The sequence below is a fragment of the Ursus maritimus genome, unplaced genomic scaffold (assembly GCF_017311325.1).
Source record: "Ursus maritimus isolate PB19 unplaced genomic scaffold, ASM1731132v1 scaffold_25, whole genome shotgun sequence".
NCBI lineage: Eukaryota > Metazoa > Chordata > Mammalia > Carnivora > Ursidae > Ursus > Ursus maritimus.
The window spans coordinates 12542925-12685759 of NW_024425008.1; the positions used below are offsets into that span (position 1 = coordinate 12542925).

A 142835-nucleotide genomic window follows, 5' to 3' on the forward strand; every position below is an offset into this window, starting at 1 on the left:
CACGTCTAAGAAATCCACAAGACTTTATTCAGCTAGATTCTTAAGAGTACTGAAAATAACCAAGCAACACTTCTCTGCTACTTTCTCTGTAGGACACTGAAAATTATGTTCAGAAAAACGCTTTCCCTTAGTTCCCACACCTTCTTCCAGTTGCACAGTCAAGTTCCCCAAATACTTCAACCATCTCACACCTATAACGTCAGCTCTAGAAAGTGGAGTTATTTACTGGAGCAAAAAAACCCAGGCTTGGGAGACAAGACAACCTAGACTGTGTTCTGTGCTCTGCTACTAAATTGCTATGTGACTGTAGGTGTGTCGATCGACCTTCCTAGGTCTCAGATTTTTCACTTGCACAGCGAGGGCTTAGAGGTACCATCCAGCACTAGACTGTGGTACCAGATCTGGCCCAGCTGTCCCACTGAACCCCGTCCTCTGCCTAGGAGGGCCTTTCCACAAAGAAGTCACAAGGGGCTTTCCGTGGGGGAGGCTGCCAGAAGCTTCCTCTCGGTCTCCCGAGGAGCTCAGCAGCGGCCAGCCCGCGGCTCCGCGGTCACCGCCTGTTACTCTGCCCCGGTCGTCGGCCCGCGGTCCCCAGCCGGCTCCTGGCAATGTCCCCGGCGGCCCCCTTTGGCTCAGCCTGGGCTCAAAACCCGGCCCGCGGGAGATAAGGAAACCACAGGAGGGAAATGGAAATGGGCCCTTCTGAAACAAAGGTGCCCACGAGGGTGCTCCTCGGCGCCCGGGCCTCGCTGTAAACAGGAAGGGTCGGCTCCGTGGCAGTTTGAGTCGGGGTTTCGAGATAAGGGGAGCTTTTCTTATTTCTCCGGCTGCAACTGTGTCCACAAAACGTGCCGGATAAACAGCAACGCGCGCGGCCTCACTGAGCAAGGGGGGCAGGGCGGTAATGGTTGAAGTTCGCCCCTCGCTGGGTCACCGGCCACGGCCAAGGCATTTAGCATTGTTTTTAAAGCAGCTATTTGCGCCGAGCCTCTCCGAGTGGGAGCGAGGTATGAGCGTCGCGCCTAAGCCTTTCAAGAGCGCGCGGGCAGGCGGGGCGGGGCGCGGGCGAGGGCACTATATCTCCCGGCGGAGGAGCACACGGCAGGCTGACAACACAAGCCCCAAAATGCGCTCAGTTGCCGGTTGCTTAGTTGGCGCTGCTGAGTCTTCTTTCCTCGTTCAGTTTGACAAGGACGCTCTGATAGGCCAGCGCGACCCTGCAGTGGTTGGCCGGAAAGAGTCGAGCCGCCTGATTGGCCGCGCCGCACCTGCAATGCGTCAAGCCGCGGCGGGCGTGGAGGGCTCCGCGTGAATGGTCGTGGCTGGTGGGGCAGCCGACAGCGTTCGGGAGGGAGCGGCTCCGCCTATGGCGGCCATCTTTACTAGTGGCACCTTGGACGGCCCTGGACGCAGAGGGCTTTTCGCGGCTCTCTTTGGCCGGTAGAGAAAGGCTCTGTGACAGAAGTTGCCTTTGGGGTTTCTTTTTCCCTTTTTACTTTGCGGAGGGTGGTTTTATGTTGGCTCCGGTCCCGGGGATGGGGTGGGGGTAGAGTTCGAGTGCTCCCGGCTCGGAGCTCAGAGCAGAGTGGCCACCCAGGAAGGAGGGGGTCTGGCGAGAGAGTTTTCGCCGCCGCCTCAATAAAACCGCTTGCTTTGCGTTCTCTTGGCGTGCGCGGTTCCTCTCGATTTCTAGAGGCAAAAATGAGTTTTGCTTTCTGGGCATCTTGCTCGAGCTGGAAAGCAGTTCTGGAAAGCTCTCCCGAATACGTCATGGTTCTTGTTCACGCTGTGCGCGGTCCCGCCCGCACGGAATGCGTTTTTGTTTTTTAGAACTGTAAATCAAACAGCCGTCTTGGAAACAGTTTATCGGCTACAGAGACCGTGGCCTGCAGGGGCAAAACTGAGCTTGCCTGACAGACATGCTACGAGACGTTGGCTGAAAATGATTTTGATCCTATCAGTTTATTTGCCTTTTTAGGCAACTGCGGTGTTTGTGTGTGCATCCGGTTTTCATCCGTCTCTGATGTCCACCCCCGCAAAAAAGGGAAAAGAAAAAAAGCCCTCTTATCTTTGCATCAAAAGGGTTCGTTGTTCAGGACTCATCCCCCATTCGGTGAATGTGGGTGAAAAGAAGGAATATGTTTTCTGGATGAGTTAGAGATGGGGAAACGGAAAAAGCCACGGTTGTCTCGTTTAGTGGGAGGTGATGTCTTCGTTGGTTTTATTTGAACTGTGCAGGTGCAAATTCGGTGGAGTGTGGCTATCCAAAGGTGAACCCTGGAGCTGCCTTGGTATGGGCGTTGCCATGGCTACAGGGAGAGGTGGCTGGCGAATTGCGGGGCCAATGAACCCAGCAAGGCCAGGCCTCTCCCACGTATGAAATCTTCCATTCCCATCTCTAAGATTCCCAGATTGATCTATACAGGCACACATGGGCGTGTCAGTTTTTGTATCGGCTAGTACAGGTGTGTTCACTGCCTTGTGTGGATTTTCTGATTAAATGCTGCATCTAGCAGAGTGGTTTTGGTACCGTTTGGCCATACGTTTTGATTTGCAAGCTGTTGCCACTCTTACCTCATCTTAACCAATTTGGAACATTTAATTATCGGCTTTTATGCCTTTTTCCATAGGTAAACCATCACTTTACCAGAGGGTGCCTTCTGCCTGAAACTAACCTCCACTTTACTGTGTATCAGTATAATGCCAGAGCACCGAGTTCATGGACATTGCAAAAGGAAGAAAATTGCAGCTTTGCATAATCTCCATATAGCAACAGCCACTTGTGCTTCCGTGGAAGACTCAGTAATTCAGTGTTCTTTGGCAGCTGCAGTGCTAGGAGCAGCCACTTTGCTTGCTGTGTGAAGTATGGCAAAGGACTAAATCTTCCAGAACTGTGGTTTCTTCTGTAGTATGAAGAGAATCAAGTCTATCTCACAGAGTCCTTGTGCGTTTTGCATGAGATAGGAATGTGCCAGCACTGTGTAAATTATAGAACTGCTGATAATGATATTCAGTAACTAAAGCATTTATTGAATGCCCATAACTGTCTGACCTCATGAGAGGAAGATTTTCCTTCAAGATTTTCTACTTTGTGGGAAGAACAGATGGAGAAACTCAGATCCAAAATCTTAAATGGCATAATTTTTTCCCTTAATTGAAGGCATAGTATTAATATAGCCTTATTAGCATACAGTGCCAGATTTGAGGACTCTTGGGGTGACTGGCTCATCAGTTTGCCTAGGACTTTCCTGGCTTTAGCCTCAAAGGCCCATGTCCTAGAGAGCCCCCTCTTGTCCCAGGCAAACCAGGATATTTGGTCACCCCTGGACTGTTTTCAGTGCTACAAGATGGGAGGAGGAACAGAACGAGAAATGAAGATTCCTGCCGTATAGAGGCGACTAGGTTTCCGTGCAGCTGAAGGCCACTGGTTACAAGAAATGAGATAAGTGTGTGCTGACACCTGAAACTCATCCAAAGTCAAATTGATACTTTCATCCATCTTTATTCTTCCTTCTCTCAGTTCCCACATGTGTTTTTGTTGTTGTTGTTTTTATTTGATTCAAATCTCCATCTCTGGTAAAGACTTTATTGAACTTTTTGTCACTTTAGAGTGCTTAAGTTCTTTTTTATACCCTGGACCCCTTTGCCAGCGCAGTGAAGCCTACAGGCTGCTATGGTTTGTTGCCTATATTCATAATTGAAGGCATGCTACGTTTCACTTTGAGGGTAGTGAAAATAAAGATGTTCTGCTTTTCCATCCAAGTTCACATACCCTATGAATTGGCTCCATGGAGAAACCCTGTTCCTGCATTACCCCATTGCAGGTCTCTTTCTACGCTGTCACCTTTTACGTTCCTTCACCTTGACATTCCCACTGCCACCACCATAGTTCAAGGCACCGTTGCTGTTTCCCTAACTCTCACAAACGACTTCATTGATCTCCTACCCTTAGTTCCATCTTCTGCCCAGCCGATGGAGTAGTTTTCCTAAAGCACACATTTGACTATGTAATTTCCTCCTCAAACTTGCTTTGGTTTCCTGTGGCCCCAAGGATTAAGTCCAGATTCCTTAGGAGTTCCTTCAGGGCCCTTCGTAATCTGGCCTTTTCAGTCCTTATAACCTACTACTGTTGGCATCTCCTAGATTTGAGCCATATGAATTGTATTCAGTATTTGTGCTTTCCCCCTCCATCCTTTATTCACATGTTTCTCTTGGCCTAGAATTCTGATTTCCATCATCTCTACCTCACAAAGAAGGCTTACTTCAAATGCAGAGTCAGTGAAAATAACCACTTCCTCCCCTGAGCTCTCTTAGCACTTTATTTCACCCTCTTCTGTTACCACATGCTACTTTTATTGAGAATTTGATTATTCATTCCGTAAATACTTACCAAGTACCTGTTGTCAATGTGGCCCTGTACTAGGGACAAGGGGGATATGAAGCGGAACCGATTTGTACCTTGGTTTTGTTTTGTTTTTTTTCATTTGCAGAACAGATTTATTTATTTATTTATTTTTTTATTTTTTATTTTTTATTTTTTTAAAGATTTTATTTATTTACTTGACAGAGATAGAGACAGCCAGCGAGAGAGGGAACACAAGCAGGGGGAGTGGGAGAGGAAGAAGCAGGCTCATAGCGGAGGAGCCTGACGTGGGGCTCGATCCCACAACGCCGGGATCACACCCTGAGCCGAAGGCAGACGCTTAACCGCTGTGCCACCCAGGCGCCCCAGAACAGATTTATTTAAATGTTAATTTTGGTTAGATTTAGGGGACTTGGTGGAGATTATGGTGGGCTTCCTAAAACCATCCCCAAATCACAGATTTCACTGCTGCTTTTTCATTTTATTTCTTCTCCCACCTTCTAAAACTGACCTTCAAGGACTACCTAGCATCCTCTTAGACTGTCCTCCAGTAGTCCATTCTGTGTGGCATTAAATATTTCTTTCTGAAACTTGCCTCTATAAACCGTTCTTCCTTAGACAATTGTATTTCTTCTTCTTTTTAAAATTCCAATGCAGTTAACGTACAGTGTGATATTAGCTTCAGGTGTACAATATAGTGATTCAGTAATTCTATATATTACTCAGTGCTCCTCAAGTAAGTGTATTCTTAATCCCCTTCATCTATTTCACCGATCCCCCTGCCCACCTCCCCTTTGGTAACCATCTGTTTGTTCTCCCTAGTTGAGAGTCAGTTTTTTGGTTTGTCTCTTTTTCTTTTCCCTTTGTTCATTTGTTTTGTTTCTTAAATTTCACATGTGAGCGAGATCATATGGTGTTTGTCTTTCTCTGACTGGCTTATTTTTCATAGCATTACACTCTCTAGATCCATCCATGTCATTGCAAAAGGCAAGATTTTACTCTATTTTATGGCTAACATTCCATTGCATATATGTGTACCACATCTTCTTCATCCATTCATCAATCGATGGACACTTGGGCTGCTTACATAGTTTGGCTATTGTAAATAACGCTGCAATAAACATAGGGGTGCATGTATCCTTTTGAATTAGTGTTTTCATATTCTTTGGGTAAATATCCAGTCGTGCGATCACTGGATCATAGGGTAGTTCTAGTTTTAATTCTTTAAGGAGACTCCATACTGTCTTCCACAGTGGCTGCACCAGTTTGCTTCCCAGCAACAGTGCACCAGGGTTCCTTTTTCTCCACATCCGTGCCAACACTTGTTACTTGTGTTTTTTTATTTTAGCCATTCTGACAGATATGAGGTGCTGTCTCATTGTGGTTTTGATTTGCATTTCCCTGATGATGAATGATGTTGAGTGTCTGTTGGCCGTCTGTGTGTCTTCTTTGGAGAAATGTCCATGTCTCCTGCCCATTTTTTAAATTGGATTTTTTAGGTTTTTTGGTGTTAAGTTGTATAAATTATTTATATATTTTGGATACTAACCCTTTATCAGATATGTCATTTGCATAAGTCTTCTCCCATTCAGTAGGCTGTCTTTTAGTTTTGTTGGTTGTTCCTTTTGCTGTGCAGGAGCTTTTTGTTTTGATGTAGTCCCAACAGTTTATTTGTCCATTGGTTTTTAAAGGACTTAACATTTCAGGTTGGGAGATAATATAAACCTAAGAAATGCTTTTTCAAGGTAGAAGAAAACAACCTAGGATTTCAGAAGTGCAGAGGGAAAACTCATTTTACTAGATGAATCAGAAAAAACTTTGTGAAGGATGTGGCCTCCAAGCTAGCTTGGAAGTTCGTGACCTATATGGATGTACGTAGGGAAGGCATTCCATGTGGAGGGAATACGAGGAACAAAGCAAGGATGCTGGAAAGAACAGCATGTGTTGGGGAAGGAGAAGTTTAATCTGTTATTAAGGGGCCTCTTGAGAGATCAGGCTGGTGTCACATTGGTTAAGAGTAGACAGAGAATAGCAATACGCTCAGGTAAGAAGATAAGACTATCCTGTATGCATGGAATCCATTGAAGGGTTTTGACAAGAGACTGACAAAATCAAAGGTGATTCAAAAATAATTATGTGGCACCATAGTGGGAGGTGAATTTTATAGAGAGAGACTGTAAACAGGGAGACTGATGAAGGCAATAACAATGAGAATAATGGCAGATATTTATTGAGCACTTACAAAAATGCTATGCAATATCTTTATTTGTAGTATCTTGTTTATTGCTCACAAAAGTTGTATTTTTCACAAATAAGGAAATCTAAGCTTAGAAAGAATAACTTGTCCAGGTTCACCCATTGTGACAGAGCTGGAAGTTGAACCGTTCCTGTCTGCAGCAGCTGGTCCACGAGTTAGCTGTAATCTGAAAATGTTAGCAGTGGAATTAGAGAAGATCCAAGAAATGATGCTCTTTATAAGTAGTAGTATTTTTGTACTTTATGTTTCAGGTGAAAAATGAAAAGGCAACAAATATCACCATAGTTGGGCTAAATTCCTGGATTATCTTCTTAAATATTGATCTTACTGTGTATCTCCTACATACTCTCTTATAGTGAAGAAATAAGACATCCGTAAGCAAAATACAGTTGCTACAGCTTTGCCTCAGTTTATAAAAACTCATATACCAAAATGGGGAAAGGGTTTAGATGCTAGTTGGCCTTGGCCTTCTACTTGGACTCCTCAGAAAGCTCACAGAAGAAAGGAGCAACAGTGCTGGCTTAGCGGTATACCAAATTATGCTACCAAATAGACCTATTGGGGATGTCTCCTGAATGTGAACTAGAACTTTTTGAAGTATTTCCTTGGGTGAAAGATTTCTTGGGCTAGCCTCTGTTTAAAGATGTGTAATGGGTTTAGGGCACTGGAGGAATGGTTTCCCTGTGCTCTTGGTCAAGTCTGCGACCCCCACCCACTTTGCCTCCCTAAGTAAAAAAGTGGTAAGGAGAAAGAGCTAGTGACTGCCCTTGAGGAGCCGCTGGAGTGCTTGATGCCCCAATCACTGAAGATTATGAAAAGAGGAGCAGGGAGGGGGAAGTCTCATTTGTTCTGATCCCTTCATTCCCCCTCTCCCTACCCTTTATGCTTTCCATCTTTTTCTGATTGTAGATGGAAAAATTAAAGCCTGTATGTGTCGGAAATCTTGAGACCTAGGAAAGGCTCACCTTCAAAAGTTCTAGTGTATGTTTATAATACCTTGACTACCTTTCCCCCTTTGCCAATAGTCTCACAGCATTTTGTCTATGTTTTGTCATTCTGATTAGATCATAGTTTCCTTAAAAACAAATTACCTTTTTTGAAAAAGACCTCCCATCACCTATACCATTGTCCTGCGTTTAGTAGTCACTCAGTCTTGATTTGTCATTTTTCTCTTTTTTTCCCCCTGATTTATCTTTTCTACCCAACACTTGATGATTGCATTAAAAAGTTCAAGGATACTCTGGAAAAAGGTTATTCATTTAAGATTCATTCAGCCATGTGTATTGATTTCATTCTGCATGTCAGGTACCTTTGAATGTGAGTGCTGATTACTCTCTTCTGAGGTCATGGTTCATAGTCTTATTTGGGTCACCAGCACCTTCGAGAGTCTAATAAAAGCCATAGAAACCTCTCAGAAAAGCGTAATACATAAAATAATTCTGAAACCTCTGCCATAGAGTGTAGACTTTCCGACTCAATCAGACCAAAACAAAAAACATTTAAAAAAAATCCAGAAACCCTCTTCAGTGTGATGTGTTTAGGGTTTACCATTGTATGATCACATGATCAGTGTGTGTAGGTAACTACATATGTAAACATTCATATGCAGTTGCTCAATGATGTAGCTCCAAGGGAGCTATTCTAATACTTGAACTGTTTGGTTTTTTTAAAGATTTCATTTATTTGACAGACGGATAGCAAGAGAGAGAGCACAGCAGGGGGAACGGCAGGCAGAGGGAGACAGAGAAGCAGGCTCCCCGCTGGGCAAGGAGCCTGATGTGGGACTGGATCCCAGGACCCAGTGAAGTCTATTTTAAGTGGCAAGATGATAATACAGCACAAAGAATCTTCTACCTCAGTACCTGGCTGGCTCAGTCGGAAGAGCACGTGACTCTTGATCTTAGGGTTGTGAGTTCAAGCCCCATGTTGGGTATAGAGATTCCTCAAAAGTAAAATCTTTAAGGGGTGCCTGAGTGGCTCTGTCGGTTGAGCGTCCGGTTCTTGATTTCAGCTCAGGTCGTGATCTCAGGGCCCTCAGGTCATCACCTCAGGATCCTGGGATCAAGCCATGCTTCAGGCTCCATGCTCAGCCCAGAGACTGCTTCTTTTCTTCTCCTGTCTCTGCCCCTCCCCCTGCTCTCTCTACTGAATAAATAAATCTTTATAAATAATAAAATAAAATCTTAAAAATCTGTCTCTGAAAAGATCTGTAAATGGTACCAACAGCATCAGTATCATCAATGAACATTATTGAGGTTCTTACATGGGTAAGGGGCAGTGGGAGGTACCAAGCTTGCGAAGAATTACACATAGCTCTGCCCTTCAGGTGCTCACAACTAGACTATCACCTGTCTGCAGGCAAGGACCATGTTTTTATTTATGTTGGTTTTTGTGATGTTTATATTGGCTTGCACCCTCAATACACAACCATGTCTGGCATGTGATAGTTGCTAAATAAATATATGTTGAACATCTGAATCAACAGCTATTAAAATGGAGAGAGAGAGTCAAATAAAAGGAAAGCTTCTATTTTGTGATGTAGCTTTTTTTAATTTTTAAAAAATTTTAAAAGATTTTATTTATTTATTTGACAGAGAGACAGCCAGCGAGAGAGTGAACACAAGCAGGGGGAGTGGGAGAGGAAGAAGCAGGCTCTTAGCAGAGGAGCCTGATGTGGGGCTCACTTCCAGAATGCTGGGATCACGCCCTGAGCCGAAGGCAGACGCTTAACGACTGTGCCACCCAGGCGCACCGTGATGTAGCTTTTAAAAAGGAAAATATTACCTTATGTTCTTTTAAAACACCGTTAGAAATATTTCACACAATCATAATAATATATATAGTAAATGTAAATTAATAAGCCTAATAAGCCCTGGTGAATCCACCACCTATTCAAATAACTAGAAAATTACCAATACTGTGGGAAATACTTGTGTACTTCCAAATGTCACCCTCCCGCCTCCCCACTAGCCCAAACCGCGCTCTCAACTCAGGAGTATTTTAACTTTGAGATGTATAAATCGGAAACAAGGATTTACAGAAGGCAAATCTATGTAATTCTTTATTAAGAATTTATGGGATACCTGGGTGGCTCAGTCGGTTAAGTGTCAGATTCTTGATTTCGGCTCAGGTCATGATCTCAGGGTTGTGAGATTGAGCCCCCATGTTGGGCTCCGCGCTAAGTGGGGAGTCTGCTTCTCTCCCTTTCTCTCCCTCTCCCTCTGCTCCTCACCCCTTTCACGTGTGCTCTCTCTCTAAAATGAATAAATCTATTTTTTAAATTGTAATGTGTTAAAAATTCCTTTAAGAAAAAGAATTGCACATTTAGGAAGCAATTAAAAAACAAATACATTTAATAATAGTCATGTGGAAGATCATTTATTACAGGCCCTTTGAATATCATCAGAAAATAGTAAGCAAGGTTACTTCTATGTGCGAAATCCTGGGGACATCAGCACAGTCTACTACACACACGGGAAAGGCAGATACTAGAGTTCATTTTCTAGTGTCTTGGGTTGCCTTGCCTTCCCTCTTGTAAAATGATTTTTGAAACATCTTTTTTTTTTTTTTTTGAAATTTGCTTTAAATAGCTTTTCTATTTGTCTTATGTGTTTTCTATTTCACAGTCTCAACACTGTCTTTCATCAACTGGGGTATGTTTTTCATAGATGCTGAGTGCAACTCTTCCTGTGAGTTGTCAGCGAAGAGATTTTAAGTTGTAACACTGGTTATAGGTAAAGATTTACCAAAGCAGAACATAAAAATAAAGAAACGAACACAATGGCATTATAGCAACATTTATCTTCTCAAATAAGAATTCTTACACCAATGTTGACTAGGAGCATGCTTTCATATGATACACAGTATAGCATTTCATGTCTAGTAGCATAAACTTGAATTCCAAAGAAATATAAATGAAGAGGGTTCCTTTCCAGGACAGTTTTCCCTTCCCCTTAATCTTTGTACCATTGCAGTTCCATTGCAGTTCTATATGCAGCCATTCAAACAAACTGTCTTCCTTGTTTCTTTCTTTTAATTTTTTATTTTTTGACATAATTTCAGAGTTACAGAAAAGTTACAAGAATGGTGGCTCAGTCTGTTAAGCATCTGCCTTCAGCTCAGGTCATGATCCCAGGGTCCTGGGATTGAGCCCTGCATCGGGCTCCCTGCTCAGCCAGGAGTCTGCATCTCCCTTTTCCCTCTCCCTCCCCAGCTCATGCTCACTTTCTCTTTCAAAAAAAAAAAAAAAAGTTACAAGAGTAGTATAAAGGATTCTCCTGTACCCTTCCTCTGTATTTCCCAACTGTTAACATTTACCACATGGGCACATTTGCACGTGTTCTCTTGTGCTTGCTCTCTCTTATGGCGGATGTCATGCCCCTTTGTCCCTAAGTAGTTCAGTGCATAACTCAGAAATAAGGTCATTCTCTCACATAACTATTAGTACAATTATCAAAATCAGGAAAAGGAGGTAATACCGTTGTTTATTATTGTCTAATCTGTAGTCAAAATGTGTTGTCCTAATACTGTTCTTTATAGCAAAAGAAAATTCCAGATCATGCGTTGCATTCAGGTGTCACATCTCTGATCTCATTTAATGTGGAATCCTTCTTCATTTTGGCTTTGTTTTTCACAGTATTGACTGACTTACTGATTTCTAACCAATTGATATGCTGAGAATTTTTAAGTTAAGTATATTTCAAGTAACTGAATTAATCACTGTCAAGACCTCCGGGAAAAGGTTTAGGTGCTGATTATCTTATCTTACATTCATTAAAAAATAATACCCAAAGAAATGGTAGAGCAAAGGATGAGAAAAAGGAATTTAGAATTCTAGACATTTCCACCCCCAAAGTAACACAATCCACTGTTAACGAGAAAATAGAAAACAGGCGAAGACAGGTTAGATAATTCATCAGAAGCCCTCCAGCTCTCTTGCTTCCTGGATCTCTGTACTTTTGTCTATATCATATACGCTTAATGGAAAAAGTCATTATAAAACCCTGAAAGTAGTGCATTGATTTATTTTTATTAATTCCGTCTACTGTGTTTGGTTTGCCCATAGAATTCTGCCTGCTGGTGATCTCTGTTATTCTATACAATAGCTGTGTAATAGTTGATATTTGATTTATATTATAATGTTTATAATGTCATGCTTGCCATATATAGAATCTAAATTTATCTCAGGACCATGTACACAGGGTTTAGACAGCAGTGTGACAATTTGTGTAGGACACACGTGTAACGTGACCTTATTTATGTGCTTCACAGTAGACAAGGTGGGCTCCGATGGAGAGGAGCCTTTTAACCAGGTACCATTCTGAGCTTTCCACCAAAGTGTCCCAGCAGGATAGGGGACCAAGGGTGTCTCCTGCGGTGGGCTTGAGGGTAGATAGCCTAAGCGAGTCTACCCAAAGTGACACACCTCTTTGAAACTTCGTGTATTTCGTGTTTAAAGTTCATACACATTTTATGTTTCTTTTAATTAAAAACTTGTTGTCATCCCCTCCCACCTCCAGTCATCTAGGAGGACTTATTCTTCCTGTAGCTTCAAATACCGCTGTAGCTCACCACACCCCAGTTTGAGAAACACGTGGACAGAACTGTGAAGAGAGTTGCGGAATTCCAGGCTCGGGGTAACTCATGAGCGAAGCCCTGACAGGTGAAAGGCAGTCTGTGGAGAAGTGCAAAGTGGGGCTCTGTGCAGAGTAGTCATGTGGACTTGGATGCCACCATGAGGAGCTGGAGAGATACAGTGGGCAAGAGCACTGGTGCAGATTTAGAAGGAAGGAAACCAGGATGCTGGTTCTCTCTCTGCTACTCCCTTCGCCTTGTGGCCTTGGGTGAAGCGCTGAAATCTGGACTCTGGTTTCCTTTCCGGAGAAAGGCAATACCAGAATAAGCGGCCATAAGTTTCCTTTTGGCTGTAATACTTTGTGATTCATTGTGAGCTAGGAAAATACATTAGCTTGTTAAAGAGTCCCCATGTTTCATAATTTACAAATTTAAGCTGGTCGGTGCTCTTAATATTATTACTGGCCACCTGCTGCTGATAATACACAATATCTATTCAAGACAATGAGTATATTTATGCTTTTAAGAATTTCATGGGGGGAGGTGGGGGAGGAAAAGAATATCACTGTGAAATCTAGGCCTGCCATCTTATGGATCCTAAATGGTACTACCGAAATACAGGGAAGTATGTCAGGAGATGATTTCTGCACACATCAAGAGAATCCCTGCTCACATGTATGTAGCTTATTGCCAAAGGAGTCCATACAGTATTTTAAAATGTATTTTCTTTGATAATTCTTGGTTTTAACTGTCTCGTAATGAATTGAAGTAAATCTAAGAAAGCCCCTACCTCCAATTTTATTTTATTTTATTTTATTTTTATTTTTTTATTTTTTTAAAGATTTTATTTATTTATTCGACAGAGATAGACACAGCCAGCGAGAGAGGGAACACAGCAGGGGAGAGGGAGAGGAAGAAGCAGGCTCCCAGCGGAGGAGCCCGATGTGGGACTCGATCCCGAAACGCCAGGATCACGCCCTGAGCCGAAGGCAGACGCTTAACGACTGCGCTACCCAGGCGCCCCCCCTACCTCCAATTTTAATTGTTTATTGATCCCAATAATTATTTTCCGGGCCACATTTCATTTTCTAAATGGTTATTGCTAGTTATTTTGCTTTTGAAATTGTTTGGAACAAAAGAATGTTCTTTGAAATGGTGGTGCAGAAGTGCTGGCGTGCATATTTTATGAAAGCTGTGATTATCCAAAATGGTGAAATGTAACAGTCGTCCTTTTCTCTTTCGTATGGCTGAGAAATGATGAGAATAGATAGTTTTCCATTGCAACTAGGATGAGCATTTGTGGAATTTACTCCTTCCATCCCCTGCTGCTGCACCTCAGCATTTATCTTCTGTCATGTACAAAATTCACAGCACAGAACTTTTGTTCATAGTGAACATGGGGGAGTTAGACAGTAGCAAACATTTTCAACTCCTTAGAAACTGTAACTTTAAAATATCGCAAATAAAAGAGCAAGGATAAAAGACTGCATCCCTAGTAAATGATGGGATTTGTCTCTAGTTACACTTTGTTTTGTCCAAAACAGATCCAAATAAAATTATTCAGCCTCCCTTCCCAATAATATAATTTGAGACACTGAACTATCCTAAAGGTTGCTTTTAACGGGCATTCTGAAATTTTCTCTGGGGCAAAACCAGTAAATCTTCTGTTTAAGGTTGCTGATTTCATGAAGCTTTTTAAACTGCGTTCTACTTCCCACTGGTTTTCAATTTATTTTCAGTATGCTTCAGTATTTGTGGAGGTTTTAATCCCTTTCAAGTTGAAATGCGATTATTATAGTGCAGGAGAAGGCAGTGCTTGGACATGGCTGACAGTACAAGTGCTTACTTGCTGCAACTAATTTTCATCAGTATGGATCCTTGTATCTGAATCCAACATCAACAGCCAGTATCAGTCATGGGGAACTATAGCAGAGTTCTCTCCAAACCATTTTAGCAACTAGAGATGTTGGCTGAGATTACGTTCTTCCTGCTGCCTCCTGAAAGGTGAATGCTTTTTCTAATCATCTTGTGATTTAATTATCAGATCCTCTCTTTGTATTTTCTCTCTTCTTGTTTTGACTAAGCCCTACTGACTTTGAAGAAACAATGCAAAACGTTATGTCCACATTCAGTCCAATCAAAGTCTGTGACATGCATATTTTCTTGTTTATTTTGGTTATATATTTTAAGATTTTTACAAATATTTAGAATATTTTAAAACCCTGCTTAAAGTTAAAAGTAATTCTTTTGTAGTCTGACTCTAATGGTTTACTTAAAACGTATTTGAGAAAGAGTTTGGTTTTACTTCCAATTGCTCAATTGATGTTTCAGAATTTCTAAATCATCTATATTTGCTTTTACTCTTAAATGTGCTGTCAAATTATAAAATCAAACGACCATACCAAGTGCCAACAATATGTTTTCTAGAAATAAAATAATTCACAAAAATAAACCACTGTAGGAAAGATACTTCACAAATAAGTGTTTTGTGAGGTTTAAGTTTCACTAAAAAAGGTAAAAATTGAGATAATTCTAATGCTAAAACCTAGTTTTGGGAAGGAGTGTTTAATTCACGTGTTGAAACATAGGTGTATGGGTTACCTGTTAAATTTCAAAGTTTAGTTTACTTTCAGTCCTGCCACAGGTATATTCCGGTGGCCATAAATCTAAAAATAAAATTATTGCCAAGCCTTTCACTTAAATATGCAATTAAAATGTTTTTCTTTGGGCAATTATTTTTTGGAAGAATAAAATACCAGTGTAAAATTTAAATTGAGCCAACTGGTTTTATAGAGTTCCATGTCATAAGATATATTTGAAAAGCTTAAGTAGTATTGCTTAATAATGGAGTAAGTTGGCTAGAAAGGAAGTAAGCTAGATCATTGTTTCTATGAAAACTCAAGCATAAATTGGGGGTCATTGTTGGAGATATTGTAGAATGTATTTTTTCCCTGGAGGGGGGTTGGGCCAGATTTTCTCAGAGATTCCTTCTAACTCTGAAAGTCTAAGAGTTTAGTAAACTTCAGACTAATACTTTATGGAATTTACCTTAACAGTTTCAGAATGGGAGGCATTTTGGGGATGTTTAATCATTATTCTGGAAATATATCCTGAGTTGGGGCAATAGAGGAAAAATTCCTTTTCATTGTCATTAAAGGCATGTTGACGGTAGAGGGGAAAAAATGAGCTCCTGTAGCTCTGTAAATGCTTTATAAAAGCAGTTATCCATTTCAGGTTTCTCTTCTGTTTCTGCTGATCTTCAAGGCCTTTTAAATAGAATGCGAGGATCATTTCCTGTCATTATTGGGTTTTGGAGTTTGACCTTCCCCCAAAAATGACTGTCCTGTGATAACTGGCCATGTGTGGTGACCAGTACCCTGTAGGATCTAGATGATGATCAGTGGTGAAGATTTTCCCATTTTCATTCCAGAAGAAAAACCTTGTGATCAGAACGCTTTTTTGGGGGGGGGGAGTGCCACCTGCACAGCCTCCCACTGTCCCCCAGCATCCATCCAGTTGAAAAGGAAATCACTGTTTCCATGGCTGCCGTTGTTTCCCTGGCTGCCAGTGCCTGCCAAGGGTCCATGAAGCATGTTAGACCGTCAGGAAGGGGTCGTGTTGACCCTAGGTAAGTTGTGATCTGGTGGATTGTTTCCGACCAGTGGAAGGTGACCCTCAGCCAAACTATGATGTAAGAAAGGTTATTTTTTATACCATTCACCCTGGTTCCCATATTTTTTCCTCCCCGGTCACCCAGTGACAGCTTTCATCTTTAGACGTTCAGAGTCTTGATTTAGTATTCTTAACACACCCTCTCCTCCAGCTTGCTTTCTGGAAAGGATGTGTTATTAATATGCTAATGCAAATTTAAGTTAATGTCTGATCTCTCAGGGATATATGTATTTCAAACCTTTCTTCTTGTGCAATGATAGCATCAGCAGACAGCAGACATATTTGGGGGCCCCTGTGGAAACTGTGTCACAGTAAGCTGTCTCCCAGCCTGCCTTCTCTTAAGGTCTTAACAACCTCTAGTCTCATCTCCAGCATGCCCCCATACCTCTTTCTGTCATTCATTTATTCAATATATTTGCTCTGTTTACTCAATATAGGAAATACCTGTGGAGCACCACTGTGTGTCATGTACTAGGCTAGGCCCAGGGCATACCACAGTGAGCTAAAGAAGGCACAGTCCCTACCGTAAGGGACTTTAGAGTCTACTGAGAGGGTGGGACAATCATGTAATTGCATAGATAAATGTCAAGTTATAACTATGGTAAATGCTACAAAGGTGGCGGGGAACAGAGTGCTGTGTGTATACAGTAGGGGATTCGACTGAGCCAGAAGGTCCAGGACACCCTCCCTGAGAGAGTTTGGCTGAGTGGGGGTTAATGAGACAAAAGGAATGACAGGATATATTGGTTGCCCAGGATAGCCATAATATACCAAACCTTGGATTGCTGAAAACATCACACATTTATTGTTTCACAGTTCTGGAGACTAGAAGTCTAAAATCAAGATGTCAGAAGGCCCATGCCCCCAGTGGTTCTAGGGGAGAATCCTTCCTTGCCTCTTCTCGCTTCTGGTATTTGCTGGCCATCCTCAGTGTCCCTTGGCTTGTAGACGTGCCACTCAAGGTTGTCTTCTCCCTTTGTGCCTTCACATCATCTTCGCTCTGTATATGTCTGTCTCTGTGTCCAAACTGCTCCTTTGGAATAAGAATGTTAGTCATTTTGGGTTGGGACCCACTCTAATGACCTCTTTGTAACGTGATTACTTCTGCAGAGACCCTGTCTTCAATGAGGTCACATTCTGGGGTACTGGGGGTTGAGACTTTAGCATATCTTTCTGGGGGCCACAATTCAACCCATAACAGAATAAAGAATAGAAGAGTAGGGGCGCCTGGGTGGCGCAGTCGTTAAGCGTCTGCCTTCAGCTCAGGGCGTGATCCTAGCGTTCCGGGATCGAGTCCCACATCGGGCTTCTCTGCTGGGAGCCTGCTTCTTCCTCTCCCACTCCCCCTGCTTGTGTTCCCTCTCTCGCTGGCTGTCTCTCTGTCAAATAAATAAAATCTTAAAAAAAAAAAAAAAGAATAGAAGAGTAGAGTCTTCTAGGCAAGGGAGACAGAACACACCAAGGTCCTTGGGCAGGAGGAAGCATGGCCTGTGTGGTGTGGAGAGTGAGTGGGGAAGTGTGGTGTGAGAAGAAGCTGGAAAGGAAGTGAGATGAGTTGTAGGCCTACAAAATCCCTGTAGGGATTTTGGTCATAATGTAAAAGCATCGGTCAATAATGTTACTGGGGGATTTCAGNAGGAATAAGGCATGATCAGATTGGCACTTTGAAAAAAATCACCCTGGCTACCATGTGCAGAATGGGGTGAAGCAAGAACGGATGTAGATGTATGAGTGAAGAAGGTATATAATAGAGGAGGTGAGAGAGGAAGAGGCACAGAGGGCCTTGGGCATAGAAAGTCAAATCAGTGAGCCTCGATGATAGATCAGACGTGGCATGGAGAAGGAAATGGTCAGGGGTGATTCGTTCCTGGATTTCCAACTCCTTTGCTGAATGCGTGTAGGGGGCACTGAGGAAGAGCCTGGTTGGGGGGCAAAATTGCAGGGTGTTTGTGGACATGCGGGGCTTAGAGTGCACTGTGTAGAACTGTCAGGCATCTGTAGGTCTGGAACTGAGAGGAAAGGTCCCAGCTGAAATGAAAGTCCAAGTCATTGGCATGTGGGTGATATTGAAAGTTTTTTTTTTCTTTCTTAATGGGAGTGGCAGCTGAGGGAGAAAGAACATTTGAGTGAGAGAAGGGTCATTGAATGCACACAGCAGGAGAAGACAGAATAAAAAAGGTGGCCCTAGGTAGAAGAGGAGACATTTTCTCACTTAGCAGGACTCTTGGGGATTTTCCCTCTCTGGCTTTCCTGCGTGACAAGGCAAAGTGGACTCCCCCCTCCTGTCACAGATAGTCCTCAGCCCTGGGCTGATGCTACAGGCCGGGGCAGGTGTTTTCTACTCCCATGTTTGATAGAGTCTAATCTGACAGCTGCTATAAATACAGGAGGAACTGAAGGCCATGTCTTGAGTAATTCAGTTTTGGTAATCTATCAGTAAATCACAAGATACGTCACAGGATCAAAATAGATGATCATTTCCACTTTTAAAAATAAAACTTTGGATTTTCAGTCACTTCAAGGCACACCTTTTCCATTTTTCTTCTGAGGCAGTAAAGAAAAAAGTTAAATAATTTTTTTTTAATACCATGGTGTAGGCAAGTCCAACCCAGAACAAAGTCCATCTAGTCCTCTCTCTCCATCTGGGCGATGATTCATTTTGTTCTATTCATCCTTTCTGGCTCCTTTTGGTTTTTAAATTCTGAATTCCATTGGTCCTTAATATCAGACTTTCTGGGATGCCTGTATGTTTTCTTGTTCTTATGTGTCCCATTCTGCATTTCCTATATTCGACTTTGTGACCCAGGTATGCATTCATGGGCTGGCCTTCAGCTGTGCCTGCCTGGGCGTGTTGAAATTGCTGATAAGAAAGAGGGAGCCCCAGTCAGTTGGCAGCGCGGGAACACTCTGGTTCATACTGGTATAAGTGGGCTTAGGATTTCCATGAAAGTCTTCCTTTTTTGTAATTTTATTTTTGTCTTTTAAAAAAATTGCATAAACATTTCCCGAAGATATTCTTATTATAAAGGATTTTTTAAAATACAGAAGTATTTAAAGCAAGATGTAAAAAAAAAATTATTTTCCCAACATTCTCCCTATCAATTCCATTTGCTGTTTCCTAAGTAGGATTTGCACCTTTAATACGCTTTTGCCGTCTTTCTCTTGCCCCTCCTCCTTCCCTCTTATTTAATCACTGCAAAGGATTCCATACTATAAATGTGTCGTTATGTAATCAATTTTGTACTGGTGTTTTTCTTGGCTGTAATTGATAATGCTGCAGCAGTGTTATCCGTGCATTTTTCTCCTATGTGAATGCATTTCTTTAGGTTAGACTCAAAGAAGGGGTATCCTGGGCATTTAAATTTTTGGAAAATGTCTCACCCCACCCATCTCTAACCATGCTACTCGGGATCTCCCTGTTCTGGTTTGACTAGTCTTCCTAGCTTCAGGAATTAGGTGCCCAGGGTGCGGGGCGGGGTGGGGGGTTGGGGGGGTGGGGGGGGTGTTGGGTGGGCGACGTGGCAACCACTGCTGGCATATTCCCATTTCCTCAGAGAACCAAGAAAGTTGGCGAATGTGGCAAAAGCAAAGGATCTCAAGAGAAGCGCCAACACCTATGTTCTGGAGAGCAGAAATCTAAAATTCCGGGCTTTGAAGGAGAACACAGCACCTGCTCTGCCCTCTCAGTTTGTTTCAATGGAAATTAACTTCTTCTAAGGCTTTACCCAAGTAATAGAAATTTTGTATATTCTAGAGTTGGCCTTGATTTTTCTAAACCTGACACCAGAACTAGAAACAGCAAAACAAGATGAATTGATTTGACTAAAAAGAAATTTATAAAAACTTTCTGAAGGCAAGACAAACCAACATAAGCAAAATTTTAAGGTAAGAAAAACCTGAGACAATATATTTAATATATTTATGTAATATATAATAGGCCTACGTAAGAGCCCATATACATACATATAAAGAATTCTTACAATCAGAAAAAGACAAACTCTCCAATAGGAACATGGGCAAGAGGTCATGAGTAAGCAATTTATCAAAGAGAAAATACGAGGAACTATAAATCTTTAAATATAAATTGGCATAATACTTCTGGAGCTCATCAGCTTTAGATATTAAACCATGTATATTAAAAGTGTTTTTACTCCATTTTGATGTAGGAAAGACTTTAGGATTCGAAGCTGACAGCCAAGAAAGAATTCTTGAGACATCTTTGGTGCAAACAGATGATTTCATTAAAGCCCCGGGACAGGACCCGGGGGCAGAAAGAGCTGCAATGGGGTCATGAGGAGTGGTGGATTATATACTTTCAAGTTGGGAGTGGGTTAGGGATAGCATAAGTCTCTAAGGAATTTTGGAAGCAAGGTTTCCAGGACCTTGAGGGGCCTAGCTATTGTTGGGAAAAGGTCACTTATTACTGCCTAGTAAAACCTGAGTCATGAGACCCTTCAGATGTGTATCAGTGGGCCATACACTTGGGGGATGATTGCCAACACGTATCTCGCGGGGTTTAGAGATAAAGGAAGTTTCCAAAAGAATTTTTATATGTTAAAGTAGACTTACAGGGTCCTGGGGGGCAGGGAGGGGGTTTTCGGGCTAGGATTGCCTTTTGCCCTTAGCAAAGTGTCAACATCGAGGCAGTTGAGTCCCGAGAGGAATGTCCCTCTGCCTGTTTCAAGGACTTGTCGGTGGGCTGTGGGTAGTAGGGAAATTTAATAATTTTTCTTCTGCCTTTGCTTCCCACATCACCTTTGACCCAGAAATTCCACTTAGAATTTATCCTAAGGAGATAATGATGGATGTGCACAGTAGTTTAATTTATAGATATTAATTTCAGGCTTATTTATAATATTTTAAAAGTGGGATATAATCTACCAGAGAGAAGTGATGCATGAGTCATGGTACAATAAAATAATTGTAGTGGGGTCATAGAATGTCATTGATGTTGTAGAAATGATTAGCAGGCAAAGATCCTCATGGTATACTGTTAAATGAAAAAAATCAAACTCTGAAGCATCATGCACGTTGTGGTGCCCCTACTTTGTGTTCCCTAAAATATACTTATTCGTGGCGGAAAAGGCCAAAACTTTAATAGTAGTTATCGGGTTGGGGGGATTATGACTGATTTTCATTTTATTATTTTTGCTTGTCTATAGTTCTTATGTATTTCATGTATTAGGAAAAATTATTTTTGAGGAATTTTGTATTTTTTCATGTACCATTTCTTTAAAAAAAAAGATTTTATTTGTTTATTTGAGAGAGAGAGAGAGAGCATGAGTAGGGGGAGGGGCAGAGGAGAGACAGACTCCCTGCTGAGTAGGGAGCCCAATGCGGAACTGGATCCCACAACCCTGAGATCATGACCTGAGCTGAAGGCAGATGCTTAACTGACTGAGCCACTCAGGTGCCCCTCAAGTACTATTTCTAATTCATTGATCTGTCTTCATCTCTTTATACCTACATATTAAAACATTACCCTCTTTTGTAGAGTCTCCCATTTTGGTGTTACTTTCTGGGAACGTTTAGTGATAGAGGTGCTAAGTCTTGCCTTAAAAATAAGAAAGAACAGGGACACCTGGGTGACTCGGTTAAATGTCTGGCTTAGGTCATGATCTCAGGGTCATAGATCGAGCCCTGTTTTGGGCTCTGTGCTGGGTGTGAATTCTCTCTCTCCCTCTCCTGCACGTGTGCTCTCCCTTTCTCTCTCTCTCAAAAACAAAAATGAAAGAACAGACTTAGAGGTAAGAAAATAAAATACCTCAAACTTTTGTAATAAAATTTTATTATGATTTAGGACATGAGACACACTGTCTAATAAGTGGCTCACAAACACACCCCTAGAAATACTTTTTGAGAATATTTCTGGCTCAGTTTTAGTGACGCGTGGGTAAGTAGTAGGGTAGATACTCAGGAATAAAACAAATACTAAAGCTACTGTTTTAACTCCTCCAAATATTTATGGATTATATAGTGAATTAAGAATAATCAGAAGGGGGAATGAAACATGAGAGACTATGGACTATGAGAAACAAACTGAGGGCTTCAGAGGGGAGGGGGGTGGGGGAATGGGATAGGCCGGTGATGGGTAGTAAGGAGGGCACATATTGCATGGTGCACTGGGTGTTATACGCAACTAATGAATCATCGAGCCTTACATCGGAAACCGGGGATGTACTGTATGGTGACTAACATAATATAATAAAAAATCATTATTAAATTAAAAAAAAAAAGAAAAATGTTACCACTTTCAGTTGTGAACACTTCTTAAACTGGGAATTAGTTCACTCATGCAGTTTATTTATTTTTAACAATTTTATTTATTTATTTGACAGGGAGCGCACAAGCAGGGGGAGCAGCAGACAGAGGGAGAGGAAGAAGGAGGCTTCCTGCTGAGCAAGGAGCCCAATGTGGGGCTTGAACCCAGGACCCTGGGATCATGACCAGAGCCAAAGGCAGATCCTTAACCAACTGAGCCACCCAGGTGCCCTTCATGCAGTTTATTGTTAATTCACTTGATTTTATTTTTAATTCACCTTATTTTACTCAAAATGTTTTTTCTGCAAATTAAAATAGAATGCTCCTTTCGTAATGATATTTCTCAGATACCCTGAACGTGACGATTTGCTTCACGCCTGATTCTCATCTTTGATCGTAGCTGCCGAACATGTTTCCAGTGAAGACGGATTTGCCTAGTCAGGTCTTCCGAAGAAAAAGTGCCATACCCGTATAGATGAACGGTCCGTTTCGATTAGTTTATCACCTTGCGCTTGGTGAAGTTAATGGATATTTCAGATAACTAAGCACAGGAGAATGTTGGATACTCACTTATTCCTTCATTCAACAAGCTTTTATTTATTATCATTTTTTAGATTTTTATTTTTATTTTAGAAAGAGAGAGCATGCATGAGCGTGTGGGGGGGAGGGTGGGTGGTGGAGGGACAGAGGGAGAGGGAGAGTCTTAAGCAGACTCCGTGCTGAGCATGGAGCCTGTCGTGGGGCTCAGTCCCATGACTCTGATATCATGATCTGAGCCTCAACCAGGAGCGAGAGTCTTAACTGACTGGGCCACCCGGGTGCCCCCAACAAGCTTCTGTATGGCACCTGCTGTGTGCCAGGCACCATGAAGCTGCCCACCCCCTTTCCTTTCTTCCTTCATGCCTACCGCGTGCTGAGCACAGTGTAGACGATGACAAGACGACTTGGAGAGAGGCAAACTTGCAGTCAGGCAGAGACAAAGACGTGTGTGTAGCTGCATGGGAGAAGTTATGCTGGAGAACAGTGGAGGGGAAAAGAATACAATCAGAAATGGATTATAGAGGGGAGGAGTCTTGCTGACTCATGAAAGATGAGGAAATGCTCATCATGAAGGGACTTCATCATTCTGCCAGCAACATGAGAGACAGAGGACAGAAGCACTGGACTGGGGCCGGGGGACCATGTGAGTGACGGATGATAGGACCCTAGACAAAGGGAATAGCAGTGAAGGAAGAGAGACAAGAACAGACATAATATGTAAGAGAGAGACAGGAACACTGTCTTGATGCCTGGCTTTGAGATCTGAAAGAAATAAAAGGGGCAGCGGAGACTCCTGAGTCAGGAAGCCTTGGAAGTCACCTGGGAGGGTGGATATTGGCACTGTCCCAGGACAGGCTTGGTAGGGAAGAACAAACAGCTGGAGACACCTGCAAGCCTCTGGCTGAGTGTATATAGGTCTGAGGGCTGGGAAGAGGGGCCAGGGGAGTCTGGACCAGAAATCGATTTGAGAGGCATCTGTACCTAAGAGGCACACTTAAATGACAGCTGGAAAAAAGCCTGTTTTAGACCCTTAGATGCTCATTTTAATAAGTTAGTATGTTGACAGAGCCACTCTCTTTTCCATTATTTCGAATTATTTATCCCATAAAGGAATATCGCCCACAGCAGATAATCACAGTGCTGCAACTTTGAATTATATCACCGGGGGAGTTTGAAAATGTAGAGTCCTGGATCCCACCCCCAGGGGCTGATTCAGTAGGTAGGTGAGGCAGAGACATGTAATGTTCACCAGACGTCCACCTCTCAGCCCCGGCAGTGGCGGGGGTGGGGGGCGGGGGGGGTGTCATGTGACAGGTTCTGGCCAATGCATTGTGAGTAGATGTGCCAGATGTCACCTTGACTGTCTTCCCCACCTGCCACATCGCCAGCAAGAGGCCTGGTCTCCCTAGTGGAGCTACAGGAGAGAAGCAGCCTGCCTTCCTGAACCCCTGCTTCACATGTGTTTCCCTGGGGGACACTCAGAACCCCAGTGGACTTTGCGTGAGTGAGAAGTAAACCTTTCAAGGTTAAGTCACTGAGCTTTTCGGGTGTGTCCATTGCAGCAGCCTAGCCTCGCCAATCCTGACCAATACAGCCTGCCTTTCTGGGCGACCCAGAAGCCAGTTTATAAACATACTCTCTCGGTGATCCTGCTGCCGTGGGCCACTGACCACACTTCGTGATCAGTGACCAGAATCGCCTTTTGTGATAGCCTGGGTCTCGTGGGTACCTTAGAATTTTCTTTAACGTTAGACCTTCCACGAAGGAGGCTTGGCTAGCAAATGGTGTGCCCTCCGTTCAGAAATGTGAACGGCATATGTCATTGAGGGAAGCATGGTTCATTGGTATAATTAACGTGTCGATCAGGTTGTTGAGCATTCGCTACGTCCCAGGCACAGTATTCAGTGCTTTACCCTTGCGAGGTATGATTGCACACAGGTAGGAAGTGGTAGGGCGGGATTGAACCCGGTTTTAATTCCAAACTTGTGCTTTTTTTTTTTTTTTTAGTAATCGCTACACCCAACATGGGGCTCGAATTCATGACCCCAAGATCAAGAGTCGCATGCTCTACAGACTGAGCCGCCAGCTGCCCCTAATTTCAAACTTGTGCTTTGATTCCTATGCTCTTGTTTGCAAATTTTACTCCCCTAATGTTTTAGAGCTGGGGTCCTACCGTTGAGGGTGACCTTAGTGTCCCCACCAAAACAACTTGCGAAGGTTGTGGTAATACTAAAGGTCGTGTAATATTAAACAGTAAAAATCTTCTTGAACTTATTTTACAATTTTCAGCTAAGCATTTTCAGGCTTTGAGGACAGCTATCTAGCATACTTCCAACTTTCTTAGCAATAAGTGAAGATGTTCTATTTCTAAGGGCTGTGAAGGAAATTTGCTGTAGAGTTACAATTCTGTCTCTGGAGATCCCAGACTAATGCATTTGCATATCAATAAACCAAACTGATAGCACAAATTACTTGTAATAAAACCCTTCGCAGGTTTCTATGCATTGACCATATGTCAAAAACTCTACAAAATAATCTCTACAGAGAAAAACAAATATTGTATGATCTCACTTCTATGTGGAATCTAAAAGTGCCACACTCCTAGAAATGGAAAGTAGATAGTACATGCTTCCAGGGCGTGGGAGGGTGGGGGTGGGGGAAATGACATGTGGGTCAGAGGGTATAAACTTTCAGTTGTAAGATGAATAGATCCTAGGGATCTAATATACAGCATGGTGACTGTAGTTTACAATACTGTATTGTGTACTTGAAAGTTGGAGAGAGAGTGGATAAGATCCACTTGTTCTCACCACACACCTCTCAAAAAGCTAATTATGTGGGGTGATGAACTGTATTGTGGTCAACATTTCACAATATATACATACATGTATCAAGTCGTCACGCTGTACACCTTGAATGTGATACCCTGCTATGTGTCCCTTATCTTTCAGTAAAGCTAGAAACAGTCTGTGTAGTGCATCCTCTCTTGATTCTCAACGGCTCAGTGTTCTTGTCTACTTGAAAACAGGACTGTCTCTTCTTGAGATGCTGGGCTTAAATTAGGCCCAGGCTTCTCCCCATCATATAACCGTGCCCTTGCTGCCTCTCCTGGACAGGCCAACTCACAGACACAGAACAGGTGTGACCCGCTCAGGACCAGAGTTCAGTGGGTGGCAATGCAGGACTTGCGAGTGTTCAACAACAGTAGCACGTGACAACCACGGTAGCAAAAATACTTCAAACTTCTCAGTGAAAGGACCTGTTGTCCCAACAGACCATGGATGTGCCTTTTTTTTTTTTTAAGATTTTATTTATTTTTGAGAGAGAGAAAAAGAGAGTGTGAGCACGAGCTAAGGGGGAGGGGCGATGAACTGTATTCACCGGGAGGGAGAAGCCGACTCCCCACTGAGCAGGGAGCCCAATACAGGACTCGATCCCACGATCCTGGAATCATGACCTGAGCGGAAGGCGATCCTGGAATCATGACCTGAGCAGAAGGCAGATGCTTAACTGACTGAGCCACCCAGGCACCCCAGGGCTATGCTTCTTAAACTCTGTTAAATGTCAAACCATTTGATAGAGTCAAATGTTGATGAGCATTCAAAAGGGCTTTTTCTTACCAAATAGAAAACCTTGTTGCAAAATCTTATCTACAGTCTACAACGGTTCATAATTTTGTCAGAAACCTTAACGAAAATGTTGTCTGGGTTTATTTTTCTCTTTCACTTCCCCTCAGAAACGGGTAGCATGGAGGGAGACGTTACCCCGGGATACCATGCCTGGGAAAGTGATTTACCCTGTTGTGGCCAAAAAGGTTGGTTGGTTGGTTGATATAATTTAATGCCAAGTCTCAGAGCAGTTGAAAATTAGAATGATTACAGGCAAGCTCATGAAATGTCTCCAAGCATGATTTGCTCAGGTCCCATTTTCAAACAAAGGAGCCTGGAAGAAAAATGTCCCTGCAGTTCCAGAGCCCCCCCATCCAAGAACCCATGCCTCGCCTGCCGTAGGGAGCCACGGAGGAAGGAACTTACCCTGGGTGGGAAGTTCACTGAACATGCTGCGCTGACTATCTGAAAATTACTTGTTCCAAAGCCCTTCAGAAACCAGTTACCCTATTAGCTTGGCTTCCGAACAGTTACCTACCTGCAGCAAAAAGTAATTACAACTGTCAGCCAGCAAATAATTGCTCCAGTGTCTAAATGAATGGGGAAACTTCTCTGGAAGAAATTACTGTTCCTCAATGAGTCAGCCCAGCCATCGTCTCTGGTTTGGTTGCTGACAAATTGGGCCATCTGCCCACACCAGCGAGGGAAGGTGAAAGGGATGAGGGAGCTTTAATTGGTGGAAACAGGCAGCTCAGGGTCTATGCAAAGCTTATCACCGGAAGGGCTCTTCTGAGCTGTGCGAAACCTTTCCTGAAGACACAGACACGCTAGGCGAGTTTCAGGTCCGGAGATTTGGCCACTGGCTGCATCATAAAACCTTTGAAGCTCTGACTTTTCCTTTCATTCTTTGCCAGTGCTCACTAAATATACAAGGGTGTCCAGTAGACAGGAATCCCTGTGCCCACAGCTGGGTAATTATGTCAAGTGTTGTCACAGTAGACCTTTTGCAAAGGAATGAACGGGACGGGTTTGGCAAGGGCAGGGAGTCAGTTTGTAAAAAGAAAAAATTCCAGTAAATTGCAACAAGGCCTTTCCAATAAGACACAAAGGCCCCAGGTGCTCAGGACTCCTAAAGCACCCCACTTTCACCTCCTGAAAAGCCAGCCCTACTTTCTTCGGACCCCCCCCCCCCAACTAACAGCTGGAAGAAGTGGGAGACAGCAGAGCCTCCTGTGGACTGGGAGAAGAGGGGGGTTCTGGCCAAGCCATGCCCTGAGCCCGCAGCACCATCTTGGGTCAGCTCCTGGATTTTTCAGGCCCCCGTTTTGTCACGTGTGAAATGCAAGGAGTGATTACTGTCCAGGGCTCTCTTGCTTGGAAATCCTTCTCTAGATTTGGGGCACAGTTGGGCCGTGTGCTCTGGACACGGGCAGAATGCTGCAGGCAGCCTGCTTTAGGGACGAGGGTTTTGAGGAACTCTCGGGAGCTTAACTGAAAGGTTTTTAAAAGGCTCCTGTGTGCAGAGGACCAAAGGGCATGGTTAAGCCCTGTGGGAACTTACAGATAAATTGCTGCCAGTTCAGGAGTGGGGAGATTGTCAGGTAGGGGCCTGGCTCCGTGGTGACTCTGTGCCTACAGGCTGGGACCTTGTGCTAGTGACCAGACTTGCCTGACCTTGACAGTATCCATTATCCTCTGCAAAAGAAGATGAAGCGGAGACAGTAGACTGGTGAGCAGGGGGAGCCCCACCTGCTGACCCCCACCCCCCACTTCCTGCCTGGTCTTCCATCTCAGTCACACCTCATCTGACAGCTCATGCTTGCCTGCATACATACAGACCATCGTGTGGTTACCTCGCTGTGCACCCACCTGTCTTTTGTTCTCTCTTCAGCTCCAAGTTTAATATTAATATTGACTCATAATATTAAACACCTAACTTACCTGCGGACGCATTTACACATTAGAGACCAATGCTATCGGTTTAAAATGTGTTGCTAAGAGGACATGAATTCTTCCCTAAATAATTATGCCTGGGGTTAGTTGCATAAGACACAGTAACTAAGCAAATACCAGAGATAATTATTTGCTGATTATTAATTCAGTGTATTTTCTCTCTCCACCTTAGATTTACTTTACCGTCATATCTTTGAGAAATGTTAATGAAAGATGTAGATTTAACGTGCATTAAAGATGTCATTTGACTTTTACTGCATGGCTTAAAACTGCTTATCAGCTATCATGCTTTTATAAATAATTTTTGATGCAAAGATTAGAGAAAGAATTCACCTGTTTTTTACATAGCATTTTGTTCGAAATATTTTGCCCGCAAATTCTTACCTCTGACCCTATAATCCCCCACCCCCTTAGATATGTTTTGTTTTGAACATCACATTCCACATTCATTCTGTAAGCATTCAAGTGCTGCTCTTTGCTGAGCCCTGGGCCCAGCACCTAAGTGCTATAGAAATTGAGGGTAAGCACTTGAATGTTTTCTGTTTTTATTTCCCTTGGACAGCTCGTCCTTTTTCAAGATTTTAAACTCTAGGCAGGCAACTCTCCAACTGACATTTCCAGCCCCGTAGACCTCCAGGCCCACATCCCCACGCAGGTATTCTCTGCCATCTAAGACCAAACCCTTCCTCTGGGCTGCTCTGAGTCTGGGAGGCGTCTTTGGCTGGGCCTGGAAGTGTGTGGGGGGAGAGGGCGGGGGAGGTGTTCTAGGTTGAAGAGCGGCAGACAGAGAATTGGGAATAAAAGCGGTGTGGTGGCGCCACCGTCAGGCTCCTGTAAGCACTACAGGCAGGGGGAGAAAGAACCAAAGCAGTCAAACCTTGCGTTGGGTGGATGAAACAGTGGGATGACGTCAGTGTCAGAATGGACTGGAAGGAGACTGGAGGTAGGGGGACCAGCCGGGAGGATGCTTTAATGTTGCAAGTATAGTGTAACGATAGTATTGATTCAAATGACAGACCATTTCGATCCTTTTGGAGGAAGAGAAGGTCATGGGCCCTTTCAGAATAAAACAAAAGCTCTGGGTCTTCTCCCCAGAAAAATAAGCATACGTGTACAAAGGATTACGTGTAATTTGGGGGGGGGTGTCATGGGTCCCAGTGGGTGATGAAACAGGTGGATTTGGGATCCGCAAAGGAGACAGGGATAGCTCAGGGTAGAGGGTGGAAGTCAGTAGGGAGACTTGGAAAAGGAAGGAGTTCAAGGAAGAAGGGAACAGGCTATGTAGAAATGTGGAGGTGTGCTTTGGGCAGCGCACATGTGTCTGGAGCTGTGTGAGGAGAGGCCCGGCAGTGCGGCTGGAGGGGGAGACCTGAGTCATTTAATCTGACTGCATGAGGTTTCCTTTTGAGGGGCGCCTGGCTGATTCAGTCAGTGGAGAGGGGATTCGTGATCTCAGGGTTGTAAGTTTGAGCCCCACGTTGGGTGAGGAGGTTACTTAAAAAAATCTTGAAAAAAAAAAGAATTTTCCTTTTGAGAATAAATGAGCTCTTTGAGTTAACAAAAAAGCGGAAAGCATTCAAGTATTTCCCAATATAAATAATGGGAGCCATAAATATGCCAGTAATATTCCTAGAGGAGTTTGGGATTGCTGTCATAAAAACCCATACATAAAGAAACAGACACTAGATAAATTCCAAGTAAATCGTTTCATTAATAGTCATTATAAAACTTAAAAATTAAGCATAAGTTATAAGAATGAAGATCAGGAGAGAAGCTGACCATTTAAAATTATAGTTATTAAAGTAAGCTGCAGGTGAGCAGATACATCAAGATGTCTAGACTTGGAGAGCCTGGTGGCTCAGTCGGTTAAGCGACTGCCTTCGGCTCAGGTCATGATCCCAGGGTCCTGGGATCGAGTCTGGCATTGGGCTCCCTGCTCAGAGGGGACCCTGCTTCTCCCTCTCCTGCTCCCTCTGCTTGTGCTCTCTCTCTCTGTCAGATAAATAAAATCCTTAAAAAAATGTCTAGACTTATCAAAATCATTTTATGGTGTCTCTATGCTGCAAGGGGAGCAGTGGAAGTCAAAACACTATGTCCCTCCTGTTCCAGATTCCCTGCCTACACCACCCGGAGCTGGCAGCTGACAGAGTGGCGCCTTTTGACCCCATAAGCTGCAGTCGAATGGGAGCTCTTTGTGGTCTGATCTCCTGGGAGCCGATGTGTAGAAGTAGACTGCTCTCCCCGAAGAGATAAGGGGAAACAACATGGTTAGTTTCCAAAATACCCAGGGCCTTGGTCCTGCTCACAGGAACTCATAACTCTGACATTTGGGTTTGGGGGTTCCCAGTTCTCCCGACGGGGGCCAAAGTAACACACCTCTTCCAGAGACTAAGGTGGGGCACAGCCCTGAATCTTCCCTCAGTCACCCTTCCCAAAGGGTCCGGGGCCATTGGACAGGCCATACAGAGCCTCGCGCGGGTCCGGGCTGGGACTGGCCACCCTGTACCCATGAGGCACCATGGAAGTGAGCACTGGTCGTGACTTTCTCAGAACCTACACCCTCTATTCACTCTAACTGATGCTAGGTCTCTGCATCCAGCTTCTTCGGATAACCTGAAAGCCGACGCTGTGCGATGAATGATCTAGGCATTTCTGGAGACAGTGATTGATTTATCAAGGTAACTGTCTGTGGTAGTTTTGGAGGCCCCAGATAACCTTGACTCCGCAGGGGCTACGTAGCGTGGGGCCCACTTGGAAGGTATGGCATAACAAGCCCGAAAGCCCTCCACTCCCCGGAACTGGCGTCTGTGGCTTATGTATTTTCGCAGCGCTCGTCTCTTACCAGAAAACACCAAATGGCAGGAGAGGTGACTCCAGCCAAGGATCCAGTGTCTGGTCCTATTAGTGGATGAACCATATTTCTGGGTGAACCATGACCCTGTGTAGCCTTCCCTGATGTGGGTAATGAAGATGCTGAGATCCACACCATCCCTTGTCGTTGAAGAAGGGTCAGACAGTAAATCCATGAGGTCTTTAGAAGTGTTATTTACAATAAGAGTTGAAACAAAAGAAGTTTTTCCCCCCCTTGGTCCCCCAAAAGCAAATTCTCCAGAACTGCCTTGGTCTGTTCAGCCAGAGGAACCAGGGCTGGCTTGGTGGGGACCTGTCCTGGGTGAGGGGCTTATTCAGGCCTCAGCGAAGGGATGGGTTTAAATCAAGGAAGAATCATGTAGACAGGGTTAAGAGCCAGAGAAGCCATCCTGAGGATCAGGTCAGAGGGTCAGGAAGGCTGTAGGCAGGGACCAGTTTGGGGGACAAGAAGTGAAAGGTCAGACCAGACAGATGCTTTGTATGACAGATGACCTGGGAGGCAGTGGTGTTGGAGGGGGGGACCTGTCTTAACAAGGGGGTGACCATAGGGGTGAGGGCAGATTGGCCAACTAAGATATGCCAGAACAGACTGACCAGGAAAATTCTAGAAAAACAAGGTTCTGTGATATTTTCCATACAGAAATGAAATCCCTAAAATTAGAGTTTGGTGTCTCCTCTTGCTGTGAGTATTTTGTATAACTTTGCAAAAGCCTGGTAAGTGCTGATGAGTTACATGGCTGCCCCCTCGTCCCCACCACAGGCTTCCTTCTGGTGGTGCTCTGTGTGGTCTGATCTCAAGTGGCCCGAGTAGCCGAGGGGCTACCCAGCCCCTGGGGCGTTAGCAGTGCAGTGTCCTGTCCTCAGACCGATTTTTTTCTGTGAAGATAACAAGCGTTTCCTTCTTGCCTTCCTCCTTACCTTTGAATGGTAAATCCCTTGTGCCAGACAAAACCTTCCCTCTCTGTTGGCACAGCTGAAATAACTGTCGATTTTGGGTCACAGGGCAGAGGGGGTTGAGCGAGCGGCAGGAAGCTGTGAGTTACCGGGCCAGCCCCCTTGCTGGTGCAGAATCTGGATTCCCACCGAGCCCATCAGCTGCTTCTGTCGCCTTCCCCTCACTCCCTGCTGCTCTTCTAGCCCTTCTGTGATTGTGGGAGCCCTTCAGCGAGGCCCCCTGGACCCTTTCTTTCCCTCAGCCTCACCTCCCTGTGAGTCTTCCAGCAGGGACCGTGTTCTACATGGAATGCCCCTCCTGGAAATGACATGGGGTTTCTAGGAGATTAGGAAAGTCCTGAGCAACTGTGCCAGGCATCTCGTCGCAGCTTAGCGAAAGAAACATGGAAAGAAATCAGACACATGGACGCCTTTAAGCCTCGGTGCAGAGCGCCACCATCACTTCTGGCGGTTCTAAAAGTTTGTAGGATGACGTGACACGGCAGGTTTTCAAATCTCGGCTGCCTCTTGCTAATACGCTGGATCCTAGAGATTCTTGCTTTGAACTCTGTGGACAAAGATGGTTCACCGTGACTTTTACAGTTACTCAAGGGCAGGGGACCGGATTTTCCTGAGCATTCTGACTCCGAAAGATTCACTTCTGGAAGGTTTCTCACAAGTCTACCAGCCTGGCACGGTGTCTCTGGCTGGCATATTAGAGATGCTAATTCAGCCTTCTCTCTTTATTACATGATTCTGTTTCAAAGCAAAACTCCCCAGTACTGTTCCAGTGATTGCTTAGAGCCTCATGTCATGTTATATAAAGTTTTACAGTAATTGAAAAACTAATGAATAGCACCCCAGGCAGTAAATAAATCACAAAGTTCATTAATTCAAAGCACCGAGCATCAATTTGTAGGGCACTACAGCGCAATGTAAAATCACATTACCTACAGTGTAAGAGTGGGAAAGCGGGAATTAATTTTATTTTAATTTTTAATGCACTTTTGACGGCTTGAAAAAGATGCTGAGCATTAACATAATTTAATATATACCCTGGCATTTATTAGACCACTGATTCATGAACAAATTAAGCACCGTGTGTTTTTTAAGTATTAAAGATTCAGGAGTGATAATTAACTTGAATGTCACAGAGGAACCCACTCTCAGCATATTCTGCAAAATCCTCCCATAGATCGTGCAGCCCATATGCTGTAGGGGGTGGAAGATGGCAGTCAGCCGCTTGATCGTCTGAACAGAGGTCGCAAGGTTTTATGGTTTCATTTGTTCTCATCAGTCCGTTTGCAATACGTGTGGGAATGGTGAAAAATCAGGCGACGCATTTGCCCCCTCGACTCTACCATCCAGTCTCACGGGAAGAAGATTTGTTTCTCAGGTTAAGGCCAATCACGCTCGGAGGTTCTGTCGGGGACACGAGCATCACTGATGATGCAGAATCAGGAACTACACCGGGCGTGTTGCTCAGTCTGAACAAGGGTCACCAACATGTGACCTCTCACCGCTGAGGTCTTTGAATTTGAGGGACCTGACTCAAATTGTGATTCTTTTAATGCAAAACCGAATTCAAAATAAGCAGCAAGTTGGGGGGGATTTTTCAGTAAAAGGAAGGAGACGTCACTCTAGGGGCCGAGTTCATTCATAAACCAATCAAGAATTAAAGCCACATACTGGATACTGTTGTGTTCGTTTTTTCCTAGTGGTAAAATGGGCGTTAGCTGAGGAATTCCATTCGGTTGGTACTGAAATGGCACATACGATTTCAAGTCGCTAGAAAAAGAATTTGTTATCTTTGAAATTGGTCAGTGTGTTTGTTTAAGGGCCTTTTGGCTCAAATTATCTATTTTATCTGGCTACACTGATCAAATTAACAGAGGATTGCCAAGTATCCACGAAGCACATCCATAAATTCTACTGGGTAATTACTATTTACTTAGGTTCATAATTTCCCTGCAAATGAATAACTTCCACTCAAGACTGTAATCCGCCTCACGTCGTGGTCTCTCTGCTGGCGTACCCTGCAGAGCCACTTCGGCTCACAGGCTGCAACTATTTATGCAAGGAATTAGTAATCAGAAGTTGAACTGTGTTTAAATGATCTTCAAGAAATAAGTTTGGGGCTGAACTGTCCTTTGGAAAATAACATTTTCCACACTTATCCGGATGAGTACTGAAAAAGGTATGGAATTGTCGAATCACTGTTTTGTGCACCTGAATATAACATTGTATGTCCACTATACTGCAATAATAACACTTTTTCAAAAAAGAAAATAACTAGGGGCATCTGGGTGGCTCAGTCGGTTAAGTGTCTGCTTTCGGCTCAGGTCATGATCTCAGAGTCCTGGGAATCGAGCCCCAAGTCGGGCTCCCTGCTCAGTGGGGAGCCTGCTTGTCCCTCTCCCTCTGCCCTATGCCCCCCATCATGCTCTCTTTCTCTCTCTCAAATAAATAAATAAATAATTTTTAAAAATGAAAAAGAAAATAACTTTTTTCTTCCTTCTATGAAGGTGAAAATATTCATTATGTATTATTCATAAAAATATAAAGCTGAATGTATATATTTCCCCCAACTCCACTACTCAGATGTTACCTTGTTTACTTTGGCATGCATAAACTTTGTTTTTCAAATATGCATATATATGTGGTCACACTAAGCCTATTGTTTTACAGCCATTTAAGAAACATGTCATGTATGGGGCACCTGGGTGGCTCAGTCAGTTGGGCATCTGACCTCTGGTTTTGGTGCAGGTCAGGATCTTAGGGTTGTGAGATCGAGCCCTGCATAGGGCTCTGTGCTCAGCAGGGAGTATGCTTGGGATTCTCTCTCTCCGTCTCCCTCTCCCTCTGCTCCTCCCCTTCCTTGCATACGTGTGGGAGCACTCGGACACTCTCTCTCAAATAAATAAGTCTTGAAAAAAAAAAGAAACATGTCGTGTATCATGACAGCTTTCCATGTTAACACCTATAAATCAATTTTATCACTTTTAAGTCTGCGTGATATTTTACTATATGGACCTTCAGGTTGTTTCTGACTTTTCATTATTTGTTATGGACCAAATTCTGTTTCCCCAAAATTCGTACGTTGAAGCTCTAATTCTCAAGGTGACTGTATTTGGAGACGGAGCTTTAAAGAGGTAAGGAAGGGTAAATGAGGTAACAAGTGTGGGGCCTTCATTCAAAATGACTGGTGTCCTTATAGGAGAGGAAGAAACGCCAGAGCAAAGGTCATGTGAGGATGCAGGAGAAGACGGCTGCTGTCTGCAAGTCGAAGAGGGAGGCCTGGGAGAAACTGACCCTGCCAGCACCTTGACCTTGGAGTTCTCGCTTCCAGAACTGTGAGAAAATAAACTGCTACTGTTTCGGCCACCAGCCTGCTGCATTCTGGCAGAGCAGCCTGAGCTGACTACTACGCTATTACAAACGTAATAGATGCACACTTAAGATAAATTCCTAGAAAAGGACTTGCTCGTCCAAAAGCACTCCCTTCACCTTCCCCTCTTCCCCTCGACTTGCCTGTAATTTTTTTTTCTCCTTTGACTTTTTTATACATATTACCAAATTCCCATGCAGAAGATTTCTACCTAGGTATCTTCCCACCACCACTGTATCATGTCTGCTTTCTGCACACATTGGTAGTTTCCATCTTTTTAAATCTTCACTATTGTTTATGGTCGTGAAACTTGCATTTCTTTGACAATTAATAAGAAGGACATGTTTCCACAGGATTATTTGCATACCTTTTTTTGTGAAATGCATTTTCATTTCATTTGCCTGTTTTAGGGGGAGAGTCATTTGTCTTATTTGTATATAACAGCTTTTTAATCTGTCTTAAGGATATGAATTCAGATGATCTAGTTCGTTTTTTTTTAAAGATTTTATTTATTTAGTTCTTTATTTTAAAGATTTTATTTATTTATTTGAGAGAGAGAGAGCACAAGCAGGGGGAAAAGCTAGAGAGAGAGGGAGAAGCAGGCTTCCTGCTGAGCAGGGAGCCAGACGTGGGGCTCAATCCCTGGGATCATGGGATCAAGGACCCTGGGATCATGACCTGAGCTGAAGGCAGACGCTTCACCAACTGAGTCACCCAGGCGCCTGAGCTTTTATTTTTTTAAGTAACCTCAGTATCCAACGTGGGGCTCGAATTTATAATGCCGAGATCAAGAGTCCCACTCTCTACCGACTGAGCCAGCCAGATGTCCCTGGGTGATCTAGTTTTTTTTTTTTTTAATGTGTTGCTTCATGTTTTATATTTGTTTTCAAGAGTTGTCTGCAGTTCAGAAGTTTTAAACTTCAGTCTAGAAAATCTTTCAACATGTTTTTAGAATTTCTAGCTTTGATGTCCTGTTTAGAAGGATATTATTTGCCCAAAGATTTTAAAAATTCTTCTATTTTCTTCTCAATGTTGCATGTTTTTTTTAACTATTTAATTTTTGATCCAACTATCGCTTATTTGCTATTAAGGAGAACTAGTGATATAATTTTTCTTCCAAACTAAAATTTATTTCAAGATCATTTATTGAATAATCCACACTCCATTCACTGATTAGAAATACCCTGCTTACGAGAGACCAGATTCTGTTTCTATAATCTCTATGGTGTTTTATTATGGCCACTGAGTTCTAAACCAGTGCCATGCCATTCAAATTACTATGGATTATTATATCAATATGTTTCACATCGGGTAGGGCAAATTTACTTGACTATTTTATTTTATTTTTTTTTAAAGATTTTTTATTTATTTATTTGACAGAGAGAGACAGCCAGCGAGAGAGGGAACACAAGCAGGGGAGTGGGAGAGGAAGAAGCAGGCTCCCAGCGGAGGAGCCTGACGTGGGGCTCGATCCCGTAACGCCGGGATCACGCCCTGAGCCGAAGGCAGACGCTTAACCGCTGTGCCACCCAGGAGCCCCTACTTGACTATTTTAATTTAAACGGTGTTCTCAACTCTTACTACAAGGTTATAAACCACAGTTTGTGATGAAGAAGGGTGCTGGTATCACCAATTGAGCCTTTCATTTTGTCTCTGCGGCACCCATACTGAAAAGATCTCTCTTCCATTGGCCCATCACACCGTCTTATGAACATTACCTGCTAATGTGTGTTTCCCCTTCTGGATCATGAGATCCTTGCAGGCATCTTAGGTGAGGTTCTCATCACTTAGAGATGATATTTTATCACCAGTGTAAAGCACAGCACTTAGCAAGCATTTGGAAGGTGTTCATGCTTTTTATTTTTTTTAATAAAAAATAAGGAGCTATTTTTTGCTCTCCATCTATTTATTTATTTAGAAGATTTTATTTATTTAATTGTCAGAGAGAGACAGAGCATAAGTAGGGGGAGCGGCAGGCAGAGCAGGCAGAGGGAGAAGCAGGCTCCCCACTGAGCAGGGAGACTGACATGCAGGACTCAATCCCATGACCCTGAGATCATGACCTGAGCCAAAGTCAGACGCTTAACTGACTGAGCCACCCAGGTGCCCCTGTTCTCCATCTTTTTTTTTTTGGTATCTTTTTCATTTATTTTAGTTGATTTTTTTTTTTGCATTGATGTATCATTTCATCATTAACCCCAAATTCTTGGATCAATTAATCCAAAATTCTTATGACTTGTTTTCAACACAAACATCTGTTTGTAAGTTGTTTGTAAAATTCTGATTTAAATTAGACCATCTTGGGGCACCTGGCTGGCTCAGTCGATGCAGCATGTGACTCTTGATCTCAGGATCATGAGTTCAAGCCCCACATTGGGCATGGGGCCTACTTTAAAAAACAATAATAAAAATAAGTAAATAAATAAATCGCCTTTGTTTAGTAAGCCTATCTTTGGTGATCCCATTCCAATAGATGTTATTAAACTCATACTATATTCTGTAGAAGAATCAATCACATGCTCTTGTAGATGGGCTCCTGCCGCCAGTGTCCAAGGAGATCGAATGAGGAAGGAAATGTTTATTATATTACATTTTGGTCAGGGCTGAAACATGGCTAGCCCTGTGTCTTATCTTACTTCTGGCAATGGCTTTTCATGGTCTTGTTTTCTACCACAGTAAATAAAGGAGAATCCAATCTCCTCTCACGTTCCTAGGTGAGCAATCCGGCTTGCTTTGAGAAAGGGAGCAGTGCAGACTAAAGAGGCAGGGGGATGGATCCAGGCGTGAGTGGGCACGTGCGTGTGTGTGTAAAGAAGTTAAAAGGAAGAATGTACACAATTGTACTTTTTTTTTTTTTTAAAGATCTTAAGTAATCTCCATGCCCAATGTGGGGCTTGAACTCACAACCCCGAAACCAAGAGTCGCATGCTCCACGGACTTAGCCAGCCAGGTGCCCCTACAATTGTACTTCTTGGATGGCAACAGTGGTGTCTATGTTGGGTACTTTCACTCCTGTACCAAACATTGAAAATTAACTAAAAATTTCAAAGGCTAGAACCCTAAGAACTAAGTGATAAAAGAAATTGGAAAAATAGGGGCACCTCGGTGGCTCGGTGGATTAAGTGTCTGTCTGTGGTGGCTTGGGTCTTGATCACAGAGTCCTGGGTCCCTCGGCGGGAAGCCTGCTTCTCCCTCTCCATATGCCACTCCCCCTCCTTGTGCCCTCTCGCTATCTCTTTCTCAAATAAACAAATTTTTAGAAAAACTTTTAAAAAAGAAACTGGAAAAATAAATATAACGAACAAACCTCAGCCCTTCTACCTAATTCAGGAGAGTGGTTACCTTTGGAGAGAGGGTGGATGGTCAGTGGGTTTGGATTTGGGGAGAGATCCATGGGGACCTCAATTTTATCCAAAGTATTTCATTTCTCCTATTTGAATAAGGGTTTTCAGCCTGGGCACTATTGACAGTTGGGGCCAGATAATTCTTTGTCGTGGGGGCTGCTCTGTGCATGGTAGGATGCTAACAGCATCCTAGGCTTTTATCCACTAGATGCCAGGAGCCCTCCCCAGCTGCAGCAACAGAAAATATCTCCAGACATTGCCAGATGTCCCCTGGGGAGAAGAGTTGCCCCTCCTTCCCATCTCGAGAGCCATTGATTTATAATTAAAAACAAGTGAGCATAAATAGAACAACTTAAGAAAAAGGAAGAAAATGTGACCATGTGCTAAATTAGAGGCGGGGGGTGGGGTGGCGGGGGAGAGTTTAGCACCTGATTATTTGCTGTATTATTCTATATCTTTAAACTCTTCTGGTAGACTCAAAAGAAAACGTATCTTTTCATTCTTTTTTTTTTTTTTTCCCAAGATCCAGATCTTTTGGCTTGCTGATAATTGACAGTGATGTTTCCTATCAACTGCTCTCCCCGTCCCACCATAGGCTGGACACACCCTTGCAAAACCAAGCCCCGGGGATGCGGCTCTTTGATCTGAGGCTTCGCACACTTAACCGTACAGAGATCTTTGGTGATTCATCCTCGGTATTGATTGCTCTGTGCTGGCTTAGTTTATTGATCCTTTCTGATTTCCAACAATCCATAACACTCTCGTTCATACTCTTCCCCCATCTAATCCATTCTTCACACTGCCACAGTGTTTTTTTCCTAAGACACAGATATTTGACTTTCCCTTGCTTAAAATCTTTCAAAATAAAATTCAAATTCCTTAGCCTCGTGCAATCCCGGGATGTGCTTCCTATGCAAATCACCTGCAATTAGCACCTCGGAACAGGGTAAGCGCTACGTGCCTAGTAAGATGGCTCTCACTTTCGATGCCAGCCACAAGTTTAGGGGTGCCCAGGGGAAGCTGCACTCCTGACCAACTGGTGTCAAATTCAGGGGATCTCTCAACCACCTAAGGTATGATACTTTGCTACAACAGAACTCTCAGGAAAGTGCTATAGTTGTGATTATAGTTTTACTCTAAAGGATAGAAATCAGGACCAGCCAAATGAAGAGACACATAGGTGAAGTCTGGGGCATCCTGCCCGTAGAGCTTCTGTGCACTTGTCTTCACGGTGTCAGGACGCACCACCCTCCCAGCACGCCGACGTGTTCATCAACCAGGAAGTCCATAGAAGAACTGGTATCTGGCGTTTTATTGGGGTTTCATTAGGTAGCCATGATTGATGGCATCATTGGCCATGCGATTGAACTCAACCACCACTCCCCTCCTTCCCCTGGAGGTCAGCTGGCTCAAAGCCCCAGCCCTCTAATCACATGGCTGGTCTTTCTAGCCTATCCACACCGGAGTCATCTTGTTAGCATAAACTCAGGTGTGGTCAAGGGCCCAAAGTGAATAACAAAGAATCATTTGGGAAATTCCAAGGATTTAGTGTTCGCCTCTGAGGAAGTACCTGGGACAAGGACCAAATTTTTTATTGTACATCACATGGCATCCTTTGTGAGGACCTGGCCAAAGCCTCTCTCCCTTCAGAGCAGCCACGTAGCCCTGGTTGAGGGTCCTCAGACACCCCTGGCTGTTTTCTCATTGGGGCTTCTGCACGTGTTATTTCTCGTGCCTACCCTGGTTTTCTTCTTGGTCTATCAAGTGAGCGTCATCATTTGTCAAGACCCGGGGGAGCAGCGTTACTTCTGCAGAGCCAGGCAACGTTAACCCCCACCTCCCCAATGTTGCTAGTGCCAGAATTATTTGTTGCTATGTCTGTATGTACTGTTGGCATGCAGTATAGTGACTTTGCTGAATACGGGTTTTATGGAGCTTTGTCTTTATTATTTGAAGTTACATTTGTCTTTCTAGAAAGTGTCCTCGTGTTCACCGCCATTTTGCCACCCAACTCCTCATGCTCCAGCTCCGGGCATCATATAAACACCCCTCTTGAGGGGCGCCTGGGTGGCTCATTCGGTTCAGTATCTGGCTCTTGATTTCGGTCAGGCCATGGTCTCACGGTCATGAAACTGAGTCCAGAGTTGAGCTCTGCTTCAGGATCTGTGCTCAGCGGGGAGTCTGCTTGAGATTCTCCCTCTCTCTGCTCCTGCCCCCACTCGTGCACGCGTGCACGAGTGCGCTCTCTCTCTCTCAAATAAATAAATCTTAAAAAAAAAACCCAAAACCCACCTCTCTTAGTCAGTGGTGGATGATCAATGAGACGACACAGCAAGGTTTACTAAATATCTAGAAATAGAAATGATTAAGTATATTGTGATTCCATTCACTGGACGAAATATTCTACATCTAATACATGTTTATGGCATTTGTGTAAAACTGAGAGATGCTTATATAGAAATATTAGGAGGAAAAGTAATCACAACTATGATGGAAAAAATATACCCACATATGAAGACACCAGAAAAGCAGAAAAGAAAGAAAGAAAAGGCCCATGTAGAAATACTCTGAAATAGTATTTGTCTTTGGGCAATGGAAATATGGGTGATTATTCTGCATTTTCTTCATACTTCCCTGCATTTAAAACTTTTTCTGTATCAAGCATGTACTGCATGCTTAAAATGGAAAGCATAGTTCTTTCTGCATTCCTGCACAGATGGGCAAAAGGTGAAACCAATATAATTTAGATACTTTCACCTGGAACTGGAAATTTACAGGGGGAAAAATCCATACTTCTGCTCCTTTAGGCAGTGACAGGAAGCAGTGAAAAGAGAGGTGTAGATTGGGAAGAAAAGGGAGAGGTGATACACTGGCCAGTCCTGCCTCACCCTTAAAACATGTGTGACCACGGGCCAGAGAGACAAACATCAACAAGATAAAGGAGTTTATAAATGGAGATTGAGGCCAAACCGTTCTTAAAATGTTACTTTTTTAGCCAAAGAAAGACAGCCTAAGTAGTGGGGATTTAACTATTTGCTTATTTAAAAATTATTTAAAAATAGACAGTTTATTGTTGATTTCTTTCATTATCAATATAACTATAAAACATATGCCATTTTCTGGAAGAACTCTTATGACAACAAAAGCTGAAAATCCTTTCAAGCCATTTTGGGAAGATGTGCTAGTTTGAGTAAGCGATCTGGGATGCCTGGGGGGCTCAATTCGTTAAGCGTCTGACTCTCGATTTCAGCTCGAGTCATGATCTCAGAGTCTTAAGGTCGAGCCCTGCATCAGGCTCCTCACGGAGCAAGGAGCCTGCTTCAGATTCTCTGTCCCTCTCCCTCTGCCCTTTCCCCCCTGCTCAAGCTCTCTCTTTCTCTCAAAACAAAAACAAAAAACAGCGGGGTGTGGGGAGCGCCTGGGGGGCTCAGTTGGTTAAATGTCTGCCTTTGGCAGCTCAGGTCATGATCCTAGGGTCCTGGAATCGAGTCCTGCATCAGGCTGGGCTCCCTGCTCAGTGGGGAGTCTGCTTTGCCCCTCCCGCTGCTAACGCTCTCTCTCTCTTTCTCTTTCTCTCTTTCTCAAATAAATAAATAAAATCTTAAAAAAAATAAAAAAGAGCAAGCTACCTAAGAAAATTCATTTAACCTTTTGAAACTGATGAAAATCACTACCCCCCCCTCAGGGTGCCTGACTGGCTCTTCAGTAGAGCATGTGACTCTTGATCTTGGGGTTGTGAGTTCAAGTCCCACATTGGGCGTAGAGCTTACTTTTAAAAAAAATCACTTTTTCCCCAAGGCTCTTAGGCAAGGCCCTTAGTCGGACCACAAAGCCCTCCTTATGGGAGAGTAAACATGAGTGAGGTTCCTTCTAAGGAGTATTCTAAACAGTGGCATCATTATCAAACCCTGTTGCTGACATCCTTCTCTAATTTCTGCATGACTTCTCGAAAACTTACACATTTTGGACAGTTTCTTGAGTACGTGGATTGTGATTAGGGACAAATAGGCTAGTTTAGCTGTGATCGAGGAACTACTGCCCAAGATTGTGTCCACATATTAAGGCATTTCCAACCCAAGACATTCCCACCCTCTCCAGCAACAACAATAACAGCAAAATGGAAAGCACATCACACCAATAAAGGGGCTCAGGCTCTTTTATTTCTTTGCTGATATCTCTGGTTTCCAAAGTCACATTTCCTTTCTTTTGCTTTATAGGGACCACCAGAAAACTCCTTGAGATCGAATGAGTTGGTAGACCTGTCTCTCCAGTTCGCCTGAGTCAGTGAGTGAGGATTCCTTCCTTCCTAAGATGAAAAGAGTTTGCTCTTACACATTTTGGTAAACCAGTTTAAAAGTCTCATTCATCGCTGAAACTAATTGGAACACCTCCAGAACTGTGGGATTACAACCTTGAGCGTGGAAATGGTTGCTGTCACTCACTCACTCATTCTGTATTACTTAGGACTCTTGGTTGTAAATGACAGAAAGTCAACTTGAATCTGTTTAACTGAAGTGGGAAGTGTATTATAAGGATATGGGGTTGTTTCCCAGAATCCAAGCATAGCTGTGAGGCTCCTGGGACAACCAGAATGAGCGTTCCCAAATCCCTGGGACTCTCTTCTCCAACTCACATCTGCTTTCATCTTTCTCTCTTGACAGGCATGTTTCCTCTGCTCCCCCACCAGCTCCTGGGCTATTCCATCTTGCAGTCCAGACGCACAAAGAGGTCAGTTTCTCTTCTCAGCTCTAGTTGCCAAATCCCTGGAGAAGAACTTTGCTTGGCCTGGCTTGGGTCAGAACTGGGTTGAGCACCTATCTACTGAAGACTTGACCAAGTCAGGTCACATACCTACCGGAGGCACGCGGATGGGGCCAGGACAGCCAGACCCCGTTGTACTCACACGACCACCACCACCTCCTGGATTCAGGAAAGAGGCTGCTCCTTCAGCAAAACAAAAGGTGTCCACTACCTATTCCTTTCTCTGTGATATCCTGGTCCAAAAGTAAATGGGAATTATGGAGGTGTTATTTTGCCAAGACACAAGTACTAAGCACCTACATACTTAGTGTCTCACTGCCTCTTGGCAGCCCTTTTCTTCATATTGTGTCTCCCATGACATTGCTTGAAGGCTGTTTTCTGTAGTTTTCAGTAATCCACTCATACCCACATCTTTTTCATTCTTCATGGCCAAACTGGCTGCCTACTCTGCTGAGATCTAGCTGAACAATATCTCTCGTCCAAGTCCTGTAACTCAAACAGAGCCCCTTTTCACAGATCTCTCCTGCACCATCTCCCCCCTCTTCCTTCACGTATCTTCTCCTCCTCCCAGCTTCAGAGAAAAGATTTACTCCCATCGATGTCTGGAGATGATCAAGATCAATGGGCCAATATGGGCTAAACGAGAACACGCTAGAAAGCAAGGTAGACGCTCTAGAGGGAGTAATCTCTGCCACAAAGACTAGAAGGACAGGTGGTTGGGAAGTACATTCTCACCCTTTAGTCAAACTCCATACAAAGTTCAATCATACTTTGAAACCATTTTTGGTTTATTGTAAGAAATCCCTGCCATAGGCACTGGAAATACCTAAAATCTGTAGAGTGAAATAATAACAATAACAAGAACAATAATAATACTAACAGTTAAAGTGAGCTGTTTCCATGTACTCTGGGGTGGGTTTTGCTATGCAGAAAAGACTAGTCAAAGTTTACTTTCAGTTTTGTTTAATGATACAGAGTTTGCAAGGATCCAGCAAACTGTGGCCATGGGTCAAATTGACCCACTGTTGATTTGTATGGCCCATGGGTTAAGAATAGTTTTTACATTTATAGATGTTGGACAAAATAGAAAGAAGAATATTTTGTGACATGTGAAAATTGTACGAAATTCAGATTTCAATGTAGTTGCCACAGAGACCGTATGTCCTGCTAAGTCTAAAATATTTGCTCTGTGACTCTTTTCAGAAAAAGTTTGCTGACTGCTGGTTTAAAAGGTTACTGTTTAATTTATTAAAACAACAAATTCAAAACCTTGGTGTGTTCTTAAGCTTTTAAAAAACCAGGTAGTGGTTACACTTCTGTGAAACCACCACCACCACAATCAAGATCTGGAACATTTCTATCACCCCCTGAGATTCTGCATGACTCCCATAGAATATCCCTCCCTCTGCTCCCACAGCCCTAGGCAACCACTGATCTGCTCTCCGTTACTATATATTAATTTGCATTTCCTAGAATTTTGTATAAATAGAACCATATGGTAAGTACTCTTGTACATGTCTGCCTGTTTTTACCCAGTGTACAGATTTTGAGATTCATTCATGTTGTTGTATGTATCAGTAGTTTGTTCCCTTTAATTGTTATGCTTCTTTAAAAAGTAAGCTTTTTAATTTTTAGTTTAAAAATTCTGTATTATAGAACATTTCAACATTTCATCATAAAAGGCCAAATTGTACGTGTACACGTTATTTTTCACGTACTTCAATACCTGTCAAATATTAATTTTTATAAAGCTAAGCAATTATACATACACATATTGTAAACTTTAAATTGTCTTTGATGTTCTGAAACTCGGCCTAAACTTATTTCAACTTAAAATCAGAGGTTTATATCAGTTACTCAATTATCCACTTTATTATTTTATTTTTAAAGATATTTATTTATTTGAGAAAGAGTGAGAGAGAGAGCACAAGCAGGGGGAGGCCCCAAGGGAGAGGGAGTAGCAGACTCTCCGTGGAGCAGGGAGACTGATGTGGGGCTCTGAGCCCAGGACCCTGGGAACATGACCTGAGATGAAGGCGGACGCTTAACCGACTGACCCACCCAGGCGCCTCTTTTGTATTTTTTAAAAGTTATTTATTTTTTTAGTAATCTCCACACCCACTGTGAGGCTCAAACTCATGACTCTGAGATCAAGAGTCGCATGCTTTTCCTACTGAGCCAACCAGGCACCCCTCGATTATACACTTTAAATTGTTCCTATAAGGAGGGTCTCTAAACCCAAATTCTCTTACACATTTGTAGCACAGAAAATATCTAACATGCCCAGATTCCTTCTGATTACAGAGCCGTTATGGTTTTGATTCTCCCAAACGTTCCATATTACTTGTTTTCCTGGAGTAGGAAAATATGAAGCACTGGCCAAGACTGTCACCATCTCAGCTACGCAAAGTGATCTGCTAAGGAGGCAGACGCTGCCCCCACTAACTAAAGTAACTTAGAGCCAGAGATATTGGTAGAACCTGAGTTTTTAAGGTGAGCTACCCCTACCATCATACCTCTCCTTTTTATAAACAATATGCAGAGGTCTCCAAAGCATAAAGGGTGTTCATTTTGGACTCACACAAGGTCTGCAGCTTTCTTGAGTCCACCTGTCCCTTGATTAGATTTGTAACTATTTGGTTTCTAATATATTTTCTATTTAACTCTAGAGATGTTTGAACTCCCTGGGATCCATAGAAATATATTTTCACTTATCTATTTTCACCTGCAAATACTAGAGTATGTATCTCTAATGTATAAAAGCTTTATTTTATTTATTATTTTTTAAAAGTATGCTTCAAGTCCAGTGTGAGGCTTGAATTTACAACCCTAAGATCAAGAGTCACATGCCCTACTGACTGAGCCAGGAAGGCACCCTTATAAGAACTTCAAAAAGTAACTTTAGTGCCATTGGTTCATCTAACCAAATTAACAAGAATTAATTGATGTAATCTACTAATACTCTGTCCACCTCTTATTTCTCCATCTGTTTCAAAAAGATGTTTTTACAATGTCTAATCAGAATCATAACAAGGCCAAATATTGTATTTGGTTGAAACGTCTCTAAAAGTCTTAATCTCTTGCAATCTTCCGTACCCTTAAAGCCATGGATTTTTTTTGAAGAAATTGGATTGTTTTCTGTAATTTCCCACATTCTGGATTTGGCTGATGTTTCTAGATGGTATGAACTCTAAATTTTCTTTATCTCCTATATTTTTAGTAGCAGGCTTGGTTAGATTCAGATTTTTTTTTTTTAAATCAAGAATACCTCATGGGTGGGTAAATATGTTCTCTAACTAGCAAAGACCTTTGAACCTGATAGGACCATCTGTTCTTTTGCATTGCTTAGTTTTTTTTTTTTTTTAAGAGTTTATTTGAGGAGAGCTAGAGAGAGAGAGAGAGCATGTGCATAAGCAGGGGGAGCAGGAGAGGGAGAAGCAGACTCCCTGCTGAGCAGGAAGCCCCATGTGGACCGGATCCCAGACTCTGGGATCATGACCTCAGCCGAAAGCAACGGCTTAACCGGCTTAACCGACTGAGCCACCCAGGCCCCCCGCTTAGGTATGTTACATGGTAAACTGAAGTTCGGTCATCTCACGTGGCTTTGAGTTGGATCTGCAGTCACATCTCACATAATAGCTAACTTTTATCAAGTGCTTCCCATGGGTCAGGCACAACAATTAGGCACCTTACTTAAAATGCTCATTTAATCTTATGAACATTTTGCAGAAGAGGAAACTGAAGCTTACAGAGTTTGATTACTTTGACCCAGTTAGCGATAGTGTGAGTTCAGGAGTCGAACCAGGATCCCGGCTTCTGCTACTTTCAACTTTCAACAATTCCATTTCGGGGTCTCTGCATTTTCCCGGTTCTCACGGAGCCTTCGGTTATCAATTACAGGAAAATGGCTCCGCCCCGCTCCTCCCTTCCCCTCCTCGCCCCGCCCAGTCCCGGGTCCTGCCCGGGGGAGCGCGCGGATAAAAAAAACCACACTTCCCAGAGTGCACCGCGAGCGCGAAGGCCTCACTACCGGCGTCCGCTCGCCGGCGCCATTTCTGTAGAGAGGAACGGCAGTGTGGCCTGTGATCATGGCGCTGTTCCCGGCGTTTGCGGGCATTGGTGAGGCTCCCAATAGCGGCAGCGCCAGGAAAGGTAAGCACACAAAAAGGACGGAGAAGGCACTCGGCGGGCATACAACGGAGTTTCTCGGTCCTAGATCTCGGCCCTTGCCTTGGATTTGTTTATCCATTTGTATCCCAGAGTTCTCCGCGGCGTTGCAAAGCCTTCTGGGAAGGGCTCCTGGCCTGGTCCTGGCTTCTACTTTAAGTTGTAGAGCAATGGACGGAGAGAAAGAGACCGAGGAGAGCCCCTGGGGCTGGGGCTTCGATGTTGTCATGCCGTTGGACCTCATTCTTGCTCTGAGCCTCAGTTACTTCACTTGTGAAACGGAGATAATAGTACTCCACATCTCAAGGAGATTCCTGATGCAAATGCTGGGTGTTCTTATTACATGTCTCTTCCTTTCCCGTTTTACTTATTTCTGAACTTTTAGTGGGTTCATAGCTTTGGTCAGACCTAAAGCTAGGGATTAGGATCCAAAGCCTAATCACAGTTTCTCTCCAGAGGGGCACAGGTGCTGGGAATCAGAACTGTTATTGAGGGTCCCCAGGTGATGGCATTACATACTCTATTTAGCCTTAAACATCCTCAGGAGATCTGCATTATTAAAAACTGAGACAGGGAATTGTCATTTAAAGTAATTAATCCTAGATCAGAACTTATGTGGCAGAATCCAGTTGTGTCTGGAACCTCTGTTACATCCTCTCACAGTTCCTACACTTCTTTTCTGGTAATGTTCTTCATAATTTTGAGTAATTTCTGATATAATTAGTGCAAGTTTTGGTTATCCTTTACTAGACTCTGACCTCCATGTGTTCAGGGACAATGTCTATACGTTGTAGCATACTGAGATCCGAGCACAGGTCCAGAGTATAGATGTTCAATGAATGCTGAATATACAGACCAATAATAGGCAATGTGGGAAACAAAGGCAGAAGAAAAATTATTAAATTTCCTTACCATCTACAGCCCGTTGACAAGTCCTTAAAACAGGCAGAGTGAAAATCCTCTAGGAACTCAGCTGCCTCAATGTTAATACTTTGCTAAAGGGCAAAAGGTCCTGGAAACCTTGCTTCCAAAATTCTTAGAGACTTAGGCTATCCCTAACCCTCTCCCAACTTGAAAGTACATAACGGGCCACTCCTCGTGACCCCAGTGCAGCTCTTTCTGCCCATGGTCCTGGCCCTGTGCTTTAATAAAACCACCTTTTTGCACAAAAGGCATTGCAAGAATTCTTTCTTGGCCCTCAGCTTCGAACTCTTGACGTCTTCCCTACATCAATAGGTATTTTTAAAAAATAACAGAAAAGGTAAGATGTTATATATGTCACGGGTGAACTACAGGAATACTGACTTCTGGTGGGAGTTTCAAAGTAGGTTTATTTAGGAGATAACTTTGGTGATGGGTCTTCAAGAGGATGGACTTTAGACAGATGGAGATAGTGGAAGGGCATTCCAGGGCCTTCAGAGACATACAGAGAAGAAATCATGTGACCTGTGCAAAAAATTGTAAATAGTCCAGTTTGTCTGGAAATCTAGAGGCGTAAAGGGGAAGCCTTGGGAAATACTGTTGGGACTGGTGGTGAGGGAGGGTAATGACTTGAGTAACAGGCCGGGGGTTTATCCTTTATTTGGGTAGGGTGAAATGGAAAGTTTATAAGGGAGTGTCGCCCTTGTCATTTATCTTAACCAGTATTTATCGGACATTTTCTGGGTATTCAATGGCAGGATAATGTTTGTAGAAGAGTTTTTTGTTTTTTTTGTTTTTTTTTTTTTAAAGATTTTATTTATTTATTTAACAGAGATAGCGAGAGAGGGAACACAAGCAGGGGGAGTGGGAGAGGAAGAAGCAGGCTCATAGTGGAGGAGCCTGATGTGGGGCTCGATCCCATAATGCCGGGATCACGCCCTGAGCCGAAGGCAGGCGCTTAACTGCTGTGCCACCCAGGTGCCCCTGTAGAAGAGTTTTTATGAAGCACTGTATTTTAAAAAATTTAAACATTATCACTCAATGAAACTAACTGTAATTCTTTAATGTCATCTAATTTCTAGTCAGTGTTCAGATTTTCCAGGTTGTCTCAAAAGTGGCCTCTTAATGCTGCTTCAGGTCAGGATCCCAAAAGGATACAACATTGTATTTTGTGGATATATCTCTTAGGTCTCATATGAAACAGTTTCTGCTTCCCCTCCATTTCCCCTTGTGATATATTTGTTGAGGAAAATGGGTCATTTGTCCTGTAGACATTTCCCACCAGATCCTCCTGGTGACATTTAGCATGCTTCTCTATCCCAGTATTTCCTGTGAGCTGGCGGTTAGAGCTAGAAAGTTAATTAGATGCAGGTGTAATTTTTTAAATTGAAAATACCTCGTCAGGGTATTTGCTGTTGACTCAAGTCAGGAGGATGTGCTGTCTAGTTTTTTTTGGGAAATGTTAAGATTGATCAGTGATTTCATGGTCAGTCCTGCCTCATCCATTACGAAGCTGCCCATCAGTCTTTCACCTAATGATCTTTGCAGTCATTATGACTATTGCTTACAGTCATTATTTCACTGGGGTCACAAAATGGTTTTTTTCTAATTTTAACTTTCCTCCTATATTAGCATCAATTATTTTATAAACTTTCTGTCAACACTATTGGGGTACCCTGAAATAGAATTCAGGCAGAAAAGACAGGATGAATGGTTGATTCTTTCCCTTTGTCGGCGTTCAGAAAATGAGTTGGGGTTCCCTGCAACTTCTAGAGGTCTCCCTCCTCATTATGAACTCTCGAATTTTTAACACTTGTATTTCAATCCATTGCAGATACTATTTTTCTAATGCCCGAATTGTCCCATCTGTGGCCGTTGGGAGTCTAATTAAGTTTGGTGTGTGTCCTTTTGATGTTACCCAGATGTCTTCATTGCTTCCTTGTTTTCTGGCCTAAGAGGTAGCCAGAGCTCATCACTTACATGTTCCGTTGGGGCTTGGAACTGGCTCTTTCTCTAAAAACCATGGTTTCTTTTAGTGAAAGGTGGTGTGGGAAGGTTAAAACCACAAGCTGGTGTCAGGAGTACTAATTGCACTGGGTTGTCATTACTTCTAGACATTTCGAGTGGTCAAAACCAGGAAGAGAGAAATACATCATGAATTCACCATGATATTTCCAGGCCAGATTTAAGATTGTGAGATTTTTATTTAATTTCTTTTTATAATTTAGTTTGTAATTTATATGTACATTTATAATTTAATATTTATATTTCTTTCCTCTTATGCTAAAAATCTTAGTTCCTGGTGCACCTGGCTGGCTCAGTGAGTGGAGCCTGTGACTCTTGATCTTGGGGTTGTAAGTTCAAGTCTTGTGTTGGATGTGGAGATTACTTAAAAATAACATCTTAAAAAAAAAAATCTTAATTCCAGTTCCTAATACCACCAGTACCATTGTGTATATGTTCAAAATAACAGTAGTAATATGATGAATACTAAATAGTTTAATATTTTTTTGTGGTTCTTTTTGTCCTTACGTCGTATCCTGCAGCAGATAGATCATCAAATGACTGTTTTAAAGGCACTTGAAATAATTCTCTGTGTGGTTTTGTCAGCAGTTTGACATAACAGTTATGTATATTTTCAATTTTTAGGGGCTGCTTTTTTCTTCTTTTTGAACTGACCCTGTTTTATAGTGTTGTGAAACATTTGCATGGTTCTAAGGTTGAAAATGTAAACCAGGTATATTCAGAGAAAAAAAGGCTTTCCTTTCTGTTCCTCCAGCCTGTTACTTTCCTTTCTCTGTGGGTTAGAATTTTGATTAGTCGATGACAGCCTTCCACTTTTTTCTCCCTTAATATGAGTAACTACATTTCTTTCTCTTTCTTAAATGCATACTGTTCTGCATTTTATTTTATTTTTTTAAAGACTTCTTTATTTGAGAGAGAGCTGGAGCAAGCAGGGGGAGAGGCAGAGGGAGAGAGAATTCTGAAGCGGACTCCCTGCCGAGCGCAGAGCCCAATGTGGGTCTGGATCTCAGGACCCTGAGACCATGACCTGAGCTGAAATCAAGAGTCGGACACTTAACCAACTGAGCCACCCATGAGCCCCACTGTTCTGCATTTTTAAAATTTTTAATTTTATTTATTTTTGAAGGGTTTATTTATTTTAGAGAGAGAGCATTGGGGGGGGCAGAGGGAGAGGGAGAATCTTTTCTCTTTTTTTAAAGATTTTATGTATTTGAGAGCCCCGGGGGGGGGGGGCGGGCAGAGGGCCAAGCGGACTTCCCACTGAGTGAGGAGCTGGGTGTAGGGCTCAGTTAGGACCCCGAGGTCATGACCTGGGCTGAAGTCAGATGCTTAACTGACTGAGCCACTCAGGTGCCCCAGAGAGAGATAAGCAGACTCCCAGCTGAGTGCAGAGCCAGACGGGGCTTGATCTCCTGACCCTGAGATCACGGCCTGAGCTGAAATTAAAAGTGCCCCACCTATTTTGCATTTTAGCTGAAATCCCAGAGATAACTCTATAGCCTCTGCACTCTACGGTATGCTATCTTCCTCATTTCTTTTGACTGATACACAGAACTCCCATCGTGTGACGTCACTGGTTTATTCAGACAGTTCCCTATTAAGAACACTGAAATTGTTTCCTTTCTTCTCCCCTTACTGTACTTCTTTTAACACATGTTACATTAGTTTCAGGTGTACAACATAGTGATTGAACAACTTTATACCTTATGCTATGTGTACTCCATGCATAGCCATCATCTGTCACCATGCACCACTATTACAATATCATTGACTATTCCCTATGCTGTGCCTTTTATTCCTCTGATTTATTCATTACGTCACTGGAAGCCTGTGTCTCCCACTCCTCTTCATCCATTTTGCCCATCCCCCGGCAACCCATCAGTTCTTTGTATTTATAAACGATTCTGCTGTTGGTTTATTCAGTTGTTTTGTAGATTCTACCTGTAAGTGACATCATGTGGTATTTTTGTTTCTCTGACTTCTCTTAGCATAATACCCTTTTAGGTCCATTCATTTATGTTCTCACAAATGGCAAGACAACCGTCCTTTTTTGGCTGAGTAATATTCCATATTATTTATATTTTTATATACATATCACATCTTTTTTACGGGTTCATCTATTGATGGACACTTGGGCTGCTTCCGTATCTTGGCTATTGTAAATAATGCTGCAGTAAACATAGGGATGCAGACATCTTTTCGATTTTTGGGGGGTAAATACCCAGGAGTAGAATTATTGAATCATATGGTATTTCTGTTTTTAATTTTTTGAGGAATCTTCATACTGTTTTCCATAGTGGTTGTACCAGTTTGCATTCCCACCGACCGTGCACAGATGTTCCCTTTTTCCACATCCTTGCCAACACTTGTTATTTCTTGCCTTTTTTGATTTTAGCCGTTCTGACAGGTGCGAGGTGATCTCTCGTTGTGGTTTTGATTTGCATTGCCCTGACGAGGCGTGATGTTGAGCATCTTTTCATGTGAGAGAGAGAGAGCATGAGCAGGGAGAAGAGGGAGAAGCAGGCTCCCTGCTAAGCAGGGAGCTTGATGTGGGACTCGATCCCAGGACCCCGGGATCATGACCTGAGCCGAAGGCAGAGGCTTCACCGACTGAGCCACCCAGGCGCCCCACACACTACATCTTTATCTGCTCATCTGTTGATGGACGTTTAAGTGCTTTCATACCGTGGCTCTTGTAAGTAATGCTGCCGTGGGTATAGAGGTGCGTATGCTGTTTTGCATTAGTGTTTTCATTGTCTCAGGATAAATACCCAGAAGTGGCACTGCTGGATCGTACGGTATTTATATTTTTTATTTTTTGAGGAACCTCTGTACTGCTTTCCACAGTGGCTGCACCAGTTTGCATTCCCACCAACAGTGCACAAGGGTTGTTGTTTCTTTTTCTCCACATCCTCACCAACACTTTTTTCTTGTTTTGATTTTAGCCGTTGCAGCAGGCATGAGGTGATAGCTCATTGTGGTTTTGGTTTGCATTTCCCCGATGGTGAGTGGTGTTGACCATCTTTTCACACGTCGGTTGGCCATCTGTATGTCTATGGAGAAATGTCTGTTTAGGTCCTCTGCTCAGTTTTTAATTGGATTGTTGTATGGGTATTGAGTTGTATGAGCTCTTTATGTACCTTGGATACTAACACCTTATTAAATATATCATTTGCAGATATCTGCTTCCATTCAGTAGGTTGCCTTCAGTTTCTTTCCTTGGATTTTGGATGGTTTCCTTTGCTGAGCAAAAGGTTTTTCGTTTGAGGTAGTGCCAGTTGTTTATTTTTGCTTTTGTTGCCCGGCCTGATGAGACAGGTCCAAAGAAATATTGCTAAGACTGATGTCCAAGAGTTTAGTGCCTACGTTTTCTTTTAGGAACTTCGTGGTTTCAGTTCTTACATTTAAGTGTTTAACCCATTTTGAATTTATTTTGTGTATGGTAAGGCAGTGACCCAGTTTCATGCTTTTGCATGTAGCTATCCAGTTTTCCCAACCATTTATTGAAGAGACTGTCTTTTCCTCATTGACTGTTCTTGGCTCCTTTGTTGTAGATTAAATGAGCATATAAATGTGGATTTATTTCTAGACTCTCTATTCTGTCTCATTGATCTACGTGTCTGTTTTTGTGCCAGTACCGTACTGTTTTGATTATTATAGCTTTGAAGTATAATTTGAAATCTGGGAGTGTGATACTTCCATCTTTGTTTTTCTTTCTCAAGATAGCTTTGGCTTTTGTGGTTCATACAAGTTTTAGGATTACTTTGTTTTAGTTATGTGAAAAATGCCATTGGTATTTTGATAGGGATTGCATTGGCGCTTGTAGATTGCTTTGGGTAATATGGACACGTTAGCAATATTAATTCTTCTAGTACGTGAGCATAGTATATCTTTTATACCATTTATTTGTGTCATCTTCAGTTTCCTTCCTCAGTGTATTACAGTTTTTGGAGTGCCAGTCTTTGACTTCCTCAGTTAAATTTATTCCTAGTATCTTATTTCTGATGCAGTTGTACATGGGATTGTTTTCTTAATTTCTCTTTCTGATAGTTTGTGATTAGTGTATAGAAACACATCAGATTTCTGTATATTTTTGTATCCTGCAATTTTACCAAATTCATTTATTCTAAAAGTTTTTTCGTGGAGTCATGAGGGTTTTCTGTATATAGTATCATGTCATCGCCAAACAGTGACAATTTTACTTATTCTTTTACTAATTTGGATGCCTTTTACTTCTCGTCTGGTTGCTGTGGCCAGGACTTCTAGTACTGTGTTGAATAAAAGTGGCAAGAGTGGGGGCGCCTGGGTGGCACAGCGGTTAAGCGTCTGCCTTCAGCTCAGGGCGTGATCCCAGCGTTATGGGATTGAGCCCCACATCAGGCTCTTCAGCTATGAGCCTGCTTCTTCCTCTCCCACTCCCCCTGCTTGTGTTCCCTCTCTCGCTGGCTGTCTCTATCTCTGTCAAATAAATAAATAAATAAATAAATCTTTAAAAAAAAAAAAAAGTGGCAAGAGTGGGCATCCTTGGCTTACTCCCGATCTCAGAGAAAGGGCTTTCAGTTTTTCACCATTGAGTATAATACTGGCTGTGCGTTTGTCCTATATGGCCTTTATTATGTTGAGGTATATTCTCTTTATACCCACTTTGCTGGGAGTTTTTATCATGAATGGATATTGAACTTTGTCAAATGCCTTTTCTGCGTGTATTGAGGTGGTATGATTTTTATCCTTTATTTTGTTAATGTGTATCATGTTGATTGATTTGTGGATTGTGAACCAACCCTGGGATAAATCCCACTGATCATGGTGTAGGATCCTTTTAATGTACTGTTGAGTTCAGTTTGCTCATGTTTTGTTGAGCCAGTTAACTCTTAAATTCATTAGCTTACCCCTGTTCTCACTGCCACTTCCCAGTTTTGCCCATCATCACCCCCTGGATGGACCACAGCCTCTTAAACAGTCTCCCTGACTTCAGTCCTACCTTCACTCCCGGAACCGCTCTCCGCACTGTAGGTGGAATGTTAAAGTGCATTTATCTAAAAACACCGCGTGCCGTTCACTGGTGTAAATGCTTTACAAATTTTAACTCACTGAATCATAACCCTATGAAGTTGGTACTATTATCTGCATTTTTTTTCTTTTTTAAGATTTTATTTATTTATTTTGAGAGAGAGAGGGAGACAGAAAGAGAAAGAGAAAACACAAGCCGGGGGAGCGGCAGGCAGAGGGAGAGGAGAAGCAGGCTCCCCGCTGAGCAGAGAGCCTGATGGGGGGCTCGATCCGAGGACTCTGGGATCATGACCTGCACCAAAGGCAGATGCTTAACCAAGAGCCACCCAGGCGCCCCTATTTGCATTTTTGAGGAGGAGGAAGTGGAGTCACAGAGCGGATAAGTAACCTGTGTGTGGTCACGTGGCTGGTGGGCCTCAGAACCAGGATCTGAGCTCAGGCAATTCAGCTTCAGAACGCCTGCCCTTGAATACTACTCTTCTCTGCTGGTCTTCGGAATCCTAGGTCTGACTTTGTCCCTCTTGTTCAAAGCTCTTGAGTGTCTGTTGCTCCTAGGGTAAGCCCAAACTCTCCAGCTTCATTTTGCCCCTACTTGCTCTTCCTCCCTGTGGTCCAGACATAACAGCTTCTTGCTGTTTTCCAGAGCCCTGCTTTTCCACTTTCAAGCCTTTGTACCAGCCGTTTCTTCTGCCTAGACTCTCCCTAGGAGCAGATTAACCTCACCCCTTGTCCTTGAGGTCTTAACCGAGACGTCCTCCCAGGCAGCTTCCTCTGACCCATACCTGGTTAGGGTGATGTGCTCTCAGAGACCCTGTGCGTTTTCTTTATCTTGACGTCTGTCACATTGCGTGTGACTGCCAGTGTCTCAGTGCCGTAGGGTCAGGTTGGGTTTGTCTTATTTGCTGTGTGTTCCTAGCTCCTAGCACAGTGCCGGGCTTTCAGTAAGAAAAAAACCAGAAACATGCTGAGTGAAAGAAAAGAAAGAGACCCTGAGGCTGAGTATTTTGTGAAGAGTTGCACGACCAGTAAACAGTAAAGCCAGTATTTGAACACAGGTCCTTGTGGCTCGGAAACTTGTGTTCTAAATCACACTGTGATATTAGAACGTTGGGGTTTGGACTGTTTAAACATTACTTTTGGGATCCCTGGGTCTCTTCAAATTGTAGGTTAACTCCGTAGAGAGGCTGACTTTGGCTGGGTGCTCTGTAATCACCATCTTAAAAGCAGTTCTTAGTCACGTTTGCTGATGCTTTCTGTACAAATGTTTGCGCGCTCAGTTTCCTTGTCAGAAAATAAGATTTCGATCAAAATGAAGGGCTTGGCTCGCTCTTATTAAAGGAACAATTCCCTTCCCTAATACATATGCTAATTGATTACACTCAACCGTAGACATACCTTTTGAATTATTCCTGGAGGGGTGGTGCTCTCCGGAGTTCAGGGAAACCAGTAATCAGTGCTATTTTGTTGTAATGGTAATGGGGAAGGGGTGAACTGGGATATTTTATCCAATCGTGATTAAAAAAAAATTTTTTTTAATTTAAACCGATTCATGGCGATTTCTTCATCCCTCTATCCAGTGGAATTGAATTAAAGCATTTTCACTATCGATGGTGAAATAGCATGATATGATAAACTTATAAAAAGCATGTTAACTTACGGATGATTCACTATATAATTTTCTGTAAAATTACACATGCTCTGGTTTTTCCAGATACCTACCTGATTTTTGTTAGGCGGGAGTTCTAAAGTGGTTTTCTGCCTGATTCTTCTACTCTTCCTTTCTTAGGGGTGTGTGTGTGTGTATCTGAGTGCTGATTTCCAGGCAGGTTCAACCTGTGCTTACTTACTAACCTGACGGACAAAAGGTTTGTCAGCCAGTCACCTCTATCTAAACCCTAGGCGTGTTGTATCCTGCTCGTCCTCTCTGTACTGTGTTACGTCCTGCTTGGTACTGACACAATGATCTAAATAAATATTTGATTTTTATCAAAGGAACTTATAGATCTTGGGAGCATGTAGGTAAATATAGAAAGAAAAAAAAACCTTTGCAATCTGATTAATATAGTATCCTTTAATCTCAAACAGTGTTCTCCAGGATTCCATGTAATCAGAATTTAATAATCTACATGTACTATGTAAACAGTTAAGGTTATGATTCAGTATAAATTCCACGTGAGCAGAGACCTGGCCTGCCTTATTCACACTACCCCCAAAGCCTGGGATGTGCCTGGGCACATAGTAGGTATTCAGTACTGTATTCTTTAATGCTTAAATCTCCATTTACAGTGAAGACTGGAAGAATGAAAACAGTTGTATTTATACCTAGATAATGGTATGCTTTTGCTGATCTCAGATTCCTTCAGTTTAGTAAATTAGGTGCTGGGGATACAAAGATACGAAGTTATGGCTCAGATCCTCAGTCATTTTATTTATTCAAAAATATTTACTGATTCCAGTTACTTTGTGCCAAGGCACTGTGCTAGGGGTCGGGAATACAGGAGTGAGTAGTCATGACCTCTGCCCTCATGTTGCATTTAGTTTAGAAAGGAAGGAATAGGAGGAGGGCAGGTGAGCTGGAAACTTGGATGCAAGAATTGTAAAGCAATTTGCTGTATTTGTTTGGCTGGCAAAATATTTTTCTTTGTCTTTTTCTTTTTTCCACTCTCACTCCCTACGGTGTCAGAGTAATCATTACTACTCTGGGCCCTGTGAGAATTTGAGTTGTTGACCTTTGCCTAAGAATAAAGTAGAAAGACTGCCATGCAGATAATGAGATTATGACGTGGACATTGCCACGATAGCCCGGTGTAGCAGGTGCAGGGAGACTTCCGGAAAGCCAGCGCCTTAGCTGAGGGAGTGAAGAGTAGCGCCGTAGTGCGGTGGAGAGGCTGGACGGAGGGCACAGGTCCGGGTTCAGGTGTGTGCCCTCGGCCCGCCCATCACCGAACTTCTTTGGGCCTCCTGCTATTGATCTGTGACCGAGGGGGTGGTGGTCCGTCTGTTTTCCGGAGAGCCTTCTCCGAGCCACCCCCTCCCTCCGGACCCCCAGGAGCAGCCCCGCTTCTGCTCTTCCGCATGCTGGGCTTCTCTGAAAGATTTTGTTTGAACGGTGTTTTCTTTGGCTAAGAAGAGTTTTAAAATCTCTAGACTAGATGATCTCCAAAATTCCTGCATGCCTCTCATGCCGTGATGGTTACTTCTGACGTTCCATGTTCACTGCTCATGTGCTACCAGAGGGGGAAAAAAAAAGCAGCAGCAGTAACTTCTTGTCAGGTGCAAATACCCTCTGCTCTGACAAAAGGTCATTTGATTGAGATGAAGGTCACAGAGAAGGTCAGTGATGATTTGGGTTGGAACTGTAAGCATTTTCGTTCTGTATACCCTACTCTGTTTCCACAGTGGGTCTCATGGCGAAGTCTTAATTGCTTCCTTAAAACGCTTGTTCTTGTACTTTCTGAAGGACTCTGAGAGTCTCACACTTTGTTGTTTTGACATTTGGGTTTCCTTATATTTCCTCCAGGCTGTCCTCACTATCCAGAGTGTTTATGGAAAAGTATACTGGAATCGTTTGAGAGCACCTCTCCTTGCATATCGTTTGTTCCATCTTTTCTCCCTTTTCCTTTGGTCATGAGAAAATCCAATTATTGTGGAAATAATCACGATCTCTGAGCAGCAGGAACCATTGTCACATACCTCTTGCTAGGAATTGGACCCAAGGGAAGGGAACCAACCTCAGAAAGACAAAGACAGTGGAAGAAAGATTGCCTGAACAGTTGTTTAGCTCTCACTGGGCATGACCTTACAAATTACTAAGTTCCTTTGAGCCTTAGTCTCCTCTTCTATACAGTGGAGCTCATAATACCTCCCATGGAGGAGGGTTTTGGTGCTTAAAAGGGGTAGGGATGTAAAGTGCTTTACCTGGTGTTTGGCCAGCAGTAGGCACTTAATGAGTTAGAACCCCTCTCTTCTTTCCTTTTTTTTTTTTTTTTTTTAAGATTTATTTGAGAGAGAAAGCACGTGTATGTGCGCGTGCGCACGTGAGCATGGGTGGGGGGAGGGTTGGGTAGGGGAGAGGGAGAGGGAAAGGGAGAGGGAGAGAGAATCTCAGACTCCCTGCTGAGCACTGGGCTCCATCCCCTGACTCTGAGATCATGACCTGAGCCAAAATCAAGAGTTAGGCGCTCAACTGAGCCACCCAGGCTCCCCTCCCTTTTCTTTTAACGTACCTTTCCTCCTTAGGCATTTTCCTGCCTGCCTCCCTCCCTCCCCTCGTTTCCACAAATAATGTATTAAACTCTTCCTGACGCATGCCAGGCGTCGCTCATGGATACAACAGGGAGTCCACCAAAGTATCTGTCATCACGGAGCACACGTTTCAGCATCTCCTCCTCACTAAGATGCAGGAATCATCAGGGACTAGAAAACAGAACATGGAAAGCCCTCTGCCAGCACAATTCTAAAAAGGCAACCCAATTGAGAAATGGGCAAAGGATTTGACTATTAGTGTTCAAATACGAATGACCAATAAACACATGAAAAGATAATTCACACCATTTCCACCAGGGAAGTGGAAACCAAAAGCACAGTGAGAAGAGACATCACACCCAGTAGGACAACCCAGCAATCTACAACACAGACACTAACAAGTTGCCAAGGATTTGGAGAAGTCAGAATCTTTATATGCTGTTATTGGGAATGTAAAGGGGTGTAGCCAATTTGAAAAAACAGTCTGGCATTTCCTTAAAATGCCGAACATGACCCAGCGTTTCTCCTGGATGTCTAGCCAAGAGCAGTGAAAACATACGTCCATATAAAGACTTATACATGAATGTTGACAGCAGCATTGTTCGTAATAACCAAAATGAGGCCCAAGGGTCCATCGGCCGATGAATGGACAAAACGTGGGCTGTCCATACAATGGCATATTATTTGGCAACAAGAAGGAATGGAGCACAGATATATGCTACAGCATGGATGAACCTTGGACACGTCATGCCCAGTGAAAGAAGCCAGTTACAGAAGACTGAATTGCATGATCTCATTTATATTCAGTGTCCCAAACTGGCAAATCTGGGGAGACAGATAAGTGGTTGCCTGGGGTGGGGGAGCCGGCAATGAGTGATGGTAACTGAGAATAGGTATGGGGTTTCCTTTGGGGATGGTGAAAATGCTCCAAGATTATTTTACGGTGACAGTTGCACAATTCTGTTGTTTGTTTGTTTGTTTTTAAGTAAATTCTGTGCCCCACGTGGGGCTCGAACTCATGACTCCAAGATCAACAGTCGCATACTCCACTGACCGAGCCAGCCAGGCGTCCTGTACGATTCTAAATATACTAAAAACCAATGGTTGTACATTTTAAATGGCTGAACCTTATGGTATTTAGATTATATCCCAGTATGACCGTTAAGAAGAGCAGTTACCCTTCTGTCTCCCAGCTTCATCCATGTCACGGGTGCCGTGGCCCTTATCTTAGAACAAAACAGGACCACATCCAAACCCCTCCTGGGGCCCCCTTGCTACCACCATCCACCATCCCATGGCTTTTTCCTTTCCCTGACAGTTAAGACTCCTAAAAGGTTAGAAAATAAGTAATTTAGAAAGAGTTCATTCCAGAGGAGTTAGGAATTAATGGATAAGCAGAAAGAAGAAACATTTTGGACATTTAATCTCACCACCCGGAGATAATCGTTATTAACATTTTATGTCATTTTAATGTTAGCAAAGTTGATACCCCGTGTTTTTATTTTCAAAGAGGAGTGCTGGTATAAGGAAAGGCTTATGTTAAGTTACTGAGAACGAAATATATTTTGAAGAAAGATATCTTAATCTTTTGTAGCAGTATTAAACATGGAGAGCTTCTGTGCGTGATTTGATTTTTAAGCTTTTCGGAATCGTCTGCATCAGATTTGAGGTTATTAAACCCTAGTGCTTTGGACACATCCCTGCTTCTTAGAGTGTATGGAGTCTGGGAAGCCGTGTTGCTTTTCAAGCCACACTTGCTGCGTTGGCTTTTGCCGAAGCCGCAGCCTGATTGTGCAAGAGGATTTCAGTCTTAAATATTTTCGAGTGTGTTAAAGCCCCGTGCCCTGTGGAGTAAAAATCTCACGGATTCCCTTCGGCTTCTGCGGACCGTCTGGCTGACCCTGGCCGGGATTTAGGGTGTCAGCTGGTAAGGTGGAGTTCCCGCTTCCGAAATCACATTGAGCTAATTTCACTGATCTTTTTTTCCTGCCCTTTTGCTTGTGCAGAATTAGACTGGCTGAGCAACCCGAGCTTCTGTGTCGGAGCCGTAGCCTCTCTGAGCCAACAACCTGAAGAGGCCACTGCCCTGCTGTCTGAAGGGTCGCCGCTGACGAGGTCGTTTTTCTGAAAGATGGGTTTTTAGTTTTAGTCCGTGTGTTGTCTGTCGCTGGGTTCGAATAACGCTCCTCAGAAAACCCCGTGATAAAAGAGCGAATTACAACTCTTTTTTTTTTTTTTACTCGAACTAATGAGGCGCTCTTTGTTTTCCCTTACCTCACTCATAGATCTTTCCTCTTTTCCCCCTTTGCATTTCGTAGTGGCAAGCGCGTGACCCAGCGCCAGTAACGAGGCCACCAGGGAACTGGCCCCATGTGATTGTTGAGTCACTTGACTAACCCCCTTAGTAGCCTTTAGAATATTGTAACTCCGATGTTCCCTCCGTTGCGTGTTCACCATTTTTGGAAAAACAGAAGCTGGTGTGATAGAACATTGGATAAAATCTCATGAAAATTTTGGGGACAGCAGAACGGGGTCCATCTGTACCAAGCTTTGAAAGAAGCTGTGGTAGAGCATCGGATTGAGAAGTGAGCCCTCTCGCAGATACGGACTAGGTATTCTCACTAAGATGAGGAGCCCTGGGAAGGCAGTCCTCCGAAAGTGCAAGAAACCTTTGGAAATGGACGCTAGTTGGTGCCTGAGAGAGAGTTGTCTGTAGATATTTCAGTAATGCAGAAGGGCTCATCATAACCTTTAAAAACAAGGACCGGAATTAAACCCTTTTTTTAAAAAAAATTTTTTGTCATTAAGCACGTGCTGCCCTAATATGTGGGACTGAAAATAAATCCTTTATAACATTGCTTCAGAAAAAAGCGTATTTGCTTATAATAATATTTTTTTATTATATTATGTTAGTCACCATACAGTACATCCCTAGTTTTTGATGTAAAGTTCCATGATTCATTACTTGCAAGAAAATACTATATTTGATAAAATAACTGGTAGATTATTTTCATTTAAAAATGTACAAATGTGAAAGCCTAGGTTTAGACGCTATTCAAATTAGAATTTCTTCACCTACTATTGTTTTAGATCTAATTCTTTTTTTTTTTTCCTGGTTGCGGGGGGAGGTCCAGCTCTTAAATCCTTAAGGGGAGTTGTGATCCAGGAAGGCACTGTATAAATATACGGCCAAACAGTAAGCCCCTGTGGGCATTTCTGGAATCCCCTTTTACACATTTGTTCGCTTATTTACATAGTCTTCTCCCTCCTTCTCTTCTGAAAATAATTCTAATGTTGATTTTCCCAAAACAGGAGTCCTCTGAAATCAGAGCCTTCAGATGAAAGTGATGTTAACAGAAAGCCCAAACAAACAAGCAGAAAAAAGAAGAAAGAGAAGAAGAAGAAGAGGAAGCATCACCACAAGAAAACCAAGAGAAAACGTGGGCAGGCCAGTAGCAGTGGTTCCGAGCCGGATAGTGAGCCTGAAAAGGACAGAACTTCCAGAAGCACTGGGGACGCTAGAAAGGAATCCGAGAAACCAAGGTGGGTTTTCTATTCTCAAATACCTGTGTCTTTCCAAATTTTGAATTTTTTTTTCCCTCAGTTGTTACCACAAATGAGACATTTGAATGACTAGTTAGCCACTCAGTCAAATGGAGTTCAAAAAAAGCCCAAACAGAGGTCTACCATTGGGTCAACATTAAAAAAAAAAAAAAAAAGACGATGACGCAAACTTTCATTAAAAAAGCTATGGCTGTGATTTTATTTGAGAAATGTTATTTAGACACAGTAATGACGGTGTCAAGATCTGATTGAGACAAAAAGTCTTTAGGATTTTGAAAGATGACTGATGGGCCATGCCGTGGGAATTTGGACCAGTTTGCTACCTAGTTAAGGGTCCTGTCTGTGAGGGTCAGAGTAAGAGGAATGTCTTATTTCTCTTCCATAGTCTCTCTTCTTTCGATCGCTCTCATCAGGCCGCTGGGTGGACACACACGCTTTGGTTAAGGGTAGCGTAACCCTTAAAATCATCATCACTCTTGTCCTTTTCCTACTTCACATTTCTTTCCAGCACTTTCTTCCACTGTGTGGAAGGTGCGGACTGGCCCGTGACCACAGTATTTCCTTTTCTGGGGGCTTTGCTTCTCCCCACATCTTGCTCCCCTGTCACCCTCGAGCCTGTTGCTGCCATCGTTCTAGAGCGATGACAGCGCAGGTGCTCACTGGCGGCTCCCCGTCTCTGCCTCGTCTCCTCTGCTGCCCCACGGGGGGCCCTTCTCCCTCACCTACAACAGGTGGCACATGGGAACTACCTGAGTCGTTTCTCATTTCACTTTTTTCTTCTCTTCATATGGGCTAGAAGAGAGAAAATTGAAGTCCCTGTGCAAGCCATACTTAAATTTATTGCTGTTAAGATTTTTTTGACTCTTCAGGCATTACTTGCTTAGAGTCCCATTATTTGCTTAGTGAGATCTCTGTGGTGCAGTGAGTCTGGAATCTGACCCACAGAGTCACCATCAGACGGCGGACACGGAGTCCTCCCGGATCCTTCTGCCACCATATCCGCGGAGAGCCTTGCAGGCCACCGTGGCGCAGGGCGTCCAGACGGAGTCAGCCATCTCTGCGTCTCGGGTACTCTGTCTGTAACCCAGGCTTGCTCTAGGAGGGGAGAATAAAAAGGTTCTGACTGTGACCGAGGTTCTGTGGGCAGGAATCACTCCTGTCTCGCTTGCCCTCGTGTCCCCTCGGCGGTGGGCACAGGGCCCGATGCATAGTAAACACTTGGTACATTTCTGTTGGGTGAATGAATGAATACATTATTGATATTTTTGCTTTTCAGTATGTCTTCAACATACATTAATCATTATTTCTTCTGAAAACTCACTGTTAGCTACCAGTCCTTTTTTTTTTTTTTTTCAAACAGTTGAGGAAAATGAGTTTTAAAGGATTTTCTGAACCCACACAGGAACTACCATTAGAACTTGGAAGGGAGTTATTTTCAGCCTGTGCTTAATCACATCGGAGGTGAGCTTTAGAGCCTCTGGATTGTTCTGTGATCCAGGTGGCATATTTAAGTTCACAGACACTTTTCAGAATGTCCCCATTAAGATCAAAATCGACTGTTCTTGTTCTTCTCTTTTACTTTCTTACTGTGAACTTCTGTAGTCTCTTCCTGGGAAGATGACCTGGAGGATTTGTTTCCATGGAGACCAGAACTAAGATATTAGTGAGTTGTGAGAGTATTTCTGTGGTGTCAGGAAAGTGGGTTCGCGGGGGTATAGCGCACCCTATAGGAACTCTGTTTTAGGGTGACGGAGGGACGACTTCCCCCAGGGATACAGCATCGCAGGGACCTCTGTCTCCTAGAGTGAGCTCTTCACCTTCAAGGGGGAGGCACATCCTTCCTTTGGCGCAGCCCAGACCACATCCTGCTTCCTGACCTCAGTACCCAGTAGGAGAGGATCAGAGCTTGTTGACTCCCCAGGGGTGGTCTGCTCCCTCCTCCCTCTCCCTTTCCATTTCTTTCTGGAATGCATCCATCTCATTCCTTCCCTTTGCTGCCCCTTACAGAGAAAGAAAACAGAAAACTCTCCACAGATGTTCTGTGGGGGAATGTGTTAAAAATCACCCTGTATTTTAACCTATTCAGCAAACAGTGATTGAAAGCTACTTTGTGTCCCCGAAATGCCATTCCTCTGTATTCCCAGCCAAGGGTGATTTAGAAGCCTTTAGAATCTTTATTTCTATCTGGGCAGAGTCAGAAAGCAAAGATGGAACAAGGTTCAGGGCCGTTTGGACCATATTGGCAGCTTCTCGCGCCAGCAGCATGAAGACCTCATTTTCTTTAGAGGAGGGAAGAGGTCAGATGCCAGAAAAACTCTCCCTCCCCCTCTTGTTTGACTCCTGGGGAACTGGTTTCAGTTGTGCCTCCGCTGGAAGTCTGCCAACACTAGCTTGGTCCAGCGGGGTGAGTAGGGGTCTTGTCTCGCAGTGGCTCTCTCTGGCCCTGGTGTGGAAGAGGAGGTCCGTCCACACGGGCAGGACAGCGTCCACAGCGCCCAGGCTGTAGAAACGTGACTTAGACCAAGCCTGAAGATGATATGCGAGACCGAGCCATTCGGAGCTGCGGCTTTGCTGCTGCTCTTAGGTTTTGAGTGGAATAATCTGAGCACTTTGAGATGAGTTACAGGCTAAGCAAGGGTGACCCACTTGATTTTTTTTTTTTTTTAAGAAAACTTGCTTATAAGTATATTTGAAATTCTAGTTACAGTCATTTAATGGAATATTTAAAAACAACACCTAGGGGCTCCTGGAGGACTCAGTCGGTGAAACGTCCGACTCTTAATTTCGGCTCAGGTCGTGATCTCAGGGTTGTGGGATTGAGCTCTGGGCTCCGTGCTCAGCGGGCAGTCTTCTCTCCTTCTCCCTCTGCCTCTCCCTGCGTGCTGTCTCTCTCTCTCTCTTTCTCTGTGTGTCTCTCTCTCTGTCTCTAACATAAATAAGTAAATCTTTAAAAAATAAGATATGAACATATTTAAAAATAATAAAAATAATAAAAATAAAAATATATAAAACATAAAAAAGAACTCTTGTGTCAGGTTAATTTTGGAGGTAAGGTGACTTCTTGGTCAAGTGCCACTTAGCGATGACAGTTTTTGCTTCATGTTTTAAAGCTTCTTCCACAGCAGGAGTCCTCTTCGTCTGTGGCACGTGCCCGTTCTACGTGCCTCCGTGTGTTTGATGCTGTGCGGAGCATCCGTGTTGAAGTGTTTACCTTTCATATTTCTGAAGAGGTGGACAATGTGACTAGAAGATTTCAACGCGCCTCTCCCTCTTTGTCCCTCACCTCCCTGTGTCCCACAGTCAAGAAGATAACGCTGCTGCTGATACTGGGCATCGCTCTGTGTGGCTTGAGGACGTTCAGGCTCTGACAGGAGAAACCTTCAGAACAGATAAGAAACCGGATCCGGCCAACTGGGAGTATAAGTCTCTCTACCGAGGAGACATAGCAAGGTACGTGTCACGGTGTCTTTCCTGATCTTCACTGGTGGGAAGTGACTTCTTTCTCTCCCGAACCCTCTCCGCGCGGTCTCTGTCTGCCCGGCTCCCTTCTGGATTCTGATGCCTGTCCCCCATCACTGAGCTGTTGAGGCACGTGTCTTATGTCACACGCTGGAGCGAAAGTTCAGGCCTTGAAGTCAGGATCCAGGTGTGAGGAGTCTCACTCACGTGTCGTGCCCGGCCTCGTGCCGGGCGTCGTGGCTTTTTAGTAACTACTTGTTGAATGAACAAATCTAAAAACACCTTTAAAATAAGTAGTTGTGACAAACTTATCCAGAAACCATTTGGTCTGATCTATATGCCATTTTAACAAGTCGCAAAAGCTTTTTATTCATCTGTCCCCCAAGTAAGCCTTTTTAAAAGTGACATTAGGTGGTAATGACTTTTCCAAAATGCTTCCAGCATACGTCACCAGATAATCAAAGAAAGAGGCGATGGTATTCACTTCAGTAATTAGTTTGTTAAACTTTCCTCCTCTAACCTGTCAAAAATATTTAAGTATTTATTAAATCTCTTAGGCACTGAGTAGTTTGTAAGACACTGCTGGGAACATAAAGGACAGTACCACACAATCTCTCTTTCCAGACAGCTTACAGGTAATGAAAATTGAAGGTAGAGAATATTGGAATGTAAAGCCAAGAGGAGACCATTATCGTTCTTTATGAGCTGATTACTTTTTAAAATAAATTTCGGTCTCCATTACATTGCTGCACCTCCACATTTTAACTGTCATTCATCACGACGCTGTTCCTCACCGCATAGGCGGTTCCAGCTGAGATTTCCTTTACGACGTGTGTATATCCGTGGTTTTTCAGTGCGTATTTATGTCTACATGCAGTCTCCTAAAACCTCATGGCTGAGAGTAACCGACTATTAAAATATATTCATAGATTTTTGAATACTTTTAATACTCCTTAAAGTCGTGTTCGGTTTCCCACGGCCCCGTGGTGTGGTGCCCCAGACGTGGTAGGACCCAGGAAAAGATGGGAGGCCAGCGAACACTGAGCCCCAAGTGCGGATTGTGAGCCCGTGCTTCTTAGCCTGTCTGAGCCTCACAGCTGCTCGGTGAGGAGGACGGCACTCTTGGTTCGTGAACACGGAGAAGGAACCTCAGAGAGGGTAAGCTGCCAGGAAGCCGCTTTCTCGGGGAGCCTGTGTTCCTCCAACCTCAGATGTTCTTTTCCTGTCCACAAACAAAGATGAGCTCGGTTGTGTGGGAGGATGTTTTCCGGATTGGGAAACGGAGGACTCTGGTTCTCATTCTCACTTGGCCGCTGACTGAGCATGTAATTCCACGTGAGTCACTAACCCTGTCCGAGCCTCTGTTTCTTCATTTGTTACCTCCTGCTGTGCCTTACCCTCCGCTGGCAACAGCGCTAGGAATTAGAAATTAGTTTGCAAAGATAAAGGGTTATTACTTATTCATAGATGAAAAAGGAAAAATATTCACAATGACTGACTCTTAAATCTCCGCTAATGAGTGGCCCAGACCTTAGCAGGAGAGTAACAAGAGAAGTTTACTAATCTAAACTGTGAAGATGCTGGCGGAAGGGCTGGGGCATTGCTGTGATTTCCCCGCGGATTCCTAAAGCTTTGGTGAGTTAGGTGATTAACAGCGGTACTGCTGTCAGCATCCAGATCTAGGGAAGTATGGATCCCATGGCACTGTGAGTTGGTCAGAGGACAGGGGGTGTGTTTTGTCAGGTCGCGAATTTCCACACTTCTCGAGGGGCACTAACAAATCAGGAGCATTGAGAGGACTCGGCTGGCACCGTCCTGTGAGGACCAGATGAGGCCTGTGGGCATTGGGCCTATGACAGCAATATGGTCAGTGTCTTTTAAGCTCCAGTGGACCATCTTTTGGAAGGTGGATTGACAGTGTTCTGTGTAACTCGGGAATGCAGAACCAGGATCAATGAGTGGAAGTTCCAGAAAGTGAGATTTGCCTTAGTATCAAAGCAGATTTTCTAATAGTGTGAGCCTCCCGGCAGTGACCTCGTATGCGTTAGCGTATTGTGGTGAGCGGGGCTTAGAGTTCGTGGGCAAGAGTCTTTTTCTTTAGCTGTACACCAGATGAAATGGTTGGCTTATGTTTGGGAGCCAAATCTTATAAAATAATAATAACTTTAGTTTATCTAGTGCTTACTCTATGGCTAAGGACTTGAAATATATAAACTTTTTGATCATCCCTGCTATTCTGTGACACAGGTACCATTATTATCCCCATTTCACGGATGAGAAAACTGAGGCACAGACAGGTTTTGGAGTTTTGTTTTAAATAACTTGGTCAGGGTCACCTAGTTAGTAGATGATGGGGTTGGAATTTGGACCGAGGTAGACTGCCACCATGACAGCATGTGTGAATTGAAGTCATTGAAGGAAAGGCAAATTTATTATTGCCCAGCTCGCTCTGGGCCTCAGAGCCACTGAGTGAATTCAGGGCAGAAGTGTGTGCTCAATTTAAATATAGTCTTTTCCCAGGCCCTGTCCCTCTTTCTTTTCTTTTCTTTCTTCCCTTCCCTTTTCCTGTAGCTGAATTCATTTAAATTAAATGTCTATATGGTATCATTCACTGGACCTCTGAAGTGGGGTTCCCTTCTTCTGGAATTATTCAGGTAAGACCAGCTGACTATTTGATAAGGATTTTACAGAAAAAATGCCTTCATTTGGGGGAATATTGCATCAAATTACATCCTAGGTTCTGCCCAATTAAGATTCTATGATAAATGATAAATTAGATAAAACCCAAATGTCCAACAATAGAGAAATGTTAACTAGATGAGGGCTTACCCTCCAATGGACCGATTTCAAAGCCAATAAAAATGGTATTTTCTAAAACGAATGGTATGGGGAAGTGCGTGAAAGTAGGGAAGAAAGCCCGAAGCTGTGTATCAACTATTTTTAAAAAGAGGTGTGTATACACATATGAACACATGTGCACACGTATCTGAAAGCAGGCGCTTAATAATACAGATCAGGAAGACTCTTTTTTTCTCCTTTATCATTTTTACGTTATAAAATGCAGCTGTTTAAATCAGCTTTACCAAATGCACGTTTAAAGTCAGAAAACTCTGTAAACGTTTTTTTAAGAGATTATGTGAATGTTGAAATACTGTTGATTTTTAGCAAAAAAAAAAAAATAGTAATTAAGGGGAGAACAAAACTAGTTCTACTTACAGTGTGTTCCTTACAGAACGATGGGCGTGTTTAGAGCTCTTGAAGCACTGTTTTGTCTCCTTACCCCTCGTAAAAGTTGTTTTGACTCCTAAACGGATGGGGGACAGATTGTCGTGAGTTAACCTCGGAGGGTCTGGGGGAGAGGATGGAGAGAGGAAGGGTTTGTGTGCGTGCAAGAGCTGGGAGGGTGGCTTCTCAGACACCTGTTGACTCTGGGGAAGCAAAGGACGTGCTGGGCCTGGACCAGGGGGAGGTGGAGGCAGAACTTTCTGGAAGATGATGGAAGATGGCAGCTGCTTTCTCCTTTTTTCCCCCCCGACAGCATGAATTTATGGAAACTTAAAAAAATACAGCATAAGTTGAAAGAATTTTATAGTGAACGCTCCTATTCCCACCCTCTACGTTCTACCATTAATATTTTACTGCCCTTGCCTTATCACAGGTCTGTCTGTCCATCCGTCCTGCAACCCATCTTATTTTTTCGGTGCCAGCCTCAGCATACTGCCCCCTAAATACTTTAGCCTGCAGTTAAATACTTTAACTGCAGTTGAAGATTTGTGTAGTTTTTTCTTTGGACTTAAACTTTACGTACAATGTAACACAAATCTTCACTTGCTGAGTTTGGACACATGCATACACCTATATAATCCAGCCCTGTCTGAAAATACAGAACATAGCTGTGACCCCCCCACCCCCTCAAGTTTCCTCCCGCTCCCTCGCGTTCAGTCCGCACCCCACCTCCCCAGGGGCAGTTACCGTTCTAATTTTTTTCCATCCTCAATTAGTGTTGTCTCTTCTAGAATTCCATATAAATGGAATCCTATAGTACGTACGCTTCTGGGGCTGGCTTCTTTCAGTCAGTGTGGTGTTCTCAACATCCCGCCCCTTGGCGGCATTTGTCGGTAGTTTGTGGCTTCTCAGTGCCGGTCGCGTCCCGTTGTGTGGCTGTACCGGTGTGTTTACCCGTTCTCCTATAGGTGAGCCCCTGGATTCTTCGCAGCGTTCGGCTGTGAGCCATAGAGCTGCTGAGAATATCTGTGCACACGAGTCTTTGTGTGGAAATGCAATTTCCTTTTTCTTGGGGGAATGCCTAGAATAGAATTGCTGGGTCACAGGGTAAGTCTAAGTTTAGTTTTTTTCAAGAAACTGCCAGACCTTTCCCCAAAGTGACTGTACCAGTTTCCGTTCTCACTAACAGCACGTGAGAGTCCTGGTTCCCCAGCAGATTGCTCGCTGGTGTTCAGCATTGTCGGTGTTTAATTTTAGCCATTCCGGCGGGTACGTGGCATAGCTCCTTGTGGTTTTAATTTGTGTTTCCCTCATGATTAATGATGTTGAGCACTTCTGCATACGCCGATTGGCCCTTCATGTCGTCTTTTGTGAATTCCGTCCAGATCCTTTGCCCGTTCTTTAATTGGTGGTTTGTGTAACATACGGAAGAGTGCACGGTCTCCCTTGGCCTCCATGCACGGGTTCAGTAGTCGTGAGTGTGATTCCAGAGACACCTGCACGCTCCATGCAGGCCTTTTAGAACCCAGCCTCTCTTCCCCTAGAGTAGAAAACAGCCACATGTAATTTTATTCAACACACTTTTGTTTCAGGATTAAAAATACAATCTTAGCCCTCCCCGTTTCCTTCTTAAGTGGGGACACAGGACTATATTGAGGAAAAGGAACCAGTGTAAGAGACAGGTGACTCCATCTCACCCAAGGTTCCGGTGTCCTTAGGAATAATGTAAAAGAGGGGATGAGGATTTCCACCTTGTCTGTTACGTATGATTGTGACCATCAGTGACATAATGTGTGGAACAGACTTTACAAAACTCCAGGAAAATAGAAATTACTAGAATCTGGAAGGCAGGCATGATCTCTGTTAACAGAGAATTGGTGTTTAGAGGAATAAGTCAAACACAGAAAAAGTTAATTGCTGATTGTCGTATTTCTCTAAATAGAAGCACTCGGGAGGTAGGGTGAATTTGAACACGCAGTTAACTTGCCTCACAAGAGCTCAGGTCTGCTGAGCCCAGTGGTGCAGAGCTGGTGCACCTGTTCCCTCAGTAACTTTCTTTCTTTTTCAAATACAAGGTACAAGAGGAAAGGAGACTCCTGCCTGGGCATTAATCCTAAGAAGCAGCGTATATCCTGGGAGGGGGCTTCCACAGAAAAGAAGCATTCACACAAGCATGCTGAGCGCTATTTTACGAAGAAGAGCGTAGGATTAATGAACATTGACGGAGTTGCCGTTGGCGGTAAAACCGAACCTCCCTCATCTGAGCCAGTCTCGTTTATCCCAGTGAAGGGCTCGGATGATGTGGTTCCACCCGTTACGACCTGGTTGAACCCTCTGGGGATTTACGATCAGTCCACCACACAGTGGTTACAAGGACAGGGTCCTTCAGAGCAAGAAGCAAAACAGCCAGACTCACAGACGGACAGAGAGAACGCACTGCTCAAGGCCAAGGTGGAGGAGTTCAACAGGAGAGTGCGGGAGAATCCTCACGATACCCAGCTCTGGATGGCGTTCGTGGCTTTTCAGGTAAGTAGCGCTGTCCCGGTTCTCTTATTTAGAATGACTGTCCCAGTTTGGGGCAAACCGATTCGCTCTGCAGCTGTTTTCGAGCCCCTGGGAGGAACCCTGGCCCTGGGCATTTGAAGATCCTTACGTTGTCACTCTTGCCCCGAGCTTGCTTCCAGCCCAGGAGGAAGCCTGCCATGTGAAGAGTAAGCGCTTTCATGTGTAATTTGGGGGCCGGCCTCTAGGGAGCAGGAAAGGGCTTCTAAAAGAAGGTGAAATTGAAACAGGATCTGGGAAGAAGGGCCCTTGTTCACTGGGTGAGGGGTGCAGGGCGCAGAATGCGCAGAATTGGGAAGAGAAGGCGCTGCTCCCCCGTCGACCCAGCTGGGGCTCTGCTCCCTTTCTGAAACACACAGCTTTGTCTTCGTGCAGTTCTGTTTTGCCCCACCTTTGGCTGTGTTATGGGTAAAGTTGGCTCCTGAGAAGCAGTACTCGGGGCGGCGTGCTCGCTCTTGTCACGTAACTCATGACGGAGCGCAGACGGTCAATCAGGTGAAGTCAACACACGCTCGAGCGTAGGGGGTGACAGCGGCACCCGAGGAACGGAGTTTGCACTCAGGAAGAATCGTGACTAGCCAGTGGTCACCAAGAAGGGCCGAATGACCATTCATTCTGGGAGGCGCTGGACAGCGGTGCTCGGAAGTGTCTGTAGCGGTGGTGGGATTTTGAGGCTCCCTTACTTTCGTGTGTGAACTGACGATTTTGTCTCAAGGACGAGGTCCTGAAAAGCCCCGGCCTGTATGCCGTGGAGGAAGGCGAGCAGGAGAAGCGGAGGAGGTCTCTGAAGCTGGTGTTGGAGAAGAAGCTGGCCATCCTGGAGCGGGCCATCGAGAGCAACCAGAGCTCCGTGGAGCTGAAGCTGGCCAAGCTGAAGGTGTGCGCCGAGTTCTGGGAGCCCTCCACGCTGGTCAAGGAGTGGCAGAAACTGATATTTTTACACCCCAACAATACGGCCCTTTGGCAGAAGTACCTTTTATTTTGCCAAAGCCAGTTCAGCACCTTCACCGTATCGAAGATCCACGGTCTTTACGGCAAGTGCTTGAGCACTCTGTCTGCGGTGAAGGACGGCAGCATCCTGTCGCACCCCGCCCTGCCGGGCACCGAGGACGCGATGTTTGGTAAGAGGCCGAGCGCCAGCTCCGCGTGTGTCGGGGGACTTACGCTTGCTTCTGGCTCCAGTCAAAAACGAAGATTTGTTTTTGGTTTTATTTTAGAAACGTCAAATTGATAAAATGCATTTAAACAAAGTATTGGGACTCCTTTGGACTAGAACCGACTCTCCCTTCTCCAGCTTCTTGGTGGGGGTGAGGAGGGGGCCTCAGAGCCAGTAAAGGTAGTAAGGTTTCCCTGGCCTAGAAGTTCCAGCTTTTCTGCTTATTAGCCAGGGAAACAGTTAAGCCTCGGCTGTTGTGGCTGTCCGTGGCCTTCCCTGTTGAGATGTCTGTCTGCTCATCTCACCCGTTCTGGGATCTCGGGCGGTGGTGTTCGTGGGGATGCCCTGATGGCAGGGCATCAGCGCACAGAGGCAGTTATCGATATTATTATACCGTGAACATTCCTGGTGTGTCCCGAAGGAGCCTAGAATGTGCACTTTGTCCAGTAATGAGGTACAGAAGGCGGCTTGTCACGCAGGAGCTGGAGATCATCAGTCTTGACCTGAAGCCGGGATTTGCCCTTCACTGGTTCTGTCGTGACCTTGTGACCTTGCATATTTCCCTAACCTGCTTGAGCTCCAGTTTCTCGCTCGGCCACAGCGATATAATACTTGCTTTATACGGTTATCGAGCACATTAACAGAGGTTGGCCCGTGGTGAGTGCAGCTCCGTGTCCCACACACAGTAGGCGTTTATTTGGTCAAAACCTTGCTATTTCTGCTAACCTCTAAAGATATGAATATATTGCTCTAGAAATAATAAGCATTTACGACACTGACATAAAGGGCCTCATATTTGGTATCGTTTGTCGTATGCTCAGGTAGTCTGGTGTTGTTCAGTCAGTCCGAATCGCACCACGGTTCAGACAAGCCGGAATTTTCATGGATGGAACCTTGATTTGTGTGCATTGGCCTCCCGAACAGATGATGAAGATTGCTGGTGAATAATGCCATCTAGTGATCCATCGAGCGCAGATCTTTGCTTTCTGATGAAAATCTGTACCATCCTTTTCCTAGAATTTTTCTTGAAACAATGAGCTTTGAATATTTGATAACTGTTCAGACCAACCTCTTGCCTTATCTTTATGCAACATATATAGTTTTTGTTAATATTTGGGTTCCACGAAGGTTTCTTATAAGAATTGGAATAAATGTACTTTGATTACAGTTCTATGGTGAGTCCTTTTAACAAGGACACGTATTATTACAGCTTTGAAATAATCGCAGTTAACTAATTTGAGAGAAAAGATGTTCTCGGTGTTGAAATGCATGTTTTTAGAAGTTGTGTCCTTTCCCTTGCGTGTTGTTAACCGGGATTCTCCCTCTTGCTCTCCCTGCTTTCAGCTCTGTTCCTTCAGCACTGCCACTTCCTGCGGCAGGCCGGCCACTCTGAGAAGGCCGTCTCTCTGTTCCAGGCCATGGTGGACTTCACCTTCTTCAAACCTGACAGCGTGAAAGACCTGCCTACCAAAGGACAGGTGTGGGTTCTAGTTGTGAGACCGACCTCTCCCTCCCCCTTCTACCGCCCTCCCTCCCCCCTCCCTTTCTCCTCCTCTCTTTCCTCAGGGCAAGTGTGGGTAATGGGAAGTGGTGGTAGTATTTTTACCACCTTTGTATCAGTCCTGCGGAGAACTGGGGCTCGGAATATGCTGGTGATCTAAGAAAAATTCCATAATGAAGGTAGTGGAACTTGGAGAGATGAAAGATCTGCTCCCCCCAGTATAAAGACTCACTGTGTCCCCCCCCCTTTTATTTTTTCTTACTTATGGGCCTTGTTTCAATGCTAGTTGTCCCCACCAGGCAGAGAAACAGTGGCCCTGCCTTTTGGAGCACGTCTCACTGTCTCCTCCCTCTGTGCATTCTAATCTGGGTCTTAGGTCCTTTCCCAGTTAGCATTTCCGCTGCGTGAGACCTTTGCGGGAATTGCAAACGATGGTGCACGTTGGCACTTTGTCAACACTGATCCTGATCGGGGAGGTGTCATTTAGATGACAAGTGAACATTGCCCATATATGTGGTATAGAAGCAATAAAAAACGTCATCATAGAGCTACCCGTATAAGAAAGCTGCCTTCTCCCTTTTCCCTTGGAAGAAATCTCCGTTTCCTACTTTGCAAAGGGGTCTGGTGGAAGATGGATAGGATATCTGAGTTGATAGTGAACTTACGTCTCGGGAGGCTGAGATCTCCGTCTTGTGGAATGTGCCTGAAATGCCTTTAAAGACTATTTTTATCATCATTATTTTTATCTGTTTTTTTCCTAGATGAAATTGGGTTAAAGAATATTGGTTAATATTAGTATACCTGTTTAGTAGTATAATGAGCCAGATAAAATTATTTTAAGACCGGGTGTGCTATTTTAAGAATATGGCGGGCTTCCGAAGTCAGTCTTGGCAGGCTCTGGGGCCCTGGGTGTGTGGTTGCGGGGTCACGATCAGAACGGCCCTCATCCTGGCCCTTTGCTGACGATCACGGAGTGTGATGAGAACAGTTCCTCGTGGGGAGGACACTGCCCGGGACCGTGAAACGTCAGGAGCCACTCCCCCGCAAGTGTCAGCAGAGCTTGCTGCGTGATCTTGAGATTTTCAGTACTAACAGCACGTGTAGTTTCAAAGCATTTACAAGACAACTTTGAAATAAAGCTTTTTCTTTTTCCATATCTTTAAAACTGAGAGACGTTGTTCCTGGAAACAGCAGTATAGCATGAGGAAGCCGAGTGTGGTCTGTGTTTCTGTGGAGTAAATAAATCAGTTCCAACTATCACACTTGAAAAAAACTACACTTCTTTTTCTCGAGTGCACTTTCTTCCCTCCCTCTTGTAAGAGCAAGACTGCGCAGAAGGAGTGTGGTCTTTCCAGCTCCCCTTCCCGAGGTGGCTGCCAGGCACTCGGTACGGGGCCGTGTCCAGACCATAGCCCTGTCCCGCCCTCCCGGGGCTCTCCTGGACGCAGCCCTCTTGCAGGCGTGCGTGCAGCGCCCCGGGCTCAGGCCGGACCGTCCTGCGGCTCCTGGCCCTCAGCATGCCACTGGGAGCCTCGTCATCTTCTAAAGGTTTCTTACAAAAGCTTTCCTTGAGCAAGTGGTTGGCTCACTTTTAAAGTCCTTGTTGTCGAGGTGCTTGGGTGGCTCCGTTGGTTAAGTGTCTGCCTTCGGCCTAGGTCATGATCTCAGGGTCCTGGGATCAAGCCCCGAGTCAGGCTGTCTGCTTCATTCTCTCCCTCTGCCTGCTGCTCCCCCTGCTTGTGTGCACGTGCTCGCTCGCTCTTTCTCTCAGATAAATAAGTAAAATATTTTAAAAAAATTAAAATACCAAAAAAAAAAAAAAGTCCTTATTGTCCATTGATAACACGATTGCTTTCCTGTTCATCGCTGTGTTCACGTTCTCCTCTACGGGGAATTACTTGTTGCGCTGAACTGGTCACCACACAGCGGACGTAATGCCCAAATGCATGAGAGCAGAGGTGTGATCACAGGCTTTAACACGCAGACCTTTTTATTCCCTGGATGCCTGCCACGTGCAGCGCTGTGCCAACAAGTGTTTATTGAGGCCCTACTAGGTATTGGGCACTGTGCCAGATTTTAGGAACACGGATTTGAGAGGTCATGCCCTCTGTAGCTCCCAGTCTGTCCTGTTGAAACTTTGAATCCCCTTCTCCTCGGAAGATCTTGAAAACGACATGATTTCATGTGTTGAGGGGCCCAGTGGCTGTAGGGAGAGTGGCGGTGTCCCTGTCCCCATTTAGACTGGCCTACCAGGGTCAGAACTTCTGAGAAACCATTCCTCTCCTACCCAGCTGGAGGCCCTTCTCCATGACGTGGCCGCTCTTTTTGTAACAGACTCAGAAGTGGTAACCCGTCACTTTTTGCCGGATCTGTTTGTTACAGGTCACTAGGCCCAGCCCCAGGGGTGTGAATGCCACAAGGCAGGGGTAGGGTCACAGGGGCTATCTTGAAGGCCACCTGCCACACGAGCTCATTGTTTTTTCTGTTCTGGGGTGTATCCTATATCTACAAGAAAGACTGGTGACAAGGAAGATTTCAGCCACAAGCCCCTCTTATGCTGATCAGGACGGACTTTGCTCAATGACTCAGCAGTTTTGTACAAGTTAGGCTCACCTCCCTATTTTAAACCTGAACAGGTGGAATTCTTTGAGCCCTTCTGGGACAGCGGGGAGCCCCGGGCCGGGGAGAAGGGCGCCCGAGGCTGGAGAGCGTGGATGCACCAGCAGGAGCGCGGCGGCTGGGTGGTCGTCAGTCCAGGTAAGGCCCCTCTCGGTTAGGATGCGTACGCCTCTTTCTTCTGGAATGTATTTTCACGTCTTTCTGATTATTTGTTTATATGTATAAGCTCTTTTGTCAGTCTTTAAGAACACTGTAGAAACATCAAAATCTCAAAAATACATTAGCGGATGCGTTGGGAGAATAGACTGTCTCTCACCCTTAGGGTCAACCCCGCAACCCTGTGGAGGGTTTGAGTTTCTTCCCAGAGGAAGTAAGTTTCATTTTTTCCTTTTAAAAGGTTGCTCCTCCTTACGAATCCTCCCCTCCCCACCCCATTTAGTGTGTCCTTAGGACGGTCTGTTTTCTTGGCCATGTATGGACCATCAAATCCTTTGAAGAAGCCTTCCCTATTTAGGAATACTATAAAATAATTATTAACTAGCGTTTACGTAACTGTCATTCTAAATGACCGCAAAGTACTTTCTGGATTTACACCCTGAGACAGCTCTGTCCAGTAGAAACATAATTCAAGCCACAAAAGTAACCTCACATTTTCTAGTCGCCACATTAAAAAAGTAAAACGGTGAAATTAACATTAATAATATATTTTGTTTGACCCAATATGTCAAAAAACTTGATATTTCGACATACAACTATTAAAAAAAATTGAGGTCTTTTGCATTTTATTTTTCACATGAACTCCTTGAAATCTGGGGTGTATTTTGCACTTTACAGCACATTTCACTTCAGATGGCCGCAGGCAAGCGCTCCAGAGCCGCGTGTGCGTGGCTGCCGTCTAGGCCCGCGCAGCTCCCAGCGCGTCAGGAATTGCTCCTCCCCTGGCTTTGTTGAAAGTGCGAGGGGGAGAGAGGCCCAGACTTGGCCTCTTCTCACAGATGTCCCCTTCGTGAGCCTTGGTTTCTTCGAGGAATGAAAACTCTGGATTAGCTCCGGTCTGTGTGGCGTTGCAGCGCTCCAGGCCAAGTGGCGTCTCCGGCCCTTTGCGCGTTGGGGGTAATTTTTCTCTGCGCGACGCCGGCAGGGATGGTTACTCCTCACCTGGCTCAGCTAGTTTGACTTTCCTTGAGTTGTTCTCTCCCAGGAAGAACTGGAATCATTGTCAGGCTAACCAGTGGTTTCATATATGAAGAAAAATAACTTTTACAAGGCAAAGTGGGAGTAGGTATTATTATCCTTTTAGCCACTCAGTCTGCAAGACCACACGAAGGACCAAAACATAGAAGTCTTTTTTCTTTCTTTTTTTTTTTTTGAGAGTAAGTGCGAGTTGGGGGTTGGGGGGAAGAGGAGCGAGGGCCAAAGGGAGAGGATCTCAAGCAGATTCCATGCTGATCGTGGAGCCCGATGTGGGGCTTCGTCCCACAACCCCAAGATCACGACCTGAGCCAAAATCAGGATTCAGACGTTCAACCACCTGAGCCACTCAGATGCCCCCGGGAGTCTTTTTAGTAGTGACTTTTCTTTGAGTACAGTCAGGGTGATTCTCTCTTTTTAGGGTTTTTTGTTTGTTTTAATGAACAAGATTCCTAGAATGCATAGAATGCATAGAATTCTAAAGTTCATCATAGTCTGCATTTTTATGAGACTAAAGTAGAATTCTCACAGAGCAGTGTCCCAGGGACACAGTTTCCAGAAAACTAGTTGATAACTGTTCTTTGTTTTTCTTTTATTTTTAAGTTTTCTTGTCCCATCTTGACAAGGTTGGCAAGTGGAGAGTAGTTGGTATTTATCATTGGTTCTGAGGTGTTTCTTCTTCATGTATCACTACTTACTATTTCTCTCTCACCCTCCCTTTCTGTTGGTCTGTATTGTTATATATTTATAAATGTCTTTCCAAAACCATGTAATCTTTTGAATTTCTTTTCTTTCTTTTCTTTTTTTTTTTTTTTGAAGATTTTATTTATTTATTTGACAGAGAGACAGCCAGTGAGAGAGGGAACACAAGCAGGGGGAGTGGGAGAGGAAGAAGCAGGCTCCCAGCGGAGCAGGGAGCCCCACTCGGAGCTCGATCCCAGAACCCTGGGATCACGCCCTGAGCCGAAGGCAGGTGCTTAACGACTGAGCCACCCAGGCGCCCCTAATCTTTTGAATTTCTAATGTAATAAGTTCAGATATCTAAGCTGGATGTGTGACTCACAGAGGTAATTTCTCTTGTGATGAGAGGTTTTCAGTGTGATTAAAGGATTACCTTAAACGTAGGTCTTTAGAAGAAGGTGATAAATGGTTAAATTTTAGTTTTCTCTGAGAATTCAGAAGAGCATTTAGATAGAATGTTGGGTTTAAAATGCTAGTATATGTGTCAAACATTTAAATTCTGTGAAGTTTTTGTTACTTATTTTTTAAAAGGTTTATTTACTTGAGAGGGAGTGCGTGTGCGTGCACAAGCCGGGGAGGGGTGGGTGTGGAGAGCGAGAGGGAGAAGCAGGATCCCTGCTGAGCAGGGAGCCTGATGCAGGACTCGATCCCAGGACCCTGACATCATGACCTGAGCCAAAGGCAGACGCTTAACCGACTGAGCCACCCAGGCGTCCCTGTTATTCGTTTATTTTCAAATACTTAGAGATTCACAAGAAGCTGGGGAGTAACTACACAGGGGGGTTTGTGCCCCCCTCGCCCAGGTCCGCCAGCAGTAGTACCTGGGTGCAGTAGCACAGCCCGGAACCCGGCCCAGTGCAGTGTGCAGCACGTATGCACATCTCCAGGTTTTACGAGCACTCGTGAGCATGCGTGTTCGGTACTGTGCGGTTTCCCGTAACCACCTCCACGGCCAAATACAGAACGATGCATCACCACAGAGCTCCCTGACGCTTTCCCTTGTAGCCATATCCGCCCCCACGCCCCGCTCTGGGGACCGCTGATCCGTCCTCCCGGCGCTGTTATTATGTTGTCACGTTACTTCCCGTATGTCATATAAACGAAATCTCATGGCCTGTGACTTTTTAAAAAAACGATTTCCTATTGTAAAATATATACAAAATTTACCATTTAAAAAACATTTTTTGAGTACCCAGTGCAATGGCATTGACCATGTGTACGGTGCTGTGCAACTGTCTTCACGTCTGTCCATCGCCACCACATTTTCATCTTCCCCAGCTGGAACTCTGCACCCATGAAGGGGTAGCTCTCCATACCCCTGCCGACCACCGTGCTGCTTTCTGTCCCAGTGAATTTGACTATTCTCGGAGCCTCACGTAAGCGGAAGCAGACAGTATTTGTCGTGTTGTGACTGGCTTCTGTCACTCAGCATCGTGTCCCCGGGCTTGTCCAGTTAGCGCGTCAGTGCTTCCTTTCTAAGGCTGAGTGGGATTCCACTGTGGACGCCACGCTTTGTTTACCTGTTCATCTGTTGGTGGACGCTTGCGTTGCCTCACCTTTTGCTGTTGTGAATAATGCCGCAGTGAATATGGGTGTGCACGTCACGTATCTGAAACCCTGCTTAGAGTTCTTCTGCTTCTATACCCAGCAGTGGAAATGCTGGATCATACGGTAGTTTTTAAAATTCTTTGAGGAACCTGGGCACCTGGGTGGCTCAGTTGGTGAAGTGTCTGACTTCAGCTCAGATCATGATCTCAGGGTCCTGGGATCGAGCCCCACATCGGGCTCCCTGCTCAGCGGGGATCCTGCTTCTCCCTTTCCCTCTGCCTCTCCCCTGCTTGTGCGCGCGTGCTCTCTCTCTCTCTCTAACAAATAAAATCTTTAACAAAATAAAATAAAATTCTTTGAGGAACCGCTGTACTCTTCACAGGACCGTACCATTTTGCATTCCCACCATCGGCGCACAAGGGTTCCAGTTTCTCCAGTCCTTGCCAACATTTGTTTTCTGTGTAACTTCTTAACGATTGGCTGTTTTCCACTTAGCATCATTCCCGAGGTCATCCGAATTGTTGCACGCCTCTGTAGTTTTTTCGCATGTACTGTGGGTAGGAGTCCATGGTGTAGACGTACTGTGGTTAATTTCACCGTTGACCTGCGGGACACTGGGACTGTTTCCAGAGTTTGTCCATTACGAATAACGCTGCCGTGGGCAGGCATGTACAGGTGTTTGTACGTAGGTTTTCATTTTTCTGGAATCAGCGCCCAACAGTGCAGTTGCTAGGTCTTGTAGTAAACACATGTTTAATTTCATGAGCAACAGCCCACTTGTTTTCTGGGGTAGCCGTACCATTTTATATACCTGTTTGTTTATTTTTAAATTCTCACTTTCCAGAAGACTCAAGACTTTTCTCCTCTTCCATTCTGCATGTTCAGAGCTAGGAAACCAAGTGAAAGTACAGGGTATCTTGAATTGACTTTTTTTGAGAAGTGGACATAGGTTGTAATCGTCAGGCCACTGGCTGAAAATCTCAAGCAGTGCTGCTATGACATGTGCTTTAGCATTCTGGAACTGTGTTGTCCAGCACAGAAGGCACTGGCCACGTGTGGCTCTTTAAATTAAGATGAAATAAAGTAAAAAATTGAGTTCTGCCAGCTGCATTTCAGGTGCCCACTAGGTCACATGTGGCTGGTTGCTGCCACGTTAGACATATGAGGTATATAGTACGTCGTCATAGAACGTTCTGCTGGACGGTGTGTTCCAGAATACGTGTGTTCCCATTTTAGTAGTACGATAGCATTAAAAATCATCTGATTTCATGGGCTAATCTGCCAGGGTTTTTTTGGGAACCTGACTGGTGATGGGAGAGTCCCTCAATGCCTCTGAGTCCCTGAATGTTCCAGAAGGCTGGGCCTGGGTCTTCCTCGTCTTGGCCCGCCAGAGGCCCACCACAGCAGCTGGCATCAGCGACCCGTTGGGTGTCAGTGCTGGTTTTATTTGCTGGTGAATTGAGCTAAAAGTTTTGTTCTCGTCTAGATGACGATGATGACGAACCGGAAGACGAGGACCAGGAAATAAGAGAGAAGAGTCTGCCCAGGTGGCAGATCTGGCTTGCCGCCGAGCGGTCCCGAGAGCACAGGCACTGGCGGCCCTGGCGCCCTGATAAGACCAGGAAGCAAACCGAGGAAGACTGTGAGGACCCGGAGAGACAGGTGAGTGTCCCTCCCCGGGCGGGAGACCAGCTGCGGGGTCCCTCCCTTCTCCCCACTCCCACGGGGTGGGCCGACCTGCAGGAAGCGCTCGGAGCACTTGCCTGGCTTGCGAGATGTTAGCCTCCGTCTGTTCCTGTCTCTGGAAAGCTCCCTGGCCACTGGTGATGTGGGAGCCTGGAGGAACCTGACCGGATGGTTCCCGTCCCCCAGTAGGAGGGAAGGCCCCTCCGGAGATGGTCTCCCAGCTACTCTGTTCATTTGTCACACGGAAGCCTGAGGACTCGGGGTTTTCAAGATGTGGTTTCCCTGTCCTGGGTTATTTAGCTGTGTCCACTTTCCCCGTCGCACTCTCGCGTCCTCACAGAGGTGGCGGTTCGACTCCGGAGGACAAGGGGAGCTGGATAGAGAGGCTGTGCCGGGACAGTCGGCACAGCTGGTGTTGCTGGGGACGCGGCTCGCGTTTATGGAGCCGCCGTTGTGCACCTGACACTCACATCGTCTCGTTTACTGTCCTTGAATGATGTGGCCCGTGCTGCTCTGTGTCTGGCACCAGCAGCTCTGGACGTTTTACGTTAAAGGAAGAGGTTCTGTTTGGAGCCTGAAATGGACCCAGTTTCCTAAGAGCCCAGCCGTACTGCTTGGCACGTGACGTGCTCTAGGGACAGACTGGCAGGTGTTTGTGTTCACGAGGCTCACTAGCTTTGGCCTGGTCTGTTGTCCGCGGCCCTCCTTGCGATTTACGTGCCCCGAGGGTGGATTTCTGCCTGTTTTCTTGACTGCTGGGTCACCAGTGCACGGACAGCGCTTTTCTGGTGCTGAGTGCTTAGTTAATGTTCCTGAGTGCTTAGGTAATGTTCCCGGGTGTTGAATGACTGTTTGATGCTGGGTCTTCTGCTCCAGTCACAGGGATCAGCACGAGTGTCCAGAATGTTTGAGGACTGGCCAATGGGGTGGCCAGGCTGCAGTTAGGACACAGGGGATGGGGGAGCTCTGGGCCAGGAAGGAGGGGCGACGCCAGGGAAGCAGGATGTTTGGTGCGTGGCCTGCCGCGAGGCGAGTCTGCAGGGGGCGTCCCTTTCCCGACTGGCGCTGCGTGTGTGTGTGTGTCGGGAAGAGTGGGGGTCTTTGGTACATGAGGGTTTTACAGCATCCAGGGTCACCTCTCCAGAAGTTAGTTCTCGAGGCTCAGAGTTCGGCAGTTTTCTGGAAGCTTATTTCTGGATCAAACTTCTGTGAGCAGTTCCTCGTCACTTAGCTTTTTCTCTAATCAGGAAAAAAGCTTTCTGGTGAATTGTCGGTTCTGAGGAGTCCGATCCCAGGGAGTCCAATTTTACTCTGCTCACACTTTGGTTTCCTCTTTGCCGAGAGCCTCGAAGACCAGGCAGGTCAGCAGCGCCCTAGACAGAGGCCGGTCTCTGTGGCCTTACACTTTCAAGTGACTGCATGAAATCAGCTACGGACAGGGACAGTCAGCATTAGGTCTCAAATTGTTCTTACCAGGGTCCGTGGCTGCTGTCGTTTCCTTCCCACCTTGCTGCTGTCTGTCTACCTTTGAGCATATTCTTCTTTTCTGAAAGCAGTTTTGTACAGAGAAACCACCAAATTTTAAAATTCTTTTTTTTTAAGATATATTTATTATTGAGAGAGAGAGAGAGAGAGAAGGGGGGGAAGGGGAGAGGGAGAGAGAATCTCAGGCAGACTCTGTGCAGAGCCTGACACACGGCCTTGATCTCACACCCCTGAGATCAGGACCCGAGCAGAAACCGGGAGTCCGCTGCTCAGGTGCCCCCAAATAATAAAATTCTTATCTTCTATCTTAATAAACAGTTTTGACAATTGTGACTTATCAGAGTAACTACAGAAGCAATTACGTGTGCCTTCACAAGTGAGTACGATCCTAGATTTTCTGTGAATCCATTAGGCTCCTTTGGAAGGTGTTGGCTTAAGCACGCACACGGTCCTCCCTCCTCCTGAGGGGGCCTGGGCAGCGTGAGGATGCCGCCAGCTCCCCACCAACTCTCCGGTGCCTGGCGAGGCCTCTAGCTTTTTTGCATCTTGTGGGAAACCTAGCTCTTGTCTGTTTAAAATTTAATTGGAATAATGTTGAATCATTAGCACATCCACATAAAGGGAGCCGTGGGGAAAGTCGCGAAGCCTTGTCGCTGGTCTGTCGCAATGAACAAACCACGCTCCCGAGTGGGCCACCTCACCGTGTCTCTGTTACAGGTGCTGTTCGATGACATCGCGCAGTCTCTGATCCAGCTCTCCAGCCGGGATCTTCAGTTTCAGCTGGTCGTGGCCTTTCTGCAGTTCCTGGGCGTGCCTTCTGGCCTCAGCCCCCCGGCCTCCTGCCTCTACCTGGCCATGGACGAGAACAGCATCTTCGATAACGGGCTTCAGGATGAAAAGCCACTGACTTTTCCCAACCTGTCCTTTTCCGGCGTCAGCTGTGTTGGCCGCTCAGACCCTCTGGGCTGCCAGCGCTGGACCCGCGGTCACAATCGAGAGGGCGAGGAGTTCATCCGCAACATCTTTCACCTTGTGATGCCTCTGTTTTCAGGCCAGGAGAGGTCTCAGCTCTGCTTCTCTTGGCTACGGTACGAGATGGCGAAGGTAACTCCGCCTCCCCCACCCCGTGTGGGGGCTTCAGAAACGATCGTGGGGCTCTTGGTGTTCCTCAAGCGCTGGGCTCGGGCACCTCCTTGTTCAGGGACCCCCGAAGGCCCCAGTATGTGGCGGCCCTGCTGAGGGGCCGAGGGGGCAGGAGGAAAGCCTGGGGGGCGGGGGGCAGCTTGTCAGTGACTGGAGCCGTTTATTGTGTTCGGTCTGCTGCTGCCAGGTGTCTGGGATCATACGAGCAGTCAGGGTGAAGAAGCAAGCTTAAGCAGGGGTTAGAGGATTTCGGGGTTTATTAAAATACATAAACTACTTATTCTGCTGTCTGCTAGAAATTCCTCTAGGATGGACTCTTCTGCCCTCTGCTGGCCACCATTAGCTCTAACGCCCAGAGCTCTGGCTCTGGAGCTACACAGATTGCACGCACCAGGATGTGTTATGAAAATGGTGTGCGAGAAAATTTGGTGGCCCCTTCTCACTGGAGAAGGGTACTTGGGGCGGGCGAGCCTAGTTTACTGAGATTTCAGGTGGAAACCTGGATGCGGTCGTTTGGGGGCGCCGGTGGCCTTGGTACAATCCTGATCTGTTGTCCAGCTCAGTGAGCCCAAGTGCTTAGCAAACATGTGATGAAGGAAGGAAGTGTAGACGCCCGTGTGGCTTTCTGAAGTGGACAGGACAAAGGGATTGCTTGGAAATCACAGAGCACTTGGGAGTCCTTTCCTTTTCCTTCCAGGTCATATGGTGTCTGCACACTAAAAACAAGAAGAGGTTAAAGTCACAAGGAAAGAACTGCAAAAAACTCGCCAAAAATCTCCTTAAGGAGCCGGAAAACCGCAACAATTTTTGCCTCTGGAAGCAGTATGCACATCTGGAGTGGTTGCTCGGCAACACCGAGGACGCCAGGAAGGTGTTCGACGCGGCGCTCGGCCTGGCGGGGAGCGGCGAGCTGAGGGGGTGCGAGCTCTGGGAGCTGAGCCTCCTCTACGCGGAGCTGGAGCTGGAGCTCTCGCCGGACGCGAGCGGGGCCGCCACGGCCCGAGCCGTCCACATACTGACCAGACTGACGGACAGCGCTGCCTACGGGCCCTACTCCGGGCCGGTCTTGGCCGTTCAGGTTTTGAAAGCCCGGAAGGCGTACGAGCACGCGCTGCAGGACTGTTTGGGCCGGAGCAGCTCCGGCCCGGCGCCCGCCGGCTCCTCTCCCCGCCTGACCAGCCTGGCGAAGTGCTTCATGCTCTTCCAGTATTTGACCGTGGGGATCGACGCCGCCGTGCGGATCTACGAGCAGGTGTGTGCGAAGCTGACGGGCTCAGTGTCGCCGGGGGACTGTGGCCGGGAGGACGCCGGCAGCGCCCAGGGCCCGGGCCGCGTCCTCGAGGCCGTCACGCTGATGCACACCAGCCTGCTCCGATTCCACACGAGAGTCCGCGTGTACCCTCTGGCTCCCCTGCGCCGGGCGCTCTCGGACGCTTTACGCGTGTACCCCGGCAACCAGCTTCTTTGGAGGGCCTACGTACAGATTCAGAGTAGGTCCCCCACAGCCAGTAAGACCAGAAGATTCTTCGATGCCATGACCAGGTCTGCCAAACCCTTGGAGCCTTGGTTGTTTGCAATCGAAGCCGAGAAAATGAGGAAGAGGCTGGTGGAAACCGTTCAGAGGTAAGTACAGACGTCTTGTCCACGTGTCCACAGACCTTTGTGGTGTGTTTGCCGTGACCCCACTGCCCTGCGAGGCCTCCAGGATCCAGAAGGGGATACGGGCTGACGCCCGGAGCCCTGCTGGGGGTGTTCCTGGTGGCGTAGGATGACCTACCGAAAGAGGCCTTGGAGCCTTGCAAGTGGCAGCGGCTTTTGTTAGCGGCTTTCGTGGCCGTCTCCCGTGGCCGTCTCCCGTGGCCGTGCTTTTTGGGATACTGAACGTTGCTTATGGTGTGTGGGTGGTGCTGGTCAGGCGTTCAGCTGTCCGAGCAGCTGTGCTGACAGCACAGTGGGCAAGAGCAGGGGCTCCGGAGTAGGACTCTGGATTCAGATCCCAGCTCTTCCACATCCCGCAAGTCCCGTCCCCTCTAATAGGTTCCCTTCTGTAACATGGGGACAACAGACAGCCTCCTGCAAGGGTTGCTCGGAGGGGCCAGGGAGGGAAGTGCTGAGCAAGAGGGAGTGTGAGAGAATGGCCTCTGTTGCTATTACTAATGATGACAGCATCGCGTTCTATGTGTCGTCTCTTGATAACGGTGTGAGTGTCTGAAGGTTAGGTGACTATCCCGGGCGCACTTAGCGGTGGCTTCACTCGGACCTCGTATCAGCTGACAACTGAGAGTTGCCTCTGAAGTGTTTCCCTTTGTTTTTTATTACTTCCATTGGGATTTTATTCACCCTACGTCCCCTAAATTGAAGGGATTTTCCTTCCTGTCATTCTGCTGAGTAAAGGTGGGCTTGGCTCTAGAAAGCAGAGAAGCAGGGAGACTGTGTGGGAGCTCTGAGCAGCCTCTGGTGTAGAGAACACAGAACCCTGAGTGCTGCCTTCCTCTGGCCTTGGAGGGGCCCCATCATGTCTGTAGTCTGTGCCCCCCAGACCTGGGGACATGCTGATCCTGCCGGAGTGGACATTTGTGGTCACCAACTGCCTCTTCTGCGGGCGCTGTGGGGCGCGAGAACCGGTCTCGGAGTCACATGAGCCTTTGTCTTGCAGGGTGGATGGCAGGGAGGTCCACGCCACAATTCCTGAGACCGGCTTGACGCATCGGATCAAAGCCCTGTTTGAAAATGCATTGCGGAGCGAGAACGGCAGCCAGTGCCCCTTACTGTGGAGAATGTATTTGAATTTTTTGGTAAGAAAATGTCCAGAATTTTTGTCTTTCTGCAGACATCCACTGCTTCCTCACAGGGGAGAATGTGCAGGTGTCCAGTAACCACTTCCCAGGAAAGCTGGCAGGGCTGACTTTTGCCCCCACACCTTCTTGGCTTCTGGGAAGCCTGGGGGAGTCCTGGCAGGTCTCTCTGGACCTGGGAGGGGAACGCAGGTTGCTCGCTCCTCTGGGCTCTGGTGGAGTGATAGGAATAATCACGGGGCTGCTTGCAGCAGAACCTATTTTGGCTCTCGGAGCTGACTTCCTTGAGCCGAAAACTTGGAAATGGCCTAAGAGCTTTCATTGGAAAGAGACCCTCATTCTCTGCCATCTGTTCATAAGACTTCCCAGGTCCTGGTTCGGTTCTGACGTTAAAGGTAAGATTCACCCTAGAAGGTAGTTTTGACAATAGGCCTCTTCTCCAGAGCAGCTTTTTTTTTTTTTTTAAGATTTTATTTATTTGTCAGAGAGACAGCGAGAGAAGGAACACAAGCAGGGGGAGTGGGAGAGGGAGAAGCAGGCTTTCAGCGGAGCAGGGATCACACCCTGAGCCGAAGGCAGACGCTTAACGACTGCGCCACCCAGGCGCCCTGAGAGCAGCTTTGTTTTCACTGAAAAGTACCGTGATTGGTGACTGAATACGGGGAGATGCGGTTTGATCGTGTTAACACGCGTGCGGAGGCTGAAAGGTGCTTCTGGGGCCCCGTGGGGTCTGTGAGTTGACTTTGCCTTTGGTTGAGGACCTGGCGTTGGGATGGGCCCCCTTTCCTGGAACACATCTGCCAAGTTGCATGGTTTTTCAGAAGTGTACACTCCTAGGCCACTTGACTGTTGCAGCTGAAGGCTACTAATCATATGCGAGTGCTGTCTACTGAATGTTGGACTTTTTAGAGGCCAGGAGTGACCTTATCTCTCTGATTATTTCCTCTGGATAAGTTCTCAAGGCAGTCAAAATACTTGAACTTTTCCAGTCAGCACCTGACAGAGTTGGGTATGAAGAGTTGCAGAGAAAGTTAGTTATGGGTCAGGAGAGCTTTGGGCCTTCCCCACCTTAGATTTCAGATCCCAACTCCGTGTGCCTCCCCTGAGCTCTGAGAGGCCTGAGTGGCAGGGAGGACGCAGCGTGTCAGGACAGCAGCTTACCGGCACGCCCAGGACACCGAGGCACCTCCCTGTGGGCAGAGGTCGGCATCATGAGGAACTAACCCAAAAGTCTGTGGTTTGGTTTGTTTGTTTTTTTTAATAAGATTTTATTTATTTATTTGACACAGAGCACAAGCAGGGGGAGCGGCAGGTGGAGAGGGAGAAGCAGGCTCCCCACCGCTGAGCAGGGAACCCAGTGTGGGGCTTGATCCCAGCACCCTGGGATCACAACCCGAAACAGAGAGACAGCCAGCGAGAGAGGGAACACAAGCAGGGGGAGGAGAGGAAGCAGGGAGAGGAAGAAGCAGGCTCATAGTGGAGGAGCCTGATGTGGGGCTCGATCCCAGAACGTCGGGATCACACCCTGAGCCGAAGGCAGACGCTTAACGACTGCGCTACCCAGGTGCTTTTTTTTTTTTTTTTTTTTAACATTTATTCATCAGACCCAGAAGCTCAGATTATATGTTTTGACACCCGTGTGTGAAATGGAAATCTTCAGACGTCCAGATGCTCGTGTGTTCACGGCGCATGCAGGGCTGCCGCCTGTTAATCGGGGTCGGGGGAGGGAGTGCAGCTTAGGGAGACAGCAGTCAGGAGACCGGGCTTCTGGGTGCATCGCCGCTCCTGTGGTGAGGCCACTCAGCCAAAGGAGTGGACGGGGAGCTCCCTAAAATTTCCAGTGCTAATACCACACGAGTCTTTGTAAGCAAGTGAAGGACCTTGAAATGTGAAAAGGGAGGGCTCGCAGACTTGCCAGTTTAACTTCCCCTGCCGTCGGTGGAGAGGGGTAGGGCAGAGACGGACTTAGGGTATTTTTACAAAGAATCTTCCATGAGCCAACTTTGGTTTGGATTGTAGACAGAAAAATTCTTGTTGACTTGGATGAAAAGATTGGGGCCCTTAAGGAATTTCTGTCTTTCTGGAAAGGTTAGCATTGGACCGAGGCCGAGTTTGAGCGTGACCTCCTCTTGCAGCTCCTGAGGCATCGGGGTTGGCTCCCAAGGCTTTGATAACCCCGTAGAAAACTCCAGTTAGGGCCAGAACGCAAGGTGAGGAGAGGGCCGAAGGGAGCCGGCTCCACGGAGGACAGAGCTGGTGCTGTGTGTGCGTGCGCACACATGCGTGTGTGTGTGCCTGCCTGTGTGCATGTGCACACACCAGTAGACCTACATGCATGTGAGCGTATTTACACACTTGCTTTTTTTCCTGCAAAAGTGACAGAAGGGGTTACAGCTGCCTGTTGGCCGCGGGGACGTGGGAGAAGGAAGGGAGTGGCCCGTGAACACTGCCCACAAGGCTGGAACCAGCTGGAAGCCTCCACTCTGGGGGGTTTCAGGTGCACCCTTCTCCCTGCACAGACGCTTTCAGCCAAACCTCGTGGTGGTTTGGGCTCATCCTGCAGTTCCTGTCTGTAGCTCGATGCCCCATGTGGGGCTCGAACTCACAGCCCCAAGATCCGGAGTTGCCCGCTCCACCAACGGAGCCAGCCGGGCGCCCCGGACTGGCAGTGCCGCACACTCCGGCGACACAGGAGAGAAAGGGCCGTGTGTAGAGCAGCGGCTGATGCCGTGGGCCTGGTGAAGCGAGGCCTCCGAACAGAGGGGAGTCCCGGCTGGCGCTTTACCCTCCGGCATTGTTCCCCTTACCCTGCTTGGCAGCTGCCGGTCAGCCCGTACGAAGGCCACCACTCACACGAGTGGGTGCGACACGAAGAGTCGTGTGCAGTTCACTGTGCCGGTCGTGGGGACATGAGCCTCGGGCAGGACTGTCGTCTGCCCCGGGAACACTCAGGGTGCTGTGGAAACGTAGCTTTTTGTCTGGGTTGGGTATCGCTCAGTGGGGTCACATTACTGTAAAAAAGTTGTATTCGCGAACAGCTGCTAGATTCGTTTGCAGTCAGATGAGAAAAGCGAATCCGACTTTACAAAAGCCCAGAGCCCATCAGGCTTTTCCTTTCCCCGCAGATGCAGCACCAGGGAAGAGGGCACTTGGGGGCCCAAACAGGCGACCCCTGGGTGCCATCGCGTCTCGGAAGGGCGTGCTCGCGCACATGCTGTCATGCGCAGCCTGGGGGGCTTTCCAAGGACTCGCGTTGTCCGTTCGCCAGGGTCTGGTTGGCCGGGGCCTTCCTGGGGGGGGTGTGACTAGAGCCGCCTCGGTGTGAGACTGGCTCCCGCCTCACTCTGCGGATCTGTCGTGCTCACGTGGAGAACGGCCCCACGCTCTGTCCCTTCACCAGCTGCGTCCCCTTCAGGTCTGTGCCTGTCCCCGTCCTGATGCTGTGGGGTCGCGCAGGGCATGGGAGTGGCCCGTCGCTCTTGCTTCAGCCTGGACCTGAGGGGTGGTACGAGAAGTCACGGTTTGTCAAGACGAGGACACCGAGAGGGTGAGGAGGGCGGACACGGAGAGGCAGGGCCGCACTCGTGAGCTCGTCTTCCCCGGGGAGGCTCTGCGCTCTCGAGAGGGAGGGGATGGGAGCTGGGCTGGGCCTGAGAGCGTGCAGTCCTGCGTGGAGACAACCAGGAGTCACCACTGAGCTGTCGCCTGGCATTGACCCTCCCACAGCTGGTAGCCTGGGCGTTCTCCAGTGGCTGATGAAGGGAATCCCGGAGAGCACTTTTCGTTTGAGTCTTGCCCACCGATGTACCTTAATTTGCTGGGTTCCAGGGTCCTCAGCGAGCCTCACAAATACAGTGGTTGAGAATGGACGCAGCACCATTTTTCCTTCTTTCAGAAACAAGGAAAGCGTGTCCTGAGTTGTGAGGGTACTGAAGTGTTCTGGTGTGTGAAGGAAGGACAGCTCACACTGGTTCCTTGCGTATGAACTCAGGTCCAGCCTCCAAAGGGTTGGAGGGGGAGAAGACCGGAGTCCCCTGGGCTCCCCGGCTGGCTCTGGGGGTGGCGAAGGCCTGTTGCCCCAGGTGCTGGCTGTAGCCCCAAGTTACAGTCTGTTTCTGCGGGAGTGAACCCGAAGGAACTGAAAAGGAAGGGAGGCCATCCTTGGTGGACAGAGCGCCTGAGCCACAGGCTCGAGTCTCCAGATGCACCCCCAGGTTCGGGGAGGGGGTCAACAGCCCTCACCAGGCTCATGCCAGATGCCGTGCACTGGCCTCCTGGCGGGAAGAGCCAGCGGCCACTAGAAGGCTCTCCTGTGGGATTGGGAGCCTGGAGGAGGTGGGCGGGGAGAAGACCCAGAAGCAGACTTGAGCTCCGTGAGCCTGGCTTGTGCCCACTCACAGCTGCGGGTGCCCCCTGGCCTGGGGAGCGGCCCTGCTGGGTGGTGGTGCCTCGGAGGAGCCCCTGAGCGACACATGCCTTCCTGGGAGCGGGACGTGCCCGGGGCAGGGGCTGGTGGGGAGGACACACGTGCTCTTTCCACACCCACTGGAAACTGCAGCAGCGTGTCTGGGGGTTGGGACTAAGGTTTCTACCTGGAGACAGAACATGCTGACTGTCCGCACGCTCTCAGACTCAGATTCCTGACCAGAAATTTATTTTTATTAGTAAGGTTCTGGTTCGGTGATGCTGGTTATCTCAGTCCTCTAAGATTTGAGAGAGCGGTAAGCATTAAAGCAGACGTGTGTGCAGTCATCGGCCTCATCTCACACACACGGCCTCGTGCTAGAAGCCGTTCTGACGCAAAGCACGATGGCCCCAGTAAAGGACGACGTAGACCAGGCACAAGTCAAAGCGCCCGGTCACCTCTGGGTCCGTCGGTGCAGGGGAAACGCTGCACAGCAATGGCCCCGAGAGCACCCCGCGGCGCCTGGACTCATGCCCAACGGCCCGCGTGACGGTGCCAGCTCGCCCCCACCCGCCACTGAGCCCCTGTGTGGATCAGTACAGGGTGGACAGGCTGCTTTCTGTGGCCTTGGACTCTGCTTCAGCTAACCCTTTCTGTAACTCTCCCCTCCTCTGCCTCAGGTTTCCCTGGGAAACAAGGAAAGGAGCAAAGGCGTGTTCTACAAAGCACTTCAGAATTGTCCTTGGGTAAAGGTAAGGCCCAAAGACCGTGCGATCTGCACGTGCCCAAGGCCCTTCCTGCCTCGCTGCCCACCCGCCCGTGTCATCCCAGACCGTTTCACAGGGAGCCTGTCCCCTGTGGGGCCCCGGCTGATGGGCTGGTGTTTCATGGGAGCCTTGCTGCAGGCAGGCCCCATCACCTGCCCAGAGTTCAGCCCACGCGCTCCCAGTGCGGCGGCCCATGGCCCAGCTCTGCCTTGCCGGGGGCCGAGCGGCATTCCGAAACGGGCCCGTCCCGTCCACCAAGTCCCGCCCCCTTTAGAAAGACGAGGCCTCGCTCGGGTCCACTTACTCCACCCTGCTCTCGAGCTCCGCGGCCTTCCGGAAGCAGGTGCCGGGGCGCGGCCGAGTTCGGACAGCCAGGGGGAGGGCGGGCTGGCGAGCGCGCGACTCCTTGCCCTAGGCGCTGTACCTCGACGCCGTGGAGCACTTCCCCGAGGAGATGCAGGAGGTCCTGGACCTGATGACGGAGAAGGAGCTGCGGGTGCGCCTGCCCATGGAGGAGCTGGAGCTTCTGCTGGAGGACTAGAGACCGGGAGGGACCGGGGCCCTGCCTTCCAGGCCTTGTCGCCTGCCCTGCCGGAGCCGGGATGCACGAGACGGGCGACGCGGGGGTGCGTGTTGCAGGAGCTCTGCTTTTGAAGTCCAGCTTTAATCCTTAGTAATTTGTCCTGGGTCATCAGTTTCTTACCTCTTGCACATTTTTTGGATGTGCAAATGACACAGAAGCTGTTGTTTACATATTATATATGTGAAAAGGTAGATAAGAATCATGCCAAGTGATGACGAACACCTCGTGGTTGGTGCGTGCGCGTTTGTTCTCTTCCTCTGCCCCGCCAGCCCCGCCATAGCGAGAGTGCCCTGTTGGCTGGCATTCTTGGTGGTCCTGCCAGGGTTTCTGGGTCTTGCTAGGAAAGATCTGGTCATGACAGGAAAGGTCTGGTTGCTGAACCTCTTGCCCAGGCTGGTTAGCAGGAGAGCAGATTTTGTCCTTCAGGCCACAACAGTGGAGAGTCCATGTAAAACTTGGTGTTCTGGCCCGTATCAAGTATACGAAGTTTCTCACGGTCCCCGAGCTCTTCCTGACACCTCCCAGCTGTGGACCAGCAGCATCACCTGGGCGCCTGGGAGAGATGCAGCCCCGTGGGCCCACCTCAGCCTGCTGAGTCCGTCTGCACTTGAGCAGGACCCCTGGAGACTTAGGAGCACCCGGCTGTGGAAAGCACTGCCTGAGGAAAGGACCCTGCTGCAGGGAGCCCGCGGGCAGCCATCCGGGAAGAGTGTAGAACGGAGCCGGCGGCTTCCTACCAGACCCCCTGCCCGTGGGATGGGCCACGGGACGCTTCATCTGGGTGGAAGTGCTGCTGGAGACGGATGCCCGGGCCGGCCTCGTCCTTGTTTTGTCGTCTGACGGCTGTAAACGGAATGAAATGTAAATATCCACATTCAGACCACTTTTTTCTGAAAAGGACATGCCTGCAGTTATTAACTGTTGATATTGAACTGGGAGGGAATTGCTTTATCTTCTGAGGCCCTGCTCTTAAAAAAAGACAAAAACTGTGATGGCTACAATTGCTGAAGTTGTAGTTCTCCGGCATCTCATCCAGAAAAGCCAGTGTTGTGGAACAGAATTTTGGCTAGAAACAGCTGGAAAAGAAGGGTGGCAAGTCAGAGCCCCTGTGAGGAAGGTGGCCAGCCAGCCAAGTGGACGCTTGCCTTGCCTGCCCCGCTCACCACTGGCTTGAACACGGACCTGCTCGGAAAGAAGTGCAGGAAATAGACGGGGAAGGAGAAGGGGAAGCTCTGACGTGGTTTTGAACGCCCCGGAGAACAGGGGATGACAGGGCAGGGGAGAGACGTCAGCCCGGGCCTGTGGAGATTCCTGGTAGGAACACCACGCTTTCCTGTCCCCAGAGTGCCGAGAACCCGCAGGCTCCACAGACCTTCCAAAATGGAAAGCTGTGTTTCCTTCTGAAGCCACGGCCACACTCAGCCTGTGTTGCTTCAACAGCAGAGACCACTCGCTGGCTCCGTGGTCACGCTTCCTCACTAGCTGCTGTCCAGCTCTGCCACCGGCTCTGGGCGTGTGAGGCCGGGCAAGAGGTGCCGAAGTCTGCATTCCCTGTCACCGCCCAGGTCCACCTGCTTGTTGCTGCTGAGCGCCAGGCGGGGAGGCTCCAGAAAGAAGGTGAAGCGTTTGAGAAGGAACACGCTTTATTGGGGAAGGAGCACTGCACGTGACCAACAGAGGAACAGCCGGGGGCGTCCTACACATCACGCTCAAAAAGGTACACAGGAGGTTTCGCTAAGAAAGATAACTGGAATGGGAGTTCCTCTGGGCAAATTCCCCAGCCTCCTCCCTTCAAGGGGTCGGGAGGCTCCCCGACCGTTTCCTGGAAGGCAGCTGGGGTCCGCTAGAGATACAGCCCCTCAGGGGTGCCTTCTTGTTTTTTGTAAAGAACATTTTCTTTAGATTTCTTGAAGTCTTCATTTGTTACTTTCATTCTACGCTCTCTCAAGGCCATCAGACCAGCTTCTGTACAGATCGCCTGTAAGAAAGAACAGTATGTTCAGAAAGGGAGATTTTTTATTTGGACTGCATCCATTCGAGGTGAAATTGAAATAAGGTGTAAGACACCCAGACTAAACAAAGTGCTTAAACCATTTGGGAAAAGATTAGATTTTTTGAATGTTTTACGCACTCCAATTGCTTTCTCAGAGGATCTGAGGTGGCTTTGAGGAGGAAGACTGGCTGGCTTGAGTTCTAAGCAGCGGGGGTGGCCTGATGGGAAAGTTCTCAGTGGTCCACCCGTTACAGGGAGCCATGTTTCTTCCTGGGCACCAGCTGCAATTACACCAGGAAACTGAGCGGCAGCTGAGCATCCATCCAGTTCATTTACCCACGGTCAGAAGAGAACACGTATTCTGGCTAACTGTAAGTCTCGGGACAGTATTCACTGTGATAGGTTTATTTTCTCAGTCATCACTTGCCAAAAGTAAAACAAGAACCCATTCAACGTGATGTGACAAAAACACAATCCTGGCATTGAAGTTTTTATCTGGTTATGGCCCTCAGGATATTTCAGATGGTTCAGCAAAAAAGTATATTTGTGAACAAAAAGATAAGGCAGTAAAATGGGAACATCTGATAAATCCAGGTGAAACGGGTATACGGTATTTACTGTTGTTGCAACTTTTCTGAAGACTTCAAATTTTTCAAAATATAAAGTTGATGTAGAATTTTAAAATAATTTCAATTTTTAAAAGAGCTGCTTACTCGCCAGCAAAGACATTAACCTAGTTCTACAGAGGCCCACGATACGCAGCTGAGTGCAGGCGCCAGCATGACAAGGCCCGGTGTGTGCCGTCCTGACCGTGGCCCTTACAGCTGACCAAGACCTAGGTCCTCACCTGAAGGGCAGGCTGGACCCAGATTCAGTGCTGCCAGGTGCTGCTCTAATTCTGGTCATCGGGGAAGAAATGTCCTAACACTCTCACACACAGCTGAGAGGTGCCACGCAGCCCAGGTTCTCACCTTGATGTCGGCACCAGAGAGGTCATCTTTAGCCATGATTAGGTCGTCCAGGGTCACGTCATCAGCCAGCGTCATCCTGCTTGTGTGGATCTGGAAGATGCGCTTCTTGGTCTTCTCGTCAGGCAAGGGGAACTCGATCTTCCTGTCGATGCGGCCTGCGGGTAGAAAAGGTTTCCAATCACAGCCCTGTGCAGCCCCCAGGTCAGCTCCAGCTCATGGAGGGCCTGAGCCCGTGTCCTCACTTGTGCAGTTTCAGTCAGCACCTTGTGGGCAGGGGGGTCCGCATCCTACAAAGTGAACAATCCTCTTGTAGTTTGTAAATGCCTACATGTGAATTCGTCCCATTCAAAAGAAATCCTCTCTGCTCTGGTCCCCTTAGAAATAAAGGAATGGCTCCTGAATGGCCGAAGTAGTGGAAAAGGACAGATGATGTTGAAACCATTACAAAAGCATAAGCAAATTAGCCACTGCTGCTTCCTGGTGTGACCTGAGTGTAAAAATATGAACCTGAGTGAGCACATGAACTATTCCTTCAGAAAAAAGAATATTCATTATGGGAAAGAGAAAAGATCACAACTTCAGATTGGAATTAAAGGGGCCACGCTATACCTGCTGCATCCTGTCCTCACACCCATGACCTCGGGACGCTGTTTTTAGTAAGTTACTCTGCACTTCAATCGTGTACTTGCCTTGATATGTATCATTTTTAACTCCCCTGCCCATGCACTTAGACACAGACACACCAACACGGTAGCTGTCCCTGATGGAACAAGCAATCTGACCTGGTCTGATAAGGGCCGGATCCAGAGTCTCTATTCGGTTTGTGGCCATGATAACTTTCACGTCACCCCTCGAATCAAATCCATCCAACTGGTTCAGCAGTTCCAACATTGTTCGTTGAATTTCTCTCTCACCACCAGAATTTGAATCGTATCTTTGAAAAAGAAGAGGATTGAAAACTGAACTGATCTGAAGGGGAAATGAAAGGCCTCCGACACAAACTCTGACGCCCTCAATTAATTCTAACAACAAAACCAGCACACCCTCCCAACTGCCAGATCACGTTATTTAAATTGTAGAAGTTTTCATGCCCGAGTTTACAATTTAATTCAGTCTCCATGTTTGCTGTCTGAGCCCCCAACCCGACCAGGAGCTCCTGGAGGGCAGAGGCTTGCGTACAGCGGCTGTGTCCCCAAAGTCCAGATGATGCCTGGCTCCGAGCAGATGCTGGGGACGCAGGTACGGACTACTCTCCAGGCAGTCACAACTCCTGGGTGGTGGTTACCTGGCGCCTGGGAGAGCAGAGCCTAAAGCACCCAGAGTGCCGTGTATGGCAGGACCTGTGGCAAAGCCATGTGAAGGCCATACAGGGAGTACTCCATGATCGTTCTCAGGGAAGAGCTCCGGGGTTTTTACCTCTGCCCAACACAAAGTAAGAGAGAAGTGTACCTTTTTGTTCCAATGGCATCAATTTCATCAATAAACACGATGGATGGTGCGTGTTCTTCCGCAACTCGAAACAATTCCCGAACAAGTTTGGGCCCGTCACCTAGGTACTTCTGAATAAGTTCAGAGCCAACCACTCTCAAGAAAGTGGCTGAGGTTTGGTTTGCTACTGCTTTGGCTAGTAAGGTTTTACCTATTTTAGATTTAAAAAGAGAAAGGAAAAAAATGCTGTTTTAAATTAAAAACTCTGTCACTTAAATGGGCATCAGAAATGGGCAGATCCCTGTGAATGAAAAGGCACGCCCCCATTCAGGTGTCTGGACATTCTGTTCTCTGAGGCAGGTAAGAGGAAACGGAGAAAACCTACATAATGTTTTATTTTTCACGGTCTTCCTAAATTCTTCATTACAGTGTCAGAAAGTGCATTTTACTGGGTTATTCAAAGCTGCAGAGATTATTAACCTGACCCATGCAACCAGGGTTAGAGACTGAAACTCAACTCCTGTGAAACCATCTGTGATGGGAAAGCGGCCTGGGAACCGTAGGTCTGACCTAAGGAAGCGCACTCTGATCTGGAGGACCAGGCCTGCAGTCCCTGCGGCTGAGAGTCTTGGCTGGGGGGGAGGGGGGACTTGCCCGAGGCTCAGCTGAGACAGGACAGGCTCCCGATGAAGCCCACAACTGAGAACTGCTGAAAGCTCTAGAGACGTCTCAGTCTCTGGTGTGCCCTCGTGACGGTCATTCCTCTCAGGGACGATCTCAAACTGCTCCATTCCTTGATATCTCTATTTTGGGTCAAAAACGAGATTTGGTGGCCATCTTGTGAAACTTTAGGGCTGGAAGACCTTGGCCCCTTTGATGGTGAGGCTATGGGCGCAGGGCCAAGCAGGGGCATCAGGACACAGGAGCAGCTAGAGGCAGAGCCTGTAAAGGACCAAGCTTAGGCCTGCAGGGGGAGGGGGAGGGGACTACTGGTGAGTGACACAGAAGACTTAGTTCAAGTGGGAGGGAGGACAAGGTACTAGCTTTGCAATAAGACAGGGCCACGATGTCTTTCTGGTTAGAAAGGCAGAGGAGCAGGTGTGAGGGCTTAGAAGCATGGACTTCTCCCTCGGCGTACCAGTTAAGGATGATGAACAGAAGACAAAAAGGACCTCCTAAGCGGATGGCACCTGATAGTCCAGAAGCAGCCATGGCCAGCTGCTGGGACACTTCAGTAGCCAGCGGGATCCCCGAACCAGGCTCTTCCTCCTGACGCAGGCCACCCTGTGCTCCACCCCGGCTCCTCACATCGGCCCCTGCCAGTGCACGTGCACGAAGGCGGCCCACAGCTGCGGCTCCAGCCCCGACACCTGCTCACTCCCAGAGCTCCTGCGGCCTTGTGCTAGTCACCAGCCTCTCTGATGAAACTGAATTTCCTGGGCTGTGGGATGAGGAGCTGCAAAAGCTCCACGCCTCTGAGTTCAGTTGTCTCCCAGTGTCCCCACTGTGGGCAATCCTCAGTGATCCCATCACTCAAATAACTGTGCTTCCTTTGGAATTTACATAGCTGTGAACTGCTGGGTCCTGTACAACTTATTTAGGTCAACTAAGTGCACAATGAACCAAATACATATTTGTATCTGCATCTATTCATCCATTATTATATTCATTCAGTACAGTGGACCAGAGAATGAACCCAATCTGAACAGCACAGAAGAGCTTTTAACTCCTGGTTCTCCAGCATGGCTCTGATACCTGGCCACACTCCAGATGAACAGATCAGCATTTTCAGAGATGGGACCAGGCATCGGTATTTTTTAAAGCTTCAAGGTGATTCCAATGTACAGCAAAGAATGAGCATCCTGGTTTGTGTCTTATAAACTATCTTTAACAGATTCACATTAACTCTTACGAATACTTGAAAATCTTATGTTTTACAGCATATATATCTAATATATTTGAGTACAGAGGAGTTCTAAGAAACTAAATGCATTCACATTGAGCAGGCATTCTGGGGGGGGAGGGCTCACCTACTGTGTTTGTTTTTTGTTGCAGTTCCCACTATTGTTTTTAACAACACATCAAAATCTGTTAAGTCTACAATTTCAAGTATAAGATAATTCAGTTTTTTAGCATCTACTATATGGATAAATATACCTTTATGTAATAGGTGTAGTTCCATATTTACTCAGAAAATGTCCAAAATGTTTAGAGAACCTTGTTTTGAACTAAGGAATTGTGGCATCCTTACTCAAGAATTAAATAATTATAACAAATTAATGCTGCAGCTCAAGAGATCAGCTGAGCGTCCAGAAAGTGTCAAACGCAGAGCGTACATACCTGTGCCAGGTGGGCCATAGAGAATGACCCCCTTTGGGGGCTTTATACCCATCTCTTCATAATATTCAGGATGAGTGAGAGGAAGCTCCACAGATTCCTATAGAAAACAAATGCTTGGTAAAAATGAAATGGTTTCTTACTGAAATTATCAGATCCATGAATTGGCATCCTGGATATATCCTCTCACTTTCAACAACAATAAACTAAAAGGTCACTCTTGTTAGAGACAACATGCTTGACATTGTCTAGCAGCAGGGACAGATGGGCGAGGACATCTGTCCTCCCTGAGCTCACAGCACCCGTCCCCTTCCTATTGCACCCAGTTTCCCTCTCACTTTCTCGTAGACGTCCGCCTTGAGCAACATTTAAGCTCTTCCTGAGCAAAAGGAACTTAAAGTGGAAATACACCCTTTTCAATTAAACTACAGACAGGAGCTGGCAAGATTTTCTGATTGCGGTTACACTGATGGACAGGATGGCTACTTCCCAGCTGTCTGTGGGGTCACTGGTGGTGACCGGTGACAGCTCTGCACGACCCCCCTACAGATGAAAGAACCTGCAGATGAGATGGCTGGCCCACAGCCAGCCTGCACAACCACTTCCCTTCACCCCACTCACACTGAACCCACACATCACTGGAGGCTTCCAGAGAGCCGCAGCTGAAGTCAACACAAACGGAAACCTTATATATCCATACCGATAATAATTAAGCTTTGCATATAAGGTGCAGCTGCTGCAGCAACAATCATACAATTTGTTTCTATTACCTAACTCAGGATTAACAAATACAATTCTCCACAACTGGCAAGCTCTGAATCAGTTACTGGTCTGATCACTAAAGAAAAAATAAAATATGCAAAATAACTCTAAGTACCGTAAATGAGATAGTAAGAAACCAAAAATCTAAAAACCCAGAGCTGGTTCTTAGACCTACCTTAATCTCCTGGATTTGGTTGTCCAACCCTCCGATATCAGCATAGGTTTCCTGGGGCGCCTTTTCTACCTTCATCACTGTGACCAAGGGATCCGTGTCATCCATGAGCACCCCTATGACAGCATGCACCTAACAGAGGACATTGTTTTAATGCAGAAATGTGAGGTTCACACAATCCACTCACAACAAAGCAACGCCGATCACGGAGTGGCACAAATGGACAGATCTGAGAGGAAGGAGAAAGCGCTCCTAGGTGCTTAGAGACCATCAACTTGCCTTGTGGTTGAGGAGGACGGAGCAGCCTGGTTCCAGCAGATCCTTGTCTACAAAGGAAAGAATGCTGACGTAGTGTTCTGAGCCCACAGATGTAGACACGATGGCATGATTGTCATCGATAATCTCTTCCAGGGTTCCTACTGACATTGGGGTCCCCCTCAGATCATCCACCTTAGATCTTTCCTCCTATGTAAGAGTATGGCATGAAGGAAAAGCAGATTAGACCTAAAAAGCAGACAAGGCTGACAGATTTTACTAGATTTTACTACATTTACCAGGCAGGTGATGCTTTTTTTAAAAGGCAGCCAGTCCGAATGGGTCAACTACTTGAATTTCATTTATTCACTGAATTCTATTTAGTACCTAAAACTGTTAATTTGTAAAACAAAAGTTACAATAATTTCTTAATTACCTCTTGCTTTTCTTCTAAAGGCTTCATTTGTTCCTGATTTCTAATGAATTCTTCCTCCATGAGAAGATAGTCTTTAATTCTCTCTAACTTCAATAATTTTAACCGGCACTGAGTGTGAGGGGTCACTATAATTAAAAAGAAAGTTTTATTCTATTCGGAGTGTGAAGTTTGCAATTAATTAAGTTCACTCTTAAGGAAAAAAGGTTAAGACTTAAAATAAGCATATTTTAATCGAACAGACTGAGAAATTCAAGGTTTGGTGACGTTAAGTAAGCAGGTGCCTAGATGCTAAGGGAAAAGGGACTCTGGCAGTTGTAAGCAAGCAGGTAAAACAGGGACGAGGTCTGAACGACATCTGCTAAGTGAACTGCAAGAAAACTCAATGACCCCAAAGATCCTTTGCTTTGGTTTTTGGTTCCCCATCTGTTAAAAATAGGTACAAGTGCTGTCCAGTCAGAATACATTGTTGCAAGTGACCTTAGGAATCCACCCCTGGGGGAACTCTGAAATATTAGTGATATTAACATATGTGGCAAACATTTTTTTCCATACTCTTTTGTGTTGTTTCTTTTGGCTTGAAGACTCATGCTACACAGGAATTTTAGCATATAAAGACAAAAATGTCAATTTTTTTTGTGGTTTCTGGGTTTCTTCAAAGTGTCTCTCCTTTCCTAAGGTTAAGCATATTCCTGATTTTTCATTTATTATTTTCATGTCTGTAATCCATCTGGCAAAAAGCAAGGGGTCTAATTTCATTTTCTCTCAATAGCAAATAAAGATGCCAGCCATTTATGTTAACTCACCCTCTCCCCACAGAATTCAGACATCCCCTTTACCATATATTCATTATCCATGTAACTTGACTGTTTTTGGACTCCTATGCTCTTCTGCCAATCTGATGGTCTATTTTTACCAATACCATATTGATTCATTATGGTAGATTTATGGCATGTTTTTCATTGTCTGACTCCCTTCACTCTTAATCAAGCAGTATTTTAAAAATTATTTCATCTAAGCAGGAAGAGACTTGTTTAGATGGGGGTTGGGGAGGTATGTGAGCCGCAGTGAGGAGAAGCAGGCAGCCATAGGAAGGACTGGGGGAAGAACATTTTTTTTAAAGATTTATTTATTTATAGAGAGAGAGCATAGGGGAGGGGAAGGAGGAGGAGAGGGGCAGAGGGAGAGAGAGAAATAGACTCCCTGCTGAGCACAGAGCCTGACATGGGGCTTAATCCCACGACCCTGAGGTCATGACCTGAGCTGAAATCAAGAGTCGGATGCTTAACTGACTGAGCCATCCTGGCGCCCCAAGGGAAAAACATTTGACTCTTGATTTTGGCTCAGGTCATGATCTCAGGGTCGTGAGATCAAGCCGCACATCAGGCCTGCACTGGGCGTGGAGCCTGCTTGATTCTCTTTCTCTCCCTCTGCCCCTCCCCATGCTGCCTCCATGCCCCCACCCTCTGCACATGTGCTCTCTCTCTCTCTCTCAAAACAAAAAAAAAGTCCTGTTGTGCATAAAAGTCAGAGAACACAAGGCAGGGCTGTGGGAACAACGAGCAAGAGGAGTGGTAGGGGCTGAGGATGGAGAGGTGGGCTGGGTTAGGTCACTGGGTCTGAAGTTTAGTCTATGTTCAGTACAAAGTCATTGAAACAGTTTATGTTCATGCATCACAAGATGTGAATTCCAACACAATGGCATTCCATTTCTTCATGAAAAAGATGTGTTTATAAGTTATTCAAGCTCAACCTGAGTTTTTTAACCTAAAACTATGCTTTTCATACACTAGAGGAGCTGGTTAAAGGAAATTAGTGGAGTTTCTTAAAGTGAGACACAGCTGTATACTGTTTGTATGCTGCTAAAACTAAACTATAGCTTTCACTCCAGCCTAGTGAGTCGAGTGCCACACACAGGAGTCAGAGCTTCAGCCACCCCACTTCCTGCCGCCACGTTCAGACCTCTAAGCTACACAAACACAGATGGTTCCTAATGGAATCAAGAGAGAGCAAGGAGGGGCTGTGTCATTACCCAGGGGTAGCTTGCTGGCAGCATCTGGTCCCTTTGTTTTCTTCTTCTTTTTCCCCACTCTAGTTGGTACAGGAGGTTCATATTTCTTTTTCTTGTCCTTGAATTTTTAGAACAGCAGGAAAAACAAAAACCACACAAATCATATCAAAACACAAACTTCTTTGCGTAGGACCATCCTCTATTTCTAGTGGCTGTAATTTTCCTTATGTTTCAGAATGCTATTAAAAACTGTCCTTTTAAAAATAAAACTAGTTGGGTGGCTCAGTCGGTTAAGCGTCTGATTCTTGGTTTTGGCTCAGGTCACGATCTCAGGATCATGAGACAGAGCCCCACGTCAGGCTCCATGCTCAGCAGGGAGTGTTTCTCTCTCCCTCTCCCTCTGCCCCTCCCCCTCCCCCTGCTCTCTCTCAAATAAATAAAATCTTTAAAAAAACAAGGTAGGTTTTACATTCCTGCAGTTTTAATTGGTGAACGTAACTGATCTTTCTTTTTATAATACACAATGATAGTTGTTATTCAATAAGGACTAGAGGTCAGAATTCAGAATTGTATACCAAAAGTTTGAGCTGAAATAATTGTAAGATAATTCTTCACATCTGTGGATATTAAACACTAAAATTACAGGCAATTTATTTTAACACTCTGTAATGTTAGTTTATACATTTAAAAACCATTAATTCACAACTACTTACTTGACAGGTCAATTATCTTTTCGAAAACATGAAAAGGACATTGAATCTGTAGGCCAGGCTGGGTAAATAATTACATGATCACTTATTTTGCATTTTCAAAGTCATGAATCCCCAAAGAACTTCTCAGCTGAGATCTAGGATATGTTCCCTAATTTACTTGCACCACAGATCCATCTGGCTTATTTACCTTGTCATCCTTTTTGCCACCTCCAGGGCCATGACCACCACTCTGACTCTGACCCTGAAAAAAGAAATCCGAGGTGTACATTCAGAATATGAGCACTTCAAAAGAACATCCTTCTTATTTTCTTGTGATTCTAAGGATCAAGACCTCCTCCTCATTTTAACATTTCTGAACTTAAGGTGTACCCTGTAGTCAACATGTACATTTGGCATATGGTAGAATTTCTTTTTTTCCTGAAAAGCTGTTAGTTGCATCTTAAATCAAGGACGACTCTATTAAGAAACTGCTGTAACTTCTGTATCATGAGGAGGCTGGGATTCGAAGAACACCCTTTTTTGAGGGGAAAATATAGAGCCTGACATTCTTTATTATAAAACTACTTGACTGAGTATGTTTCATGAAATTAGGCCATCAAAGCTAAATCATTTTACCTGTTCAACAATCATTTATCAATCATTTACTCCTTACTAAGATCACACCAAGACCCAGGAGACTTTCCTTTCAGTAGCAACTTATGTACCTCCCCTCTCTAAAGCCTGGGGCTCTCGGGTAGGTCTTTCTTGCCAACCTGAAAAGCTAAATCACATTAAGGTATCAAGAACTCAGTGTATTAATAATAAGCTCATGAGATTTTGGACTTTAAAACAGACCCCTCAGGGGCGCCTGGGTGGCGCAGTCATTAAGTGTCTGCCTTCGGCTCAGGGCGTGATCCCAGCGTTCTGGGATCGAGCCCCACAGCAGGCTCCTCCGCTAGGAGCCTGCTTCTTCCTCTCCCACTCCCCCTGCCTGTGTTCCCTCTCTCGCTGGCTGTCTCTCTCTGTCAAAAAAATAAATAAAAAAATAAAACAGACCCCTCAGTTACAGGGCAATGCTTAACACAAACAGATCTCAAAAATGATGGTATTTTAATAGTAAACTTACTTCAATAGAGGGACCCTCTCCCCTCAAATCACTTCCACATTAGCAGCTCTAAATTAATACACTGCCAGCTTAATTATCAAGACAGAACAACCGTATCATGGTTACCTGAAAGAGTAAGGGTCAAACATATTTCCCTACATGCAGGATTCTTAAAATTTTGTGCTTTATTCTGAAGAAGGTATTTAAGGGCTCTGAGAAATTTTGGTTAACAAAATTATTACACTGCAATAGGCTGTCCAAATCATACGCCTTTAACAATTACTTCTACCTCCTAAAGAAATCTGCTGTTGGCTGGGGCAGCTAATGTGTGTGGGTTTCTTACTATGTGACTAAGTCTATACTAGACGTTTTCTTTTACTATCTTATTAATTCCACACCATCCTTCAAGGTGGGGTTCATTATTCCCACTTTCTAGATGAGGAACTGCAACAAGCCTAAGAACATGGGCTATGGAATTAGATGCATCCAGGTTTCAATTCTGACTCCATCCCTAATAGGCTATGTGACCTCAGGTAAGTTGGTCACCTCCCTGAGCCTTGGCGACCTTAACTGGAAAGTGGGGATGATAACTAGCTCCTGTTATGGAAAATGGGGTAATGCACGTAAACCACTCAGCATGTGCATGACTCAAAGTAACTACTAGCAATACCATATTATTGGTAAAAAGGAATGTTAGGGTCAGGCTTTTAATTATCAATCTGGTTACAGAATCTGAGTTCTGAAACCCATCTGGTTCAGTTCTTCCCTCTCTTTTGTTGATCCCATCTCTGTTTTTATCCAGGACTCTAGCCTCCCAACTGAGATTCCCACAACAGTTCTCCCCTCACCATTCCAGCTATTACCTTCTAAAACAAAGAGCTAGCTGATCCTTTCATTCTCCTCAAAAGCCTTCAACTGTTCCCTAGCATTTACGGTGTAACGTCCACACTCTTTACAGTGGTATACCTGGCCCTTGTCAAACTGGCTGCGACTGACCCTTCCCTTGTTCATCTACCTTTCTCATGATCCTGCAAGTCTGGCCCCACAGGAGGACGTTTTCCTAAACGGGTCCCAAACTTCTTCACGTGTGGGGCATTTTACATGATGTTTCTCGGTCTCCAATAACAATAAGAAACATACCCATTATTAAGTCCTTACTACATGGCAAGCAGTGTGCATTCTCAGGGTATCATCTCGTTTAATTCTTACAGACACCATGAGGTTGGTACTGTCATTACTTCTAGTTTACAGATAAGGAAACCAGGGCCCAGAGATGTTAAGTGACTTGCCTATTATCACAGAGCTTGTCAGAGATGTGGCTGGGAATCACTCAGGTTTACTGGACACCAATATCTGTGTGTTTCTCTACTGCATGTGCTCTAGAAAACACTAACAGCCACTTACTGTGTCTCAGTTTCCTCCTTGGTAAAGTGAGGATAATAATGATTACTGCAAAGACTGTTATAAAGAATAAGAATATGCCGGAAAATACCCTTACGTTTATTGCAGCATTATTTACAGTAGCCAAGATATGGAAGCAACCTAAGTGTCCATTGATATATAAATGAATGGATAAAGATGTGGTGTGTAAATGCACACAAACACATGGATATTACTCAGCCATTAAAAAAAAACAAAAACACCCCCCCCATCTTGCCATTTGTGACATTAATGGACCCAGAGGGTATTAAGCTAAGTGAAGTCAGACAGAGAAAGACAAATACCACATGATTTCACTTATATGTGGAATCAAAACAAGCAAAGCAGAAACAGACCCATGAACACAGAGAACTGGTGGCTGCCAGAGGGAAGCGCGGGTGGGCAAAATGGGTGGAGGGGAGCAGAAAGTACAGGCTTACAGTTATAAAATGCCTAAGTCAGGGGGATAAAAGTACAAAGGTACAGCACACATAGGGAATATAGTCAATAATACTGTGATAGCATCGTCTAACAACAAATGATAGCTACGTCTGTGAGCACAGCATAGTAAGACTTGCCCGATCACTGTGCTGTTCACCTGAAACTAATGTAACACTGCGTATCAGCTATTATTGAAGAATAATAATGCTGGAAAAGTACCTGGCACATGCTTAAGACGCTACCCCAAAGTCCTTATAAGACCTATACGATTATGAGCTCAGGCGTTCTTGATGTTCAGAATGCCAGCTCAACACATTTCCATCTCAGGCCCTTTGCACTTACTATTCCTTCTCCCTGGACCACGTTTCCCTCAGATGTTTGCATGGGCTACTCTCTCATTTTATTTAGACCTCTGCTCAAATGTCACCTCCTCAGAGGGACCTTTGCCGATACCCTATGTAACAAACAGCCACCCCTCCCCTCCCATCCCTTTCAATGAAACAGTCACATAACAATGGCCATCCCACCCATCTCTATCCTGCTCCACGGCATCGTATTACAGGTCTCTTCTTTTGATTTTTTTGTCTGCCTTGCCTAGAATGCAAGCTCCATGAAGACTGAGACTCACCAGTTACACTCACCCCTTGTGCCCTCAGTGCCTAGAGCAGAGCCCGCCGCCGCCCCCCCGCCCCAATTTGCAGGTGCTCAAATACCTGCTTAGTGGACTAACGAATAAATGCTGTTTGTATTATTCCTAATGCACCACGGGAGCGTCCCTCCGAGTTCCAGCTGTCGGACAAGCGTCCGTCTTTAACGCTTCCTCCAAATGCCCCCACTGCGAGCGATCTCCCACGACTGCGCTCTCCCCTCCTCAGCCGGAACGAATCCCTCCCTCTCCTCCAGACGCGCAGCCCCTCACCTGAGCGCCTCCGAAGGCGCTCGTCCCAGGTGCTTCGGCAGGCTCCCGCGGAAACTCCCCGCGCCGGTCAGCAGGGCCCGGGTCGGCGGAGCAGCAAAGCCGGGCGCCCTGACCCTCTCTGCCGCCCCACTAGTCAGCCAGGGGGACCCTTCGCGCCGAGCCCCGGCCCCAGGTGCCCCGGGCCAGGCCCTCCGGTCGGCCCCGGGCCGCGGCGGACCCAAGCACTGTCTCCGGGAGTCTCCGTCCCCCGATAGGACCGGGCCGGCGGGCAAGAGATTGGGCAAACAGAGTGCCTCGGGTACCCGCCTCGACCTCTCGTCTCGGGCCGCTCCGACCCCGTCATGCCGTGACCACCGCCCGAAACCCTTAGTCACTCACCATCTCGCTTCGGCCGCTCGAACCGCCGCTGCAGGAAGTGCATCCGCCAAGGCGGCCCTCAGAAGCGGAAGTTGCCTAGGAACGCTACGGAAGCCGATAAGGACCAAATCCCTCGCTGCCGGAGTCGCGCTCTGGGGACTGGTGTAGGTGGGGCGATATAATTTATAAGCAAAATGTGAATCTTGTGAATATCTTCCTTGGAAAAAATTTAATATAGAAGTTATTTATTCTTCTTTTTATTCTTTATTCTTTATTTTTTATTTTATTCTTTATTATTCAAATTCTATTACAACAATTTGAGACAATGACCTGGACTTAAAAAATAACTAAGACAATTATGAAAATATAAAGTATTTAAAATATGCAAAAATCATAACTGAGAACTTCACTTACTGCTCCAAGAACTGGAATGGGATTTGGAACTGCGAAGTTGACATATAGTTTTGGACCAACATTTAAGCTATTATTTGGTCTCTGGAATAAAAGTGATCATCTGAGAGTATTCCCTTGTCTAATGAGTTACTTAGATGTTTTCTTTTTTCCCGTGATGATTTGTGACTTGTGATGATGCCAAATGTTGTCCCAAAATAACTAATCTTGCACCTACTTGGTAAAGTTGATCATTTATTACATCCCCACAGCCATTAGAAAGATAACAAGCATTCCTTTGGCCTCTGGAAACTTCCATTACAGGTGCTCAAAATGCTGCCTGTTGCTGAACTGGACAGATGAATTCGTTTTTGTTTTTTGTTTTTTTCCTGCTCCTGATTAATTTAGGGCTTTTAGTTGTGAAATGCTAAAAATATTTCACTAACTCACACACAACAGGTACAAAATTTAGGAAATTACTCCTTCCTTTTCATTATCACTAAAATATTATAATAGAAAGTCTTGAGGCTGTTGACCTCCACTAGCAAAACTCTAGGGAGAATCCATTCTCTTGCCTTCTCCAGTTTCAAGAGGCCACCTACATTCCCTGGCTTGTTGCTCTTTTTCTGTCTTAAGGCCGGGAACATTGGCCCTGCTTCTGTCTTCATGTCTCTCTCTGACTCCACTTCTACCTCCCTCTTTCACTTTTTAAAAATTAATTTATTTATTGAGAGAGAGAGCGAGCGTGGGCGTGGGGTGGGGAGGAGCAGAGGGAGAGTGACAAGCAGACCATGCTGAGTCTGGACCCAAGATGGGGCTTGATCCCAAGACCCTGAGATCATGATCTGAGCTGAAATCAAGAATAGGATGCTCTTCCCACTGAGCCACCCAGGTGCCGCTTCCCTCTTTCACTTTTAAGGACTCTGGCGATCACATGAGGCCCACCCAGATAATCCAGCATAATCTCCCCATCTTTAGGTCAATTGATTAGCACCCATAATTCCATTTGTGACCTTTGCCCCCCTTACCATGTAACCTACCATATTCACAGGTTACAGAGATTAGGACATGGACATTTTTAGGGAATCCTTACTCTGCCGAACACACTAGCTATTCAAACACGGGCATGTCACCTCCCTCTCTGTGCCTCAGTTGTCCTCATATGTTCAAGAGGATACTAATAGTACCTCCGATCCATTCCTTGCTGTCTCCAGGCCATCGTGTCAGCCAGGTTAGGTCAATGAGCATTCTCTGGTGGGAGAATGGAAGGCGGGATGCTCACTGGTCAGGACAACCATGGCTCCAGCTCCCACAGAGTGACTGGCCCAGGGACTCGAACCGCCCTTTGTCTGTCCCCTCCAGTGGTGACAGGGACTTCCTATAGCTGCCAACCTCCGAGCTGCTTCCTATTCTGTGTTGGCTTCTCAGACCTGCAGTAAGTCTCTGTTGCAAGTGCTTGGAGTGGTGTCTGCTGTCCTGGCTGGGCGCTGGCCGATGCAGGGTCCTCCAGCAGGCAGGTCTCTGACCCTGGAGTCACAGCCCCCAGCGCTGGAAGCGCCTCAGAGGTCTTCTAGCTGTACACTTGTTAGGAGCTCCTGAAGTTTTGGTTGAATGGAGCCAACAGACATGTCTCTCCCGACATCATCTGTCCGTGGATGACAATGACATTGATAGAACAAGGGAAGGTTCCCTCATCAGTTCTATTCTTATCTGTCATTTTTATAGATGTTTGGGCTGAGAACTCTTATTCACATAAATGGAACAGGAAAGAAGTTAGTAATGAAAATGTCACTCAAGCCTTCTGTGTCAAATACCAAAGATCACATAATGACCCATTAGCAAAAGCTATTATTAGTGGTAGCTTAAGTCTTTCTTCCAAGTGGTGGCAAAGAACAAGAAAACATGGCATGTACAAAAGGATCTGTTATGCAGTCACAGAAGTCACTCGCCTTCTCAGTTTCTGGGAAAAGTGCCCAAAAGGCTTTACCAAAACACATCAAAACATGATCTGTTATCTCCGCTAACCCTTCACGCAGGGACTCCTGATAGATTGATTGATGGATTGAATTTCTTAAAAGGTGTTATATTTATTTATTTGAGAGAGAGAATGAGAGAGAGCCCGAGAGCGGGGTGAGGGGCAGAGGGAGAAGCAGATTCCCAGCATACTCACATTATCTCTAAAATAAAATAAATAAATCTTAAAAAAATTTTAATACTCTTCCTTGTAATAATAAGTCTGCTTTCATAAATCCCCCCTTCATAGTTTCCTAAGGATGGGTGGTCCCAAGGGGGTTTTGTCCCTTGAAGTATTCATTAATTTCCTCTTCCTTATTTCTTTATAAGCAATAGAATACTACTCTTTGCCCTTTTGTTGGTCTGGGTCTGGCTTCGAGGCGGTTTTCATTGGTAAGATGGGAAACTTGGCAGTAGGCTCTCAGGACGATAAGGGCTTTACATTTTTGGGATCCTTCAGATCCGTGGTTACATCTCCCAGGGTCTTTGTAGTGAGCTTCTTTCTGACTCGTGACTCTGGGGGTACCACGCGTCTTCTACACAAAATGTGGTGCCCTGCCTCTTGGCCCTTCCCCCTGTTTTCATTTTGTTTTGTGGTTTCTTTTTCTTTTCTTCTTTCTTTCTTTCTTTCTTTTGAGAGAGAGAGCGAGCAGGGAGGGGGAGAGGGAGAGAGAATCTTAAGCAGGCTCCATGTTCAGCAGCGCTGAGCCCCAGACGGGGCTCGATCTTACAACCCTGAGATCATGCCCTGAACCGAAATCAAGAGTCAGAGGATTAATTGAATGAGCCACCCAGGCACCCCTCTTCCCACCTTTTTAAGGAATTTATCTAGTGCCCACATTTTTCTTCCATTTTTGTACCCTAGCAGTTGCTATGTATAATTTCTTAACTATGTAGAGCTCTATTTCCCACTTTTACCTGGGATAGATATTCATATTTTTCCGCAATTTTCATGTCTTTCTGCCAGATTATAGGTTATTTTGGTCACTAGTGGCAAATATTTTTGCAATGTTTCCAAATGGTTTGGTTTTTCTTTTTTTGAAGATTTTATTTATTTGAGAGAGAGCCAAAGAGAGAGAGAGAGAGAGAGCATGAGCAGGGGGAGTGGCAGGTGGAGGGAGAAGGAGAAGCAGATTCCATGCTAAGCAGAGAGCCCCTGGAATCATGACCTGAGTCGAAGGCAGACGCTTAACCGGCTGAGCCTCCCAGGTGCTCCTGGTCTGATTTTTCTTAGCCCTCCAAGTGCCTTCCTGAAATGGTCTCTCTTGGGTTCAGCTTTGACTAATTCCACATCAGGCCCCACTTGCAAAGGGATCAGCCCCAGATGAGCTTCGCTGCCAATCGTGCCCTGCATGGAACCTTCTTTGGTTTCACCTGCCTTTGCTGATACCTTAGGATCTTACCCCAAGTGAGATGCCTGGAAAGTCTATATTCACACAAATCTAGTCCCCAATTTATTATTGTTACTTCTGCTATAGTCAGTTCAAGCAAGTCTCAAGGAGTCTCTTCTGATTCTCCCAAATTGTCTAACATGCAGTGAGTTCATGACACAGAATCCTGGACCATGCCCCTGTCACAAGCACGCTATGAAGGTACGTCCGCGAGCGTGTCTTTCTACAATGTCAACTTGATTCGATCCTAACGCAAGGTTGACCTAATTATAAAGCAGGTTCGGGATTCCAAATTCAAGGACATTTCATGACGCATTTAACTTGGTTTCATTCATGTCACACAAAGCAACGCACAAGACAAAGTCACACCGCAAACGTGATACAACAAGAGGTAAGAAGTTAACGAGCCAAATGGGAAGTCTGTGAACATGCAGCTGGGGGTGAAGGGCATGCGGTTGGGGTGCTGGTTCAGGGCAGCTCTTGGCACCTGCTGCGTCTCATGTGATGTTCCAAGATCAATGGGGCAGAGCCTTTGGGGGCAGTTGCCTTTCTGATGCGGTCAGACATAAAAGGTCAGCGTCTGGAGAGTCTGACAGTTTGTTGCAAAGTCCTCTCTTTTAAAAGGGGTTTAATCAGTCTGGGGCCTTTGCAGGTCTTCTCTGTTCTACTGGTTGTGGGTTCTGGGTGTTGTCATCCTGGGCTGGTTTCAGTGATACCTGGCCTTAGCGGCAACACCATTGGGTGCTTGCATCACTGCTTGACGTGAGTGACTCCATCTTGTTCTCTACGACAGCGTAATGGTTAAGAGCACAGACTGAAGTCAGGTTGCCCGGATTTGACCCCAGCCTGCCACTCACATGGCATATCAGTGGGTGGCCCCAGGCATGAAACGTCCCATTTGTAAAATGGGTGTACTAATAGAGCCCCCCCACAGAACCACTTGGAATAACAAATTTAGTGACATTTGTAAAGTATTTAAAATCGTGCCTGGCATGTAGTAAGCACAACATATGTTTGCTAAATACTTTTTAAATGAAGCGTTTGTGTAAAATGACTTGAAGTTTGATAATCTGTCACCAAAAATAACCCCCAGCTTTAGCGCCCAGGCTGCTTGTTCCTGTGGGTGTGTCTTCTGGGCTTGGTGACTGAAGGAGGAATGAACCGGGGCCAGTTTTCTGGGTGGCCAAAAAGGTGCGTGCAGTTCAGATACTCGCCAGCAGAGAGCGCCACACAACCAAATACTGCGCAGGGGCCTGTTTCTCCTGACCAGTTACGTTCCCTTCAGAGCTGGTCTCTGGTGCTAGGCTCCCAAACGGCCTGGACCCCCTCCCTGGGCACCCTCTGCTGAGGTGCTCCCCAGGCCTGGCCCGTCCTCTTTCTCACGAAGCCCCTTCTGTCCGCGAAGCCTGGTATTTGGCCTCTATCAGACTCAAACCCTGGCCCCTGAAGGGGGGCAGAATTTGTCATCCCAGAACACGCTTCTCCGGCCTAAGGATGATGTTAAGCTGGTTATTTTAAAGAACCTGCAGACATAGGAGCAGCTCTGAAAACTGAGTAGATGTTACCCTTTTGTAAGAGACATTGACAAGTAAAAGGGAAATCTCCATCTGTGCCTCCCTCGTTGTACCAGGAAGAGGGGCATGACCAACTCTCTGGAAACTCTTATCAAAGGAAAAGGTAATGACTTATGTCTGCATAACAACCATACCCTTGTTTTCTCTGTTTTCCTGGTGACCTCCCATTTTGTCTTTAGCTGAACATGGTATTTTAGGGAATGGCTCCGGCCATTTCTGAGAGATAGTGTTTTCCTAGGTCTCTCCCAGGGGTATTGGAGATATACATGTTATTAAACTTTTATTTTTCTCCTCTTAATCAGTCTTTTTATTAAAGGGGTGTCTCAGCCAAGAACCTAGAAGGGTAGAGGGAAAATTATTTTCCCTCCCCCACACCCTTCAGGCACTGCTTCTGGAATCTACTCTCTGGCCTCACTGTGGCCACCTCCATCCCTCTGTCCAGGCTCCACCTGGCTGGCCACCCATACCGGAGGAAGACGTGCCTGAGCTCCTCTTGGTGCTGGAACCATGTCACTCCCAGTCCCACCCCCAACCCCCTTCCTCCTTGTTTCTGCCTTGAGCTCTGGATCTCCAGAGATGAACTAAAGCTGAAGACTTTATTATTTTATTTTATTTTTTAAATATATATATATATTATATACATATATATATATATATATATATTTTTTTTTTTTTTGAGAGAGAGAAAGTGCACAAGCAGGGAGAGGGGCAGAGGGAGAAGCAGACTCCTTACTGAGTAGGGAGCCTGATGCGGGACTCGATCCCAGGACCCTGGGATCATGACTTGTGCCGAAGGCAGACACTTAACCAACTGAGCCACCCAGGAGCCCTAAAGCCAAAGACTTTAGATTCCACCTGCACTTCTACTGAGTGTCTAGTGGCTACCCTCTCAGCCACGAGCCCAGATGATGTACAGGAATGGTTTGACTTCTGTGTGTTACTGAAAGAGGACCCACTTGTTGCCTTAACTGCCTCCATTTTGACCTCAGTCTGTGCTTGCTGACTGATTAAATTCTTCTTCCCAGCTCATCCCTTACCTCGGGCAGAAGACCAGGCAGGCAAAGCATCCCGTGGTGGGAACCGAAACTACCCCTCCAGCAGTAAGCACTGCCCTGACGCCAGCAGGACCTCGTGTGATTGACCCCAAGACAATGACCGACCTGACCTCTGTTGCCCAGCTGCGTGCACCCACTGACCTTTGTCCCACCGTTTTCTTATATAGCCCTAGAAGCATTTTCAGCACTTTGGAGACAGCCTTTGGGACACTAGTCTGCTGTCTTCCCAGTGCTGGCCTCACTGAAATAAATCTCTTTCTCGTTTCAACCCAGCTCGTGTCTCCGCCTCTGGATTTTGCCAGCAGCGAGAGGCCAAACCCCATCTGTTTGGGCCCCACTAAGAACATTGCACTCAGTTGTGCAAAATGTTATCACTGGGGGAAGCTGGTAAAGGATATGCAGGATCTCTCTGTATGATTTCTAACAACTGCATGTGAATCCATAATTATCTCAAAATTAAAAGTTTAATTTTTAGAAAAGTGGATCAGTACCATTGATCGAATAATTACTGCGTGAACCCACTTGGCACACTTCTGTCTCATTAAATTCTCACTCAGATCTGAGAAAGAAGTATTGTCACCCCTATTTTATGAGGAGCTGGGGTTCAGAGAGGTTGGGGGGACTTGGCTTGGAAGTGGTACGGGTCAAGATTCGAATTACTCAAAAGCCCAAGCACCTCACTAGGTGGGTTCAATGGGCAGAAGAAAGAATCAGTGTTATTTAAAGATGAATGAATAGAAATTAACAACCCAAAGGACAGGAGAAAGTGAAAAAGAAAAAAATGAACAGTCTCGGAGGTCTGGGATCGCATCTAGTGTTACAACATACACGTAGATGCAGCCGCAGAAGGAAGGGGAATACGAAAGCAAAACAAAAAAAATTGTGAAAAATGAATTGCTGGTAACACCTCAAAGTAGGTGAAAAAACATTCACTCACAAATCCAAGAGGCTCAACGAACTCCAGGTAAGAAAATCACAATATAGGAAGGAAGGTAGATAGGCGACTGTAGACACGGTCCTCACAGAGGAGCTGGCCGCAGCCATGGGGCTTTGCAAGGCGGGGGACGTGGCGGAAGGGGTCAGTCCTGTCAGCCCAAGGCTGATTCTAGGGACCGGCTGTCATCAGACAGGAGTCAGAGGGGTATTGGCCGGTGGGGGCAGGGGGAGCGCAGAGAGAGGGTGAGACGGGAGTCCTGGCTGTGAAGATGTCAAGGAAGTGATGGGGAGAGAATTCTCAAGGAGGTCAGTGGTGTCAGGTGCACAGAGCAGCATAGAAGAATCAGGACAGGGAACCAAAAGGCGAGTGGACATGGTTCATAAGGAGATCTCCCAGGCACGTTCCACCAGTGCCCTTGGACTCTAAATGGGAGTGGAGTCTTCCCCTGGGGGGCAAATATGTCAGTGCTTTACAAATGCAAACTTTGACCCACCTCATTCCAATGCTAGGAGTTTATCCTACAAAAAGTACTAAGTGTGGGCACATGGATTTCTGTTCATTTGTGGTGATAATAATGACAGCTGACTTGTGTTAAGTGATTACCACGTGCTGGGTGCTTGGCTTGCATTATCTCATTTACCTCAGTGAGGGAAACGCTATTTTTATACTCATTTTACAGATGAGGAAACTGAGGCATAAAGACGCTGAGTAATTTATCAAAGGTACATAATACGTGAGAAAGCTCAGATCTTTCTGAGACAGAGTCCCTGCTCTTACATATGAAAGCAGCATAAATGTCAAGAAATACGGGCTTATATCCATTATGGCATATCCAACAACCAAAATACCATGTTATTGTCTGTCCTTTCCCAACCAGAGTTCAGCTCCATGAGGCTGGGGACCTTCTCTGACTTGTTCCCCAGGGCCTAAAATGATGCTCACACATAGCAGATGTTCAATAAATACTTGCTGAATGAAGGAAATAAACCTACGTAATAGAATATTATAGATTATTAGAATTCATTTCTTTCAAGGAGTAGTTAATGACATGAGAAAATATTCATGATAAATGCTGGTGATACTATTCTTAGTAAAAAGGGAAAATAGAACACTAAATATATAGTATGGTCCCAACTTTGCTTACTTGCTTATTATATGTAAGAAAAAAAAGCTTAAGGAAACACATCAAACTATTCGCTGGGATTGCATCTATCTGAGTGGTAGAACAATTTCTTTTAAAAAGATTTATTTGTTTATTTCAGAGAGAGAGCGCGAGCAGGGGAAGCAGCAGAGGGAGAGGGAGAGAGAGAATCTCAAGCAGACTCCCTGCTGAATGCGGAACCTGACTTGGGGCTGGATCCCAGGGCCCCGAGATCACAACCTGAGCCAAAACCAAGAGTCAGATGCTCAACCCACTGAGTCACCCAGTCACCCGCCCCATTTATACTTTTTTCCTCTACTTTTTAATGAACCTGTTACTTCCAAAGTTAGAAAAAAATAAATGTTCTGTGTGATGAACAAGGTTGGGAGAATGAGGCACGGAGCTCAAAGCAGAATGGAAGGTTCAGGAGAAATAAACTCTGGGGACATGGAGTACTGGCTCCAGCAATCCTGCTACAGAAAGGAGAGGAGCTGGACAGGAACGGAAGGGGAAGCTGGGTCAGATGAGGCTTTTTCAAGTGATGGGGATCCTGTGAACCTATCTGAAAGTAAGAGGGAAAGAAGCCTGAAGAGCCAAGTTTGAAAACCCTGCAGGGGAGTGGAGGTGACACTCAGTTTAAATGTCTCTGCATGTGGCCAGACACAGTGGAGAACACCTGAGCAGGACATCCCATTCCTTCAACCAGTAACTAGTTAGGGAGGCCCCACCAGATGCCTAGGGCAGGGACACAGTGATACAAGGATACAGGAGTGAGCAGGAGAAGTGGCATCTGAAAGACAGTGTCTGGGCATTAGAAACATTTGTCCCCAATAATAATAATCATGTAACTCTTGTGGGATAAGTGCTCAGAGAGTAGGGTGAGGAGATATGGCCAGGGTAGAGATCAGATGTGAGGGTCAGGGACAAGAGGTCCTGGGGTGGTTGCTGTTGTGGGAGAGGAAGAACTTTTCCTCTGCCCTCTTAGATTCAGTCAATGGGGACATGCAAATTAAACTGACAAGAGACATATTAACAGGAGAAAAAAAGGCTTATTTGTATGCATAACAAAAGGAGCTAACAGATTTCAAGCTATACTAAAAGCTGTGATCACCAAGACAGCATGGTACTGGCACAAAAACAGACACATAGACCAATGGAACAGAATAGAGACTCTGGAAATGGACCCTCAACTCTATGGTCAACTAATCTTTGACAAAGCAGGAAAAAACATCCAGTGGCAAAAAGACAGTCTCTTCAATGAGTGGTGCTGGGAAAATTGGACAGCTACATGCAGAAGAATGAAACGTGACCACTCTCTCACCCCATACACAAAGATAAACTCCAAATGGATGAAAGACCTCAATGTGAGACAGGAATCCATCAAAATCCTAGAGGAGAACATAGGCTGTAACCTCTTTGACATCGGCCCCAGCAACTTCTTTCATGATACATCTCCAAAGGCAAGGGAAACAAAAGCAAAAATGAACTTTTGGGACTTCATCAAGATAAAAAGCTTCTGCACAGCAAAGGAAACAATCAACAAAACAAAGAGGCAAACCATGGAATGGGGGAAGATATTTGCAAATGACACTACAGATAAAAGGCTGGTATCCAAGATCTATAAAGAACTTCTCAAACTCAATACATGAGAAACAAATAATCAAATAAAAAAAATGGGCAGAAGATATGAACAGACACTTTTCCAATGAAGACATACGAATGGCTAACAGACACATGAAAAAATGTTCAACATCATTAGCCATCAGGGAAATTCAAATCAAAACCACATCGAGATACCACCTTACACCAGTTAGAATGGCAAAAATTGACAAGGCAGGAAACGAATGTTGGAGAGAATGTGGAGAAAGGGGATCCCTCTTACACTGTTGGTGGGAATGCAAGCTGGTAGAACCACTTTGGAAAACAGTGTGGAGGTTCCTTAAAAAATTAAAAATAGACCTACCCTATGACCCAGCAACTGCACTACTGGGTATTTACCCCAAAGATACAGATGTAGTGAAAAGAAGGGCCATATGCACCCCAATGTTCGTAGCAGCATTGTCCACAATGTGGACCTAAATAAATTGTGGAAGGAGACGAGATGCCCTTCAACAGATGAATGGATTACGAAGATGTGGTCCATATAAACAAAGGAATATTACTCAGCCATCAGAAAGGATGAATACCCACCATTTGCAGCACCATGGACAGGATTGGAGGAGATTATGCTAAGTGAAATAAGTCAACCAGAGAAAGACAATTATCATATGGTTTCACTCATTTATGGAACATAAGAAATAGGAAGATCGGTAGGAGAAGGAAGGAAAGAAGAAAGGGGGGGGGGTAAACAGAAGGGGGAATGAACCACGAGAGACTATGGACTCTGGGAAACAAACTGAGGGCTTCAGAGGGGAGGGGGGTGGGGGATGGGCTAGCCTGGTGATGGTTATTAAGGAGGGCACGTATTGCATGGTGCACTGGGTGTTATACACAAACAATGAATCATGGAACACTACATCCAAAACTAAGGATGTCCTGTATGGTGACTAACATAACATCATAAAAATAAAAGGGAACTAACAGAAGAAGTAGGTAGCGCAATACATGGATAAAGTTAGAGGCATATATACCTAAGCTTAGTAGGAGAAAGTGGGAGGAGAGGCTTCTACGGGAAAGACAAGTAGGTTTCTTTAGGATAAAGACAAGTGGACTTTTAGGAAAACAAATGGGAGATAGAAAGTTTGTGATGATGTTTGTCTAAAAAGGTACTCTTAGCCTTTCCATCTTCTTCAGGGCCATGAAACTCCCCCAGAGAGGAAGTTTACTGTAGGTTCACCTGTCTCTCTCCTGGAAGTAGACTTGTCCCAAAGAGGGAATTCATGGAAGCCTCATTTCCTAGAAGTTGCAGCTGTTAGTCAGATAAGGGAGGCTCTGAGAAGGTTTCTTTCTGCATCTGTTGAATTTCAAATGTTTTCAGCTTAAAGTAATTTTCATACCAACTCTGGGGTTCTGAGCAGATCTCCACAGTGTTTAAGATGGGATCTGAAAGGAGGAGGGAGCCAGGCGGAGATGTCTCCAAGCAAAGGTCGTGGGGTCCCCAGCAGTTAGCAGAGGCACAGAACAACTGGATGGGAAGTTCTAGAATGTGAACTTAGGGTGCATCTCAGTCTGAAAACTCTCCGGATTTTCTAGAGACAAAAAGGCAAAGAAAATACAGGTTGGGAGCCAGAATGTCTAAGTTAGACCCGACTGCCCATCAGCTGTATGGTCTTCATGTCTCTGACTGCCAATTTCTCATCTGCAAATTAGGGGTAATTTACCAAAGACCAAGAGCACCTGCTCCAGGGAGCCCAAGAGGACTGGGTTCGGCCACTTGCCCTAGTAAACCCAGGAGCAGAGAGAAAGCAGTGGCGAAATGAGAAAGAGATTTATTTTAGTGAGGCCAGCACTGGGAAGACAGCAGACTAGTGTCCCAAAGGCTGTCTCCAAAGTGCTGAAAATGCTTCTAGGGCTATATAAGAAAACGGTGGGACAAAGGTCAGTGGGTGCACGCAGCTGGGCAACAGAGGTCAGGTCGGTCATTGTCTTGGGGTCAATCACACGAGGTCCTGCTGGCGTCAGGGCAGTGCTTACTGCTGGAGGGGTAGTTTCGGTTCCCACCACGGGATGCTTTGCCTGCCTGGTCTTCTGCCCGAGGTAAGGGATGAGCCGGGAAGAAGAAGTTAATCGGTCAGAAAGCACAGACTGAGGTCAAAATGGAGGCAGTTAAGGCAACAGCGGGGTCCTGTTTCGGTGTCATGACCAGGATATTGGCAGTGGGGCCATCAAGATGCAGGAATGCCCCTCCCCACCAGGACCCTGTTTACAGCCACACTCATTTTGCTCCCCATCCCCCAAGTCCTAGCAACCACGAATCTGTTCTGATTTCCATAATTTTGTCATTTCAAGCACACTACATAAATAAAATCATACAGATTGTAACCTTCAGGGATTTTTTTTCCCCACTCAGCGTATGCATTTGTTTTCTAGGACTACTGTGGTGACCAGGTACCATAAACTGGCGGCCTTAAAATGCCAGAAACGTACTGTCTCATGATTCTGAAGGTGAGAAGCCCAAATCAAGGCGTTGGAGGGGTCACGCTCTCTGGAAGGCTTTGGGAGAAGCCATAGGGCCTTGCCTTAGCCTCCTGCATCCCTTGGCTCAAGGCCACACGGCTTCAGTCTCTGTCTTCCCGGGGCCATCTTGTTAGAAGGACACCAGTCGTAGTGGGGTAGAGACCACCCTTGTCCAGCATGGCCTCATCTTAACTTAATTAACCTAATTATATCTGCAATGACTCTATTTCCAAATAAGGCCACATCCTGAGGTATTGAGAGTTAAGACTTAAGACAAATCTTTTTTGGGAAGGGAACACAGTTCAACCTGTAGCAACGTCATTCCCTAGAGACTCACTATTTGCTTTTCTTAAAACAACACAACACAAAACACTTTATATAGAAGTATCTGTTCATGTCCCTCTTTCTCCCCACAGATTGTGAGCTGTCGGCCTTTCCTGCCTCTCTGCCCCAGCACCACTTCCGGCATCCAGGAGGCACTCGGTAAATACCTGTGGAGGAGGCATGGCTGAGGCCTCCCTGGACCCATCACGTCTGTGTCCCGCCCACCAAGCTCGGGAAGGCTCCCCATCAGCGGCCATTTCCAGGGTTCCTGCGGGGGGGAGGGGGCACTGTGGCCATGTGCAGGCCGGAGCTCCTTTGTGCCTCCCTCCTTCTATCCATATTCCCTAGGACTTCTCCCTGGCCTCCGTCTTCTCTCTGCCTTCCCAGTCTGATCAGTCTCTGAAGGCAAGGGCTGGAATGGAAGAGAAAGTAGAAAGAGAAAAAAAACATGGATGAAGATCAATTCTTTAAAAATAGAAGGAATAAGGGCGCCTGGGTGGCTCAGTCGGTTGAGCACCTGACTCTTGATTTCGGCTCAGGTTGTGATCTCAGGGTCGTGAGATTGAGCCCCTGTGTCTGCTCTGTGCTCAGCAGGGAGCTGGCTCGAGGATTCTCCCTCTCCCCCTGCCCCTCCCACTAGTGCTCACTCTCGCTCTATAAATAAATAAATATATATATAAAATCTTTATAAAAAATAGAATAATTATAAAAATAACAAATAAAGAAATTTAGGGTATAACGGCATTCTGCATCCATTCCGCTAGTGAGCAAAGCATGAGCTTGATGCTGAGTGTAGGGCGAGTTCAGCAAGGGGCCATAAGAGAGTTTGATCCTCAATCTTTCACTTCCGGGTTGGTTTTCACGGCACAACAGGTCATTCTTGTCGAAGCTCTCATCCGGGGTGTTAGCTGGTCTGTCCTCACCACATCCTCTGGGGCCAGGCATTTGCTTGAGGCACGAGCAGCTGTCACCCCTGACACTCTGTCACTCTGTCACATCTGACGTAGGTTCCCCGAGTCCGGCACTGTTGGCGCCATTTGCCGTTCTCCTTGTGCGTCTGGATGGCAGCGGCTGACAATCACGCGTCAGCAAGAGACTGAGGATAAACGTATTGACCCCACGTACCAGGAAGAGGCTACAGAGGGATGGTGATTGGGTGGGGACTGGTTTTCTAAGGGCTGAACTCATTAGTAAAATGGTAGCGTGACTTCCCACAGCCTGGGAGTGGTGGATGCTGGGATATCAATCACTGGCATAAAGAGGACCCCTCTGGACCTCTCCTCAGGGCTTTGTGGTCCAGGTTGCTCCCAGGATGGGTCTCCCCAGGAGCGTCACGTAATCAGAGCAGGGGTTCAGAACATGGCATTCCTGAGTCCACCTTGGGCCATGGCCCAGCCTTTCGACCTCTCCGCTGGGTGACCTTGGGCAAGTCACCTGACCTCTTTGGGCCTCAATGTCTTTCTCCGTAAAATTAGGTTGTAACTGAGATGATGCGTTGGAAGCGCATCCCGTAGAGCTTAGCGCATAAAAATCACTTACTACATATGTTCCAGGATTCCAGCTGACTCGTTTACTCGCATCTACTCTACATACAACCTGACTTCTGGGCTCAGAGATCTACTTACAGTTTCCCAAAGAACTGTGTTTATTCATTCGTTTGTAAAGGGAAGTGGAAAAAGGCTTGGGTGGCTGTTTTCAGAAGTTAGGAGAAATCCTAAAATGGAGAACAGACACATTCTTCCACCTGCTAGGAGAGAGAGACCCCTGCAGGGCTCAAGCCCATCAACTCCCACTAGCAGCCATAGTGGCCCCTCTTGTGGAAGACTAGACATTGGAGAGAGGAGGGCACATGTGGAAGCAGAAAGCCCTCCAGATTTTCCCTTCCCCCACTCAAGTCACATGAGCAAAACCCAAGTAGTTAGAGATGGGGGTTCCCATAACAACAGGGACTGGTATCTTGCTCCCTGGCTGCAGGTGGGCTAAGTTACAGATGTGTCTGGGCACCAGGTTGCAGCCTGGGAGGGAGTAATTTTGGTGGGAACTTGATGTGTGTGCCTGGAGTTGGGGTACCCACATGGGAGCATGACCGGGGCAGTTCGCGGTGGCAGGTGGAATGAGAAGACAGTCACAGACAGCCTGTACTTCTGTCTCATCATGCAACCAGTGGATGCCACAGAAAGTAGCTGAGCTGGGGGTCACGAGAGGTCAGCTGGAGAATGCAAAGCCAAACTCAGGGGGCAGGGCGCTGTGGAGGTATCCACAGGGAGCCCTGACAGAACCCCAGGGCACTCATGAAAGAGCTGGCATGTTGACCAGTGGATGTCAGCCAAAACAGACTGACAAATAGCCTCAGCTAAGACTCAGTTCTCAAAATGAGATAATATCGCTCCCTAGGCGAGCATCTGTAAGCACGAGGGGGTGTTTTTTGTGGTCACAATGATGGCAGGGAGGGGAGCTGTCCTGGCATTTAGTGGACAGGGATGCTGGACAGCTTGTGAGGCATGAAACAGTCCAGCTTAAAGAAGAATGGCCCTGGGGCGCCTGGGTGGCACAGCGGTTAAGCGTCTGCCTTCGGCTCAGGGCGTGATCCCAGCGTTATGGGATCGAGCCCCACATCAGGCTCTTCCGCTATGAGCCTGCTTCTTCCTCTCCCACTCCCCCTGCTTGTGTTCCCTCTCTCGCTGGCTGTCTCTATCTCTGTCAAATAAATAAATAAAATTAAAAAAAAAAAAAAAGAAGAATGGCCCTTCCAAACTGCAAGATACTCTGGAACCACAATAGATACTAAATAGCCAAAGCAATCATGAGAAAGATGAACAAAGCTGGAGGTATCACTCTTCCTGATTTTCAAACTACATTACAAAGCAATAGTATTCAAAACCGTGTGGTACCAGCATAAAAGCAGACACATAGATCAACAGAACAGAATAAAGAGCCCAGAAATAAACCCACACATGTATAGTCAGTTAATTTTGCTTCATCAAAGCAGTCAGGAATATACAATGAGGAAAGGACAGTCTCTTCAATAAATGGTGCTGGGAAAACTGAACAGACACATGCAAAAGAAGGAAACTGGAACACTTATCTTATGCCATACACAATAATTAACTCAAAATGGATTAAAGACCTGAATGCAAAAAAAAAAAAAAAAAAAAAGAGAGAAAAAAAGATTTGAATACAAGGCCCGAAACCTGAAACTCCTACAAGAACTGATAGGTGGTAGGTTCCTTGGCACCAGTCTCGGTAATGATTATTTGGATTTGACACCAAAAACAAAGGCCACAAAAGCAAAACTAAGCAGGCAAAAGGACTACAACAAAGGAAAGTTTCTGCACAGTGAAGAAAACCACCAACAAAATGAAAAGGGAGCCTACTGAACGGGAGAAAATATTTACAAACAATCTCTGATAAAAGGTGAATATCTAGGGGCGCCTGGGTGGCTCAGTTGGTTAAGCAACTGCCTTCGGCTCAGGTCATGATCCCGGGGTCCTGGGATCGAGCCCCGCATCGGGACTCCCTGCTCAGTGGGGAGCGTGCTTCTCCCTCTCCCTATGCCGCTCCTCCTGCTTGTGCTCTCTAGCTTTCTCTCTGTCAAATAAATAAATAATCTTTTTTAAAAAAGGTGAATATCTAAAATGTATCCAGAATGTATACAACTCAAAACAAGCAATATCAAAAAACAAGCAATCCGTTGAAAAATTGGCAAACGATCTGAATAGACATTTTTCCAAAGAAGACATGCAGATGGCCAGCAGGTGCATAACAGGTGCTCAACACCGCGCATCATCAGGGAAATGCACATGAAAACCACAGTGAGGAAGGGCCAATATCGAAAAGACAACAAACGCTGGGGAGGACGTGAAAAGGGAAGCCTCGTGCACTGCTGGTGGGAATGCAAATTAGTGCAGCCGCTATGGAGAACAGTGTGGAGGTTCCTCAAAAATTTAAAAATAGAGCTATCTTCTGATCTAGCAATTCTACTTCTGGGTATTTGTCTGAAGGAAATGTGTTTTCATATAGTGTTTTCAACTAGCTTGAAAAGCTATCTGCACCCCCATGTTCATTGCAGGATTATTTACAATAGCCTAGACCTGGAAACAACCTAAATGTCCACTGACGGATGAGGGGATAAAGACAATGTGTCTATAATACAACGTGTACACACACACACACACACACACACGGGAATATTATTCAGCCGTAAGAAAAGAAGGAAACCTTGCCATCAGGATAATATGGATAGACTTTGAGGGTATTAGGCTGAGTGAAATAGACAGAAAAAGATAAATACAATACAATCTCACTTATATGTGGATTCTTAAAAAAAAACGAAACATCCAAACCCATAGATCCAGAGAACGGTTTGGGGGTTGCCAGAGGCAGGGGTGGGGGACGGGGGCTGTGCAATGAATGAAGGTGGTGGTCGTAAAGTACAAACTTCAGTTATAAGATAAGAAAGTCCTAAGGAGGTAAGGACAGCATGGCGACTAGACTTAATAACACTGTATTGCATTATGAAAGTTGCTAAGAGAGTAGATCCTGAAAGTTCGCATCACAAGAAAATGATTTTGTCTTTACTGTGGTGATCACTTCGGAATATATACAAATATAGAATCATTATGTTGTACACCTGACACTAATACAATGTTATATGTCAACTCTATCTCAATAAAAAGAATAAAATGCAACACACTCCCTTGAGGAGCTCAGATTCAATTATAGACTTTTGCAGCATCTCTAATCCCTCCAGCCAGGTGTGTCAGAGGACACAGTGGGAAGGGGGAAGGGCAGAAAAGGAGAGGCCCCGCCCCTCACCCCTGCTGCGTGTGGGGGGAGGGGTGTCTTGGGCTATGAATTGGGTCTGATTTGGGGGATGAGGGATGCTTTAGACTGGGGTTGACTTCCTAATCAGAGTGAGTCTTCCGAAAATGTGACTGTTTTTAATCCTAGATATGACCCAAAATGCTGGGATCTGCCCAAGATATGCAGGATTTTTCAAGGCAGGGGTGAAAGCACAGGTTGGAGAAAAAAAAAAATTTAAAGATTTATTTATTTATTTGGGGAGAGGGGCAGAAGGAGAGGTAGAGAGAGAGAAGCAGAGAGGGAGAGAGAGAGAGAGAGAGAGAAGCTGAGTGCAGAGCCAAGGGGGTGCATGGTGAGAGTGTGGGGGGTGGGGGGCTCGATCCCACAATCGTGACATCAGGACCTGAGCTGAAATCGAGAGTCGGATGCTTAACCGGCTGAGCCACCCAGCCGTCCCCAGGTTGGAGAAAATTAAAACCACTTCTGGTTTGAACTCAACCTGAATTGCAGTAAGCTAGCTGTCCATTCACTCACTCATTCATTAAGTATCCACTGAGCAGTGACCACGGGCCAGGCACTGGGCGATTTGCTGGCTACACAAAGCTCCCGTTCTAATGGAACATACAATCTAGTCAGTTTGCATTTCATTCCTCGGTGCCTTTGCACAGGCTGTTCCCTCTACCTGGAGTTTCTGGCTCTCTTCATCTTCCTGCTCCTGGTAAGATTCTTCCAGACTCAGGTGGGGCTTCACTGCTGGACCGGCCTCGGGAGCCCCTTCTTCCCATTCCCTCCGCAGTTCCAAGTACCAGCCTGCTCCAATCACTGGCTCACGGGCTCGTTCCTCCCCTAACCTTGTTACTTCCAGCCCCTCAAGGAAAACACGCACCGAATCATGACAGAAAACTCTGAAATGACGGTCAGGTGATTGGGAAAAATCTGCCTCCCTTTAGTTACCACTGGGAGATCCTAAGCACGTCATTCTCCACCTGGGAACCCCGGGCCTCACCTTTCCCATCTGTGAGGAGGGTTTACAGTCCTTGCCCTCTCGGGTGCCATGGGCATGGAATGGAGCTGGGTGGATGGAAAGCCCGTTCTGGGGGCTAGGCTGCTGGGCGCTCCCCCCGTGGGTGCAGGTGTGTCCTAGCCACGGCCGTGGAGGAACCTTGTTAAACAATTACTCCGGCTTCTGAATTATCCCTTACATTGCAAAGTCAGGACTCTGGTGAGCTTAATATTTTCTAGGGCTTGTAGCTTTATGGATTGACTCCTCAGAGCGATGATGATGACGACGACGATGGTTTCTCACCTCTCTAGTTGCTTCTTCCCTAATTCCCTGCTTTTCAGCCAAATGGGACCAGTTTTTGTTTCTGGTACATGCCCTGGCTTCCCACCTCCCTGTCTTTACTCATACTTCCAACTCTGCCGCCAGCTGTTGAACTCCTACTCAACCTTCAAGACCCACCTCGATGCCACCTGTCAATAAAGCTTTCCCTGACACCATCCCCCTGCCCAAAGTTGTGCTCCTGCCCTCCTTTCTTAGAACTTTCTCATTTGTTGACTTAATTAGGGAGGTGGTGCCTGTCTCATCTTTTTTCGGAGCCTGGAAGCTTTGGGAGTAGGGACCGTAATGGTTTTGTGTTTGTGCCCTGCCACCTGTGCCTGACTCCGTGGCTTGTGTATGGGGGAAACACAAGAAACTTCCCAGAGAATGGAACTGAGATCTTGGGGGACACAGTGGGTCCTGGGACAGAAGCCAAGCAGCCCAGCATCTGAATTGACTTCTGCCTCCATCGCAGTCTGCCTGGGCCTGGCTCTGCCTGAATGTGCCCACATCATGGCAGCCAGAGGCACCTGCCAAGGCATATGCCCACGGCGTTCCCATAGGCTTCCCCCAGCTTCCAGGAGAAAGCAGCCGTGTGCCCAGGGAAGCCCTCGCGGAGGTAAGATTAGGTAGACCTTGTTAACAAGAGCGTTCGCTAAAATGTTAAAACTTGGCTTTCTCTGTCTCAGCAAAGCCTTCTTGCCAGAGCAGAGTCCCTGGGAAGGCGGCAGTCCCCGTGGCATTTGAACAGCTGAAAAGCCAGCTGCTGGAAAAATTCCAGCTGAATGGCTGCCAGCCGTGGATTGACTAATTTATGGAATCCAATTTGTGATATTAATGGTAAGCCTCCTTAGTCAGGTGTGTCGGCTCTTCGCACGGGGCAGAGAACAGTGGAATGAAGAGCTGATTTCAAAGAGAGCAGAGAGGCAAGGAGCCAGCTTGCAGGGCCGAGCTGGAGAAAACACTGACCGGCGAGGGGCTCGGGCTCCAGACCCTCCAGGTTCCTTCTCCTTCCAGGCTGGAGCGATCACAGAGCTCCGCGGCTTGGTGTGTGCCCACTGGGTTTCAGGGTGTTGCCATGGAGCATTTATGGAGCATCTACTGTATGCATGGCACACTGGCTCAGGGATTCGAGAACCTGGCTCTGCCATTTATGGGATGACAACCAAGTTTGCCTGTCCAGACCTCGTTTCCCTCACTGTAAAGTAGGGATGATGGTGACAGGGACATGAAAGCTTCTGTTTGGTGAGCACTTTCGAGGGGCCAGGCTCTGTGCCAAGAGCTTTCCTGCCATATCTTAACCTAGAACCCACTAACAGCACCATTTTATAGATGGAAAAGGAAAAACAAGGCTTGGAGAGTGTGCTGGGTTAGATGCTGTGTCCTCTGCCCCCACCGCCTCCTATTCATGTCCTTCCTGGAACTTCAGAACGTGACCTTGTTCAGTTATTTGAAGATAGGGTCATTGCTGGTGTTATTAGTTAAGTTATGGGGGGGGGAGCACTGGAGGTAACATGTGAGTAGGTTTGGCCTTTACTCCAGTACGTCTGGTGTCCTTATAAAGAGAGGCTTGCTAGCCTCACAGTTCCGGAGGCTAGATTTTGGTTATTTTAAGCCACCCAGTGTGTGGGAAATTGTTATGGCAGCTCTAGGAAACTAACACAGAGAGGTTAAGTAAGTTGCCCAAGGCCACACAGCTGGGAAACAGAAACCCTGGGATTCCAAAGCAGATTTTGATTCCAGAGCCCCTGTGAGAGCCATTAGTCTGTATTAAACGAGTCAGTTGTGTAAATCCGCCTTGGAATGCGGCATGAGCTAAAGAAGTTAGCATGTTACAGTTGCTGTCGCCTTCAATTATGCATCATCACGGGCTCTCCCTCCTCTGCACACTTCACGGGGCTGATGTGAGGACCAGAAAGATCGGGAATGCTTTGAAGACAACTGTAAGTTATATCACTGTTCGTATTATCAGAGACAATGAGGTAAAGAACAAGTATAGCTAATATCTTTTCACGACCCACTGAAGTGTGTTTAGTCAAAGTGACACCAGTTCATCGTGATAAGAGGGACGTGGGCGACAAACAATTCTGTTGTCTTCTGGAGACAGCTTGAGATTCTCCTGCTGCCTCGTCTATGTTTCCCGGTGCTGCCACCTGCCAGGACAGAGGGTGAGGGAACGGCTCCCCAAATCCCTGCCGAGTGCCATGTGACTTTGTCATTCTCCTCCCTGCCACGGGCTGGTGCGGGTCCCCTGCCCTTGGGGTTGGCCAGGTGACTTGCTGGTCAGTAGAATGAGATGGAAGTGATAAGGTGCTTAATCTTTTGCATTTCTACCTGCCCCCTGGTGTCTCTGCATCAGCACGAGAAGAGCATTCGCGGGCAGCTTGCCGAGTCCGGGTGGAGGACGAGAGACCCCCGGCACGGAGCCGCCTCCAGGGAGCACAGCCTGGCTCAGCCCATGCCCAACCCTGCACCCCTGCAGGCAGTCAGTGCTCCCCCTCTGGATGCCACTGGAGTTTTGAGGGCGTTTGTTAGGCAGTATTATGATAGCCAAAGCAAACTGATAACACCCCCGAGGACCTGCTCCTTTACAAATCCAGCTGTGCAAGTGATGCTACGGTCACCTGGCGCTCTGGCGCACAGTGGGACTCAACAGCAGTGTGGGCGCTCCCTGGAGCCTCCCTGGGGACTTGGGGATGGAGAGTAGAGTCACGTGACTGGCACCTAATGATTGTATGACCATAGCTTCCTTAAGCTCTTGACTCAGATTTTCATCTGTAAAATGGGAATGAATATATGTTCCCCCTAGGATTGCTTTGAGTATTTTAAAAAAGATTTTATTTATTTATTTGCCAAAGAGAGAGAAAGAGCGTGAGCAAGTGTGCACAAGCAGGGAGAGTGGCAGAGGGAGAAGCAGGCTCCCCACTGAGCAGGGAGCCCGACGCGGGACTCGATCCCAGGACCCTGAGATCATGACCTGAGCCGAAGGCAGCCGCTTCACCTACTGAGCCACCCAGGCTTCTCTGCTTTGGGTATGAAATGAAATAAAATCCGTGAAAGGGGCCGGCACAGTGCCTTACACACGACAGGTCTCAGCAAGCAGGTGGGTAGAGGTTAGAGGCCCCGCACGGACGAGGCTTCTGCATGTGGGTGAGAAGGTGTGTCCTTCTGTCTGTCTGCCCCATGTTTCCCACACTAAGGCTTGGGGCCCGAAGGAAGGTTTATTTGCCTATGAACCTGGATGCCCTTCATCCATGTCCTTGAAGAGTCTGGCCCCTCAACTTGCCCACCCTTCACGATGTAGTCCTGTGTGGCAGGAAGACGTCGAACCGCAGTTAGGTGTTGGGGGCGGCGCTGGGTTGGAGACCCTGCTGCCGGCTGGACACAGGCGTGACCTTAGCAAGTTAGGGTCTCGGGGCCTCTCTTTCCTCATCTGTGGAGCGCAGGCCATTGTACTGGCCTCACGGTTCAGCTACAGGGGAAGGTCAGATGTCCTCACGTCCCCCCTAAGGCAGCGGCTATCACTACCATCTGTGGGCCAGGCCAGGTCCCCGCCTCCCAGGTCTTACCCAACTCCACGCACCTGAACTCACCTACCAGTCCCACCCATGGAAGCTTGTCCCTCTGGTGGCCCCATCTTGCAAGAAGGAAGAGGGAGTGTGAGCCATGTTTTGCTTTCAACACCCACCCTCCCCAGCAGAGGGTTCTCTCTGAAATGTTTCTGGGGCAGAAACAGCCCATCACCCCCTCCATTCTCTCCTGCTTCTATCTCCCTTGCTCCCTCCCCACACTGACCCTATGACACCTGTTGGGATCCATCCAGAGATGATTCCAGAGCTCAGCTCCTGACCCCAAAACTCACAATGAAATGGAATGAGGTGCAAACATAGAAATCAGAAAACAATTGTATAACTACCACTTTACCAAACTCGTTCTCTGTGCCTGGCACCAGGCTGGGAAATTTCTCTGCTCTCTCTCTCTGAATCCCCCACAGCCCGTGGGATGGGAAGATGGGTGGTGTCATATCCACTTGGACAGTTGAAGAAATGGAGGCTCTGTGCAAAGCCCTCCAGGGAACTGAGGGGAGTGGGGAGGGAGCAGAGGGGAGGCGGGTTGCTTCTGATACATGGTGGGAGAGGGTAAGGCTGGGAAGACCTCAGAAAGAGAGCATATTTAAAGTGCCTTCGAGGGGCGCCTGGGTGGCTCACTGGGTTACGCATTTGACTCTTGATTTTGGCTCAGGTCATGATCTCAGCGTTGTGAAATCGAGCCCCACATCGGGTCCGAGCTGGGCGTGGAGTCTGCTTGGGATTCTCTCCTTCTCCCTCCATCCCTCCCCTTGACTCGCACTTTCTCTCTCTCTCTCTCTCTCTCTCTCTCTCAAAAAATAGAATAAAAGGCTCTACTATAAACCATTAAAAAAAATAAAGTACCTTTGATGTTGAAGAGTTAGGAGGGGCAAAGGAGAGCAAGATATAGAGATACAGAGAGATGGGAGAGAGACAGATGGAGAGATAGAGATGAGAGACAGAGAGAGGGAGAGAGAGAGAGAGTGCAGGTGCCTCAGCAGCTCCTGTGAGCCAGGAGAAAGCAGAATGACTCACGACTGATTCTCACAGGCCACGGCCCCAAGTGGCTTTTCATCTGTAGGGCAAGTTTACAGCTGAGAAAGGAACAGTTGTCTTTAGCTGTTCAGCTAAAACGGAAGAATCCTTGGGGATTTAGTAATAAGTATAAGAGTTTATAAAGTGCCTTTTTATTGTTAATAATAATTATGACAGTGGTAATACCAGCAGCTACCTCTGTTGAGTGCCTCCCCTGCACCCGGCACTGTGCCAGGTGGTGAACATAATTCCGTGCTCACTACAATTTAGAGGGTAGGTCTTCTCACCTCCCTCCACATCTGGATGTTGAAGCCCAGGTGCTTGCCTAAGTGACACAGCAGTGGCAGAATAAGGACTTGAGGGGCGCCTGGGTGGCTCAGTCGTTAAACGTCTGCCTTCGGCTCAGGGTGTGATCCCGGCGTTCTGGGATCAAGCCCCACATCAGGCTCCTCTGCTATGAGCCTGCTTCTTCCTCTCCCACTCCCCCTGCTTGTGTTCCCTCTCTCACTGGCTATCTCTCTGTCAAATAAATAATAAATAAAATTTAAAAAAAAAAAAAAGAAGAAGAAGGACTTGAACATAGGTCTCCTAACACTCAGAAAAGGGTGACAAAGGATGGTCAGAGTTTGAGCTGTTGCAGAGCTCATGCCCCCTCCCCCACTCCCTTCCATCCCTCCTTGGGCCTCTAGGCCAGGCCCTCCAAGGCCAGTGGCTGGGGCTGGCAGTGATCCTGTTGGAGGTCTAGCTAACTCTGCACTTGTGTTCAGGAGCTGGGTGCGCTCCATCTCCACCCACTTCTCCACCCACCTGCAAGGGCTCCCACCTGCCTCCTTCCAGGTCCATTCTCCAAGGACCACTACTGGAAACCTTTCTGGAGCTTTGACAACATTAAGAATGGAGCCGTGGTCATAGCCCTGCTCTGAGTCTCCCCTGCAATGGGCTTGTGCTTTCCCAAACCATCCATCCTTCCTTCCTTCCTTCCTTCCTTCCTTCCTTCCTTCCTTCCTCCCTCCCTCCCTCCCTCCCTCCCTCCCTTCCATCCACCCACCCTTCCTCCCATCCATCCATCCATCCATCCATCCATCCATCCATCCATCCTCCATATGTTTATGGCGCATATCCTATGGGTCAGGTGCTCTGCTAGATACTGGCCTCATTGCAGCGAACAAGACAAAGAGCCCGCCCTCACTGGAGCTCACATTCTGGTGGGAAGACACAGCAGAGAGATAAACCCACCAATAAATACCACCAGGGTATGTGGAGGGCCAGATATGATCTGTTGTTTCTTAGCCCCATTCCCTCACTTCCTCTTCCCAGTAATGACAGAAAAGAACGAGGACGTTGACAACAGAAATAATAGCCACCACTTACTGATGGCTCACGCTGTGCTGGACACTTCGCATGCGCTAGCTCATTGTACCATCACGACAGCCCCATGCGGCTGTGCTGTTATTATCCCCGTTGCCCAGTCACAGAGAAGTTGAATAACTAGCCCAGGCCACAGTGTTGGCAAGTCGAGGATGGGAAGAAATTCAAACCCAGGTTCTCTGGACCCCAAAAGCCTTTCCAACACACCCTCTCCCCAACCATTGTGTGACTCGTCCCTCCAACACGCCTTCATACACACCCTCGACTTCTAATGCATCTTCTCCTCTCATGACTGCGAGCTACGAAAAACCTACTGGGTTCCAGGCAGCACCTGGATACTATACGTACATTATTGTTTCCAATCCTCCCAAGGACCCCCCATGTTAGGTATCTTATAGGTAGGGGAGCTGAGTCTCAGAGGCTAAATAATTTGTCTCTGGTCACACGAATAGTAAAGAATGGAGCTGGGATTATACCTTTGGTCTGCTTGGCTTCAACACCCATGTTTTTTCACCATCTCACATCGATCCGTCATCCAGCAAACTCCTACACATCCATCAAGACCCAGTCTACATGTAACCTCTTCATGAAGTCAACCTTAACAACCTGAAGCATGAGTTTCCACTTCTGTTCTCCCACCGTCCCTTCGATATGATATTAGTTTGTGGGTATTGGTTTACTTCTGCGCCTTTCCCCTAGGCAGCGGGCTCCCCTCCTCCTCCAGAGACTGGGGCTCTGTGCATTTCATTTCACTTCTGATTTTAAACTAACTTAACCTGTTAGCCTATCTGTCCATTTATTGCTGCCATTTACCACAAATCCAGTTAGGGTGGAATGAGGATTTGGTCCCAGTGGAGCTAATGCAACAAGCATTCTCAAGGTCAAGTCTAGCCCTTAGCAATATTGTGGAGTCTGCCTTCAATGACTTCTGTCCCCACCTCTGTGGGCAACTCAGCCTCTCTGACTGTATCTTTCCCCTCTTATTAGGAACACCGGCTGATAAACATTCATCCCCAAGTTAAAGTCCCTGGAACCCTGTGCCTCAGGGACCTGCATTCAATCCAGAGATAACTAAGAGTGGAATTTCACCTCCCTGCACTTGGAGCAGGGCTGTGGTGTGACTTTTGGGATCTCTTTCCTCTGTAAAACATCTTAGAAATTATATTTTATGACTGCCTTGGTATAAAGCCAAGTATAATCCAGGGTGATTTATATTCCTTCCCTCCCTCCCTCCCTCCTTCTTCCTTTTTTTGGATGAAAGATACAACTTTATTGTGGAAAACCAGTTGGCAGAAGTCTCTAACTAGAATGTTTGGCCCGTCTATTTACTATATATATACAGGGGCTGGGGTTTCCCATACACAGCTGGCCATGTCCCTCGTCAGCCTTGGATATATTTATCTCCCTCAACAACGATCATTTCCTTCCTCTAGCCCTGGGACTGCTATGGCCGCAGAACAGACACAGGTCTTCAGGGTGACATCCCATCATGTAATTCCTGGGCACCACCTCCTAATCCCTCAGGCTCCCTTCCCAGCCTACGACCCCTGCAGAGCACTCCGGGGGGCCCCCTGCCCTGTGGAGGGGCTTCAGTGGGCATTGTGGGGACACCTCAGACATTGACTCTACCTCCGAACCTACGACTTCAGTCTAAATACTCTCACAACTGTGAGAAAATATCAAAAAGCTCAAATCAAGGGACCTTCTGCAAAATATGTGACCAGTATTCTTCCAAACAGTCAAGGACATGAAAAACAAGGAAAGACTAAGAAACCATCCTAGATCAGAGCAGACTGGGAAGAAGCCACGAGGACTACATCCAGTGTGGTTTCCTGAACTGGATTCTGGAACAGAGAAAGGACATCAGTGGAAAACCTAGTGAAACTAGTGAAGCCCCTGTAGAACAGTTAACCAGAAAGTACCGATGTTAATTTCTTAGTTTTGACAATTGCACCAGGATTGGGTACGATGTTACCATTTGGGGAAGCCTGCTGAGGGGTATATGGGAACTTTGTCCTATCTGGGCAACTTCTCTATAAATCTAAAATTATTCCAAAGCAGAACATTTATTTTTAAAAATATCAAAGAAATCCATAAGTAGGACTTTTTTTTTTTTTTTGAACTGGGATGCTATCCTTCCCAAAGGCAGTGTTGTATACCAAAAGCTAATCTTGTATTCATTGAATGTCAGGTTCTTTTGATGACTCCGGGTGGCTTGTGGTGTTTGGGGGCAGGGAGGAGCTCCATGACTCCATCCCCACAACCCCTACCAGGGGGTATGTGATAATGAGAGCAAGTCTCGCTCCAAATTCTGCCAAACATGCAGGCGTTTGTTAGTAAACTGCCCAGATAGTCTCACAAAAGGTTGGAATTTCAGGAAAGGTGTCTGCCTGTTTCAGAGACACAAATCTACTCCACGCACAAAAGCCTCGAGCAACAGCATCCTTATGGCAGGGAAGATAAGCCCTGTGGTCAAACCAGAGGTCCAGAAGCTCTGGATCATAAGGGAGGGTCAGTATTCATCCTTAATCACGCAGGGGGTCCCGATACTTCACTTATAACTCCGCTAACCCAAACACGCTTCTGTCATTGCTAATGCGAATGAGATCGCCCTAGCGAGTGGTTTCAGGGGTGGATTAGCTTGTGGACGGAGCCTCGCACACTACACTTCTCATACCGAAGTATTTACAATATTCCAGGGAGGCAACGTCTGCAAAGAAAGCATCCCTTACACAGGTTGAAACCCGCTTTGCCTCTTTTTTCCCACAGCAAGCAGGACATCGCTACCAATGGGGCTCCAGGGTGCCACCGAGCAGAAGAGAAAGCCAGGTGGGTGCCTGCGGGCAAACCCTGGAGAATGTGTACATGATGGATGAGAAAGAGGAGGGGGCCCCGTGCCCAGAGAAGTAGGGACAAAATGGCAGACACAATTTTTGGGAGGCTGTGGCCCACAGAACCGAATACTTCGGGAGATGGAGTAAGGTCTACGTCGAAGCGTCCGCGGGATCTGACAACACGGCGGCTGCGGGTGAGCTGCCGTTGGTGGTGCTGGTGGCCACAGTGGTGTGCTGGAGGCCAAGCCTGAGTGTGTAGGATGAGGGGAGACGGGTAGAGAAGAGGAATGGCAACCCCAAACCTTGCTGGGGGACGTGTGGCCCTGAAGGAGAGGGGAGAGATGAGGTGGCAAATCAAAGAAATTTCTTTTGTTTCTTGTTTCTTGTTTTACTGTTTTGCCGGGAGCAGCGTGGGGGGCAGGGGTTCAGTGTGGTGCACCGTAAGTGTTCAAAGCTTTCCTATCAGCCAGACGTACCTCTTTGTTCCTTTCACTTTGGGCACACTTAATTTTTTTTTTTTTTTTAGGATTTATTTATTCGCTTTGGAGAGAGAGAGAGAGGGAGTGGGGGGAAGGGCAGAGGGAGACGGACAAACAGACTCCCTCCTGAGCACAGAGCCCCACGTGGGGCTCAATCCTACGACCCTGAGGTCACAACCTGAGCCGAGATCATCGAGAGTTGGACGCTCAAGCGACCGAGCCACCCAGGCGCCCCAAGGGGACCTTTCCTACCTCCTATGGGTATTAGGCGGACTGCCTGAAATAATGTACAAAACGCACTTAGCAAACGCCTGGCGCACAGCAAGAACTCAGTAAGTGTTAGCTGTCATCACAGGGCCAGTCGAGGAAATGAAAGGCGCCGGAGAGAAAGGGTTAATGATGGAGCCCAGTCCTCAGCCACAGCCCTAGACGGTCTCGAGTCTGACACAGAGACGCTGACTGTTGGTCCGTTTCTCTTGCTGCATGTTTTATGTGGAGCGTGGTCAGAGAATGTGAGGGACGGGAGCTGGGACGTCATCGCGCTCACGGAACAGGCAGCATGATCTGGCTTGGGACCCGCATGCTACTAAGTGGTTATTTGATAAATGTCTCTATGTAGGGTGGCATTTGGTCTAAGAATTGCTTTCTTAACTCCCGGTGGTGAGGTTTGGGGGAGGGAGCTAACTCTCTTCCATCTCAGAGTTTTGGGGGTCCCTGTCTTTTTGCAAAGAGAACCTAACCGTTGTAAATGACCAAACTGGCTCAGGTCCGGTCACGGGAGGCCCCCAAAATGGGCTTTTGAAGTGAAGAGATTAGAGGACCAGGAAATTAAGACAGGGGAAGAAATGAAGTCTCACAGGGGCTAAGTTGAGTAAGAAAATGGAGTCCATGGGCACCTGGGTGGCTCAGTCAGTTAAGCATCATTAACCCTGACCCAGAATAATCCAGGAGAGGATGAGAACGTGAGGTGGGAAGGAATATCAGGGTGTCCAGAGAAATGGAACCAATTGGAGATAGATGAATGACAGATAGATAGATAGATAAAACATATAAAGAGATTTAAAGACTTTATTTATTTGAGAGAGAGAGAGAGAGAGCACTCAGGTGGGGGGAGGGGCAAAGGACGCGGGAGAAGCTGAGCAGGGAGTCCGATGCAGGAGTCGAACCCAGGACCCTGGGATCATGACCTGAGCTGAAGGCAGACGCTAAACTGACTGAGCCACCCAGGCGCCCCTAAAGAGATTTATCATGAAGAATTCGCACATGGGATCACGGAGGCTGAGAAGTCCCACAGTCTGTCCTCTGCAAGCTGGAGACCCGGGAAAACAGTATAAATTGAAGGCGGGAGAGCCAGGAGCCCTGAGAGCGGAGATTGACGTCCCAGCTCAAGCAGCCGGGCAGAGAGCACATCCAACCTTCCTCCACCTTTCTGTTCTGCTGGGACCTTCAAGGGATAGGGTGATGCCCACCCACACTGGGGAGGCCAGTCTGCTTTACTCAGCCTATGGATTCCAATGCTAATCTCGGCCAGAAACGCCCTCACAGACACACCCAGAAAAAATGTTTAACCAGATATCTGGGCATCCAGCGGCCCCGTCGAGCTGACACGTGCAATTAACCATCACAGAAGAGAGGAGGGAGAGAAAAGCCAGAAAGATACTATGTATGTGCTTATGAGGGGCTCATACAACAGAAATCCCACATGTGTTCACACAGGAAGGCATTTAAAGATCCATTAGAAAAGAAAACACTAGTTAGATCACTAAGAATCTCAGAGCCAGAGATGACTACCCAAGTATTAGCACCTCCAGAATTCACAGCAATCTCGAGGGTTGGGAGGAGAGGGCTTTGAACTGATCTTATCTAGATATTAAGGGGCCAGAAAAATTCACATTAACATCGATCTAAGTATCTGAGGCCAATCTTTCGACAAGTTCCATACTGTAGAATAAAGTCTCAAGTCCACGAATCTCCAAAGAGTGGACTGTGCCTTACTCGTCTTTCTACCTCAAATGCCCAGGGAGGAACTGGCAGGTGGTAGATACTCAGTCAGTGTTTTCTAAATGAACGAGTGATTGCATGAACGGAGCAGGGCATAGATTCGGCCCTAAAATGCTTGAATTAGCTGCCGTAAAACCCCAACAGGAAAGCTAGTCATTCTTGCTTAGATCCTCGCCCAGTCTTATTAACTCATATTTAATAAATAATTTAAAATACATTGGGTACCCTGGATACTTGGACAGGTGTCTATTTTAGGAGCACTAATTAGGGGAGGCACAGTGGAGAGTGGCTGGTCCGACAGGGGCAGTGAGAGCTGAGGAAGCGAGCTGCCAGGATGACCCTAAGCAGGAGGGAGACAAAGGTCCACAGACACAGCGTGGAGTCTTCAAGAACAGAGTAAGTTAGTTCTTCTATTGAATGCTTGCTCTGAGCCAGCAACTTCTGGTCATTTTATAGTCACTTAAGCTGTGCAACTCAGCGGTAAGATTAGGGTAATTATCGGCTTCACTGGCAGGGATGCTGAAAGTCAGAGAAATTAACACTCTTGCCAATATCCAAATCCTCATCTGTCTGATTTTTCCACTGCTCGGTACTGAACCCATTTTATTTTATACTTTATCTTCATTTTTGAATATTTTAAAGCAATAGGTAACTACAAAGAAGAAATTGAGAGTGAAGCATATGGCAACTCAGAATTAATTACCGTTAGCATTGTAGGTCTATTTGTTTCTAGGGCTTTTTTTGTTTTTGTTTTTGTTTTGTTTTTGTTTTTTTGTCTCTTAAGAAAAATCCCTCTACTGGATTTATAAAAATGATCTGTTCGCATTTACCGGTTTTGTATCTAATTTAGCAATCTTACCTTGGCATTCTTTCTTCCCCGGTGTGTGAGTGTGTGTGTGTGTGTGTGTGTGTGTGTGTGTGTGTGTGTGTAGAATACTCTGTATTCTGTATATCCTGGTCCCCTCAGTCTGGTTTGTTATGCTCCATTGTCTGTCTCCTCTTGTTCCCTCACTGAGTTAAAGAAATCTTTTATTTTTGCTCATTATGTATTTGTATGGGACATATGATTTTCATGTTTGGAAAATTATATTTCAACACACGGCCCCCACCAAGAAGAGAGTATGAGGGGCCACTGCAGGGGACAAGGGACCGATGTCTGATCTGAATCTCATCCTCACACTGTTCTTTCTAGGCTCCCAGGACAACACCACCTCCCTCCTCAGCCAGGCTAAAATTTTCCAAACAAATCTTGCAAAATATAGCTCAGGGAAGATTTAAAAAATATATAAAAACACAGAATATAGAGTAAGTTATAGAGGATAAACTTAGAACTTCATGAAAATCATTCTCGTAACAATTTTGGAAGCTGTTAAAAAATCTTCATGACCGAGTACCATCCTAGACCAACGGAGTCAGAATCTCTGGAGACAGGAATAGGGCATCACGTGTTTTTAAAGCTTTCAAATGATTCTAACATATGAGAGTAGGGAATGCCTGGTGCAAGGGGAGAGACTGGAGTAAGGAACTCTAGATGGAGTTTTCTCTCTTCCTTCCTCTCCCGGCTGTGTTAGGGAAGGAAAGGATGGGATGCCATCTCCTTAGGGCTCTCCTCTGGTTTACTTAGAGTTCATTTGGAGACAGAAGCCACGCCGGCAGTTTGAACAGGGAAAATGGAACAGAAACAGTTGTTAACCTGATGAGAGAACGAGGACTCCTGGGGTGTGTGTGTGAGAGAAGGCAGCAAGGGAAGAAAGCAGCAGCCACCTCTAGAGCTGAGGGGGTGGTCGAGGGAGGTCCCTGGGAACGTAGAGGAGGGCTCATCCCTTCCTCAAAGCTGACATCCAGTCTTCTAGGGTGAGAGTGTGCCATTTGGTGCATTTCCCTTGAAGCCTGACTAGAGAAGGGTTTCAGGGCTTAGGATGGTTTCTGACTTTTTTTTTCCTTCAGGCTCTGAGGAGTTTAATGGGTGTGATGCTTAATTTTATGTGTCAACTTGGCTAGACCGAGGTACCCAGGTATTTGGTCAAACACCAGTCTGGATGTTGCTATGGAAGTATTCTAAAGATGAGATTAACTTTTAAATGGGTGAACTTTGAGTAAAGCAGATTGCTCTCCAGAGCATGGGTGGGCCTCATCCAATCAGTTGAAGACACAGAGCAAATACCTGAAGTCACTGGAGGGAGAGGCAATGCTGCCTCTGGACTGTCTTTGGACAAGAGTTGCAATATCACCTCCTCCCTGGGTCTCTAGCCTGCTGGCCTAACCCTGCAGATCTGGACTTGCCGGCCCCCACAACTGCAGGAGCCAATTCCTTACAATAAACCTCTGTCTACATATCGATACATGCTATTGGTTCTGTTCCTCTGCCGGTCCGTGGCTCCCACAATGGGTGGCTGCCTGTCCACCTTCCCCAGGCAGTGCCCCTCAGTTTGGCACACCTCTGTCCCACTCCTTTTCCTCCAGGAGAATGAGGCATTGAGGCTGGTTCTGCCCTCCATTCCCACAAGGTAGAATTCAAGCAGCTCAGGGGACGTGTAAAGAGTCCTTGAAGTTAGTGAATGTCCCGGAGTGCCCAGGCTGACCAGGAAGAAAAGAACCAGAGATTCCCGTAAAAGGAGGAGAAGAGTCAGCACAGATCCTCCTTAGAGGACGGAGAAACAGAATTCCAGAAAAGTAGGAGCAAGCAGTATCCCCCAGCTCTGGACTCGCCTCGAACTTCTTCTTCCCTCGTGTCTGGGAGGTGTTCACAAACACTCATCATGGAAGACACAGTCTCTATCCTTGGAATCCTTGGTCTTCCTTCTTCCTTTCTTACCTACCCATGCCTTCAGCAGAGCGCTTTTTCCTTCTGGTATCCACTCTCCCA

General features: G+C 46.1%; 2 protein-coding genes and 2 long non-coding RNA genes across 10 annotated transcripts; 2 read left to right on the forward strand and 2 right to left on the reverse strand.

The window, feature by feature from the left end:
* The first annotated feature begins 1102 nt into the window (after positions 1 to 1102).
* On the forward strand, positions 1103 to 45067 carry LOC103670312. Of its 6 annotated transcripts, XR_570537.2 has the most exons (7): positions 22291 to 22353; positions 22475 to 22609; positions 30338 to 30495; positions 35250 to 35472; positions 39288 to 39459; positions 42982 to 43048; positions 43426 to 45067. It is a non-coding gene; the product is annotated as an uncharacterized LOC103670312 (long non-coding RNA). The 6 variants fall into 6 exon arrangements; XR_005837650.1 differs by lacking the exons at positions 22291 to 22353; positions 22475 to 22609; positions 30338 to 30495 and adding exons at positions 1103 to 1440; positions 19621 to 19751; XR_570543.2 differs by lacking the exon at positions 30338 to 30495.
* A 2401-nt stretch (positions 45068 to 47468) lies between these two features.
* Positions 47469 to 94544, forward strand: NRDE2 (NRDE-2, necessary for RNA interference, domain containing). Its single transcript, XM_040641540.1, has 14 exons — positions 47469 to 47677; positions 61900 to 62008; positions 63206 to 63436; positions 66758 to 66907; positions 72217 to 72667; positions 73419 to 73824; positions 75204 to 75337; positions 77997 to 78117; positions 82946 to 83121; positions 85348 to 85734; positions 86471 to 87396; positions 88430 to 88568; positions 93654 to 93725; positions 94156 to 94544. Exons 1-14 carry the CDS (start codon positions 47614 to 47616, stop codon positions 94279 to 94281), a joined length of 3492 nt encoding a protein of 1163 aa, XP_040497474.1. The 5' UTR covers positions 47469 to 47613; the 3' UTR covers positions 94282 to 94544.
* Positions 67845 to 71732, reverse strand: LOC103670339. Of its 2 annotated transcripts, none has more exons than XR_570553.2 (3): positions 70889 to 71732; positions 70133 to 70220; positions 67845 to 68331 (listed from the first exon to the last, which is right to left on the reverse strand). It is a non-coding gene; the product is annotated as an uncharacterized LOC103670339 (long non-coding RNA). The 2 variants fall into 2 exon arrangements; XR_570552.2 differs by having other exon boundaries at positions 67845 to 68138; positions 70889 to 71717.
* A 1404-nt stretch (positions 94545 to 95948) lies between the features above and the next one.
* Positions 95949 to 109719, reverse strand: PSMC1 (proteasome 26S subunit, ATPase 1). Its single transcript, XM_008698783.2, has 11 exons — positions 109640 to 109719; positions 105586 to 105639; positions 104707 to 104803; positions 102678 to 102802; positions 102266 to 102451; positions 101990 to 102118; positions 101056 to 101152; positions 98737 to 98926; positions 98070 to 98221; positions 97288 to 97442; positions 95949 to 96301 (listed from the first exon to the last, which is right to left on the reverse strand). The coding sequence occupies exons 1-11, from the start codon at positions 109640 to 109642 to the stop codon at positions 96167 to 96169; spliced, it is 1323 nt and encodes a 440-aa protein (XP_008697005.2). The 5' UTR covers positions 109643 to 109719; the 3' UTR covers positions 95949 to 96166.
* Positions 109720 to 142835: the final 33116 nt, after the last annotated feature.

What these genes read in the sequence shown, in the direction of transcription:
- NRDE2 (XM_040641540.1), top strand. Translation starts at nt 47,614, where the DNA reads ATGGCGCTGTTCCCGGCGTTTGCGGGCATTGGTGAGGCTCCCAATAGC. An exon ending in TACCGAGGAGACATAGCAAG is followed by an intron (nt 66,908 to 72,216) that starts GTACGTGTCACG and finishes TTCAAATACAAG; the next exon opens with GTACAAGAGGAAAGGAGACT. An exon ending in TGGCGTTCGTGGCTTTTCAG is followed by an intron (nt 72,668 to 73,418) that starts GTAAGTAGCGCT and finishes TTTTGTCTCAAG; the next exon opens with GACGAGGTCCTGAAAAGCCC.
- PSMC1 (XM_008698783.2), bottom strand. An exon ending in GTGGCAAAAAGGATGACAAG is followed by an intron (nt 104,804 to 105,585) that starts GTAAATAAGCCA and finishes TAAAAATTCAAG; the next exon opens with GACAAGAAAAAGAAATATGA. An exon ending in TCTCTGGTGCCGACATCAAG is followed by an intron (nt 96,302 to 97,287) that starts GTGAGAACCTGG and finishes TCTTTCTTACAG; the next exon opens with GCGATCTGTACAGAAGCTGG.